Consider the following 124,906-nt stretch of genomic DNA (forward strand, 5'->3'; position numbering starts at 1 on the left):
GAATTTTAGACAAAAGTCAGAAGACCTACAACTTGAATCCTGGCTTGAACACCTTCTGAGTCTTTTTGGTAGGACCTCCAAATGGGTCTCTCTTAGTACTACCCTACTAATCTTGTAGGACTTATATGTGTTAGCTGTATACTAGGCATGCTAAATGTTAGCTATTATTTATCTGCCCAGGGCAGGTATGAATGAGTTGATAACTCTAGCCCTGGGCATGTTCTCAATCCTATCTACAAAGTACCAGGAGGTGTTTTGTCCACAACTGCCAAATGGGTGTGTAGTCACAATTCCAAACAAAGGCTTATCTTCTCCATCCTGCAAAAGCTCCATCCTTATTATCTGTCTTTCCTGATCAATCTTCCCCATATGGGTAGAAAATATCAGATCTAAGATTTGAACCCAGGTCCTCTGACATGAATGCCTGCTCTTACTACTGCATCACACACCCTTCATGAGTCATTAAGGGAAAAAGGACAAGGTTGACCTCCTCCTTGGACATGTCAGACTCAGAAACCATAACTGTGGTGACTGTTTTACTCTCTATTTTTCACTAAAATATAACCCCATGTTCCAGCAGGGAAGATAATGAAGGAACTATTCTTACCAGTGTCTGCAATAGTGGTCATGGTGGTCTGGGTGGATACTTTATCTGTGGGAATGAGTGGGACAGCTGAGCTGGTGGGCAAATCACTTGTGGACAGAACCACAGCCTTAGCTCCTCTGCTGATGTCCATTGTGGTTGGAGTCTTGGTCAGGGCCAGCCATACCCTTGCAGTAGCCATGGCTGTGGTCTCTGAAGCAGATGTGTCCAGAGAGGTCTTTGGCTTTCGTTCTTCTCTACTGACCCGGCAAAGAGTTGTGGCTGATTGTAGGCTGATTGTAGAGCACATTGTAGACTGTGCTGGGGGCACATTGGTGCAGGGAAAGACTGTGGTTGATGTTGTCGTGTCAAGACTAGTGAGGTGTGAAGGGACACCTATGGGGCTCCCTCCTCCTGTCCCAGCCCCAAGTGGGGTACAGATTTCCGCAATGAGCGTAGTTTCAGATGGGCTGGTCGCCACTCCAGACCAGGCAAATGGTGCTACCATGAGCTCTGGCAAGGCAGAGGAAGCAGGCACAGTGATTTTTTCCAAGTCGATAGCACAGGCAGTGGTCGGGGCTGCTGTTGTTGCCAGAACAGAGTGTGTTATTACTGCAGGGCTGGAAATTGTAATGATTATGGTCTGTGATTCTCCAGCTGTGGTCATCATTCTGCCCTCGCTTGCTCTACTGGGCCCTGTGATCAGAAGGGTGGATAAGTGAGTTACAGCATGTTTTGGACTATGGCCCATTTTCCATTAGCCTGGCAATGAAAGGTTTCATCCTTGCCTTCTGTACTTCAGGAATGAGGGCGGAATCAGTCCAATTTACTCTTAATTGATATATCCTTCTAAGGAAGAAGTCTTATTTTGCTTGTGACTTTCCTCCCCAACTAGACCCTCCCTTCTATCATTTTGAAGTCTCTCCATCTCTTTTGTCTATCTCCCCCCATTTCCCTGCTGTGTTGAATGCAAGTGCAAAATTCTGTGCAGGAGGAGCAAAAGAAGTTATATATGTGACTATGTATTTAACTGTCCTTTGTCCATTCATATAAGAATGACTTTCATGTGAGGTCTGCTCCTCCAGCTCCTTCCTCCATATTTGTATATTCTTCTTCAAGAGTACTCCAACTATTAGTTTTTTAAACCCTTACATTCCATCTAGGAGTCAATACTGCTTATTGCCTCCAAAGCAGAAGAGTGGTAAGGGCTAGGCAATGGGGGTTAAGTGACTTGCCCAGGGTCACACAGCTGGGAAGTGACTGAGGCCAGATTGGAAACTAGTACCTCCCTTCTCTAGGCCTGACTCTCTGAGCCACCCAGCTGCCCCCAAGAGTACTCCAATTATGAGAAATTCTAAGTTCTACCTACTTATTCCCTATTTAATCACCAACATATTCCTTTTCCCCCCTCCCTTTTCTCAAGCAACAGGAAAGTGGAAGGGTTTAAACTGTTATAAAGTTGTTAAATTTTCATGGGGGAGAAAAGAATCCTTCAAAACCCTAATTCTTTCAAGGCTCAATGAAGTTTAATGCATATTGTATGCAAAAGGAATACAAAGAAATTGGATTTAGCATTCAAGGCCCAATGTAATTCAATTTAGTTCAATTCACATTAATTAAGACATTGTGCTAAACTTCAGAAAGTCTGAATCTAATCTACCTTATCTCATATAACTCTCTTCCATATACTTTCTGATAACTGGATTCCTATTCACACTTCATAACTATCCAGATTTTTCTTGTCTCTGTGTCTTTGCTCACACTATTTTCTATTCATGGAATGACTCATTTCCACCCTCCACTGTGAAATGATTATGTTCAACCCATTTTTTAAAATCTCTGTTTTAATGCCTTCTCCTCTGTGAAGTCATTCTTGCTGTTTTCTAAACAATTTGGAATTGATTCCAGAGATTAATTTAAATGCAAATTCTATCAGATACTCAAAGAAAAAACAATGCCAATATTACATGAGCAATATCAAAAATAAGTAATCCTATTAAAATTATTGCTATTACATAGTCTTCATACCTACACCAGGGAAAGACAAAGGAATGAAAAGAAAATTTAAGACTACCCTATCCCTAATGAATACAAATGCAACATTATTGAGTGAAACATTACCAAAAGAAAACAACATACATTCAAATGTTTCAAAGAGTTTCCAGGGGGCAGCTGGGAGGCTCAGTGAATTCAGAGTCAGACCTAGAGATAGGAGGTCCTACATTCAAATCTGGCCTCAGACACTTCCCAGCTGTGTGACCCTAGGCAAGTCACTTGACCCCCATTGCCTAGCCCTTACCACTCTTCTGCCTTGGAGTCAACACAGTATTGACTCCAAGGCAGAAGGTGAGGGTTTTAAAAAAATAAAAATTTTTAAAAAAGAGTTTCCACTGATACTGGAATATATTAAGTCTAGGAATGGGAGGTTGGTTCAAGAAAACTATAAAACTATAAAAATAATACCACAGATTAACAACAAAAATAAAAATCTTATAACAATATATGCACTAAACACTTTTCACAGAAAATGGCATATATTTAACAAACATGTAATATCCTAAGGAGGAATAGATGTTTCCTTGATATGGTAAAGAGTATTTAGCTAAGACCAAGAACCAACAATATAGAGAGAGAGGAGAAACTTTAAAGGTCTGTCCAATGAAATTAGGGGTAAAATAAGAACATCTATTACCACCATTAATGTTAGAAATAATTCCAGAAATGCTTGCAAGACACAGTTCACACCATGTCTGGCATATAGTAGGTACTTAATTAATGTTTGTTGATTTATTTTTTGATTGATGAAACCAAGGTCAGAGGGAAGAACCAGCTCCTATGCCCTTCCCTGACACCCTGGCCCCTAGACTCCCTTCAGGCAAGTCACCAAAACCTGTATTCCCCTTCCCTGACCCCCTAGAGCCCCTGTAGTCAAGTTACTGAAGAACCAGTGACAATACCCTGGAATGTGCTAGGAACTGATAAGGACCCCAGCCCCAGGAGTTCCTGTTCACTCCCCCTAGCCCAGGAATTCCTCTGCACTCTCTCTACCACAAAAGTGTATAATAAGCCTGCAAGTCCCAGACTCGGGGCCAGCCATTTTTAGTGTTGAGCCCCAAGCTGCAGTTTGGTTAATAAAACTGCCTTCTGTGTGTTATGTTGTTGGTTATCATTTAATGTAAACCTCAAAATTTCTCAGACTTATGAATGTTAGGGGTTTCCCCCATTGGGGAATCTTCTACTTTAAAAAATTCCCTAGCAGATAGTGAGAATTCTACTTGAATGTGAGGGCTCCTTGCTTTGGGAATATCCCTACTCCACCCTACTTAGGACTGCTTTAGGACAGAGAGCTCCTTGAGAACAATGAAAACTACTTTGATCCATGCTTATGGAAGGGACAGGAAGTTCTTTGAGTCATGACTGTTTTAGAATTGATACAATGGGATACTAAGTACCTATAAAGGTGGGGCAACTTGTAAACTACTTAAACCTAAAAGGGTGATAACTTATTCAGAGGTTTTTTCTAATGAAATTTGTCGACACAGCAGCATTTTTTTCCTGACTTACTAAAGAGATTAAAACTACTCAGCTGTGAATTCAAAATGGGCGGTCCTTTAGAAACATCTACAGTGATTGGTAGATGTAAGGACTTAGGGGAGGTGGCATAGGAGATTTTGCCCGTAAAAATAACAGCTCAGAGAAGAGCTGGATCTGATTCTGAGGGAGCTCATTTTGAGAAGACTCATTCTGAGGACCTCGATTTCTGACTCTCATTCTGAAGGAGAGCTCCTTGAGGAGCTCCTCTGAGGGGCTCTGTCCCTCTGCGGTAGGAGCTCTGGAGGCTCTTGGGAGAGGCCCTTTGAAACAATCTCTGGCTGGAAGACTCTTTGAGGAAGGACGCTGGCCTGGTGTCATTAGAATTCCTTACTTAGACAGATCTTATGGTGAGTTATAAAAAACTGACTCATTTCTCTTTTAAGACTCAGGTCTAGGCCATATTGGCTTGAGGCTCTTCATACTTATTCCTTTCTTACTCTCTCTCTCTCTTTCTTTGATTACTCATTCTATTGTTAATTAAAATCTCTATAAAACCCAATTGACTTGGGTATTTGAATAATTGGGAATATTTCCCTGGCGACCACCTTATATTTGGTTTTAAACCCAAGACACTGTAGTGAAACATATTTCTGTGGTCAAATTTACTCACCCTCTCTTATATCTATCACAATTTATATCTTCCACTATTTTAATCACTATAGTTTAAGACCTCAACCATTTCAAATCTCACATTAATCTTTGGAATCATAACTGGGTACTTCAAGAGCAGCCCTGGATCAATCTGCTAATTTCATGGGTCTCCCAACAGAACATTTGGGGTACAGGAGTCATGACTGGGAATGTACGCTTGAGTTTCCAGGACACTTATAATCAAGAAACAGCAAATGAACACTAAGGTAATTATTAAATCTGCCATTTGTCCAGGCTGGGCTAACATGGGATACAGTCCTTCTGACAGACTTTGAAGAACTTGAAAAATTCTAATTTCAATTGACAAATATTTAGTAGCTTTTGGTTCTGTGCTAGACAGTGTACTGGGCCCTCAACATACAAAAAAATAAAAGAAATGAAAATGAGGTCTTGCCCTCAAGGATCTTACATTCTATGAGAAGACAGAGCACCTAAGAGGAAAAATATATACATGGTTATTCTAACATTTAAGAAGGACCAGGGAAAGCTCACTGTAAGAGGTGCCACATGAACTGGGTCTTGAAGGAAGCTGAGGATTCTATAAGGCAGAGGAGGAGGGGAAGTGGGAATGTTTTTCAGGAATTTTAGAAATGCCATGCAAAGACACCAACTTAGAAGATAGAATGTCAAATTTAGGGAAAACAAGGAGGAGGATGTATCTGTATTCTGGCTTTGTAGAAATATGCAAGAAAAAGCAATTACCCCATGCAATGGTGGAAAAGGGAATACCCATAGGTGGTTTTTAGATACTCTAGCCCAAGAATTCACTCTCAGCAGCAGCCTGCCTGGCCTTCCTGCTCTGCCAGTCAGTAGACTACTACCCCTCCCTTTCCTCTCTCTACCTATCCAGTGCTCTTTTCTAATGGAAATGAAATATTTGAGGAATAGAAGTAGAGACCCAGATGGTTCCTACTGTTGGTTTGGAGAATGATGATGGAACAAGAGAGGTGATTGGAGAAAATGTGGTTACTGAAGTAACTGAGAATAAAATCATCATGAATTAAAGTCATCCATCATGAAGGAAATTGAAGGGTAGGGAAAACTGCTAGGTTCTCTGAGGTACTGTAGAAATAAATCTCTTTTGCTTGTTAGCCTGAATTTTGTACTCAGTCCTGAGCCATGAATATAGAAGGAAGAGAGAAAGTTTCTTCCCTGACTAATTTCATTCCCTTGTGCTTTTTCCCTCCTTCCCAAAGTCCAAGGTGAAATGGGTGATTGTTTTCCTTCTATTTAGGGAGAAATAAAAAAATGAATACTTACTGCTTATGGTCCCAGAATGTTTATCATTATAACCTGTGGAGAAAAGAGACAGACAGACAGACAGACAGACAGACAGACAGACAGACAGAGACAGAGAAAGAAATAGGAGAAGCAATTGATGAGGAGTTTGGGGGAGCACTGGGGCATCACTAGGAGTAGACGGTGCCTAGACTCAGCACCAGGTCTCACTTCATGGTCTCTCTATTTTAGTTTAGTCTTATCCTACATTTCAAGTCATTAAAACTGACAGGAAGAGTAGAAACTACAGAAATCAAATTGGCTCTGTAGAGGGGTGATGGTCTTTACCCTATTTTGTGTCACATACTCCTTGGGAAGTCTGGCAAAGACTATGGATCCTTTCTCAGAATCACATTCCAAATATATAAAACAAAAATGATACAAAGGAAACCCATTCTATATTAAGATTATCTAATTGTTTTTAAATAACTTCATGGACTGGCAGGGATGAGGTGCAATGGATAGAAAGCCAAGACTGGAGATGAGAGGTCTTAGGTTCAAACCTGGTTTGATACTTCCCAGTGGTGTGACTTTAGGCAAATCACATAACCCCAGTTGCCTAGCACTTAGTGCTCTTCTGCTTTAAAATGAAATCCAAGACAGAAGGTAATTGTTTAAATGAGTCCCTGGAACCCAGGTTGTGAATTTCTACATCACAGAAAGTGTAAATTTGGCCAATTGACCATTTCTTGAGAAGGGAAGGAGTCAGGGAAATAGAAATGCATGTCTAAAATGAGGCTGCTCACCAATGAGGAAGAGGCTGTCGCTGTTCAGGGTGTAGGGGCCGAGCCTGATGATGCCATAGGTCTGGTTGCTCAGCTCCAAGTAAACCTTCACGTGGTACAGGACAGGCCTGCTGGGGTCTTTATAATGGGCACACACAACATCCACTCCAGTGGCTTCCCCATCCTTCACAGGCCTAGGGGAAGACATTGATAGGGAGCCTGAAAACTCCTGGGAAGGATGCTTTTAGACAAGATCGAGTTAGTTACCCCAAGAATGAGTTATCAGTGCTTCCAGTAAACTCTTTTCTTTCCATAACTGTATGTTCTATGTACTAATGCTGTTTCCTTGGGAGAGTCAGTATTGTAATGTTCCAACATTGTTTTGGAACAGAGTAAGAGGAAAAGAGATTCTTCATGTCTGGGAAAAGACCAAGTAGGTGTTGGGGAAGTGGAGAGAATTAGGCAGTGTTTTATAATACTTTAAAGATAATAAAGGAAATGGCACAGTAGATGGTATGCTGGAATCTGGAATACTGAGGTTCTTCTTGTATGGTTTAGTGGGCAGAGTTGGACTTGGAATCAAGAGGTTGGTGTTTAAATCCATCTCACTAGATTCATTAGTGATGGTTCCACAAATATTTAATCTCTAGTCTTTAAAACAGGGATAAAATTAGAATCTGCCTCACAGGGTGGTTGTTTAGGAAGAAATGAGATCATATGTGCATGCTTTGCAGACTTTAAAGCATTTTATATGATCTCCCAAAAGCTTTAATACCTTCAAATCACACTAAGACTTTGGGGATGCCTTGCATGAATGCCTTATTAATTGATTTGGGACTTACCCGGTCACCTAATGAAGTAAGGAATCAAAGTGTCTATTTTTATAGATGAGGAAATAAGCTCAGAGAAGTAAATGGCCTGCCCAATAGAATTAATAGCTACTATTAGGGTGGGATTTCAACCCAAACTCCCCTGACTCCAAGTCAAGACCTTACTCCACTTTATAAGAATGTTTACCAAAAATACCAGAAGAGGAAATGAATTTGAATTTCTAAAATCAGGGCTTTAATTCTTGTTTCTGTCATATCTTTGGGGCTTCAGTTTTGTTTCCCTTAAGATGAAGAAGTTGAACTTGAGTTTCTGTCCAGCTCTATTGTATCTTTCATTTATAAAAGAATTTGGGGGAGGGGTTGGCCTTGTTGGGCTCTCGGTTCTCTTCCAATAATCATCTCCAGCTTAAGGTCAAGCAGGGGCATCTAATGCTCCTCAAGGATCTGATAGTGTAGTGGATAGAGCACCAAGCCTGGAGTCAAAAAGACCCAGGTTCAAATCTGGTCTTAGACATTTACAACTTTGTGACCCTGGATCAAACCCTTAAGTTCTGTTTGACTCATTTTCTTCAACTGTCAAATGAGCATGTTGATAAAAGGGTATGATCTGTTCCACAGGGTTGTCAGGATCAAATGAGATCATGTCTGTAAAGTGCTTAGCACAATTCCTGATACATGGTAAATGCTCATTCCTTTCCTCTTCCCTTCCAAGATATGTAGTAACATGCATAGATCAATTCCTTGGGAATCCAGCTTAGGAGGTGAGGAAGCAAAAAAGGGCAGAACCAAGCCAGCCCCAGTGGAGATAAGCAGGGACTCTGGACCTTTGGGGTCCAGTCTTTCCAGGGGCTCTCACCTCAGTGAGGTCAGCACTCACCTAGTATAGCTAGAAGCCAGGCTACTGTTCTTGAACAAGCCTCTGAGCTGGAAGACAGAAGAGGGAAAGGGGTGAGTAAATAAATGCATAGAACAGAACAGGATCCCCATCCCTAAGGGCTGAGAAAGGCAACCTCTGACTAGATAGAGGGAGAGACTCACTAGGTGATGGAGGATTCTCTCTGTAGAGCTGAATTTCTCTGAGTATGGCTGTTCCATATCTTCTGTGTACAGAGTGTTGTTTATGGTGAAATTCATAGTAAAAGTTTCCAGTCTTGGTCTCCCACTTGCTATAAGGGAAGGATGAAAAAATCCACACATCTGATCTCTGGGCACACACCTTAACAAAGTAAACACCACTATCCCGTCCATGTCCTGGACCCAAACTTTAACTACTGTCCTTGACTCTTCCCTTTCTCTCACCCCTCTCTGTCAATTGCTTGCCTTGACTCAGTGATTCTATACTCATATCATCTCTCTCATCTGTCCCCTTCTCCCCACTTTATGTGGCTACCACTCTAATCCAACAACCAATACCTACTGTTGCTTGGACTCTTGTTACAACCTAACTGATCTACCAGCTTCCACACTCACCACCATTTCCCATCCACCTTCCACCCAGCTACTGAGATTAAATTGGTGCTGGACCACATTTTATTGATCTTAACTATTTAGCTACCATGCTACCTAAGTACCCCACCCTAATCCTCTTTCCCAGATCAGTGTCTAATACAGTCAGAAGCTAATCATTTGAAATGGAAAACAAAAAAAAAACAAGGACTGCCAAACTGTGAATAAAGAGTTTGGAGAAAACATTCTAGGGCCACATTTTCTAAAAGGCATTTGGAGCCCTTGATGAAAAATGCTATGCACAACAAAAAAGAAATTACTGGAGTCTGGTTGCAGAGCAAATAATGCCATCTTCATTTCCTTCAAGTGTTTTTTATTCTTTATCTGACAAGTTTCTTCTGTCATAGCATGAGCAATATGGAAATACGTATTACATGAAAACAGTTGTAGAACCTCTATGAGACTATTTAGTGCCTCCTGGAGGTGGGGAAAAGGAAAGAGAAAGAAAGTCTGAATGCTAAAATATCAGAAAACAATTGTCAAAAATTGTTTCTATACGGGTGGGTCCAATAAAGCAGAGTAGAACAGAGAAGCTCCAATCCAACATGAGAATCATCTCCAACTGATATCAAAATATCACCACAAAATGAATACAGGAGCCAAAGAACCAATAAGGAGACAGGACCAAAAAACTTCCAAGAAAAGCAAAACCTCAAAGGTAGGCAGAGAATATCTGGGACCCTGGGGTGAGAGGATACCTCATTTGGCAAGATTATAGCAAGGAGTGAAGAGCAATTCAGAGGCAAGCTACACATCTCCACCTCACATCTGTTGTCCCAGGTTCAGAACCTAAGATCAAGCCAACATTCAGACCCTGATATCCTGCCTGGGGCAAACAGTGGTCCTAGCCAACTCATGCCCTTGAAATTTCAAACCTAATTAGTCTGGAGTCTCATCCCAGGGAAATATGGGCTGAAATGGGCTCAAAATTGTGTTGACCCAGAATGAAGCCAGGAGTACAAGTATAGGCTTCAGTTTAGGGCATAGTTCACAGTTTTGAGGTGGCTGATCTTTTTGCCTAAAACTCAGGGAAATGCTCCATGACAGGGCAATTAAGGGTGTGCCTGATTGGATCAAGTACAAAATGAGACCAAACACTTGAGACTAAACCTAGGGCTAGAATTTGATCAGACTGCAAAAGCTTACACCTAAGCCTAAGGCAACCTATCATCATCTCAAGGGTCAATTGGATCAGCAGGGTGGAGGGGGCTCTCAGAGCTCTCAGCACATGAGCTATCACACCATCCTCCAAGAAATGAAATTGTCCAAAACCCAGAAAATAAACTGAGAATATCATGAAGGAAGGACTGAAGTTTAAGAGGGCACCTCAACTTCCCACTTAGCAGGACCATGTCAAAGGAATCACAGAGCTAATGTGTAGGAACCAATCCATAATCTAGGGACCATGAAGCATCCCTGGATGGAAAACAATGCCTCAGAAAGGATAAGACTTAGAGGTAAATCCCTGGGATTTGGCACTAAAAGAGTGGGCCCAAGCGTGATTCATCATCAAAGGTCCAAGTGAATTATTATGCAAATGTAAGGAAGAAGGTCATGGAAACTTATGAGAAAGGGAAGTTCCTACAACTATTATCCTCTTTTGCAGATGAGGAAGTCAAGGCTCACAGAGATGTGAGAAGTGACTTGCCCATATCTGCATCATTCACCATACCCAAAGTTCATTGCTCTAGAGCAGAGCCTTTGGGTCTGTCTCCATTCCTGTCAATTGACACTAGGACCTCTGTGGCTTGGACCATAGAAGTAACTAAATGACAAAGTGGAGAGAGTGCTGAGTCTGGAGTCAGGAAGACCCCAGTTCAAGTCTAATCTAAGACCTTATTAGCCGTATGATCCTGGGAAGGTCAATCAGTCAGTCATTGCTTGCCACTGTTTTCCTCATCTGAAAAATGGGGCTAACTATAACACCAAACTCTTAGGTTTGTTATATGATTTAAATGAAATATTTCTAAAAAATGCTTAGTCATGATGCCTGTCATATAGTAGGTGCTACATTATGCTTAATCCCTTCCCCTTCTCTTTTCCATAGGAAAACAAAACACTTGGTAGGTCTAAGAGATAAGTTTTGAAGACAATTTTTTCTAATAAACTAGATTTCACCAATGTACCCATTAGATCAAAGCAATCAATCAATCACCATTGATTAAGTGATTATTGTGTTTTCAGCCCTGTCCTAAATACTGAGGATATAAATATAAAAATTTAAAAACAGATTCTCTACCCTTGGAGAGTTCATAGAAGGAACCTTCCCTGAAGTGGAAAGAGCCTTAGCCATTCAGTGGGAGGTGCTAGGCCTGAACTCTCTTCTTGACCTTGAAGTACTACATAATAGAGTGGAAAGAACAATGACTCTGGAAGAAGACATCCTAGATTCAAATCTCACCTCTGATTCTTTCTACTTTTGTGTCCTGGAGCATGCCACTTAACCTATCTGGGCCTCAGTTTTCCCCTATATAAGAGGATGGGTACAGCTAGATGGCCATTGAGCATCCCTTCCAGTCATATCCAATTACCCTGAGCTAATTACTTTACTTCTCTAGGCCTCAGTCTCCATATCTGTAAAATGAGAGGCTATACACAATACCTGATACTTCTTAAGGTTCTTTCCAACTTCATGCCTAAGATTTATTATTTAAAGACCTTAGCAGTGGGAACCTCACTCCTACCTCTAAAACTCCTCTTCTCCAGGCTGTACATAGAAAAGAATCAGAGGTTCAGAAGAGTTCTTGAGGATTGATCTCTAAAATAATTTCATGTTTCCTCTGTAAGACTGGGAAACAAGGCCCTAAAAAGGGTAAACTTCCAACACAGAGACAGAGAGGAGGTACCTTACCTGTGGGAATAATAGTAGACACAGGAGTCAGGGGACTCCTTATCAGTGCTACTGTGAGTCTTGGTGCTCCATGACCTTGGGCTGGTGTGACTGGCCCCACCACAGCATCACCAGCTACAGGAAGAGAGGAGGGGTGAACACAGAGCTCAGTCAAATCCTTATTAGTGGACTCCCAAAGGAAAGTACATTGTTGCTACTAACTGCTGAGACCAAAAATACATGGCTTCTCTGACTTTCTGTCATAGAATGAATAAAAAAAAATTTCCCCTTCAAAGCACTGACTCAGTGATGGACAATCCCTACATAAGTTAGACTGAGTGGAATCAGAATACCCATCAATAAGAAGAGGAGAACCACTTTAGCACAAGGATTGTGAATCTGCCCTTGCAGGCAGATAAAGGAGCCTGGAGAGATGACACTAATTCAACAGATATAGAGCCAAGAAAAAGTCCCTACAGTGGCCCATTGGAAGGCTAAAAAGAGGAAGGACCTAGGAGGAAGACCCTTCTCCTTAGAAAGGCACAAACTGACTCTCCCTGGACAGACACTCCCCATTTCCTCCTAGCCACACCCCAATTCCCTCCCTGGGAAGTTTATTTAGTTGTGCAAACTTCCAGTGTGCTGGCTGGAGGCAGGGTGATAGCTGGAGTTGGTGTTGCCTGTGGGTTTCTCTCAGTCTCTGGAGTCAGGCAGGTTGGCCCTGGGTCCTCCAATGAAGTAGCAGTGTCAAGGGAAGCTGTGCTTGTCCAGGTCATGGGGGGTCTTAAAGCAGGAAAGGAGCCTGGCCCTGGGCTCAGAGATTCATGGATGCAATTGTGAGGTTCTCTTCCCAAGGAGGGTCCATCTCCTGTGGTCGAAACCAAATTTGGAAAACTGGCTTCTACTTGTGATGAGGAGCTGACTGACCATGGAGCTAATCTTGACACAGTTTCCACATCTACATCCATACTGTTAAAAGCTGTGCCCCTTGACATTGGAGAATGAAAGGTCACAGCAGGGCCAGTGCCTACTGCTAGGGCATCATTCGCCTCCAGGATAGACATGCTTTGACTGCCAAACACTTGAAGACTCATCCTTGCTGCTGAAGCAGTGACTTCAGAAGTCATTTTGGAAACAAAAGTAAGTGAGCTGGTGCCCATTTCAAATAATGTCTCTGTTGGCAGAGTGGACAGTGCTTGTCCATTGATCAATGGAATCTCAGGACTAGTGGCATGTGTTCCAGTGCCTTCCAAATGAGAGAACAAGGTGGGAGAGTCTCTGATGGCCTCTGTTCCTGAAATGGTGCCTATGGAAGACTGGCTCTCACCCAATCCTGAGCTCAGAGTGGAAGCTGTTATGGTCATTGCTCTAGTCACCTCAATTGCAGTAGAAGAAAATGGGAATCATGCATCACTCTTCTGGGAGACTTCAGTGATGATTAGTGGACTTTGTACTTCAGACAGCTCAGGCTGGTTAACAGCATCCAGACCTAAACCCAATCCAGTAATGAAAAGAAGTCTCTGTGATCACTGTTGGCCACAGAGAGGAAGGGCTTGTTCCTCTGGGAGTCATAGCCTCAGAAGCATTTGGAATATCTTCTCGATTTGTAGGAAAGGGAATGGATGAGCTTTTTTTCAGCTCCTTTATTGATCCTTGAAGTAGCTACTGTGCCAGCTTCTACCTCACACCTAGCAGATTGGCTAAGCAAAGGAAAGTAATGAATGCAGGAGGGGGTGTTGCAAAATTGGGACATTAATGCATTGCTGGTGGAGTTGTGAATTGATCCAAACATTCCAGAGGGCAATTTGGAACTATGCCCAAAGGGTGCTAAAAGACTGTCTATCCTTTGATCTAGCCATAGCACTGCTGGGGTTGTACCCCAAAGAGATAATAAGGAAAAAGACATGTACAAAAATATTTATAGCTGCGCTTTATGTGGTAGCCAACAATTAGAAAATGAGGGGAAGCCCTTCAATTGGGGAACGGCTGAACAAATTGTGGTATATGTTGGTGATGGAATACTATTGTGCTCAAAGGAATAATAATAACGTGGAAGAATTCCATGGGAACTGGAACAACCTCCAGGAATTGATGCAGAGCGAAGGGAGCAGAACCAGGAGAACTCTATCTCTTTTTTCTGTCTCTCCCTCTTTCCCTGCTGAGTTGAATGCAAAGGCACAATTCTGTGTTGGGGTTTCAGGAGATGGGAATAAGTATTCAACCCTCCTTTGTCTATTCAGAGGAGAGTGAAGTTCAAGTGATGCCTGCTCCCCCAACTCCTTCCATATTTGTATATTCTTCTTCTAGAATACTCCAATGATGAGAAATGGGTTCTACCTACTTATTACTTATTTAATAACCAATATTTTTCCTTCCCTTTTCTCACCCAACAGGAAATTGAAAGGGGTTAAATGGTTATAAAGTTGTTAAATTCTTATGGTGCCAAAAAGAATCCTCACACTTTTTTTCTACGAGTGGAATGAGCCATTCATGTACTCCACTATGAAATGATTAAATTTATCCAATTTTGTTAAAATTGGAGTTTTAATGTCATCTTTCTGTGAAGCCATTCCTGCTATTCTCTCAATAATTTTCTTTAATTTCTAGTGATAAAATTGCAAGTAAATTCTATCAAACCTTCAAAGAAAAAATAAATCCCAATATTACATAAACTATTATCAGAAATATGCAATTCTATTGAAACTATTATTATTACAAAGTCTTGATACCTACAAAAGGGAAAGACAAAGGAAAGGAAAGAAAATTCAAGACTATGCATACTATCCCTTCTGATACAAAAAAATGCTAAATAAAGAATTAGCAAAATAATTACAGTCACATGTTTAAAAGATGTTCCACTCAGGGGCAGCTGGGTAGCTCAGTGAACTGAAGGTCAAGCATAAAGATGGGAGGTAAATAGCATTTAGCTAAGATGAAGAGTCAGCAATATATATAGCAGAGAAATTTTAAGGGTCTGTCCAATGAAATTCTGAGGAGTAAAATTAGGAAATCTATTAACACCATTAATGTTAGAAATAATTCTAGAAATGGAAGCTACAGTAATACTTTGAAGAAATATGTATTTGGGGGGGGGTGATCAGTATTTGCAGATGATATGATGGCCTGCTTAAAGAACCCTACAGAATCAACTAAAATTAATTTAAACAATTAAAATATTCAACTAAGTCTTGAGATATTTTAAAAAACAGAATAATCCACAATTGTTTGTGTTTTACCAACAAATATCAAGCAGGAAGATATAGAAAAACAAAACCCATTCAAAATAACTATAGAATTATAAAATAGTGTGAATCCATACATTACAAAGTAGAATTATGTGAATAAGCTGGAGGCAAGATGGTAGATTAGCAACAGCTACCCAGCTGAAGCCTCCTAATGTTTCCATCCTAACAATATAAAATAACACCTCAGATCAAATTTGGCAGTGGCAGAGCCAGCAAAAGGTCAAAGTGAAGCATCTTTCTTTCCTTAGAAAATTTAAGAATTTAGCAGAAGAAAAATGTGACTCAGTGGGAGTGGGACAGATCTGTCTGTAACACAAAGACAGTGTCAGCTATTGCTAAAGGGGTCAGACATTCTTTGTTTTTATTCTACCTAGATTTATCTCTGGAGTTGTTGTCACCCTTGTTAGAATACAGGGTCCCTGTGAGAAAGGATTATTACATTCTTTGTCATACCAGACACCTACATGTGCATTTCTCCCATCCTCTCCCATTTTCTGCTTTATATTTTTTTATATTTACATTTATATTTATACTTATGTCCTATCTTCAGCCCCAGAGGATAATAATGATTGAACAAGAAACAGGGTTCAAGAGTGTAATTATTGAAGTAGGGAAGAATGAAAACATTTTTATTGAAAACATTGGCCATTTCTGGGGGCAGAGTCAAGATGGTGGCTTAGAAGCAGCAAAAGGTCAGACCTCTGAAAACCCTTCCTTTACAGATCACAAATTGATTGCTCCTAAGGGACCGAAAATCAAACCTAAAAACAAGACAGAGCCAAGAAATCCTCAAGCTGGATTCAATACAAAAAGTATGCCCCCCAAAAGCCAGAATTCAAGAACACTTGGGTTTAAGGGGAAGGCAGAAGGAAGGTCCCAGGACACCTCCCCACAACCTAGAGCACTAAGCCTCCAGCAGCAGCAGGAACCTCTGGGCGGGCAAAGGCACTTGTCTGGAGAGTGGACTTTGCGGGCAGGGCTATGCCAGGTTCAGAGCATGGAACACAGGCAGTGGAGAAGGAGCTGGAGAGGGATTTCAGAGCTGGCAGCCTGGTCACAGAGGTGGAGACCTTCCATATTGCTCCAAACTTCCAGGAAGTTTTGGCCTCAGAGCACATCCAGGCCAACCCAGCTAAACTTAATCCCATCAAAATTCTTCAGTCTTCAGAGAAGCCCAAGCTCCAACACCCTTCCCCCACAGACTGCATGGAGAGATCATCTATCAAAGTTCCAAGAGGGGAGACTGACAGAAAACCCCAAAACCAAAAAATCAGAGGATCAAGAGCACAGACAAATACTGGGAGTAAAGAAGGGGTAAATATGAGCAAACAGAAAAGGAAGAAATAAATTACAATAGACAGCTTCTATATAGGCAACAAACAAAGAGCAAATGGGAACAGAGGAGGAGCGATCAGAAAATGATAAATCAGAAATCCAAGTGAATTAGATATAGGCTTTGGAAAAACTCAAAATGAAATTCAAAACACAATTAAGAGAGGCTGAAGACAATTAGGAAAAGAACTTAAAAACTAAGATAAGTCATCTGGAAACAGAAAATAGTGTCCTGAAAGCCAAAATCAACCAGCTTGAAAATGAGGCAAAAGAGATGAAATATGAGGCAAAGAAGATGAGAGATGAGGCAAAGAAGATGAGAGATGAGGCACAGAGGATGGAAGATGACCTCCAAAGAAAATCAGACCAGAAGGAGAAGGATGAGTAAAAAGCCAGGGATGAATTTCAGTCTTTAAGAACAAATACAACAACTAGAATTAAGTGACCTCACAAGGCAGCAGGACACTATAAAACCAAACCAAAAGTATGAAAAAATTGAGGAAAATGTGAAGCATCTCATTCACAAAACAGAAGATTGAGAAAATCCTTCAGGGAGAGAAAATTTATGAATCATTATCCTTCAGGGAGAGAAAATTTATGAATCATTGGTCTACCAGAAGACCATGACAAAAGAAAAAGACTGAACGTAATACTACAGGAAATTATTGAAGAACAAGAGGGAAAAGTAGAGATTGAAAGAATACACAGATCACCTCCTCTACTTAATCCCCAACTGACAACACCCAAGAATATTATAGCCAAATTCAAGAACTATCAGACCAAAGAAAAGATATTACAAGTTGCCAAGAAGAAGTCATTCAGATACCATGGAACCACAGTGAGGATAACACAGGATATGGCTGCATCTACACTGAAGGACTGAAAGGCATGGAATATGATATTCTGGACAGCAAGAGAACTAGGTCTACAACCAAGAATCAACTACCCAGCAAAATTGACTATATTCTTACAGGGGAAAGTATGGTTATACAACAAAGTAGAAGAATCCCAAGAATTTGTAAAGAAAAGATCAGACCTCATCAGAAAATTTGGTGTCCAAGCACAGAACTCAAGAGAATCATCAAAATGTAATTAAAAAAGAGGGAAAAAGAACAACAACAAACCTTTTTTTAAGAGACTCAATAAGTTAAAATGATATATCCCTATAAGAAAAGAGGTCATTGGTAAATCTTAAAAACTGTTGTTATCTCCCTGGAAGCTAGAAGAACGACACTTAGAGGGAACAGTGACAAACTGTATAGGATGAAACAGCAAGACATAAATAGGTATATAGATACATGTATGCATAAATACATACACATGTGTGTATATATATACAAATACAGCTAAAAAGAGGTTAATATTTAAAAAATGGGAAAAGAAACAAAAGGGAATAATAAACTTACATGTCACAAAGAAGCTCATGGTGGGAGGAGGGAAAACATCAATACACTGGAAGGGTAAAAAGGTTGGAGATAGGAAATACTCTAATCTTACGTGCATTGAAATTGACCTAAAGAGGGATTGTTATCCAATGCATTGGGCCAGAGAATAGATTCGTGCCCTATAGGGGAGTAGAAGGGCAACAAACAGACTGGTGGTGAGGGAAGCAGTATAAGGGAGAGAGATGGTGAGGGGTATTTTTAAAAAGACAGTAAAAAATAAGGGGGGAATAAAGAGGGAGAGGGTAGAAAGGGAACTAAAATGAGGGTGGGAACTAATGGGACTGATTAAAAAAATCATTGGTGTAGAAGGAAATAGTGAAAGAAGAAAAGGCAGGACTAGGAGTAGAAATCAAAATGCTGCGAAATACACAGCTGGTACTCATAACTCTGAATAAGAATGGAATGAACTCACCCATAAAATGCTGAAAGGAATAGCATGTCCATGGGGACTGGATAAACCTCCAGGAATTGATGCAAAGTGAGAGGAGTAGAACCAGGAAAACATTATACATAGAGACACCGTGTACAATGTACACTGTGGTACAATCAAATGTAATGGACTTCTCCATTAGTGGCAATGCAATGACCCTGAACAACTCAGAGGAACCTTTGAGGAAAACCAGTATCCACATTCAGAGGAAACACTGTGGGTGTAAAAACACCAAAGAAAAACAATTGCTTGAATACATGGGTCAAAGGGATATGGTTGGGGATATAGAATCTAAATGAACATCCTAGTGCAAACAAAAACATGGAAATAGGTTCTGCAAACACCTGCAAATCCTAGTGCAAACAACAACATGGAAATAGGTTCTGATCAAGGACACAAGTAATACTGAATGAAATTGCAAGTTGCCTGCAGGAAAAGGGTGAGTGGAGGGGAGGAAGGGAAATAAAGTGAGTATTGTAACAAAAAAAATTTTTTTAATTGAATTTAAAAAAAAAGAAAACCATTGGCCAACATTACTGAATGAAGATCATGGAGGATGGGCACAAGTATCCCTGAAATGCTTGGAGATGCCTTCTGTGTACCAAGGTTATAAAGACCACAAGGTTTGACTCTAAATATTGAATAAGAAGGGGATAGAGGTAACCTGCTTTCCAAGTCCTGTTGGGTTAATTTTTTAATTTTTTGAACAATTTAGATATGTTTAGAGTAGCAAAATAACCCACATGCCTAGATGAGTAAAGAAGGTCTCTTTATGTTGGCCATTTCTAAAAGTATACCTCATTCTGAACTCCCAAACCCATTTTTCCCCTCTGTCCTATTCCCCTCCTTCCAAAAAAAGTTCAAAATATACTTTTCATTGTAATCTCCCAGAAAATAGAGAAATTAAGAAATGGAAAACTCACTGTTTGTGGAGGGAGTTGGCATCTAGGGGTTTTTCCCTATAGTTGGGGAGGAGAGAAGAAAAAGAGAAGGAAGAAAGAAATTCAGAGGGAAGGAGAGGAGAGATTAAGGGGAGGGAAGAGAAAAAGAAGGGAAGGAAGAAGTCAGTGAAACAGATATGAAAGGAGGGGAGAGGAGAGGAGAAGAGAACAGAATGGAAGAGAATTGGACAGAAGAGAAGTGAAGACAAGGGGAGAGGGGAAATAGAGAAAAGAGAAGAATAAAAAAGAGAGAAAATATGAAGGAGAAATGAAATGAGAAGGAAAAGTAATGGTTGAGGGAAGAGGAGAGAGATGAGCAGGGAGGGAGGAAGAGAGAGAGAATACACATAAATCTTTCAGTAGGGTATCTGGGCAAACATTGAAGGAAGCATTGGAGAGATGTTCTGGGGCCCACAGGGTTGGTAAAATGGCACTTTATCATTCAAGGAACTTCCTCAATCAAGAGGGAGATTGATGGCATACATCTTTGTTTAAGGAGCCTAAGAAAAATCCAGCCACTTATGATCTTTAGAAGTAAACCCCCATATCTCTATATTTTGTCGCCACTTTGAAGGCCAGCCTACCAGGAGGGATAGGAAAAAATCATGAAGATGAAGGTGGTCTAAAAGGTAAGAATATTTTGGGGCAGGTGGGTTGTTTTCTGGAAATGGAACCACCTAGAGAAATAAAGATATATGTCCCAATTTAGGCTACTCACCATCCACATAGAGGCTTTCCTCATCTAGAATATAACCTCCGAGCCTTGTTATTCCATTAGTCTGTTGACTCAGCTCTTGGTAAATCTTCTTCTTGTCCAAGACAGGGATGGAGAAAAATTCCTGATAAGAACATATAACCTCCACTCCTGTTGCTTTCCCATTATTCATAGACCTAGAAATTGATGATTTAGACAAGAGATATCAAACATGGCCCTTCCTGAAAAATCACCTGAACAAGACTAAAGTGTAGTAGTTCCTCTCTAATTTTAAAGTGTTGATGATGAAATATATAAATATGGATAGTTTTATGAGTCAATATGCAGGAGCCAGGGATGTTGATGTACAATTTAGTGGCCTCTGTTTCCTTTTGAGTTTGACACCAGTGGTTTAATTAATGAAATTTAGTTATTCAGAAAACACACTTGAAAGAAGTGACCCACTTTGAACAATGGTTTGGAGAGAATTGTAGTTTGAGAGTTGAAAAGGGCACTGGAAGACATCAAAACCAACCTTCTCATTTTAAAGATGAAGAAATTGAGACTAAGACAAGTTATGTGACTTGCTGAGGGTCACACAGCTGCTAAGAGTCTCAGAGAGAATTTGAACTAAGGTCTTCCTGATCGAAAGCTCAGCACTCTGATCTGCTGCAATGAAATTGGCAGTGCTGTGTAAATTCACTCACATCTATGTTTACAAGTGTGTATGGGATCATATTACTTTCAGTAATTTCTTTAGAGTAGTAGAAAGACCACTGGATTTAAAATCAAAGGGACTGTGTGTTCAAATTCTGGATCTGACAGTATCTATGATCTTGGAAAAGTCACTGGAATCTCCTTGGGTCTTCGTTATTTCATCTGTAAATGAAGAGAGTGGTCCTTATGGCCTTACTATCTCTTTAAGCTTCCATTCTATAATCCTATGATTATAGAGACAGTGAATGTTGATATGATCTAATCAATTATTTTCTAAGCACTCTGTTTGTGCCTCCTTTGTTATTTCTTTCACGTGGAGTTATAAAGTTAAAGCGATTAAATTTACAACCTTGTCTTTGGAAGACTTATGGGAAAAGAAGTTTTTCTCCACCAGGGAAAGGGTAGAAGGTGCCCACAATATTTCTAATGGCTTGTTGGTTGGGGGAGGGGTTAATCCTTTACAGCTTGGAAAAGAAGGAATTGTTATTGGGAAGAAGAAGCAGCCTGTGTGTGATCTTTGTCAAATGGGAATGTTATGGTCCCTGCTATTTGAGCTTTCAAGATTCTCACCTCAGCAAGGTCACACTGCATCCAGAATACTGAGAGCCAAGGCTGCTTCTTTCAAACAATACCTTGAACTGGAAACAAAAAGAGAGAAGGGAACTTCTGAGTACTTGGCTAGAGGAAGTCTGTATACCCAGGGATGAGGAAGGCAGCATGGAAGCAAGGAGGAAGAGGGGGAGGGGAGGGCGGGTCTCACCAGGTGCTGCAGGACAAATTCAGCAACACGGAATGTGCTGGAACCCCTTTGACCCATCTTGGTTTTGTAAAACATGTTGGTGATGGTGAAGTTGATGGTGAAGGTCTTCGAGTTGAAGCTCCCTGCTGCTGTACAGAAGGGAAAGATACCCAATTGTCTGAGCCTTACAAATGTTATTCAAATGAGAAAAAATGTTTTGTAAACCTTAAAGATCTATCTAAATGCTAGTTATTGTGGTGAAAATTATCATGATCATGACCATTATTCCAGGTGTCACTGTTCTAGTCCTTCCTCAGAGGAAAACTGAGGATACCTCTACTGTCCTTTTTTCTGGCAGTATTAAAAATTGTGGACTTGGGAGTCAGAAGACTTGTATTCAAATCATGGCCCTGCCATATCCTATGTTTTTGCCTTAGTTTCTTCACATGTAAAATGAGGAGGTTAATCCAGTTTCAAGAGCAAGAACTCATTACTTGACAAAAATTGCTTGTAATACTGAAAATTAGTCCAGGAGAAACTAGGGATAGACTGATATCTTGCTTGACATAACAAAGTAAACTCCAAATTGGGTATATGAGTTAGCTACCTAAAAGGTGATATAAAGAAATGAGAGTTATCAGGAAAATTGATTCTTTCATTTTAATGGACGTCTAGAGGGACAGTTCATGTTCACATGAGGGATAGATAGGACAGCAAGTTTAAATGGACCACGTGTTGCCAACTTAAATTTAGTTTTTCCTCCAAAACAAAACCAATGTAGGTAAAATGAGAAGGGAAATGAGTAACTGGAGAGAAAAAATCTTTGCTTCATATTCTTCTGATAAGGGTCTTATTTCCTATTTCCAATAATTGAAATTTATAAGAATAGAAGCCAAGGGCAGAGCCAAGATGGTGGAGAAGATACACATCCCTCATCTGATCTCTATCAAATTGCACCCAAAAACCTGATACAATGTCCTAAAATAAATTCTGGAAGAGTATGTCACAAAAAAAAGACAAACAAATGATTTTCCAGCACAAAACGACTTTAAAGACCGGCAGGACAGATGATGTGTACAGAGGTGGAGGTGGAAGTAGAGCACAGTGCACCAGGGCAGTCCCCATCAAGCCAAAAGGATTCACCCACAACTGAAGCAACAGGAAAGGCTTCTGGAGCATTCATCCCCAGTCAATAAGGGGGTGAGAGATCAGACAGTTGCTCAGAAGGAGATTACAGGAATCCCTTTGCTTACAATGCAGGCGATTTTCTTGTTGCATTGCTCATATTCAGAAACAGATCCCAGTCTGTGGGGGAGATCTCAAGGTGGAGGAGTGCTAGCAGACAGGAGTGCTTGTATCCACAGGGGAGCAGCAGACTCTCCCTGGTCACATTTCAAAGTGGAGGAAAATGACTGGGGTTACTCAGAAGCCAGAATTTAGATCAGAAGGCTATCAAAAACACCTTTGTTTGCAAGATACCACATCTGAAGAACTGAAAGAAGATAGATCCCCAGAGAGTATACTCTGAAGGCAGCTGTACAAAGAACCTGAAACTGAGAACAGCGCTCCATTCACCACAGGTACAGATTCCAAGTTTAACAGTCTCTTTATTTTTTTAAATTTTATTTAATTAGTTAATTTAGAATATTTTTCCCTGGTTACATAAATCACGTTCTTTCCCTCACATCCCTCACACCCTCCCTCCTGTAGTCAGCGTGAAATTCCACTGGGTTTTACAGGTGTCCTTGATCAAAACCTATTTCCATATTATTGATGTTTACACTAGGGTGATAATTTAGAGTCTACATCACCAATCATATCCCCATTGACCCATATGGTCAAGCAATTGTTTTTCTTCTGTGCTTCTGCTCCCACAGTTTTTCCTCTGAATATAGATAATGTTTTTTTTTCATAAATCCTACCGAATTGTTTTCAATCATTGCATTGCTGGTAATAGAGAAGTCCATAATATTTGATCGTACCACAGTGTATCAGTCTCTGTGTACAATGTTCTCCTGGTTCTGTTCTCCTCACTCTTACATCAATCCTGGAGGTCATACCAGTTCACAGGGAATTCCTCCAGTTCACTATTCCTTTGAGCACAATAGCATTCCATCTCCAACATATACCACAATTTGTTCAACTATTCCCAAATGGAGGGCATCCCTTCATTTTCCAATTTTTTTTGCCACCACAAAGAGCTCAGCTATGAATATTCTTGTTCAAGTCTTTTTCCTTATCTCTTTGGGGTATAAACCCAGCAGTGCTATAGCTGGATCAAAGGGCTAACTACCTCTTTTGAAATGAAAAGGAAAGGGGTGGAAATGAGCAAATAACAGAAAAAAAAGAAACACAATAGAGAAAGCTACTTTGGTAACAGAAAAAACAAAGCCAATGCTGGTGAACCCAAAATTCGCAATAAAAACAGGGATTGCTCTCAATCCCAAAAAATGAATTAATGGAGGAAGCTCAATAAGAGGTTTAGAAATCAAATAAGAGAAGCTCCAAGAAAATTTGGGAGCAGTAATGAGAGTGATACAGGAAATCATGAAAAATAAAGTCAACACATCCTAGAGAATCAACCAAAAAGCTAAGCAAGTTGCAGGATACAAAATAAACCCGCATAAGTCATCAGCATTTCTATACATCTTCAACACAGCTCAGCAGCAAAAACTAGAAAGAGAAATCCCATTCAAAATCACCTTAGACAAAATAAAATACCTAGAAATCTATCTCCCGAGACAAATACAGGAACTATATGAACACAACTACAAAACACTCTCCACACAAATAAAACTAGACTTGAGCAATTGGAAAAGCATTAACTGCTCATGGGTAGGACGAGCCAATATAGTAAAAATGACCATCTTACTCAAACTTTTTATCTATTTAGTGCCATACCCATAGAACTTCCAAAAAATGTCTTTACTGATTTAGAAAAAAACATAACAAAGTTCATTTGGAATAACAGAGGATCAACGATATCTAAGGAAATAATGAAAAAAAAAAATACAAAGGAAGGGGGCCTTGCAGTCCCAGATCTCAAACTATATTACAAAGCAGCAGTCATCAAAACAATTTGGTACTGGCTAAGAGACAGGAGGATCAGTGGAATAGACTTGGGGCAAGTGACCTCAGCAAGACAATATATGATAAACCCAAAAATCCCGGCTTTGGGGTCAAAAATCCACAATTCGATAAAAACTGCTGGGAAAATTGGAAGACAGTATGGGAAAGATTAGATTTGGATCAACACCTCACACCCTACACCATGATGAATGCAAAATGGGTGAATGACTTGAACTTAAAAAGGAAACTATAAGTAAATTAGGCAAACACAGAATAGTATACATGTCAGACCTTTGGGAAGTAAAAGACTTTAAAACCACGCAAGACATAGAAAGAGCCACAAAATGTAAAATAAATAATTTTGACTACATCAAACCAAAAAGCTTTTGTACAAACAAAACCAATATAACTAAAATCAGAAGGAAAGCAACAAATTGGGAAGCAATATTCATAAAAACCTCTAACAAAGGTTTAATTACTCAAATTTACAAAGAGCTAAATCAATTGTACAAAAAATCAAGCCATTCTCCAATTGATAAATGGGCAAGGGACATGAGCAGGCAGTTGTCAGCCAAAGAAATCAAAACTATTAATAAGCACATGAAAAAGTGCTCTACATCTCTTATAATCAGAGAGATGCAAATCAAAACAACTCTGAGGTATCACCTCACACCTAGCAGATTGGCTAACATGACAGCTATGGAAAGTAATGAATGCTGGAGGGGAAGCGGCAAAGTAGGGACACTAATTCATTGCTGGTGGAGTTGTGAGTTGATCCAACCATTCTGGAGGGCAATGTGGAACTATGTCCAAAGGGAGATTGAAGACTGTCTGCCCTCTGATCTAGCCATAGCACTACTGGGTTTGTACCCCAAAGAGATAATGAGGAAAAAGACTTGTACAAGAATATTCATAGCTGCACTCTTTGTGGTGGCCAAAAATTGGGATGTGAGGGGATGCCCTTCAATTGGGGAATGGCTGAACAAATTGTGGTATATGTTGGTGATGGAATACTATTGTGCTAAAAGGAATAATAAAGTGGAGGAATTCCATGGAGACTGGAACAACCTCCAGGAAGTGATGCAGAGCAAAAGGAGCATACCAGGAGAACATTGTACACAGAGACTAATACACTGTGGTACAATCGAAGGTAATGGACTTCTCCATTAGAGTCAATGCAATGTCCCAGAACAACTTGCAGGAATCTAGAAAACACTATCCACAAGCAGAGAATAAATTGTGGGAGTAAAAACACTGATGAAAAGCAACTGCTTGACTACAGGGGCTGAGTGGAAATGACTGAGGAGAGACTCTAAATGAACACCCTAGTGCAAATACCAACAACATGGAAATGGGTTCGAATCAAGAACACATGTGAAACCCAGTGGAATCACGCTTCGGCTATGGGGTGTGGGGGAGGAAAAGAAAATGATCTTATCTCTAATGAATAATACTTGGAAATGATCAAATAAAAATTATTTTTAAAAAAGTCAACACATTGGCAAAGGAGGCAAAAAAATATTGAAGAAATTAATACCTTTAAATCACAATAGGGACTTCCAGGTAAGCATGGCTGCAGAGTAGATGCAGCTTGCTTCCTCTCCTCAGACCCAATGACAAACACAACTGCAAAAAACCCTCCCAAAATAAAACAACCATCCTCATAAGAATGGAAAGACCCCACAACAAGGCGAAGCTCTGAAGGTAGGAGGGATTCTGTCACCTCCACAATATAAGGGAACAAAAAGCTCACACACTCTCCCCTCACCCACCAAACAGCTGGAGACAGAGTTAAAGTCAGCAGTGTCCAGAATCAACAAGAGAGGGAGGGGCACCCCAGGAATGAATGGGCAGCCCCAGGTGTGGGGACCTGAAAAAGATAAGGTCCTTCTCCTGAGAGTACTAACACCTGAAACCCCGGCAGGCAGGCAAGGGGAATACAGATCTCAGGCACCCAGAACTAGCGTGCTGTAGTCACCGAGTCCACGAAGGGATCCCCTGAGGTGAGCAAGGGGCACCTACAGGTCTTGGGAATTAGCTAAAACCACCAAAGCCTTTCACCTGAGAGCACTAACTCCCAAAACACTAGAAGGCTGGAAAGGGGAGTCCTTGGGCTTGAGGCCTCAAATAGCAGGATAGAACAAACTGAAAAGGAAAACCAGGCTTTAAAGATCAGAATCAGGCAACTGGAAGACAATGATCTTGCAAAAGAGCAAGAATTAATAAATCAAAACCAAAAGACTAAAAAATTAGAAGAGAACATAAAATATCTCACTGACAAGGTGACAGACCTGGAATATAGAGGAAAGAGAGACAATCTGAGAATAATTGGCCTACCAGAAAAGCCATAAATAAATAGTAATCTTGACATCATAATACAAGATATCATCAAAGAAAACTGCCCAGAGATTCTAGAATAAGGGGGCAATACAGGCATTGAAAGAGTTCATAGAACACCCTCTACACTAAATCCCCAAAAGACAACTCCTAGAAAGTTAGCCAAATTCCAAAGCTTTCAATCAAAAGAAAAAATCTTACAAGAAGCCAGAAAAAGACAACTTAGATAAAAAGGAATGCCAATCAGGGACACACAAGACCTTGCAATTTCCATTCAGAATGACCGTAAAGCATGGAACATGATTTCAGAAAGGAAAGAAAGCTGGGTCTTCAACCAAAAATCAGCTATCCATAAAAACTGACTATATACTTCCAGGGGAAAGTATGGGCATTCAACAAAATGGAAGATTTCCAAGTTTTTGTAAAGAAAAGACCAGAGCTCTGTGGAAAGTTCGACATTCAAACACAAAGAGCAAGGAAAACTTGAGAAGGTAAATATGAAGGAAAGGGAAAAGGAGAAAAATGTTATCTTTTTCTTTTATTCAAACTCTCTTCTATAAGAACTACATTTATATCAAATTATATATATTAATATGTGGGGGAAATGTAATGTGTAACTCAAAAATTGTATGCATCATTAGAGTAGTTAGAAGAATTACACATAGGGAATGATTGGGGCATTAAGACAATATGGAGAAAAGGGGGTGAAAGAAATAAAAAGGGAGGGTGTGAATCATTGATGGTACTAAGATATACTTCAAGAAATAGAAAAAAACTAAATAGAATAATCTTTCTCACACAAAGATACACATGGAAAGGGGAGGGGAAGGGATTTCCTATAGGGAGGAGAGGAAGAAAGTGCTAACTGGTATTACTTAAACCTTACTCTCAGTGAAATCATCTCTGAGAGCTTAGAATATTTAGATCCATTGGCATCTTGAACTTTATCTTATCCAACAAGGTAAGATAGAAGGGGAAATTAAGAAGGGGTGGGGGAATGAGAATAAAAAGGTAGGGAAGGAGAGATGGGAGGGGAAGGGAAGAAAAAGGGAGGGTCTAGAAAGGGAAGCATATCAAGGGAAGGGACTAGGGGGACTAATCTAAAGTAAATCACTGGTATAAAAGGTTATAGCTAAACAACAAAGGTCAGAATTAAGGGAGGATATCAAAATGCCAGGGAATCCACAAGTGACAATCATAATTTTGAATGTGAATGGGATGAACTCACCCATAAAACATAGACAAATAGCAGAATGGATTAGAATCCAAAACCCTATCATATGTTGACTTTAGGAAACACATATGAAGCAGGTTGATACTTGCAAGGTTAGAATTGAAGGATGGAGTAAGACCTTCTGGGCCTCAACTGATAGAAAGAAGACAGGAGTTGCAATCATGATATCTGATAAAGCCAAAGCAAAAATAGACCTGATCAAAAGGCATAGGGAAAGTAAATATATTCTGTTAAAAGGGAGTCTAGACAATGAGGAATTATCACTAATCAACATGTATGCACCAAATAGCAAAGCACCCAAATTTTTAATGGAAAAACTAGAAGAATTGAAGGAGGAAATAGACAGTAAAACCATATTAGTGGGAGACTTGAAACAACCACTATCAAATGTAGTAAATCAAACCAAAAAATAAATAAGAAAGAGGTAAAAGATGTGAATAAAATATTAGAAAAATTAGAGTTAATGGACATATGGAGAAAAATAAATAGGGACAAAAAGGAATACACCTTCCACTCAGCACCACATGGCACATTCACAAAGATAGATCATACACTAGGTCACAGAAACATGGTATACAAATGCAGAAAAGCAGAAATAATAAATGCATCCTTTTCAGATCATAAGGCAATAAAAATAATGATCAGTTAGGGTACATGGAGACCCAAATCAAAAATTAATTGGAAATTAAATAATATGATACTCCAAAATTGGTTTAGAGAAGAAATCATAGAAACAATAATTTCATTGAGGAAAATGACAATGGTGAGACATCCTTTCAAACCTTATGGGATGCAGCCAAAGCAGTACTCAGAGGAAAATTCATATCCTTGAGTGCATATATTAACAAATTAGGGAGAGCAGAGATCAATCAATTGGAAATGCAAATAAAAAAACTTGAAAGCGAACTAATTAAAAACCCCCAGAAGAAAACCAAACTAGAGATGCTAAAAATTAAGGGAGAAATTAATAAAATCAAAAGTGATAGAACTATTAAACTAATAAACAAGACTAGAAGCTGGTACTATGAAAAAAATAGACAAATTTGACAAAGTGCTGGTCAATCTAATTTAAAAAAGGATAGAAGAAAGGCAAATTAACAGCATCAAAGATGAAAACGGGGACCTCACCTCCAATGAAGAGGAAAATAAGGCAATCATTAAAAACTACTTTGCCCAACTATATGGCAATAAATAAACCAACCTAGGTGGTATGGATAAATATTTACAAAAATATAAATTGCCTAGACTAACAGAAGAAGAAATAGAATTCTTAAATAATCCCATATCAGAAAAAGATATATGTTCTACTGGTTCTGCTCCTCTCACTCTGCATCACTTCCTGGAGGTTGTTCCAGTCTCCATGGAATTCCTCCACTTTATTATTCCTTTTTGCACAATAGTATCCCATCACCAACATATACCACAATTTCCTCTGCCATTCCCCAATTGAAGGGAGTCCCCTCATTTCCCAATTTTTTCTACCACAAAGAGAGCAGCTATAAATATTTTTGTACATGTCTTTTCCCTTATCTCTTTGGGGTACAAACCCAGGAGTGCTTTGACTGGATCAAAGGGCAGAAAGTCTTTTAGCACCCTTTGGGCATAGTTCCAAATTGCCCTCCAGAATGGTTGGATCAATTCACAACTCCATCAGCAATGAATTAATGTCCTGACTTTGCCACATCCCCTCCAGCATTCATTACTTTCCATAGATGTCATGTTAGCCAATCTGCTAGGTGTGAGGTGATACCTCAGAGTTGTTTTGATTTGCATTTCTCTGATTATAAGAGATTTAGAACACTTTTTCATTTGCTTATTAATAGTTTTGATTTCTTTAACTGAAAATTGCCTATTCATGTCCCTTGCCTGTTTATCGATTGGAAAATGGCTTGATTTTCTGTACAATTGGTTTAGCTCTTTATAAATTTGGGTAATTCAACCTTTGTCAGAGGTTTTTGTAATGAAGATTGTTTCCCAATTTATTGCTTCCCTTCATGTGCCAATCAAGCACAAGGTCAAAGAGACCAACCAATCCTGGTGGGATTGATGTAATTTTGAGCCTAGACAAAGAAGACTTGAATGTGTTTGGGGTTTGAGGTTGTGGCTGTTTAACATGTGCTAAAGGCTGGTCTTCCTTGTTCCCCATTCTACCATGTATCTCAACCTTGGCTCCTATAATCTGGTCCCTTTTCTGTCTTTCATAGTGTGGTAACTTTCTGTAGTCCTGGCTACTGACTGGGTAAATGTATCATTACTTAGATCATTTTAATTGCGCCCTTATTCAAGGATCTGTTATAGATTTATTTTTCTTTTTACTTGGAATTTTACACATATAAGATACTTTGATAGTCTATATTTTCATACAGTATTTTCTTTTATTTGGATTTTTCTGATATCTTTTTTAATTTCTCTTGCCAATTGATTCATATACCTCATACCTCAGCCATGCATCCCTAAGTGATCATGTATTTTTCAATAACCCTCTTAACGGGGGAATGTAAAAAATATGATTATTTAATTTACAAAGTTTAAATTCCTCTTGAGAAAAAGTTTAGGTAAAGGAAGATGCTACCTCTCTGAATCCAGAAACTGAACTATTGGAGAACACACCATGAAGAAGCCTCCAACTTCCAGTTAAGATGGCGGCTTAGAGAAAGCTAAAGTTCAGATCTCCGGAAAACCATTCCCGACCGATCTCAAACTATAAGCTCCTAAGGCGCCGAAATTCAAAACGATTAACAGCATAGACCCTGGGAACCCTCCTGGACCTGGACCCGGATCAAAATGTACGGCCCCCCTCAAAAGCCAGAACCCGAGATCACATGGACCTAAGGGGTAGGAGTGCAGAGTCCAAGGCTCCCGGAAGCCACAGCCCTGCCGGGCTCAGAGAGCAGGGTCCTCGGAACAACAACCCTCAGGGCCTTCTATCCGAGTCCCAGTGAAAGTCACTGCCCTCGGAACCCCCCCCGGCAGAGAGCAGGGTCGAAACAACAGCAACCCTCAGGGCGGGCAAGACAGCCTCACTGGCTGGATCCTGCTATCCAAGTCTCAGTGAAAGTCCCTGCCCTCGGAGCTCCCCCGGCAGAGAGCAGGGTCGAAACAACAGCAACCCTCAGGGCCTTCCATCCGAGTCCCAGTGAAAGTCACTGCCCTCGGAGCTCCCCACCGCAGAGAGCAGGCTTGTCTGAAACAACAGCAACCCTCAGGGCGGGCAAGACAGCCTCACGGGCTGGATCCTGCTATCCAAGTCTCAGCGAAAGTCCCTGCCCTCGGAGCTCTGGGAAGCCGAAGCCCATTCCCCCACAGGCCGATGAAACAGCCTCATGGCCAGCTATTCTGAAGGCAACTTCCGGAAAGCAACCCGACCCAGAGAGCCGGGGGAGAGTGTGGCCTCCTCGTCCGACCCTTCCACTCCAGTTCCAGTGAGGCATACTCAATTTAACCCAGGGAAACCTCATAGAACCGACAATCTGCCCAGGAATAAAGCCTCTGAACACCAGACAGAGATAAGAAAAGCTAATCCTCCACATTCAGAGATGGCAAACTCCACAGAAGCACAGAAGCCCCAAAATACCAAGAAAAATAAGAAGAAAGGGGTGACTTTGGACACATTCTATGGAGCCAAAATACAAAATACAGAGGAGATAGAAGATATACAAGAAAATGCTCCAAAATCTTCCAAAGGAAATGGAAACTCTCCACAAACCCATGAAGAATTTGAATCAGAAATGAACAAAAAGATGGAAGCCTTCTGGGAGGAAAAGTGGGAAATAATGCAAAAGAAATTCACGCATCTACAAAACCAGTTTGACCAAACTGTAAAAGAAAACCAGGCTTTAAAGCAAGAACTAATAAAGCAAAGCCAAAACACCAAGAAATTAGAAGAGAACATAAAATATCTCACCGACAAGGTGATAGATCTGGAAAATAGAGGGAGAAGAGAAAATTTAAGAATAATTGGACTCCCAGAAAAGCCAGAAATAAACACCAAACTGGACATGGTGATACAAGATATAATCAAATAAAATTGCCCAGAGATTCTAGAACAAGGGGGCAATACAGCCACTGACAGAGCTCACAGAACACCTTCTACACTAAACCCCCAAAAGACAACTCCCAGGAATGTAATTGCCAAATTCCAAAGCTATCAAACTAAAGAAAAAAATCCTACAGGAAGCCAGAAAAAGACAATTTAGATATAAAGGAATGCCAATCAGGGTCACACAAGACCTTGCAAGTTCTACTCTGAATGATCGTAAGGCGTGGAACATGATCTTCAGAAAGGCAAGAGAGCTGGGTCTCCAACCAAGAATCAGCTACCCAGCAAAACTGACTATATACTTCCAAGGGAAAGTATGGGCATTCAACAAAATAGAAGATTTCCAACTTTTTTGCAAAGAAAAGACCAGAGCTCTGTGGAAAGTTTGATACCGAAAATCAAAGAGCAAGGAATACCGGAAAAGGTAAATATTAAGGAAAGGGGAAAAATGTTATCTTCTTCTTTTACTCAAACTCTCTTCTATAAGGACTACATTTATATCAATCTATGTAGACCAACATGTGGGGAAAAGGTAATGTATAAATAGGGGGTAAAGAAAGACCAAATAGAATAATCGTTCTCACACAAAGATTCACATGGGAAGGGGAGGGGAAGAAAACTCCTATAAGAAGGAGAGGAAGAGGGGGGGGGTTTACTTAAACCTCAATCTCAGGGAAATCAACTCTGAGAGGGAAAAGCATCCAGATCCATTGGGATCTTGAATTCTATCTTACCCAACAAGGGTAGGGAGAAGGGAAAACCAAGGAGGGGAGGGGGAGAGGGAGAACAAAAAGGGAGGGAAAGAAAGGGGGAGGGGGGAAAAGGGAGGGACTAAAAAGGGAAACATCAAGGGAGGGGACAAGGGGGACTGATTCAAAGTAAATCACTGGACTGAAAGGTAGAGCCTTTCCTAAGAAAAAATCCCCAGGGCCTGATGGATTCACCTGTGAATTCTATCAAACATTCAGAGAACAGTTAATCCCAATACTATACAAACTATTTGACATAATAAGCAAAGAGGGAGTTCTACCAAACTCCTTTTACGACACAAACATGGTACTGATTCCAAAACCAGGCAGGTCAAAAACAGAGAAAGAAAACTATAGGCCAATCTCCCTAATGAATATAGATGCAAAAATCTTAAATAGGATACTAGCAAAAAGAGTCCAGCAAGTGATCAGAAGGATCATTCACCATGATCAAGTAGGATTCATACCAGGGATGCAGGGCTGGTTCAACATTAGGAAAACCATCCACATAATTGACCACATCAACAAGCAAACTAGCAAGAACCACATGATTATCTCAATAGATGCAGAAAAAGCCTTTGATAAAATACAACACCCATTCCTATTAAAAACACTAGAAAGCATAGGAATAGAAGGGTCATTCCTAAAAATAACAAACAGTATATATCTAAAACCAACAGCTAATATCATCTGCAATGGGGATAAACTAGATGCATTCCCAATAAGATCAGGAGTGAAACAAGGATGCCCATTATCACCTCTACTATTTGACATTGTACTAGAAACACTAGCAGTAGCAATTAGAGAAGATAAAGGAATTGAAGGCATCAAAATAGGCAAAGAGGAGACCAAGTTATCACTCTTTGCGGATGACATGATGGTCTACTTAAAGAATCCTAGAGATTCAACCAAAAAGCTAATTGAAATAATCAACAACTTTAGCAAAGTTGCAGGATACAAAATAAACCCACACAAATCATCAGCTTTTCTATATATCTCCAACACAGCTCAGCAGCAAGAACTAGAAAGAGAAATCCCATTCAAAATCACCTTAGACAAAATAAAATATCTAGGAATCTACCTCCCAAGACAAACACAGGAACTATATGAACACAACTACAAAACACTCTCCACACAACTAAAACTAGACTTGAGCAAATGGAAAAACATTAACTGCTCATGGATAGGACGAGCCAATATAATAAAAATGACCATCCTACCCAAACTTATTTATCTATTTAGTGCCATACCCATTGAACTACCAAAATACTTCTTCACTGATTTAGAAAAAAACATAACAAAGTTCATTTGGAAGAACAAAAGATCAAGGATATCCAGGGAAATAATGAAAAAAAACACATATGATGGGGGCCTTGCAGTCCCTGACCTAAAACTATATTACAAAGCAGCAGTCATCAAAACAATTTGGTACTGGCTAAGAAACAGGAAGATCAGTGGAATAGACTGGGGGAAAGCGACCTCAGCAAGACAGTATACGATAAACCCAAAGATCCCAGCTTTTGGGACAAAAATCCACTATTCGATAAAAACTGCTGGGAAAATTGGAAGACAGTGTGGGAGAGACTAGGAATAGATCGACACCTCACACAAGATAAATACACCAAGATAAATTCAAAATGGGTGAGTGACTTAAACATAAAGAAGGAAACCATAAGTAAACTGGGTAAACACAGAATAGTATACATGTCAGACCTTTGGGAGGGGAAAGGCTTTAAAACCAAGCAAGACATAGAAAGAATCACAAAATGTAAAATATATAATTTTGACTACATCAAACTAAAAAGCTTTTGTACAAACAAAACCAATGTAACTAAAATCAGAAGGGAAACAACAAATTGGGGAAAAATCTTCATAGAAACCTCTGTGAAAGGTTTAATTACTCATATTTATAATGAGCTAAATCAATTGTACAAAAAATCAAGCCATTCTCCAATTGACAAATGGGCAAGGGAAATGGATAGGCAGTTCTCAGATAAAGAAATCAAAACTATTAACAAGCACATGAAGAAGTGTTCAAAATCTCTTATAATCAGAGAGATGCAAATCAAAACAACTTTGAGGTATCACCTCACACCTAGCAGATTGGCTAACATGATAGCAAAGTAAAGTAATGAATGCTGGAGGGGGTGTGGCAAAGTAGGGACATTAATTCATTGCTGGTGGAGTTGTGAACTGATCCAACCATTCTGGAGGGCAATTTGGAACTATGCCCAAAGGGCGACAAAAGAATATCTACCCTTTGACCCAGCCATAGCACTGCTGGGTCTGTACCCCAAAGAGATAATGGACACAAAGACTTGTACAAAAATATTCATAGCTGCGCTCTTTGTGGTGGCCCAAAACTGGAAAACGAGGAGATGCCCATCAATTGGGGAATGGCTGAACAAACTGTGGTATATGTTGGTGATGGAATACTATTGTGCTAAAAGGAATAATAAAGTGGAGGAGTTCCATGGAGACTGGAACAACCTCCAGGAAGTGATGCAGAGCGAGAGGAGCAGAACCAGGAGAACATTGTACACAGAGACTAATACACTGTGGTGTAATCGAACGTAATGGATTTCTCCATAAATGGTGGTGTAATGTCCCTGAACAACTTGCAGGGATCCAGGAGAAAAAAACACCATTCATAAGCAAAGGATATAAACTATGGGAGTGGAAACACCGAGGAAAAGCAACTGCCTGAATACAGAGGTTGAGGGGACATGAGAGAAGAGACACTCTAAATGAACACTCTAATGCAAATACTATCAACAAAGCAATGGGTTCAAATCAAGAAAACATCTAATGCCCAGTGGATTTACGCGTCGGCTATGGGGGGTGGGGGGGAGGAAAAGAAAATGATCTATGTCTTTAACGAATAATGCTTGGAAATGATCAAATAAAATATATTTAAAAAAAAAAAGAAGAAGCCTCCAGATCACAAGCTGCACAAAAATGAACTTTGGGTGTAGTTGATTGAACATTTATTTGGATGTATACTTTCATGCCAGAAAGGGGACTGCCCCCTAACTGGCTCTTTGTCAATGTGTCCAGCAGTTATTGGTTTTGTTCCTCTCCTCATTCTCAAATTATTGTAATCTTTAAGTTGATTATGTTTTCATGATCCTTTTTGGGGAAACCTTTCCCAATTAGAATCAAATGGTGAAATGTAAAAATGGACTTGAATACAGAACTTCAATCCAAAGAATTGGTCCTTGGTCCACTTCCCCACGATGCTTTGTAATGTCACTGAATTCTCACCTGGGCAGAGATGGAGAAGGAGTATTTAACCTGATTGGAAAGGCTTTTGTGGCCCTTTCCTGTTTCTGCTTGCAAGCAGACACAGCTCTTTTCATAATGTAGGTGAGGGTGTCTAGGCCGGGCCTAGACACGTACTTTCTTATCCTGTATTTTCTTTAATCCTTAATCTTCAATAAAACTCTAAAAATATAATACTCCTTGCAGAGAGAAACTAATTTCTACCTGCCTCAGCTTCCCCAAATTTTAATCTTTACACTTCTAATTTTGGATGCATTAGTTTTGTTTGTAGAAAAGCTTTTTAATTTGATGTAATCAAAATGATTGATTTTACATTTTGTGATTTTTTTCTAGCTTTTGCTTTGTTTTAACATCTTTCCTTTCCCAAAGATCTGACAAGTATACTATTCTGTGTTTGCCTAATTTGCTTATAGTTTCCTTCTTTATATTCAGTTCATTCATCCATTCTGAGTTTATTTTGGTGTAGGGTGTCACACTACCAGAAATTACCAAAGAAAACTCGTGAGATATCCTCAGACACAAAAATAAAATTGAAATTGAAAAAATTCACAGATCACTTCTAGAAAGAAATGCTCAAATGACAATTTCCAAGAATGTAATAAATTCAAGAGCCACCAAGCTAAAAAGAAAATACTGTAAGCAGCCATAAAAAAAATTCAAATACCATGAAACTGAAATCGGGATTACACAGGATCTAGCAGCTTCTACACTGAAGGATAGAGTGTTATGGAATAGGATATTCAGGAAGGCAAAAGATCTGTGTTTATAACCCAGAGTCACCTATACAGCAAAACTGAGTATATTCTTTCAGGGGGAGAATGGAAATTCAATAATATAGCAGATTTCCAAGCATTCCTGAGGAATAAGTCAGACCAAAATAAAAAAATTTATGCCCAAACATTTGGTAAGAGAGGCACAAAAAATATTGAAGAGAAGAATATCTTAAAAACCAGAATCTGCGAAATAGTAAAAAAAAAGTCATCAGAATTTATTGAAGAAAAAACTACTTAAAACACAGTATTGACAAACTGGAATAGGATATGCAAAACCTCACTGAAGAAAATAATTTCTTAAAAATTAGAATTGAGCAAATGGAAGCTGATGATTCTATGAGATATCAATAAAAAATAAAACAAAATTGAAAGGGGAAAAATAAAAGTTGGAATATGTCAGTGGAAAAACAACTGATCCTGAAAAAAGATCTGAGGAGACATAATCTTGGAAATTTTGGATGAACTGAAATGAAAGCCATGACATAAAAAGAGCCTAAATATCATATTTCAAATTTTTTTCAAAGACAACTACCCTGAGATGTTAGAATCAAAAGGGTAAAATAGAAATTGAAAAAAAATCTACCCATCATGTCTTAAAGTAGATCCTGAAATGAAAATTCCTGAGGATATTAAACCAAATTCCAGAATTCCCAGGGATCAAGGAAAAATTTAGTAAGCAGCCAGAAAGAAACTAATTCAATATTCTGGAGCCATAGCCAAGATCACACAAGATTTAGCAGCTGCCATATAATAAAAGAAGAGAGCTTGAAATGACATTCTGGAAGGCAAAGGAGCTAGGATTACAATCAAGAGTGACTTATACAGAAAAATTGAGTACCACCTTTTTGGGGGAAAAAGGAGGCTTAAAAGACTATTTAATGAAATAGAGATGTTTCAAGGCATGAAAAGGTAAGCATGACAGAAATCATAAGGGTCTGAATATGGTTAAACTGTTTATATTCCTATATGGAAAGATGACACATGTTACTCCTAAGAATTTTATCTTTCTTAGGACATTTAGAAGGATTCTACATAGACGAGCCACAAGTATGATTATTTTTGTTGGAATGATATAAAAAAAAGTGAGAGAAAGAAAGATGCACCGACTTTCTATAAGAATACTATCCACCTCCCTGGGGGCAGCTGGGGAACTCAGTGGATTGAGAGTCAAGCCTAGAGATGGGAGGTCCTAGGTTCAAATCTGGCCTCAAAACACTTGCCAGCTATGTAACCCTGGGCAAGTCACTTGACCCCCATTGCCTACCCCCCTTACCACTCTTCTGCCTTGGAGCAGCCAATACACAGTATTGACCTTCCTAAAAATATAAAAGTTGAAGCAAGAATGTCCATTATCATCACTATTATTCAGTATTGTGTTAGAAATATTATATCAGTGATTTTTTAAATTAAATGAATAAGAATAGGCAACGAGGAAACAAAACTATCATACCATGCAGACAACATGATGGTATACTTCGAGAGCCCTAAAGATTCCAATACACTGTATTGACTCTAAGATGGAAGGTAAGGGTTTAAAAAAAAGAATACTAGCCACTTTGAGAGAATCCACTGGAGTCTGAATGCAGATCAATTGTACTCTTCATCACTGTATTTTATTTGTGTTTTAATTTTATATAGTATCTTCTCACAAGAGTGACTAATGTGGAGATCAGATTGCTTTACCATCTCAGGAATGGGGCAGCTAGGGAGGGAGGGAGACAATTTGGATCTTGTAATTTTGGAGAACTTATGTTCTTATGCTAGAGACCTTATGCTATGGAGAACTTATGCTAGAAAACTTCTAAAAATATAAAAGGTGAAGCAAGAATGTACATTATCATCACTATTATTCAATATTGTGTTAGAAATATTATATCAGTAAGATTTTTTAAAATTAAAATAATAAGAATAGGCAACAAGGAAAGAAAACTATCATACCATGCAGACAATATGATGGTATACTTTGAGAGCCCTAAAGATTCCACTAAAAAACTAGTTAAAATAATAGCTTTATCAAAGTTGCAAGATATTAAAAACCCATAAGTTATCAGCATTTCTATATTTTATTGACAAAATCCTACAGGTAGAGATAGAGCACTTCCATTTAAAATAACTGCAGACAAAATTGGGATATTAATGCACTGCTGGTGGAGTTGTGAATTGATCCAACCATTCTGGAGGGCAATCTGGAACTATGCCCAAAGGGTGCTAAAAGACTGTCTGCCCTTTGATCCAGCCATAGCACTGCTGGGTTTGTACCCCAAAGAGATAATGAGGAAAAAGACTTGTACAAAAATATTCATAGCTGCGCTCTTTCTGGTGGCAAAAACATTGGGAAATGAGGGGATGCCCTTCAATTGGGGAATGGCTGAACAAATTGTGGTATATGTTGGTGATGGAATACTATTGTGCTAAAAGGAATAATAAACTGGAGGGATTCCATGTGAACTGGAACAACATCCAGGAATTGAAGCAGAGTGAGAGGAGCAAAACCAGGAGAACATTGTACACAGAGACTGATCCACTGTGTGAATGTAATGGACTTCTCCATTAGTGGCAAGGCAGTGATCCTGAACAACTTAGAGGGATCTATGAGAAAGAACACTATCCACATCCAGAGGGAAAACTGTGGGAGTAGAAACACAGAAGAAAAACAACTCCTTGATACATGGGTCAAGGGGATATGACTGGGGATGTAGACTCTGAGTGAACATTCTAGTGCAAACATCAACAACATGGAAATAGGTTTTGATCAAGGACACATGTAATAACCAGTGTAATTGCACGTCGGCTAAGGGAAGGGCGGGGGAAGGAGATCGAGGGAAAGAATATGATTCTTGTAACCAAGGAATAATTTCTAAATTGACTAAATAAAAAGAGAAAGAAAACAAAAAGAGGATGAGGAAGCAAACTGATTATGATGATATCATGATATGTAAATGTGATATGAAATGATATGTATGTATGATAGGAAATGTACAAAAAATTAGGGGGTGAAAGAGATGATTACACTGAGAGGAAAAGGAAGGGATTGAGAATGTGAAAACTATATAACATAAAGCAGAGGATTAGAGTGAAAGGGAATAGAGCAGCATCTAAAGGGAATAATAAGATGGTGGGAAATACAGTAATTAGGATGCTGAATGTGAATGGGATGAACTAATTAATAAAAATATACTAAGGAAAACAGAATATTGATGAACATGTTGATTAAATAAGATATTTGATAAAGAGATCTCTGAGAGGACAAGCAGTTTGTGAGACCAGAATTTACAAGAAAGAACACAAGAAAAGTTCTGTCAGTTGGTGATGTCCTCTCACTGGGTCTCTGACTGGGTCACTCACTCACTGGGTTTCAGTTACTGAGCTTGCTTTCTTTGACTGCTGTTGGAGACAGGCCTCTCTGACTTTACTCTCGGCTGGTGAAAGGGAAGAGACTTCTTTTTTTTTTTGGCTTTTTTACGAGAAATCTTTTATTGGCACAAGGGTCCTGGATTCCATTTAGTCACTAAAATCAACACTGAGATTAAATTGCATGATAGGGTAAAGCAGTGATTTCCCAAGAACAACAAAATCTTGTTTCTCCTGTGGACAGAACCATAATCCTGCTCCTTCTCGACTGTCCCCCAAGAACATCAGAAGAGGAATTACTGCTTTTCTTTTAAAACCACAGGCACAGGTTTCTATTGAGTAAAAGGGATCCTGGTACTCTTTTGTATGATCAATCAAGGTACATTAAACAAAAATAGAGAAATCTATTTTTTTTTATCACCACAGAAAAGACCCAAGGGCATGTGCAATACTGCAAAGCTTTAATAGCTTCAGGCTAACTGGCACTAAAAGTGGAGTGGCACTAAGGAGAAGTAAGCATAGTATAGGATTTTTACCAGTGAGAACTGGGACAAAATAGGATTCTAACATTTTGTGGCCCATCCCACAACTCTACCTCCCTCTACCCCTAACAAGTGGGAGCCAAGTCAATTTCTGAGAATTTCTTTGCCTCCTTCCTAAGTCAAAATATTAAAAAAAAAACAAAAAACCCATCCCTATTCCAGTGGGAGAAAACACTCCTCCCCCCACTCCTTCAATCATTGTTGGTTCCTGGACTTCAGGTTCCTAAAAGATGAATGTTGAGGGGAATTGTAGGAGTCAAGATAACAGGAATTGGGAGACACCCCTGGAAAAAGGCCTTTTTAAAAGAAAGCATCCTGGGTCTCAAGTGTATTACACAGCCTGTATACCAGCAGTGCTATGTGCTATTCACAGAGTTACTTAAACTGAAATGGCATGCATTATTAGTTGGAGTCAGATCAAGAAATATTCATCTATGTTATTATCAATCGGCTGACCCCACAAGAATTTAGCTCAACCAAATTTTCAAAGCCCAATGATTTATCTAAATCCTCTCCTTAAACTTCCTTTTTAAACAAAAGATAAATAAAAGAGCATCTCTCCAAACTTAAGTCTTTTAAAAGTATTCATTTGCCCACATTCACCTTCTTCCCATTCCCAAGATTTTTTTTCTTTTTTGAAAGATTAAAAGTCACAAAGGGCTATTGATAGTTAGACAAATAGCAGCAGGTTACATCTTCTTTCAATATTGATCCGTTCTGGGAATTCCAGCCACAATTTCAGATTCTATCCCACAGTGATTCTTTCCATGGAGGAATTTAAAGAAGCCATTATCACCCCAGTCAATATTCCAGGAGTTGGCAGCCAGCCAGTAACGGATTCCATTTTCCACACCCCAGCCAGGATTTGAATGGCGTGACCTCCAAGCATCTCTCCAGCAACGTGCTGGTATACTCCAGACTTGTAGTGTAGGAAGTCTTCATACACACTAAAAGCTCCCTCCACAGGGCCATTCTTGTAGATCTCAGCCATGATCTCCTGCTCACTTGAAGGTACCCTATAGGAGGTTGATCTGTAGTTTTTGTCATCCTTGTACTGAGTAGAATAGCCCTCTTCACACTTCTTCCTGCACCTGGGGGTGTCGCCCTCTTCTCCAGTACAGGCAGAATGGGAGCCATTCACATGGTGCTCACATGGAGGGATGGAATAAGGTCAGCAGCCCACATGGGAATCATAGAGACCACCAGATACAAGGCCTTTCTTAGTCCAGAAGTTCCAAGTTCCAGCAGGAAAACCTCCATTACAGCCATCCCCACATTCAGATCCACAGCAGCTAAGCAGATCCTCAGCAGACACTTCTACATTAGCATTTCCATTACTGTGTACACAGATCCTGTCAGAAATAGCTTCCACAGCTCCAAATGCCCAGCAAGATCCACAGGAACCCTGGTCTCTTATTTCCTTGATAGTAGGGCAGTTTGGCCATTGTTCCCAGGCATCAAAGTTTTCTGGTAGCTTCATATTATCAGCCATTATCATTCTCTAAGGTAGTAGCTTGGCTCCACCCATGAAGGTACCACAAAGTTTCTTTATGTAGCTCATGTCTGCATTAAGGAAGTTGTGCGCATCCTGCCATGCAGTGTTGAGCTTGTTGATGTGGTTGACCATTTCATCTGATAGAGGAGGAAAGGATAATCTGCTCTTGGCACTGGTCAGTACGACCAGGCAACACAGGGTGGCCAAGAACCGCCACATTTTGAGGAACGGACTCCTAATTTACCCATCCTTCCAATGCCGCTCAGAAGCTCTCAGAAAACAACTAGACCACACCACCGCACCTCACTGGAAGAGACCTCTGAAACCCATTTGAAGAGGGTTTCTACTTTCCTCATAAAGAGGAGTCCTATCTAAGAAGAAGCTTGTAGATCTGCTTTGCTGGATAACAGTTTTGGAGAAGGAGAAAGATTGAAGCTGTTTGTCTGGTACCTGCAGTTTCAGTGAACTGAACCTTAGGAGGCACCAAAAGGCAAAAGTCAGCCAGCCAGCAACTGTGTTAAATGAAGCAGTTTGCAGGGCAGCCTCATTAAGCAACACGTGGCTGAATTGTTTTAACATTGGATTTATTCCTGGACTCTTCTTAAGTCTACCATCCCTCTATATATCCAAGGGATGTTGGCATATGGATTTTTGATGACAGTTTTGACGCTTATGGTCCTTTAGGTTATATCCTATCTACCCTTCAGAATATTAATGCTAGTATCCATGGTTATGATGCTGAAAGTTCCCTTATCCATCTGTAACTATTGAAAAGTCATGAATGAGACAAAATTAGAAAACAGTGGGCTTAAACTGAGGGTTAATTATCTGGAGACCAAGATGAAAAGAATTAAAATGTAATATAACTAGTTGGCTAAGACACAGGGGCAATGGAATTAGACAGAAATTGAGGTAACCAAATGGGACAAGAAACTCAAGCATTAGAAAACAATCCTGCCCTTATGTTTCCACTCAGGGAGGTGCCAATGATAACCGCAGAGATTGGGATCCTCAATATAAGAGTTCACAAGAGATTTACCCAAGCATATTTAGAGTCTTTTAAATCATCATATCATCAATAACCCTAACCCAAGCTATGATGAAAAACCAATGGCCATGGTAAAACAATTTAAGAAGAAAGTAAAGATCCAACCTATCTGGACTTTGACATGTTAATGGATGAATTGTTATCAAAAAGGGAAAAACAGAAAATCATTGGGGATATACATAGGAATCCTAGTTTAGCTGACTGGTTTTCCCAGGACCCCCATTGGGAAGATAATTCTTTTGTGGGTTACAAAAATTTAATTACTGCTAGAGAGGCCATTATCCAGACGATGAAGGATAATTCAAAGAGACCAGAGTTGTGGTCAAAGTTTGAAAGATTGAGACAAGACATATGAAAGACCCCATCTACTTTCCTGAACAGGGTGATAGATTCTGCTGAGAAATGAATTGGATAAAGATGTAAACCATATAAGCAACTGTCCAAATTGGGATGAGATGGGACTGGATAAACTTAGGTGTGTAGCTTCTGACATTTTTCAGGATAACAAAGATAGACAAGCTGAGATAAAGAATAATATCCTAGATAATTTAGCAAAAGAAATCAAAGATCTGATACTTAAATTAAAAACTAATGAAGTGCAAGATTGAGCAGTGGCTGCACTTAAGAGTATTACAGAGCACCTAGAATAACATATTATAAATTCTAGAGAATGTAGACAAACCCCTCACTGCTATTTTGTAATAAACCTGGTCACTTAATGAAATCAGTCATTTTAGAGGATAGGTTTTTAGACAATTCAAGAAATTATAAAGTGAGAAAGCAAGGCAACAGATTTGATGGGTTCAATGGTTATGGAGACTTTGATTTTAAAAATGGGTTTAACATTGGGTATTACAGTGGGTATCAGTATGCAAAACCTAATTACTCTGTGTATGAACATAAGGGTAGCTTCAGGTGTTTTGACACAGTGTTTGGGACAACATCACTGACCTGTAGTTTATTATTCTGGCCAAGTAGATCCCATAGCTGCAGGTGCTCAGCCATGAGTTGGGGTGTGGCAGAGACAGCAATGCTAATTACCAAAGATACAGACCTGGTGCTAGGAGGCCTACTAAGAATTTTTTGTCCACATGAACTCAAAGCACTTATGTTAAAACACAGCACACAAAATCACATCAGTATCCCAATCCATGCAGAAAAGTTTTTGACAAAATACAATACCTATTACTACTTAAAAAGCCAGTAGGACATAAAGGAAGAGAAGGGGCTTTCCTCAAAATAATAAACAGTATTTGTTTATAACCACCAACAGGTATCATCTGAAATTGGGATAAGTTATGAGCCTTCCCAATAAATTTAGGAGTGAAGCAAGGATGCCCATCATTACTACCATTATTTAATACCACACTAGAAAGTGCTAACTGCATCAATTAGAGGAGAAAAAAAGAAATCAAAAGTTGTAGGCTGTGATAAAACTAAACTATCACTCTTTGCAAATGATATGATGGTATACTTAGAGAACCCAAGAAAATCAATTAAAAACCTGGTGGAAATGATAATTTTAGCAAAGTTTCAGGAAACAAAATAAAGCACATGAATCATCATCATTTCTTTTTATATCCAAAAAAATTCATCAGCAAGAATTAGAAAGAGAAATTCTAATAAAAAATCACTCTAGATAATGTAAAATATTTGGGAATCTATATGCCAAGACAAACTCAAGAATTAAACAAAAACAACTAAAAAACACTTTATATACAATTAAAACTAGATCTAAACAATTGCAAAAATATTAATTGTTCAAGGTAGGATAAGATAATATAATAAAACGACTATTCCATCAAAAACTAATTTACTGATTCAGTGCCATAGCTATCAATCTATCAAAAAATATATAATATTAGAAAAAATTATAACGAAGTTCATTTGTAAAAACAAAAGATCAATAATATTAAGGGAATGAATAAAAAAATGTGAAGGATGGAGTCCTAGCAGTATCAGATCTTAAACTGTATTATAAAGTGGTGATCATCAAGTATAGTACTTGTGAACCTTAAAAATTCTCAGACCCTACTTCATAAGGTTTGGTTAAGACCATTCGTCATTTTAAATAATGAAGGAACTTAGATCAGGAATGTGAAACCTCTACTCCACCCCTACTTAAGCCTGCTTTAGGGGAAGAAACTCCTTGCTGAAAAATGAAAAATACTTAAACCCACACTTATAGTAAAGCAAAAGTTCTTAATCTGTGCCTATTTTTAGATCTAATACAAAAGGGTGCTAAGTACCTATAAAGGTCAGGCAACTTGTGAATTTACAAGGAGCAAAGAGGTGAGAAACTTACTCGGAGGTTTTTCAGGTATGAACTTAATCAAAAGTTCAAACCTTCTTAGGTGTGAATTAAGAATTGTCTGTCCTTTGGAAAATGTCTACTGTGATTGGTAGATGTGAGAACTTAGGGGAGGTGACATAAGAGAAAATTCTCTTTAAAAGTAGACGAAAAGCTGACTCTTGGGTGAGTCTCAGAGTCTCAGAGATTCTCTCTCTGGAGATGGCAGCTGGCCAAAACTGAACTGGTGTCTCTCTGAACACTAGAATCTTTGGATGGACAAATCTTGTGGTGAGTGGATAAAAGACTGACTGATCTCTCTCTTAGGGCTTGGGCCTGGGCTGGCCTGGGCTGACCTATCTTTTCCCATTATTTCCTTTTTCTCTCTCTCCCCCTTTCTTTAATTCCTCATTTGTATGAATTAAAATCTCTATAGAACCCAGCTGACTTGGGTATATTTAATAATTGGGAATTTTTCCCTGGCGACCACCTTATATTTGATTTAAAAACAAGACACTCTTGAAACCATAATTTCTGTGGTCACAATTTAAGCCAAACACTTTTTTATCTGCCACAATTTAAGTCTTCCACTATTTTACTTATTACATACTGCTTAAGAGATAGAAGGGGGATCAATGGCATTGTCTTGGGGTAAATGGCCTCAGGAAGATAGTTTTTGATGAACCCAATGATCCCAGCTTTTGAGACAATAATACACTATTTGTTAAAAGTGCTGGGGAAATTGGAAAACAGTATGAGACAGATTAGTGTGAGATGAATATCTCATACCCTATACCAGGATAATTTCCATAAAGAAGGAAATTATAAGTAAATTAGGTGAACACAGAATAGTATATCTGTTAGATCTGTGGGAAATTGAATTTAAGACCAAGCAAAAGATAGAGGACATGGCAAAATATAGAATGAATAATCTTGATTACTTTAAATTTAAAAGATTTTGTACAAATAAAATCAATACAACCAAAATTGGAAGGGAAGCTATAAATTTGGGTGAAATTTTACAACAAAATTCTCTGACAAAAGTCTAATTTCTTAATGTTATGAGGAGCTAAGTCAATTGTAAAAAAAAACAAAAAACAAGTCATTCCCCAATTGACAAATGGTCAAGTGACACAGATAGATTTAAGATAAAAAAAAAAGTCAAAACTATCAATAAATACATGGAAAAGTGTTTAAAATCCCACATAATTAGAGAAATGCAAATAAAAAATGAGGTACCACATCATACCTAACTGATTGGCAAATATAACAGTAAAGGAAAATAATAAATGTTGGAGGGGATGTGGCAAAATTGGGACATTAATACATTACTGGTAGAGTTGTGAATTGATCCAACCATTTTGGATGGCAATTTGGAACTATGCCCAAAGAGCTTTAAAAAAATGCATACCCTGTGATCTAGCAATACCACTACTAGAATCGTACCCTAAAGAGATAATAATGAAAAATATTTGTGCAAAAGTATTCATAGTTGTGCTCTTTGTGGTGGCAAATAATTGTAAAATGGGGGGGTAACGTGACCTTCTATTGGGGAATCGCTGAACAAATTGTGGTTTATGATGGTGATAGAATACTACACTGGACTGTAAGGAATGATGAACCAAAGGAATTCTATATCAAAGAAGAACTCCAGGAACTGTAGAAGAACTCCAGGAACTGATGCAGAGTGAAGTGAACAGAACCAAAAGAACATTATACACAGAAAATGAAACATTGTGAAACAATCCAATATAATGGACTTTGCTATTACAAGACAATCCCAATTCCCCTCTACATCGAGAGAAAGAACTGTGGGAGTAGAAACCCAGAAGAAAAACAAATGACAATCATTTGTTTATATAGATATACAATTGGAGGTTTGTATTTTAAAAGAGTATTCTATTCCAAAAATGAATAATATGGAAGTGGTATCAGTGATAACATCTATATAACCCAGTGGAAGTGCTTATTGGATTTGGGATGGGGGGAGGAAGAGGGGAAGGAAAAAAAATGAAATATGTAAACAGAGAAATATTTTAAAATAAAATTAATATGAAAAATTGAAAAAAATTTTCTACTTATAACTAAAAATGATTTTTATAAATTAAAGTTTATGGCAGGAACTAGGTATTGACCAATATCTTACACCCTATAGCAAGATAAGATCAAAATGAGTATGTGATTTATATATAATGAGTGATACCATAACTAAATTTGGGGAACATAGAATAGTTTATCTTCCAGATCTATGAAGAAGGGAAGAATTTAAGACTTTAAGAGTAATGTGCAAAGAGGATGAGAAATGGAATGTTGAAGAGGACATGATTGATGGGTAAAGACTGTTGGAAGCAGAGGAACATGGCTGTAGAACAGGGATGGGGAAGAATGCCAGTGAAAAAAGGTGGGTTTTGAGACTTGATCTTGAGGTGAGAAGAGGTTTTCTTGCCTTGCTGGTGATCAGCCAACAGCCAGCTAAAAGATAGCCAGGAGTATCAGCTTTGGGACTTCTCAAGAAGAAATTTATACCTGCCTGACAGCAGAAGAGAGATTCAGATCCCATTGGACCTGTAGAGGCCTCAGACTCAACAGTACCCCACAGTCTAATAGCACCTGCCTTATCTTGCCTTCATCCCAAGATGAAGTTTATCTTAAGGAGACACTGGGAAGGGGAGGTGAATTTCTGGTTTGCTCAAGGTATCCAGAAAGAAGGAACACTTAGGCTTTAGATATAGGGACACCACTAATCTCCACCTGAACTGCCCACTTACAGATATCTTGTATTTATTAAACCAATTTAAGCCACAGTCAAATTGGAAGAAAGGGATTTATTCAAGGATCTTTGAGGAAGCTAATTCACAGAGGTTAGTGAACAGCGATTGCAAAAAAAAAAAATTCTGATCAGGACTACCCACTGAGTCATGAACTGAGGAGACGCTTACAATTCTAAAAGACTGTGTTTATTAATTCTGGGGTAACCCTCTTATCACTCAATAGGGGAAACCTTCCCCTAACTTACTTATACCATGTGAGATTTAATATAAGTTGTAGCCTTAAACTGTGGCATTTAAAATGTGGAGAGACAAGGAAAAACATTATGACTGCTCAAAATATGTTTTCCTACAGTGTCCTGTTTTAAATCAACTATAAGGTGGTCACCAGGGAATATATTCCCAATTATTCAAATACCCGAGTCAACTGGGTTTACAGAGATTTTAATTAATAATACAATGAGTAATCAAAGAAAGAGAGAAAAAGGAAATAAGTATGAAGGGCCTTAAGCCAACATGGCCTAGACCTGAGCCTTAAGAGAGAAAGATCAGTCAGTCAGTCCTTTAACACTCACCACAAGGTCTGTCTAAGCAAGGATTCTAGTGACACCAGGCCAGCTCCATCTCAGCTGACTTCACCAGAGAGAATTCCAAAGGGCCTCTCTCCAGAGCCTCCAGAGGGACAGAGTCCCCTCAGAGGAGCTCCAGCCAGATCTCCTTAGAGATGGTCCTCCAAGAGCTTCCCTTCTCCAGAGCCTCTCTCAAGAGATTCTTCCCAAGCGATCCTCATCAGAGATCCTCCAAAAGGATTTCTCCAAAATGATATATCCTCAAGAGATTCTGCTTTTTCTTATATAGGGGTTTTTCTCCCATGTCACCTCCCCTAAGTCCCTACATCTACCAATCACTGTAGATGCTTTCCAAAGGACTGCCCATCTAAATTCCTGCTAAGTTGACCAATCTCCTCAGTAAGTCTGAATCAGAAAAAAATGCTGCTGTGTCGACTAATCTCCTCAGTAAGTCTGAACCAGAGAAAACACAGCTGAGTCAACTAATCTCATCAAGAGAAAACTTGCCCAACCCTTTTAGGTACCTAGCATCCCATTGTATCAATTCTAAAAACAGGCCTGGCTCAAAGAACTCCTTGCATTATTATAAGCATGGGTCCAAGTACTTTCATTGTTTAGCAAGGAGTTTTCTCTCCTAAAGCAGTCTTAAGTATGGGTAGAATAGGGGTCCTCCCATAGCAAGGAGTTTTCTCCCCTAAAGCAGCCTTAAGTACGGTTGGAGTAGAAGTCCTCCCATTTCTGATCCTGGCGAGTTCTCACGTCAAAATGGGGAATGTTTCTCAGTAGGGAATTTGTTCCAATTAAGAATTCCCTGATGGGGAAATTTTTAACATTCACAAGTCTGAGAGATTTCAAGATTTACAACCAGCACATCACCCAGGATCACCATTTCCAAGAGATATTCCTCAGCTATCATAGACCAGGAGAAGAGAATGAGAGAGTACAACAAGAGGCATTCCACCTTGACTACTACCTTTCCTCACTCATCTCTCTTTAACAGCTCTCTTCAGATCAATAATTACTAGGCAAACAGTAACCATGACAAGTGTAACAATCCACACCTGTGTATAGACAAGGGAAATAATTAATCTGTAAGGATTGTCTTAGGAAAGAGCATGCTCAGTCCTGCCCATGGCAAGAAAGGCATTGACCTTTCATCCCAGCATTCCTAAGGTTTAGGCACAAACTCAGGATTCTTTGTGCACACCTGACTGAGACAATCCATGCCTCTGCCTTGTGGTAATTTACAACTGAACCAATGGCAATCCACTGTGTCTTCATTAATATGTATTAAGTCCCTTTGCATCACAATGGCAATAAATACAAGCAGCTGACAGAGAAACAGCCCTTATTATCTTCTTCACCTGTCCCTCTCCTTCCTGGAGCTTAGCCTCTGGCCAAGAACAGCTTTCTCATGGAATTTCCTCTATCTCTGTGAAACACCTTTCCTTCTTAATCTCCTATCCTCTAGCCAGAGTGGTCCCTGCTTAGAGCATGGGCTCTAAGGGATCAGTGGCTTTTCTCTCAGCTGATCTCAATACTCATTCCTAACTCCCGTGTTGTTGATTTAAGGTTATCTAACTGCCTCATGTCCTTTGAAGTTAGGTAGCTGGAGCTTGATCTGTGCAGCTTGCTCATTGGTAATATTGCATTGGTGTCTGCCTCCATTCTGATCCATCCCCTCGGCTTCAGCCCTTCCCCCAAGGGTCAATCTTCTATCTTTCCTTTCTTGTAAGGGCTGCTGGACAGCACCTTACAACAAGAAGAAACAAGAAACAGAAACTATTATAAGATATAACATGAATAATTTTGAATGGAATTTAAAGGGGAGATGCTTTGATCTGCATTTGATCAACTGTGAAAGTTGTAGCTACTCTCAGAAAGAGAGCAATCTGGGACAGCTCTGAAGGACTTTTGACCAAGAATGTTTTACACCTCTAGAGAAAGAAATGTGGGAGTAAGTTGCAGATCAAAGCATATTCCCTTTCACATTATTTTATGTACAGTTCATGTGGCTCTGGTTTTATATGAGTGTTCTCTTATAAAAATGACCAATATGGAATTATGGTTTACATGATAATACATGTATAATCCATTTCAAATTACTTACCATCTCTCCAAGAGGGGGACAGAAGGGAAGGGGGGAGAAAATTTGGACCTAATAATTTCAGAAAACATATATTGAAAATGGTTACTAGGTTTAATTAGGAAAATATCATATCTTTAAATTAAATTATTTTAAAGTCAAATTTTAAAAGATGAAAAGCATCAGAGACTATTAAGCAATATGCTAATCAGATATGGCTTGATTTCTCATCAGCAATGCTGAATGACATACAGCTTCTCTAATAACATAGGTGATTTTCTAGTGGAAATAGGTGTCTGAACAAGGATTATTAAACAAGAGCCATATAAATTAAGAGGGGAATATCAGTCACAATTTAATAAAAGGATGCTTTAGGGATTTTATGGTACGTGGGACACACTTCCCCTTCCTTGAAGTTTCTTATCCAGGAAATGGCTTGATGGTCGCCCTCCAATCCTCACCTAAGATTATCTAAAGCAGTGGTTCTCAACCTTTCTAATGCCGTGACTCCGTAATACAATTCCTCATGTTGCAGTCACCCAAAAATTATTTTGGTGGCTACTTCAAAACTATAATTTTGCTACAGTTATGATTCAGAATGCAAATACCTGATATGCATTATGTATTCTCATTGCTACATATTGAGAGGTTGAGAACTGCTGATCTAGAGACACTTGTCTCCTCATGTTCATCTCCATCATATTTAGAACTCCAAACATGACCTTGTCCACCAGGCTGATGGGCTGCCAGGAGCCATGTGGAGACAATAACATCAGAGAGGTCCAGTTTTTCAGTTCTGACCTCTGACCAATTCTAGGATCTCCTGGCTACAGAAGCTCGTGGAAACACTCAGAGGCCATACTAGAGTAGGACCAGTTCACAGGAATCACAGAGCTAATGTGTAGGAATCAATCCATAAACTCGTGACCAAGAAGCATCCCTGGTTGAAGAACAATGTCTCAGAAAGGACAAAAGTTAGAGGTAAATGACTGGATTCAGCATTTAATGGGTAGGCCAAGTGCAATCAATCACCAAAGGTCCAAGTGAATTATTAAGCTAAGATTAGGGAGGTGGTCATGAAATCATGCCTCAAAGGGAAGGTCCTAGAACCATTCTTTTCCTCTTGGCAAGTCAAGGCTGATAGAAATAAAGTGTTCTGCCCATATCTGCATCATCCACCTTCCCCAAGTTCACTGCTAAAGAGCAGAGCCTTTGGATCTGTCTCCATTCCTGACTCTTGACACCGGAAACTCTGTGGCTCGGACCATAAAAGTAATTAGGTGGCATAGTGGAGATAGTGCTTAGCCTGGAGTCAGGAAGACCTGAGTTCAAATTTGACCTAAGAACTCATTAGCTGTATGACCCTGGGAAAATCAAGCAGTCATTGCTTGCCTCTGTTTTTCTCATCTGAAAAATGGGGCTAACTATAAAACCCAACACTTAGGGTTGTTATGTGGATCAAATGAGATACTATTTCTATAAAAATAGTCACAGTGCCTGGCACATAGTAGGCATTACATAATTGCTCATTCCATTCCCCTTCACTTCTCCATAGGCAAGTTCAGTTGGTAGGTGTATAAGATACATTTTGAAGACAAATTTTTTTAATAAACTGAATCTCACAAATCTACTCATAAATTAGATCAAAGCAATCAATTAGTTGCCATCGACTAAGTGTTTATTATATGTTCAGCCCTATCCTAAATACTGGAGATGTAAATAAAAATTTAAAAACACATCTCTACCCTTGGAGAGTTCATAGAAGGAACCTTCCCCAAAGTGGAAGCCATTCAATGTGAGGTGTCAGGGCTGACTTTTCCTGTTGACCTTGAATTACAGCATAATAGAGTCCTGGGTTCAAATCTCACCTCTGATGCTTTCTACTTTTGTGTCATGAGGCATGTCACTTAACTTCTCTGCACCTCACTTTTCCCATATGTAAAATGATGGGGTCCAGCTAGATGGCCAATGAGGGTCCCTTCCAGGCATATCCGGTCACCCTGAGATAATTACTTTACTTCTCCAGGCCTCAGTATCCACATCAGTAAAATGAGAGGCTATCCATAATACCTGATACTTCAAAGTTTCCTTCCAACTTTATACCTATGGTTGATTATATAAAAGACCTTAGCAGTGGGAACCTCACTCCTACCTCTAAAACTCCTCTTCTCCAGGCTGTACAAAGAAAGCAATCAGAGGTTCAGAAGAGTTCTTGAGGATTGATCTCTAAAATAATTTCATGTTTCCTCTGTAAGACTGGGAAACAAGGCCCTAAAAAGGGTAAACCTCCAACACAAAGACAGAGAGGAGGTACCTACTTACCTGTGGGAATAACAGTAGACACAGGGGTCAGGGGGCTCCTCATCAGTGCTCCTGTGCTTCCTGGTCCTTCATGGCCTTGGGCATGTGTGACTGGCACCACACCAGCATCACCTCCTACAGGAAGAGAGAAGGGGAGACCAGAGCTCAGTCAAGTCATTATTAGAGGACTCGCAAAGGAAAGTACATTGTTGCTACTATCTGCTGAGACCAAAAATACATGGCTTCTCTGACTTTTCTCCACAGGATAAATAACCAAGTTTCCCCCTTCAAAGCACGGACTCACTGATGGACAACCTCCATATATGTTTGATTTAGTGGAATCAGAATCCATCAATAAGAAAAGGAGAATCACTTTAGCACAGGGATTGTGAAACTATCCTTGCATGGAGTTGAGGAAGCCTGGAGAGATGACACTAATTCAACAGATATGGAGCCAAGAAAAAGTCCCTACAGTGGCCCATTGGAAGGCTCTAGACAGGAAGGACCTGGGAGGAAGACCCTTCTCCTTAGAAAGGCACAAACTGACCCTCCCTGGACAGACACTCCCCATTTCCTCCAAGGCCACACCCCAATTCCCTCCCTGGGAAGCTTATTTAAAATATGCTTACTTGGGAAGAGGCAGGAAGTGGAAGGCACTTGATCAGAAACAGAGGTTGTGCCTGCCTTGACACTGCTGCCCTCTGTGGTTGTGTCAGGAGGACTGGGAGATGCTGTTGTGCAAACTTCCTGTGTGCTGGCTGGAGGCAGGGTGATAGCTGGAGTTGGTGTTGCCTGTGGGTTTCTCTCAGTCTCTGGAGTCAGGCCGGCTGGCCCTGGGTCCTCCAATGAAGTAGCAGTGTCAAGGGAAGCTGTGCTTGTGCAGGCTGTGGGAGAACTTAAGGCAGGAAAGGAGCCTGGCCCTGGGCTCAGAGATTCGTGGATAGGAGTCTGAGGTTCTGTTCCCAGGGAGGGTCCATCTCCTGTGGTGACATTATGGGGGGGGCGGGGAAGTTTAGAGCCATTTGGACAGAGTTCCCCAGAGCCTGTGAGGATTTTGAATGTCCCGAGTCCCCAACCCCTCACGTTAGCACCTTGTCCTTGACAAGCACTTGCAAAACAAAAAGACTGACAGAAATTAGGATCTACTTTTGCTCTAGGGTGCATGGCCACCATGAGAAAGTATTAAATAAGAAGAGACTGATATGTAGATGGATCTGTCCTGTCATCTGGCCCTCAGAGGAGATAGGGATCCAGGCTCAGACAAACTGCCTGACGGATACCTGCTCAGGTTAAATGGAAAATGAAGCAGTAATCATTTGTTAAGAATCAGCTACTCCATTCAGGGTTTTAGGTGCTGGGCATAGAAAAGCCTGTCCTCCAGTAGCTGACTTTTATCATAGTAAATTATATGTATACACACAAACTAACACAAGAAATGGACAAAATCCTCCATGAGCTCTTCATCCAAAGGCTGACATCTGGGCAGACAATAATGGGACAGAGGAAGTTGCCGGGTCTTACCACCTAATCACAAACTTTCCTGTTCTCGGACTATGAAGATGAGTCCATATCATATTTGAAAGCTGGAAAACAAGGGCCCAGAGCAAGGATGAATACCAGTATAATAGAAAGAAAAGAAATATTTTCTTACCCATGGCACCTGCAGTAGATTCACTGGTCACTGATGTCATGTCTCTTGCTGATCCGTGGTCTCGGATATGGGTGAAGGGCCCTACACCAATCTCACTCGCTAGAAGAATAAATGAGAACATAAATCTCAGACACAGGACTGGGGGTAGAAAGGACAAGATTATATTTTATATATATATTATATTTATATATATTTTATATTTTATATATTATATCCCTTATATTTTGAAGGAAACTCCAAAATATCTGCTCTCTTTTCTTCATCGTTCATCGAACAGAGAATCTCTCTAGTATTCCCATTCTCTCATTTTTTTTAAAAACTCTTCTAATCTAATGACAGATTTCCTACTTCCCCATCTGGAAAAAACCTTCCTTTTATCCACCTGTCCCTGAGAGCTATAATCTCCTGTCTCTCTTCCCTTTAGTGACTGAAATCCTTGAGGAAGCTCTCTATAAAAGGTGCTTTCTACTCTCGTTTTAACTACAGTCTGGTTTTCAACCTCATCGCTCAAGTGAAATTGCTCTCTCCAATCTTGTTAACAATCTCTTAATTGCCAAAATCTCTTAATGGCCCTTTCTTCATCCTCATTCTTCTGAAGCTTTCTGCAGTCTTTGATATCATCAACCCATTCTCTTTCATTTTCATAACACAACTCTCATGGTTGTCCTTTAACTTGTATGACTACTCTCTTTGGTCTCATTTGCTGGATTCTTATCTAGTTCATAAATGCTTAATGTAGGTGACCTACAAGTCTTTGAGCTGGGCCCCTCTCTTCTTCTATGAGATTTCACTCAATATTCTACTAAACTCAGAAGATTTAACCATCATCTATATATTGATGATTCTCAAATCTGGTCATCCATCCTTTAATCTCTGTCATGACCTCCAGTCTTATGACTCCTATTGAACAAACTGCCTTTTGGAAATTTTGAACTGGGTTTCTTGTAGACATCTGAGCCTCAACATGTCCAAATCTTAACTCATTGCCTTCCCCTCAAAACCTTCAACTCTTTCTAAGTTCCGTTTGGCTGTCTAGGGTATCACGGTCCTCCCAAGCCATCCAAGCTCACAAGCCAAGTAATCATTATTTTTAAAAAGTCTTACTTTCTTCTTTAGTAGAAACTCTAAGTCAGAAAGGCAAAGGCTAGGCAACCAGGTCATTCATGACTGTTCAACCTCTCACCCACCATATCCAATGTGTTGACAAGATCTATAGGTTATGCTTTCATCACATCTCTCCCATATTCTCTGTCTCTCATATAACCCTGTAAGTACACTGGTATAGGCCTCCCTTACCACATGCCTTAACTATTGTAGTAGTTTTCTATTTGGTCTCCCTATCCTAAGTGCCATCCAACTCCAGTCCATCTTCCATTCAACTGCGAAAGTGCTTTTCCTAAAACCTAGGTCTGACCATGTCATCGTCCTACTCAGTAAACTTCAAAAACTCCCTATTGCTTTAAAGATAAAATAAAAACCCCATTTAGCAATCAATGTGCTTCTTAACCTTCCCCTTTTTTACTATTCTCCTTAGATTTTATTCCTCCTCCTCCTATAACATTCACCTTTCCTTGCACTGACTTTGCTATCTCAATTCAACTTTGGCCATACCAAATTGAAAATATGGCCACTAGGTTGCACCCAATTACTTGGGAGTGGGGTTTGGGGGAGGATAGAGAATGTCTTTTCAAGACATTAGCTCACTATACAGAAGGGCCACTCTCAAGTAATGCTCTGCTCTGTAAACACAACTGCTGAAATTTTTATGAATATATATATATATATATATATATATATATATATATATATATATATATATAAATGTCATGTTGTAATATTTGATCTTTGGAAGAAAAATCTGGAATACTTTCCTCATTTCCCTGAGTTTCTTCAAGTCCCTGCTAAGAGCTCCTCTGCTTCTTAGGTGATCCTTCTAAATTCTAGTGCCCTACTTCTCTTGATTATTTCCAATTGATCTTGTGTTTAGATTGTGTGAACATTGTTGTTGTTGGCATATTGTCTCTCCAATTAGACTGTAAGCTTCTTAAGACTAAGGATGCCTTTCTTCCTATCCCCTGTGCTTTGCAGAGTGTGGGGAAACAGAGCAGAAACAATGAATGATTATCAACTCACTGACACTGACATTGCCTAAGGAAATTTTCCCTGTGTAGCTATTATTCTACAGGCTCCATATATGTTAGACTCAATACTAATCACCACAGAAGGGTCCTTGTAGCTCAGGGACCAGCAGAGTGTGCTACTATAGAGAGATGAGGGATCCTGAAATGCATTCACTCACCCAACTGAATCAACAAGGTCTTAAGTGTACCAAAAAAAAAAGAAGAAGAAGAAGAAGCTCTAAGAGGGAAATGGAAGGGAAAGTGATTTTCCCTGAGATTTTAAGCTCTCCTCCCTGGACACATCTGACCCCCATCCTGCAGGGCTAAAGAGGAAGCCTGCTTCAAACATTCTTCCTTAGGAACAGGATAGAGCTAACAGGCACATGAGCAAAAAGAGAAGTTGTCTCTGCCCTAGCACTGATGCCTTCTGTACTGTGGGAGCTGGGCTCTGAGAAGCTGATGTCCAGCTTTCCTTTGTGCTAGCTGGAGTCAGGATGATAGCGAGAGTTGATGTTTCTCCTGAACTCCTCTCAGACTCTACAGTCAGGCTGGCTAACCTGGAGTTCTCCAATGAGGAGGTAGCCCCAGGTGAGCCTGTGCTTGTGGAGGCTGCACAATAGGTAAAGGCAGAATGAGGCTTGGCCATGTCGAGTTCCTTTCACCAAGGACTCTTTCACCAATAGGGTGGCTTGTTTCCCCCTTTGATGAGTGCCTGGCAGTCCAGGAAGGTGAACTTGATTCAGTCTCCATATCCATGCTATAGAAGCAGTGATGTTTGACAGCAGAAGATCCTGGTCACCACAGCACTGATCTTCACTACTGAAGCAATGCTGGCCTCCAGGGTAGCTGTGTTCTGATTTTCAGAATCCTGGCCAGCTGTCCCTGGTGCTCAAACAGTGACTTCAGAAAACATTTTGGAAACAAAGGTACCTAAGCTAGTCTGTACTCCCATTGAGTTCTCAAGTCACTTAAATTCTGCCTCATTTTCTCAATTATAAAATGAGGATAATAATAGCACCTCCCTCCAGAACTTGGTACTTAGTTGATGCTTAATTTATCCTTTCTTCTCTACTCCTAACTCCTCTTACTCCCCACTCCCCCTGTACCACCATTGCTTCTCAGATCTCAAAACTCAGTAACCAATAAAGGGGGCCCAGGATAGACACCACATCAAGGCATAAGATGAAAGGTAAGCATGAATATAATGATGATAATACAATGTAACACTTTCAGATTTGCAAAGTACTTTTTTATCTTTTTACTTATTTTATTTTATATATATAACATATATAAATATATATATTTATAAAAAATTTTATTTTATTTATTTTTTATCAAAGTACAAATTTTATCTTATTTGTATAAAGTCAATCAACAAACACTTATTAAGCACCTATGCTAAGCCAGGCATGGTTCTTAGTATTGAAAACTTGGAGTCAAAAATAAAACATCCCCTGCCCTGGAGAAGCTTACAGTCTACCAGGAGCGTTTGTTTAAACAATGAGTCCTCATGGACTTAGAAATTTGTCCTAGGAAAGGAAAAGAACACAGACTTCACCTGTTTACATTATAAAATCCTCTCTTTAGATTTTTACATCAACTCCCTTGCCTTCTCCTTATTCGAGCCGATTCAGGCAATTGGGTTTAAATGATTTTCCCAGTCTCACACAGCTTGCAAATATCTGAGGTCAGATTTCACTCTAAGATCATCGATTCTCCAGGTCTGGATCTCTTCCACTGAACCAGCCAGCTGCCCCAGTCTCTTTAGCTTTTAAGCTCTCCACTAATGCTATCTCCCCCTCCAGACAGAGAACTGATGATTTCTGAGTGCAGACTAAAGTAGATATTTTAATTTCTTTATTTTAGTTGGGTTTTTCCCCACAACATAGTTAATGTTGAAATGTTTTGCATGACTTCACATGGATAATGAATATCATATCTCTTACCTTCTCAATGGTTGAGGGAGGTAAAAGTTGTTTTATTTTAAACCTTTGCCTTGTTTAATTCCTTCAATTTCTTTTTCTCCCCTCATTCCCAAACCTATAATTCCTAAAATGATATTAAACAATAGTGATGATAGAGAACATCCTTGCTTCACCCCTAATTTTATTGGGAAAGCTTCTAAGTTATCCCCATTACAGATGACCTTTGCTGATGGTTTTAGGTACTATTTGTCACTTATATTTTTATTTGTTTATTACATTGGAGGGGATAGGTATAAAATTTATGTATCATATATAATATGTGATACATATTATGAATTTATATGTTTTATAAATTAACGAAATTATTTTTAAAAGAGCTATTCCCCAGTTGAGAAATAATAAAAGAAAATGAATAGGCTATTATATGTATACACCCAAACAAACAAAAGGCAAAATCCCCCATGAGATCTTCATCCAAAGGCTGCTATCACAGCCTATGTTAGGGCAGAAAGTAATAGGCCAGAGGAAATTGTCAAATCTTACAACCTAATGACAAACTTCCCCCATCAGTGATTGTCCTGTTCTCAGACTATGAAGATGACTCCATATCTCAAAATTGAAAACAAGTGCCCAAAGCAAGGATAAATACCAGTATAATAGAAAGAAAATACATTTTCTTACCTATAGCATATACAGTGGATTCCCGGATCAGGAGGCCACTAGTCAGTGATGTCATGATTTTTCCTGGTTCTCCATGGTCGGGGATATGGGTGACAGCTCCTACACCAGCCTCACTTCCTAGAAGAATAAATCACAACATATATCTCAGCCACAGTAGTGGGAGTAGAAAGAAAAATATGTTATCCCTATATATTCTGAAGGAAATGCCAAAATATGTGCTCTCTTTCCTTCATCCTTCACCCAGCAGAGAATCTAGTATTCCCATTGTTTCATTTTGTTTTCAAACTCTCCTCATCTACTGGCAGCTTTCCTTCAACCCCAAATGAAAAACAGCCTTCATTTTATCCACCTGTCCCTGATAGCTATAATTTCCCATCTCTCTTCCTGTTTGTGACTGAAATTTTTGAAAATGCTACCTATAAAAGGTCCTTCTACTTCCCTTCATCTTACTCTCTTTTTTTAACTACAGTCTGGTTTTCAACTTCATCATTCAAATGAAATTGCAAAAATCTCTTAATGACCTTCTTCTTAATCTTCATTCTTCTTAAGCTCTCTGCACTCCTTGATACCTAATTATCTAATTTTGATAACAAAACTCTCCTGGTTGTCCTAGGACTTCTCTGATTATCCTGTTTTAGTCTCATTTGCTGGATTCTTACTTAATTACGTCCTTAGTGTAGGTGCCCTATAAGGTTTTGAACTGGGTCCTTCTTCTCTTCTTCTATGGGATTTCACTCAGTGCTCATAAACTCACATAAATTTATCTATCATCTCTTTTCTGATGAGTCTCAAATCAGGTCATCCATCCTTAATCTTTGTGGTGAGCTCCAGATTTACAACTCCTATGGGACAACTGCCTGTTGGAAATTTTGAATGGGGCATCTTGAAGAAATCTTAAACTCAACATGTCCAAAACTTAACTCATTACCTCCCTCTCAAAACTTTCTGACTCTTTCTAACTTCCCAGTGGCTATCCAGGGTATCACTCTCCTCCCAAATCACCTAGGCTCACAAGCCTGGTCATCATTCTTTTCAAATAAAACCCTTACTTTCTGCTTTATTAGCAAATCTAAGACAGAAGGGCAAGGACTAGACAGCTAGGTCATTCCTGACTGCTCACCATCCAACCCACCATATCCAATCTGTGGACAAGATCTATAGATTTTGCTTTCATCACATCTCTCCTAAATTCCCTGTCTCTTATACTTCCTTCATCACCTTATGCCTCAACTACTGCAGGAGTTTTCTGGTCCCTGTCCCAAGTCCCATCCCATTCCACTTGCTCCTCCATTCAATGGCCAAAGTGATTTTCCTAAAACCCATATCTAATCATGTCATTGTCCTATTCAAGAAACTCTAATAAGTCCCAATTGCTTCAAGGATAAAATACAAAATCCCATTTGCATTTCTGTAAATATTCCTCCATTTCCACTAGATAGTCCACTAGAATACTTTTATTTTCATATACTTGTGTAAAATGGCTACTATTGATTGCTTTAATTTCCTCTTCATGTATGGTGAAGTCATGTTTCATAAACTTTTCATACTGGTAGTTTGATTTTCTTCTTTACCTTTTGAATCAAATTAACCAATGTTCTATGCTATATGGAGCAGTTGTTTTGTTTGTTTGTTTCATAAAACCAAATCCTAGTTTATTAGTTCAGTAGCTCTCTTATTTTCAATTTCATCAATTTCTCCTTTGATTTTTAGGATTTCCAATTTGAACTTTATTTAGAGATTTCTGATTTGTTCTTTTTATACTTGTTTTAGTTGCATGAACAAAGATCTGATTTTCTCTATCTTATTAATATAAGGCATTTACATTTTATATCACAGCCTCAACCCATCTCTCTCTTCAAGGTAATTGGATGTTGTTCCTCCTCTTACATTGTATAATTTTAATATGTCCTCCATTTGTTGGCTATGGGAGACTTCATCTCCCATAGCTATGACATTGCACCAGCTATCTTCTATACCTGTAATGCACTCCCCTTCCTCCCCTCCAACTCAGAGACACCCCCCCCTTTAAAGGTCAAGATTCAGCTCCAGCACCACCTTCTACATGAAACCTTTCATGATTTCCCACATTCTTCCTCCCTACCTGCCTTGTTAATTGTATTTGTTCTCAGTTTATAACCAACATAGATTCATCTCTGTAGTTGTTAGCCTTGTTAGAATACATGGACCTTGGAAGAAGGTATTATTTCATTCTTTGTCATACCTGACACCTGAGAATGTGTCTCTCCTGCCCTCTCCAATTCCTGTTTCATGTCTTTATGGGTTTTAGATTTAATTGAACCTTTCCAGGGAAGAAAAACCAGAAGATAAGTTAAGAATAGTTTATTCCTACCTGTAATGCCAGAGGATCATGACAACTGAGCAAGACACTAAGGTTTGAGAGAGTGTAATAATTGAAGGAGCAGAGGATAAAAACATTATTAATGAAAACTATTGGGCAACTTTGGTGAATGAAGAATATCAGGAAGAGCCACAAGACTCTCTGCAATGTTGGGAGATCCCCTCATTGTATCAGATTAGAAAAACCACAAGATCTGACTCTTAATTTTGAACAAGAAAGAGATAGGGACAGCCTGCTTTCCCAGGCCCCTGGGATAATTTTCCCTTTTGAACTATTTATATATATTTTGAGTAGCAAAAAGAAAATAGACAAATGAGTAAATGGAGTCTAAACTTTAGCCATATCTAATAGTGTATCTAATTCTGAATCCCTACAACACTTTTAATCCTCTGCCTTATATTACTCCCTTACAAAAAGATAAAAAATCTTTCATTGTAGTGTCCCATTAAAGAGAGAGAGATATATAGATATAAATAGACAATAAAGAAATCTTAAACTTACTCTTTGTGGATCTGATTCCTGGCAGCTTATGTTGATACCCTGTAGTTTGAGAATGGAAAAGAAAAGAAGAAAGAAAAATTCAGAGGGAACAAGTGTTGGAGATAAGGTGAGGGCAGGGAAGGACAAGGCAAGGAACAGCAGATGAAAGGAGGGAAGACAAGAAGAGAATAGCAGAGGGAAAAAAGAGAATAGGACAGAAGAGACATAAACACAAGATTTTGGGAAAGATACAGAAAAGAAAGGCCAAAAAAGAAAGAGAAAAGAAAGGGAGAAAAGATAGAAGAAATATATAAAGTTGACAGAGAGAGAGAGAGAGAGAGAGAGAGAGAGAGAGAGAGAGAGAGAGAGAGAGAGAGAGAGAGAGAGAGAGAGAAGGAGAGAGAGGGAAGGAAAGATAGAGGTGGGAGAGGGAGGAAGAGAGTTTGAGTAGGGTATCTCTTTGTGGACAAAAAGGTTAAAGGAGTAATGGAGAGGAGTTGGTTTGGGACCCATAGGAGGAAAATGGTGCTTCAGCATTCAAGAAGAAGGGACTCATGGCATACTTCTTTGTTGAAGGAATCTAAATACAATCCAGTCTCTTCTGATCTTGAGAAGTGACCTCCCCATGTCTTCATAGTTTGTCACCATTTTGAGGGCCAGGGCTCCCAGGAGCGAGAGAGAAACCATGAAAACAAAGGAGACCCAATAGGAAAGAAGAATTTGGGGCAGGTGAGTTGTTTTCTGGAAAGGGAACCACCCAGAGAAAGAGAGGCATATATCCCCAAAGTCAAGCTATTTACCATTCACAATGAGGCTATCATTGTCTATAACCAGGTGTTTTAGCTTTCTTGTACAGAGCTGTTCAGTCAGCTCCCAGTAAACCACCTTTTTGTCCAGGACATGGTTGGAGGAGTACTTCTTGAAAGTGCAGAGTATATCCACTCCGGTTGCTATCCTGTTCCTCAGAGACCTGGAAATTAATGTTTCAGACAAATGGTTTCAAACAGTACTTCCTAGGAGTCACATGAGCTATATTAAGGGTAGTTCCAAACTGATTTTAATGTGCTAGCTTATTAATTTAAAAAGTTATATGTATATATGTATGTATGTATGTATGTATGTATGTATGTATGTATATGTTTTTCTGAGCCAAAATGCAGGCAATAGGGACCGTGATGATGTATAATTTAGTGGCTTCAGAAATTTCCTTTTGAGTTGGACACCACTGGTTTAGTTTCTGAAATTTAGTTATTCAGAGAACACTCTTGAGAGAAGTGGCTGACTTGGAATAAAGGTTTAGAGATGATTGTAGATTTAAAGTTGAAAAGGACATGGGAAGCCATCAAATATAGCCCTCTCAGTTTATAGAGGAAAGAAATGGAGGCTAAGGCAGATTATGTGACTTGCATAGCATCACACATCTTGTAAGTGAGAGAAAATTTGAACTTGTTCTTTCTGATTCCACACTTAGCACTTTATCCACAACAAGGAAATTGGCAGTGCTCTGTAACATCACTCATTTGTATGTTTACAAGTGTCTGTGGGGTCCGATTATTTTCAGTATTTCTTTAGAGTAGTGGAAAGAACAATGAATTTAAAATCAAAGATCAAGTGTTCAAATTCTGACTATTTTTGACCTGGGGAAAGTTATTGGGATCTCCTTGGGTCTTCATTTTTTCATCTGTAAATGAAGAGAATGGTCCAGATAACCTCTACTGTCCCTTCCAGCTTGGTGCCTATATAATTCTAGAGAAAGGTAATGTTGATATGTATTAATCAATCATTTTCTAAGCACTCAATTGGTGCCTCCTATGTTATTCCTTTCATGTGGCGTTATAAAGTGAAAACAGTTGCAAACTTATCTATGGAAAGAGTAATGGGGAAAGGATATTTTTCTACCTGAGAAAGAGTATAAGGAGTGTAAAATATTTTAAAGACTTCTTGGTTGGAAGATTTTATCCATTACAGCTTGGGAAAGAAGGAATTTCTATTAAGAAGCAGAAGAAGAAACCAGCCTGGGCATCATCTGAGTGAAATGGAAATTGCTGGTCCCTAATATCTGAGCTGATGATGTCTTGAAGGATTCTCACCTCAGTGAAAGGTCACTGCATCCTGAATACTGAGAGCCAATCCTGCTGCTTCCAAACAATACCTTGAGCTGCAAACAAAAGAAGAGAAGGGAACTTCTGTGTGCCTGGCTAGGGCAAGCCTAAATACACAGGGCTAAGGAAGGTAGCATGGGACAGAGGACAGAGGAGGTAGAAGGGAATGGCAGTAGAATCTCACCAAGATTTGCAGGATATGCTCAGCAGCCTTGAATGTTCTGGAGTCCTTTTGATTCATCTTTGCTGTGTAAAACATGTTGGTAATAGTGAAGCTGAGTGTGAAGTTCTTGTAGTAAGAGCTCCATGATACTGTACAAAAGGAAAGGTATCCCATTGGCTGAGCCTTGCAAATGTTATTCAAATGAGAGAAAATGCTTTGTAAATCTTCAAGTTCTATCTAAAAGCTAGTTATTGTGAAGATCATTACAATGATCATCATCATTATTCCAGGTGGCACTGTTCAAGTCCTTCCTCAGAGGAAAACTCAGCAAAATGAACCCACTAATAAAATTTTGAGGATCCCTCCAGCCATACACAATTTTTCTAGCAGTGTTAAAATTGTGGACTTGGAGTTAGAAGACTGAGGGAAGCTGACAAATCCTCACTGTCTGACAAAGTCACAGTTTGGGAGATGGGCCTGGCAAGGCAGCTCCCTGAAAATGAGGCCCCCACTGATCCCTCTCAGTGACTTCTCTCTCTCTCCAACTTCCAATGGTCTTGTTAAGATTATTGGCTCCTCCCTAATACAGGAGAAATAATATGAGAGCAAATACCTATAGGATTAACACACATATATCCCATACATAATCCCCCAGGTTATTACCCTAAAAGTTTACACTCACAGAATTAAAACCTAAAGATCATTACCCCCCTTCTTTTCCTCTCCACAGAGTTACATTCACTTCTATTACAAGCCAGGCAATCCAAGAACATCAATAGCCTTCAAGACACCCTCCACTGCAGATAGAAACCAGGCAACATTGCCAGGTGCTTTAAAGTAACACAAAAAAATTGAACATGTAAATTGAAGGAAACCCCAAATCTGGTCTGTCTCAAATTAACCTTCTAATCATGTACCTAGCTACAAAATGTTTTGTTATCCATCTCCTAAGTAATTGTGATTGATTGTGGAAGCTGAACAAAAGTAACAATGATTATCCTTAGGTCAGGGAGAACTAACATCTAGGATCACCCTGTTCTGATGTCATTCATCTATAGCAACAATGTTTCATTGAGTATTTACTTAAGCTTGGCATTTGCTGTTAAGTTCCATGGAAAAATATGTATAAAATGGATTGTGTGCCAAAGAAGTATGTAATCACTAACCTATATAATAAACAAGGCTCCATGCTATAGCAGAATGCTATGTGACTCCTGGGCATGTGTGACTGAGCACATAGGGTGTCTCAACTCTATTACTCAACTGATTCAATACACAAAGAAGGAGTAACACCTCACCCTCTGAAAGACCGCTAGACGTATCTCAAAATAAGACCTGGATTCAAATTGTGGCCCTGCCATGTGCTATGTTTTTGCCTTAGTTTCCTCACAAGTAAAATGAGGAGGTTAATCCATTTTCAAGGTTAAGAACTGATTACTTAACAAAAATTGCTGAAAATACTGAAAATTAGTTTTGCAGAAACTAGGGATGAACCAATATTCTTGCATCACATAACAAAATACCTTCCAAATGGGTATATGACTTAGATACAAAAGGTGATATAAAACAAATGAGAGTAATGGGGAAAATTTCAACTTACATATTAATGGATGGGGAGAGTTCATGATCACATGAGGGATAAATAGGACAGAAAGATAAAATGGACAATGTTGCTTACACGAAATTAAGTTGCTTTCCCCTCAAAACAAAACTATTGTAGTAAAATTAGAAGGGAATCAGGTATTTGAGGAGAAAAAGTCTTTGCACTTGGCTTTTATTTTTATAAATTTGGATTAGAAATGAGACCCTGATCAGAAGAATTTGAAGCAAAGCCAAGTTGATAGAAGATATAGAGATCTCTCGTCTGATCTCTATCAAATTACCCTTTAAAATCCTGATAAAAAGCCTTACAATGAATTCTGGAGCAGTATTATAACACACACAAAAAAGATGACTGATTTTCCAGCACAAAACAACTTAGAAAAGCTAGCAGGACAGATGGAATGGACTGTGGTAGAGGTGGAAGTGGAACACATTTTGCACCAGGGCAGGCCCACCAAGCCAGCAGGCCTTGACCACAACTGAAGTAACAGGAAAGACTTCTGGAGCATTAAGTCCCAGATAATAAATGGGTGAGGGGATCAGAAAATTGCTTAGAAGATTACATGGGTCCTTTTACTCACTCTTAAGGCAATTCTTGTTACATTGCTCATATTCAGATCCCAGTCTGTGGGAGAGATTCTCTGGGTGGAGAAGGGCTAGCAGAGACCAGTGCTTGTAGCCACAGGAGAGCAGCAGACTCTCCCTGGTCACAGTTCCAAGGGAGGAAAGAGTGCTTAGGGTTACTCACAAAGCAGAATATAGACCAGAAGGGTACTAAACAAACCATTGCTTTCATGATACCAAATCTGAAGGGCTGAAAGCAGATTGATCCCCAGAGTTAACTCTGAGGGCAGCTGTACAAAGAACCTTAAACTTGGAGCAGTACTCAACTCACCACAGGTACAGATTCAATTTTAACTGTCATTTTAAAAATGGAAAGGAAAGGGCTGGATATGAGCAAAAAGATGAAAAAGAAATTCAACACAGTGAGCTATTTTGGTGACAAAGAAAACCAAAACAGAAAAGTAGAAGACTACAAAAATCAATGCCACTGCATGCAAACTTTCCAATAAAAATAAGGATTTCCAATAAAAATAAGGATCAAGCAAAAAAACAAATTAATGGAAGAAGCTCAAAAAGAGCTTTAATGATCCATTAGGAGAGGTAAAAGAAAATTCAGGAGAAGTGATGACAGTGATACAGGAAATTCATGTAAAAAGTCAACACCTTATAAAAGGAGGCACAAACAATATTGAAGAAATGAACATCTTTCAAGTCAGAATATATGAAGTGGTAAAAGACATTTTATAAAAATTCAATGAAGAGATGAACTCTTTCAAAAAGTAGAATTGGCCATATGGGACAAGATACACAAAAATACACTGAAGAAGAATTTCTTGAAAGGCAAAATTAGCACTAGGGGAAAAAAGAGGTATGAAAATTTGCTGAGGAAAATAACTTTAGATAGTAAAATGGGCCAAAGGGAATATGAACTACAAAACCTCACTCAAGAAAATTATCTTCTGTTGTCCATCAATGGGAAAATTGCTGAACAAATTGTGGCATCTGATGGTGATGGTATTGTGTTGAAACAAATTGTTGAACTGAAGGAATTCCATGTGAATCAGAAAGACACCTTCAGAAATTGATGCAGAGAGAAATGAGCAGAAGCAGGAGAACATGGTAATCAGAGACTGATTCATTGTGCCATAATCAAATGTAATGGACTTCTCTACTAGTAGCAATGCAATGTTCTAGGACAATCTATAGGAACTTATTAGAGAATGCTACCTACATCCAGAGAAAGAGGAGTGATTACAGAAATGCTTAAGAAAAACTTATGATTGATCAAATGGTCTGATTGACAAAATGATTGAGGATTTTGACTTTTGCACTTTATTTTCTTTTCATTGAAATGAAAAAGAAATCATTTAATTAATTAATTTAGAAGATTTTCCCATGGTTACATGGTTCATGTTCTTTCCCTCCCCTCCTCCTCCCCCATAGCCAACACACAATACCATTGGGTTTTACTTGTGTCATTGATTTATCAAGGAAAGATAAGGACTGCAAAATGATTCTAAGTCACACGTATCAAGGAAAGATATATTGATGAAGACCTGTTTCCGAATTTTAATTGCACTATGGTGATTGTTTGGAGTCTACATCCCCAGTCATATCCCCAATGACCCATGTGATCAAGCAGATGTTTTTCTTCTGTGTTTCTATTCCCACAGTTCCTCCTCTGAATGTGTATAGCTATCTTTCCCAAAAGTTCCTCAGAATTGTCTTGGATCATTGCATTATTGCAAATAGAGAAGTCCATTGCATTCAATTGTACCACAATGTATCAGTCTCTCTGTATAATGTTCTCCTGGTTCTGCTCTTTTCACTCTGCATTAGTTCCTGGAGGTTGTTCAGGTCACATGGAATCCTTCCAGTTCATAATTCTTTATAGCACAATAGTATTCCATCAACAACAGATACCACAATTTCTTAAACCATTCCCCATTTGAAGGGCACACCTTTCATTTTAGTTTTTTGCCACCACAATGAGCACAGCTACAATTATTTTTGTACAAGTCTTTTCCCTTTGATATCTTTGGGGTAGTATAAACGCAAGGGTGATATGGCTGGATCAAAGGGAAGACAGTCTTTTAAAACCCTTTGGGCATAGTTCCAAATTGCCATCCAAAATGGTTGGATCAATTCACAACTCTACCAGTAATGTATTAATGTCCCAATTTTACCACATCCCCTCCAACATTTGTTATTTTCCTTTGCTGTCATGTTAGCTAATCTGCTAGGTGTGAGGTGATACCTCAGACTTGTTTTGATTTGCATTTCTCTCATTATGAGAGATTTAGAACATTTGTTCATGTGCTTATTGACAGTTTTGATTCCTTTATCTGAAAATTGTCTATTCATGTCCCTTCCCTTGCCCATTTATCAATTGCAGAATGGCTTGATTTTTTGTACAATTGATTTAGCTCTTTATATATTTGAGTAATTAGACTTTTGTCAGTGGTTTCTTATAAAAAATTTTCCCACTTTTTGCTTCCCATCGAATTTTGGTTGCATTGGTTTGTTTGAACAAACCCTTTTTAATTTAATGTAATCAAAGTTATTTATTTTACATTTTGTGATTTTTGATTGGTCTTAAATTATTTCCTTTCCCAAAGACTGGCAAGTACACTATTCTGTGTTCAACTAATTTATTTATAGTTTCCTTCTTTATATTCAAGTCATTCACCCATTCTGTGTTTATCTTGGTGTGGGGTGTGAGACACTGATCTAAACCTAATCTCTCCCATACTGTTTTGCCATTTTCCCAGCAGGTTTTGTCAAATAGTGCATTTTTTTTCCAAAAGCTGGGAACTTTGAGTTCATCATAGACTGTCTTCCTGAGGTCACTTACCCCAAGCCTATTCCACTGATCCTCTCCTTCTGTCTGTTAGCCAGTACAATATTGTTTTCATGACCATTGCTTTATAGTATAAGTTGAAGATCTGGTACTGCTAGGCAACCTTCCTTCACATTTTTTTTCATTATTTCCCTTGATATTCTTGATCTTTTGTTCTTCCAAATGAACTTTGTCATAGTTTTTTCCTAATTCAGTAAAAAGGTTTCTTGGTAGTGTGATAGGTACGGCACTAAATAAGTAAATTAATTTGGGTAGAATGATAATTTTTATTGTTTGCTAATCCTACCCATAAGCAATTAATATTTTTCCAATTTTTTAGATCTAGTTTTAGTTTGGTGGAAAGTATTTTGTAGTTGTGTTTGTATAATTCCTCTCTTTATCTTTGCAAATAGATTCCTAAGTATTTTATATTGTCTAGGGTGATTTTAAATGGAATTTCTCTTTCTATCATCTGCTGCCTGGGTGTGTTGGAAATATGTAGATATGCTGATGATTTATGTGGGTTCCTTTTGTATCCTGCAACTTTTCTAAAATTCTTGATTTTTCCATCAGCTTTTTAATGGATTTTCTCTAGGATGCTTTAAGTAGACAATCAGATCATCTGCAAAGAGTGATAGCTTGTTCTCCCCACTGCCTATTTTAATAAATTTCTTTTTCTTCTTTAATTTCTATAGCTAGTGTTTCTAGTACAATGTTAAATAATAGAGGTTATAAAGGGCACATCCTTGTTTCACTATTTTTATTATTGGGAATGATTCTAATTTGTCCTCATTGCAAATGATGATTACTAATGGTTTTGGATATATATATATATGTGTGTGTGGGGGGGGGCGTATATACACACACACACACACACACACATATATATATATATATATATATATATATATACTGTTTATTATTTTTAGGAAAAGTACTTTTATTCCTATACTTTCTAGTGTTTTCAATAGGAAAAACTGTTGTATTTTGTCAAAAGCTTTTTCTGCATCTATTGAGATAATCATGTTACTTTTGTTGCTTTGCTTGTTGATATGGTCAATTATATGAATGGTTTTCCTAATACTGAAACATCCTTGCATTCCTGGTATAAATCCCACCTGATCATAATGAATAACCCTCATGACTTGCTAGATTCTTTTTCCCAATATTCTATTTAAGATTTTTGCATCTATACTCATTAGGGCGACTGGTCTGTAGATTTCTTTCTCTGGTTGTAATCTACCTGATTTTGGAAATCAGTCCCATATTTTTGTCATGAAAGGAATTTGGTAGAACTCCTTTTACTTGCTTATTATGTTAAATATTTTCAATAGTATTGGGATTGGTTGTTCTCTGAATGTTTGATAGGATTCATCTGTGAATCCATCAGGTCCTGTGGATTTTTTCTCAGGGAGTTCTTTGATTGCTTGCTTATTCAATTTCTTTTTCTGATGTGGGATTATTTAAGCATTCTATGCTTTCTTCTGTTAATCAAGGCAATTTATATTTTTGTAAATATTCATCCATATCACCTAGATTTCCATATTTATATTGCCATACATTTGAGCAAAATAGATTTTATTGATTGCCTTAATTGCCTCTTCATTAGAGGTGTTATCTCCCTGCTCTATCTCTGCACCCAAGGTTCACAAACTTCAGTCTTCTAGAGTCCTAAATGTCTAGCTGCTCTCTGGGGTTAGAAGTCCCTGGTGGTCATACTTAGCTACCAAGGAGCTAGAGTTGTCTCTGATTATGGCTTGCTGGCTGTGACTCTAGCATTTCAATACTGAGTTCTACTGTGGTGTCCCTTCTTTCATCTGAACTTGTTTTTTTGAGGTATTCTATATTGGTTGGTGGTTTGGAGAGTAAAAGTCCTGTTTAGACACAGCAGCCATCTTAACCCAGAAGTCCTGCTTTTGACTTTAATAAATCACTTTATTAGTAATTGGGAAATAGGTTTTGAACAACAATAAATGTATAATGCAGTAAAATTGCTCTTCAGCTCTGGGAGGTGGGAAGTAGAAGGAGAGGGGAAGAACATGAATCATGCAACAGTGAAAAAATAGTCTTAATTAATTAATTAAAAATAAAAATGGAAAAAATCAGACATTAAAAATGAGAATTACGAAAGTGGAAGATAATGTCTCCATGAGATATCAAGAAATAATCAAAGAAAATCAAAAAATGAAAAAAGCATATTTGAAATGTTTCCTTCATTTGAAAAACTCTTATATGGGAAATAAATCTAGAAGAGATAATCTAAGGATTATGGAGTTATGTTAATTTCATGTTAAAAAAAGAGGTTAGGCATTATCTTTAAAGAAATTATCAAGGAAAACTGCTCTAATATTGTAGAATCAGAGGGCAAAAGAGAAATCAAAACAATTCATCAATTACCTCCTGAAAGCAAGTCCAAAAGGATCCTAGAATAGTATAGCCACATTCCAGAAATCCAAGGTCAAAGAGAAAATACCATCAAACAAGAAGAAACAATTCAAATACCATAGAACCATGATCAGGATAATCAATATTTTTCCAGCTTCTACATTAAAGGATCATAATGGATGGAATGTGAAATTCCAAAGGGCAAAGAGCTAGGACTTCAATCAAGGATCACTTAACCAGTAAAAATAAGCATAATCCTTCAGAGGGGGGAAATAGATAGTCCATGAAATAGAGGTCTTTCAAAAATTCTTGATGAAAAGATCAGAACTAAATGGGAAATGACTCTCAAACACAACATTCAAGAGAAGCCTAAAAGGCTAAACAGGAAAAAGAAATCAAAAGATTTTCAATAAGATTAAACTGCATACAACCATGCATGAGAAGATGATTCTTATAAAGTATCTGGTCATTATTAGGGAACTTAGAAGGAACATACATAGACAGATGGCAAGGGTATGGGTTGAATATGATGGGATGTTACAAAATAAAATAGTATAAAATAGAAATATGAGACAAGGGTAATGCATTGGGAGGAAGAAGAAGAGTAAAATAAAATGGGCTCAATTATTTCACATAAAAGAGACAAGAAAGAGCTTTTTGCAGTAGAGGGGAAGAGAGCAGAGATTGGGAGGGAGGTCTCATTTCATTGGCTCAATGAGAGAAGAATACCCACAATCACTTGTGTATTAAAAATCTATTTACTCTGAATTAAAGAAGGACGTGAAAGGAGTAAGAGAAGGGATTAAGAGAACTGATAGAAAAAGAGGGCAAATTGGGGAAAGTGGAGGCCAGAACCTAAACAGGAGTAAATAAGATGGAGAGTGTTATATTCACTAATCATAATGAAGCAAAAAAAAAGTTTACACAGCTCTCTAATAAGAGACTCATTTCTCAAATACGTAGAGAAAATGAGTAGAATATACAAGAATACAAATCTTTCCCAAAATGATAAATGGTCAAAGGAGATGAAGAGGGAATTCTCAAAGTAATTAATGTTCTCTTTAGATGTGCAAAATACACTCTAAACCACTGTAATATAGAGTATTGCATATTAAAACAACTCTAAGTTGTCACTCTACAGCTCATCAGAGATTGGCTATTATGGAAGAAAAGGAAAATGACAAAACTTGGAGGGGATATGGAAAAATTGAGACACTAATGCCCTGTAGTGGAACTTGTGAACTTATTCATCCAATCTGAATGCTAGAGGGGATGTGGCAAAGTTGGGACACTAATGCATTGCTGGTGGAGTTATGAATTGATCCAACCATTCTGGAGGGCAATTTGGAACTATGACCAAGGGGCACTAAAAGACTGTCTGCCCTTTGATCACTGCTGGAGTGTGTACCCCAAAGAGATAAAAAGGAAAAATACTTGTACAAGAATATTCATAGCTGGGCTCTTTATTGTGGCAAAAAAAAATTGGAAAATGAGGAAATACCCTTCATTTGAGGGAATGACTGAACCAATTGTGGTATCTGTTACTGATGGAATACTATTGTGTTCAAAGGAATAATGAACTGGAGGAGTTCCATGGGAACTGGAATGACCTCCAGGAATTGATGTAGAGTGAAAAGAGCAGAACCCGGAGAACATTGTACACAGAGACCCATACACTGTGCTACAATCAAATGTAATGGACTTCTCCATTAGTGGCAAAGTAGTGATCCTGAACAACTTGGAGGGATCTACGAGAAAGAACACTATCCACATTCAGAGTAAAATCTGTGGGAATAGAAATACAGACGAAAAACAACTACTTGATTACATGGGTCGAAGGGATATGATTGGGCATGAAGATTCTAAATGAACATCCTAATGCAAACACCAACAACATGGAAATAGGTTTTTATCAAGGACACATGTAATACTCAGTGGAATTGCATGTCAACTATGGGAAGGTTGGGTTGAGGGAAAGCAGGGAAAGAATATGATTCTTGTAACCAAGGAATAATGTTCTAAATTGACTAAATAAATAATTTACAATAAAAAAAAGATATTGGCTATTATGGAAGAAAAGGAAAATGTAAAACTTGGAGAGCAAATGGAAAAGTTGAGACACTAATGCCCTTTTGTGGAATTTGTGAAGTTATTTATCCATTCTGGAGAGCAATTTGGACTTATGCCCAAAGGCAAAGGCCTAACAGTACATACTCTTTGAGCAAGTAATACCATTATTAGGTTTGTTTACCAAAGAGATTAAAAGGGGTTATATGTGCAAAAATATTTAAAGCAGCTCTTTGGGGGGATGTGGGGGGTATATAATTGGCAAGTGAAATGATATCCATCAATTGGGGAATGACAAAGTTATAATATATGATTGTTATGGAATACTATGTGATATAAGAAATGAAAAGGAGGAACTCAGAAAAACCTGGAAAGATTTACAGGATTTAAAGCACAGTGTAATAAACAGAACCAGGAGGACATTGCAAACAGTGACAAGAATGCAGTACAATGAACAGAACTGTGAATAACAGTTATTTCTCAGCAATATAATGATCCAAAACTATCCCTCAGAACTAGTGATTTTTTTAAATGCCATCTGCTTCCAGGGAAAAAGAACTGAGGAATTCTAAATCCAGAAGAAAGCAAGATTGTTTTCACCTTCTAACCTCTTTTATTTCAGTTTCATTTCATAAAAGGTCTAATATGGGAAAGTTTTATATATTTACATATGTAAAATCTACATAATATTTGCTTACTATTTCAAAATGGGTGAGTGGGTGGGGGAATTTGTGACTCAATGATCCTTAAAAAATTTAGAAACTGTTTTTACATATAACAGAAAATTTTAATTTTGAAAAAATCAAATTGATTCTCCAATACTAGTCAAAGAATATGGATAGGGAGGTCTCAACGAAGAAACTCAAGTAAACAATATCTATGTGAAGAAATTGCCCAAATCATTGATAATTATAGAAATGAAAATTAAAATTATTTTGATGTTTCACATAAGTCGATAAGATTAGAAAAGCTACAAAAAAAGGAAAAAGACCAATATGGGTAATGGAGAAAATGGTCTACAAATATACTATTGGTAGAGCAGTGCTGCACATTGGACTCAAATTTTAAGAAAGTAAACTAGAAATATCCCATGAAACTATGCATATAGCCTTTGACTGAAAAATTATCATTACTAGGTTTACAGCCCAAAGAGTTTAAAGAAAAAGAACCAGATATCCTATGGAAAAAATTCCAAACATTTTTAATGTGGCAAAGAATGGAATGAGGGGGTACTAAAGAATGGAAGTTAAGGAGATATTCTCATCAGCTGTGGAATGACTGAACAAGTTCTCATGTTCATGAGTGTGATGAAATCTTATTTTTCTATAAGAAATTATGGAAGAGGAGCAAAGAACTCCATGGATTGAGGGCCACCTCTAGAGTTATGAGGTCCTGGGTTCAAATTTGGCCTGAAATTCTTCTTCGCTGTGTGACTCAGGGTAAGTCACTTAACCCCAGTTGCCTAGCTTATAACATTCTTTCTGCCTTGGAATGGATACTTAGTACCAGTTTTCAGACAGAAAAGCATGGCTTTCTTAAAAATAAATTTTGAGATATTTTCAGAAAAACCTGGGGAGACTTGTGAGCAGCACCAAAAGTACAATGTATACAATAACAACATTATAAAAATAAATAACTTTAAAAGATTTAAGAATTCTGATCACTACCATGACTAATCAGAATACCAGAGAATCATTGATGAAGCATATGTTTAAACAGATTGGTGTTGGATTCAGGGGGCAGAATAGGATATATATTTTGGAAATAGCTAATGAAATTCTTTGTTTTATTAGATTATAGGTATTTCTTACAGTAATAGTTTAAGAGGAGGTAGAAAAGACAGCTTTTTCCATTGGAAATTTATTATTTAATTTTATCATGAGGAGTAGATTGAACTAGATAGCCTGGAAGTTCACTTCAAGATCTAAGTCTGTGATGTTATGGGTCTAGGACCAGTAGCTAGCTTTCAACTTCATAATTAAATGCAGCAAAATTTACCAGCAGTCATCAAAAATGCAAATGGCTGCTTCCTGCAGTGAGAGGAACTGAGGACGAAGTCAGATAGAATGCTAAAGTGATGTTTTTTCTCTGAGGCACTGAGGAAGAAAGATCATGAATGAAAACTATGGACCAGGTAAGCCTGGTATGATTATAGGGAGGGGCTATAAAATACAAGGGAAATTATCTCTGTTTCACATGGTCACCAGCTGACATGTGGGGATTGAAATATGAGAAAGGAACCAGGATTTTCTGGTGTCTTTCTCTCTCTTTGACCCTCCTATCCCAGCTTCTCTTTCCTAAGATGCTATTGGAACAAGATCAGGATGTACAAATTGTATCCTCTGTTTAGTGCCAGGATAAGAATACTCACTGTTTCTGAAGCAAGGGAAGCTCATTTGATGTTTATAACCTGTAGGGAGAGAAAACAGCCATGAGTGGAGAGACTATGGTTAGGAGAGAACAGAAGAAAATAGATCTACCTATGATCCAATAGTTAGGTAGTGCAGTGGACAGAGAACTGGACTTAGAGTCAGAAAGACCCGAGTTCAAAATTAGCCTCAGACATTTTAGTTCTGGTACTCTGGGCAAGTCACTTGACCCTGACTGCCTCAGGTTCTTCATCATAAAAACGGGGGTTATAAGAGCACCTACCTCTCCAAAGGTTGTTGCGAGGATTGAATGAGATGTTTGTAAAGCACTTGGCAGAGAGACTGATTCAAAGTAAGCAATATATAGATGTTAGTTATTATTATTAGAGCTGCAAGAGACCTCCTAGATGATTAAATCCAAGTCTAAGAGCTTAGAAAGCTAGGTGTCAGGTTCAAAGAGAGATCACTTCATGGGACACATATCTGAGGTCCAACCTCTGTTTCTTTGCCCTGTTTTCCTGAGCCTCGTGTCTCCTTATCAAACAAATCCACAAGTATTCAGTGCTTTAATCTATAGATGCAAAGAGGAAAATGACACTATCCTTGGCCTCAAAGACTGCTTTCCATTGAGGTTGACAGTGTGCATAATACACCCATATATTTGTGCTGCATAAATACTAGGGTATGAGATTGCACAGTTAATGGCTGGCCTCTGTGCCTATGTTACCCATAGAATATTGGCTGTCCCATAGTCCTGGCATCAGAGTGGAAGCTGACCTTGAACTAGTTCCCCTGCACTCAAGTACAGGATGAGAAAAGAATAGGGATTCTATGTCCCTCCCCTGTGAGTTTTGGTGACTAATGGAATTTGAGTTATAGATAGCTCCACCCTGGTTCACAGCAGCTGGATTTGCACCTGATTCAGAATAGGCAGGGGTCACTGTGTTTAGCATAGTCCACCTGGACAAAGGGTCCGTCTCTCCAGAGTCGTGGCCTTAAACTCTTTGGGATATCCCCTGGAATTGTACTAGGAGGCAGGACTGAATTCACTTCAGGTGTTGAGCTGAGCAATGAAATTGCTGAGGATAGGTACTGTTTGTCACCTTGACAGTAAAAGTTCTGGCTGTGGCCTCTGTGGGTAAGGGGATTAGAGATATTTTCTCTGATTCTTTATGTTGACCACCATCAGTTGTGGTTGTCAAGGGATGCTATTTAACAGAGGTGACTAATAGGGATTTTTCTGCAGAAACAGTGGTTAAGGACACCTTGGGGTCTTCAGAAAAAGAATTGGTTAAGGGGTGACTTGTGCTGCTTTCTGACTCAGTGCTTGGAGCTCGAGTGACAGGGCTCATAGGAGAAAGGATTATGTCTGACTTTGCTGCTAAGAGACAGAGTTGTCTGTTTGTTACTAGTGGCAGTTTCAGCAGATCTCATGTTCTTTTGCCATGGGAATAACTGGAAGAGGCTACAGGAGTTGGAGGGAAAAGAGTGTCATGTGCCAAGTAGGACTGAAGTTGTGAGAGACTTGTGACTTCTGAGCCTTAGGGCCAGAGAGCACCCATTCTTCCTTCAGAAAAAGATGGGGAGCTGGTCCTGGTGGAGATAGCTGGTATTTCACTGGTTGATGTCAAGTTTGAGACAGACTCTGTCTGCTATGATCCTAGTTCTTGTAGTAACTGAGATTTGGACTAAAGTGGGGTAAACATCCGGCTCTGGGTTAGACCCTTTCACAGGACTTGCCATGAAGACAGCCAGTCAAGCTCCTCTGAGGGAGACTGTCCAGATGTGAGTGTGCTGAGCTGTGAAACAGTTAAACTACCAGCTCTATGGCCTCCCATCCTGGGGTACTGGGGGAGAAGGAGGAAACACCAGTGAGCTGTCCATTGTCCCTGGTTCTGAATTCAGTCACTGTTGCAACAGAGGGAGTACGCCTCTTAGGAAGTGTGGACTCAAGGGGTTCCATTGAAAAAGGTCCAATTGGGCTTATCTGAGCTCCAATAATGGCAGTGTTCATCATACTCCTAACAAAGGGTGAAGGGACAGTCCTGGACTAGTTGGTTCCTTTGCTTAGGCTAGGCAAAAAGTGGAGCCCCTTTCTGACTGTGGGGCTGTGGACTACATGCATTCTGAGTGATTCCAGGAGCATCTGTGTTCTCTGAAAAAAATGCTGAACACTGTTTCTACCATCACTTGGTCCTTCTCTAGACAGAAAAGGGCTTGTATCTCCACCAGCAGATGTTGAGATAAGCCTGACTCTCTTACTGTCTGGGCATCCTGCTTCTCTGGAGTGGTTTACCTTGCAAGGGCCATCCTCAGACTCAGTTTCCTTTACTTTGAAATAAGGCATTAGCACTAGATAAATCCGAGGGGCCCCTTCAAGTTCTAGATATCAGATCCCATGAGGGTAACCAGAATGAAGAAACATCTCAACACCATATCCACTAAGTATCTGTTGAAGGAACTGATTTCAGAGAAGTAATGGCTCAGAGGGAACATGATGGTTGTTTTCTAAGTATTTGAATGATTTTCCTTTGGAAGTGTTTTCTTGGAAACCCTTTTTTGGTTTGTTTCCCAGGGGAAGAACAAAAGCAATAGATGCAAAAGAACAAAGAGAAATTAAGGTTGAGTGTCAGGAAATCACTTTCTACCACTGAGCACTGCCCCCAAATGAGAGGCTGCCCCAGAAAGTAGTGGGTTCTCCCATATGTAAAATCTTACTGAAAAAGTTAGAAATGCTGCACTGGGAATGCTTGTTGGCTAGTCTGGAGGGGGGATTCTGCAGTTATGGGTGGGACTCACTCCAGTCTCTTCCAAGTACCTGCTTTTCATTCCGTAATCCTTGGGGACTTGAAAGCTATGGCCAAACCAATTCTCAAGAAGCCCATTCCTCTGAGATTCTAAAGATGAACCAGTGAATTACTGCCACAGAGTAGAAAATGAAACCTCAAGAATGGTAAACCCCAGGCAGAGGAGGGATAGAGGAGTCCTCTAATGCAACATGGACAGTAGACTCAGGAGCTAGAAGTCCATTTGTCTAGGCTGGGACAGACTCTACCCAAAACTCCTGATGGTGGCTTGCTAGGTCCCATAGAAAAACAGGCCATTATCTTTGGCAGTTGGCTACCAGCCTCCAATTCTCATTAGAAATTTACCAATCATAGAAAAGATTCTGAAGGGATATGGTTTATTTTTACCAATATCCTTGTTTCATCCCAAATGAAGTCTAAAGAAGACACAGGTGAGAATAGGGAATGCAATAGATGATCAGGCTTAATTAAGGGCTCCTATCCTGGCCTACTTTGGTTGGTCAAATCCAAAATATTTCTCCCAGGGGAAAGAGGAAGCCCTATATAATATGCTCAGGAAGAGAGATCAAAAGAGCAATTATTTCCACAAAGGCTTGAAGCCAAATGCCCTTCACAAAAGTATCTTCACTGCAGTCTCTGGATGTGATTTCACTGGTTTTCTCCAAAGAGTAGGAAGGAATCACTCTCCAGGAGAGGAAGCAAAGAGGAGGCATCTACTAACCTGTATGGTTAAGGGCATGTTTTTAACCCTTACATTCTTCTGCCTTGGAAACAATACATACTATATATACAAAAGAGGGGTAAGGACTAGGCAATGAGGATTAAATGCCTTGTACAGGGTCACACAGTCAGGAAACATCTGAGGCCAGATTAGAACTGAGGTTCTCTGAGTGCTAGAAAGCTGTTTCTAGGTTGCTACAGGACCTCCTGATGCTCTTTGGTTTAGCATCTGTGTGGTGCACATCACATCAGCTACTCTGTCTGCAGGAAGGAATGAGGGAGGGGTCCAGGGATCTGTCATGATTAACTCATAGTGTGCAAGATAGCAAATGCATGGCACTCACTTCACAGCCTAAGATTGTATGCATTCTGTTATTAATATGTACTCTGCCTCCAGGGAAAGTTACAAAACTGTATCTCAGATTTGGATATCCCAGGACCAATAGGACTATTCTGTTTTCACCAACAAGCAGTGGAACCACACAGACCACTTAGGCAGGCTACCCTCCTGGAGAGTGATCTGAGGGAGACAAGACTGATTTAAGAGACATAACTTGGAAATCCAAGCCCCAAAGTAGCCCAAAATAGGCACCCAGAGAGGAAAAAGCCAGGGGAGAGATTTCACCCAGGAGACAACAGAGTAAAATGGAAGGAGCTCAAGAAATAGAAGGTAGTATATTATACCTGGGCTAAATTCCTAACTGAGATACTTACTCCTGCTGTGACTTTGGGCAAACATGATCTGTAAAAGGGGGTCTTTGAACTAAATAATCCTGATGTTCCCCTCCAGACTGATATATTTTCTAACCCTCTGATCTTCTGCAATGTATTATCTCCTGAAGGACATTACAGAGCTAATAATGATGTTTCAATAAAACAATATGACAACCACTGTGCTAAAGACTACTATTATTTGGTTATTTCATCATATTTGTTCAGAAATTAACCCTGGGAGGTATGTACTATCCCCATATCATAGATGAGGAAACTGAGGCTGGCAGCAATTAAGGGACTCTGATTTGATCAGGGTCATGCAGCTCTAATAAGAGTTTGAGGCTGAATGGAATAGTTTTCCTAACTCCAAGCTCACCATTGCCTAGTATAAGTAAATTTGTTTGTGCTCAAACTGATGCCAATAAACAGGTGGTATTCTGGTTGAAGACTCAAGTTATTATCCCGGGGGAAAATATAGAAAAGATATTCAACTTTGATGTAATGGAAAAGAAATGGACATTCAAGGAATAGCAGGTAGATCCAACAGACCAGTTGGAGAAGTAATCATCTATTCCGATGATCAAAAAACCCTTAGTGATGGATGAGCTACGATGTTCAATTCAAATATTAAGAGTCTTACTACAAAGCCTATACAGAGCATATACTGAAGAAGGCTTCTGAGAAAAAAAAAACCTGTAATCTTTTTCCAGTGTACTCTGGTCCCTGTGGTTAAAACTTTTAACAACATTCTTCTTCTATCTATTTCATTCTAACATTTTGAAAAATAAAGAGACTTCAGACCACAAATTTTTCCTCCTACTATCTTCAGATATTCAACTGTATCAACCATGTAAGTAATATGAGATGAAGGAAAAGCAGTACAAATAATGGTGAAATGGAAAGCCCTTAAAAGAGGAAGGATGACCTGGGAGAGAAGAATTCTGTCAAACAGAGAAAGCAAAAAGGAGGCTTTTACTGACCTGAAGTACTGTTGGCAGTTATTGTGGACACCAAGGAGTCATCTGATGGGGCGATGGTACCATCAGGCAAAGAGGTGTCAAATTTTTTTCTTCCAGAAGCCAGTCTTCTGTTTAAATCTTTGGGAAAATGAAGTCAGTCATAAAGTCAATCAAATAACACTTATTAACATTTATTGACTTGAGTACCCTCATGAGGAAGGCAAAGTACAAAAATTGTTTAGAAAGATTCAAAATTCAAAATATACTGCCTGTCTCTTCACTCTCTCCTTTACTTCCTTATCTTGGCTCCATAGGTCCCTTTTTTCTCAAAGTCAGTCGGATGACTTAAATACATTGCCCAAAATAATGACAGTCAATTTGAGTCAATAGGAAGGGAGGAGTGGAGAAGGAGAAAAGATAAGATAAAAAAAAGTAAGGAGGGAAAGAAGCTATTTTGAGTGCCAAATGACTCCCTTCCAGACAGTCTGAAAGGGAACTGGAGTGAGCATGACAGAATATCCTAAAAACCCTGAAGTCAGGCCCACCAATACAGATTATGAAAGAAGACAGTCAGGAGTGATTCCCATGGACTAACAAGATCCCCAGCAGGAGTTGAGGCTTCCTTGTGAATCCACTGGAGGTGGTGGGAACAAGACCTGTCTGCAATATGTTCTTACTCCCTCCTGGGCTCCACAGTCCACCTCCTCAAATCCTCTTCCTCTGGATGACTCCCCTTGGCAGACTAGTACATGTCAACTACTGACAAATGTTCACTCTCCTCAAATAGCCTCCTAGACAACCAGCGGGCAAACTGTTACTTCTCCTACATCTTCCAAAGGATAAAAAAGGCCATCTATTTTCAATCAAGAAAAAATAGATACTTAGGAGAAAGCTCCAAAGAGAGAAACTGAGGAAGAAAGAACAAAAATGTTCCCAGAAATGGAAATTCAAGTGCAAATCACCAAGACCCAAGAAGAGCACTGTAAATATCCATGAGATGGAGAACTCTCAGAAAGAAGAAACCAAAACTGGGTCCCATGTACATTTGTCCAGCAGAGGAAGCAGAGATTGACTCTTATAAACCTGAAGTAATAGCACTGGTAATGGGCACCATGGACTCACTGGCTGGAGATATGGCATCTTCATGTCAGGTTAGGTCTGCCAGTGGCAGTGTTGAGACCTAGGCTGTTGCTCATACATTTAAAGAAGGGAAGTCAGTCAATCCCTCATCCAGCACACACTTATTGAGAATTACTGCACACCAGGCAGAGCCCATTTAGATAAGGATGAAAGAAGTCCATATAAAAGAATCTGAGTATCTTTGATCAGTCTATCCCTTTTCTCAACTGCCCCAAGGCACTTACCACAGCCCAATTTTAACTCCTATGTAAAGCCTTTCACCAAAATGAGGAAAGGAAGGGTCATTTGAGGCCCAAGGAAGACAAGACTCCACTGAAGAAGAGTGTGAGAAACTAAATTGACTATTAGAATCCAAAATTCCCCAGGGGAAGCTCTATCAGAAAATGGAATGTCTTCATGTTAAATATATATGGTTTCTTCCTACCTTAAAGCAGAAAGTAATCAACCTCCCCAACTCAAACATGACCCTGATCTTCCCAAGAAGAAAAAGAGTTCATGAAGGACCATGGACTGAACCAAAGACTTTACCTGTTTTTCTCTGTTTCCTATAATGGTGCGTACAATGTGCACCCATCGTTCAGGGGAGAAAATGAATAGAGGTAAGAGTTGATGGGGACCTTAGTACAAGGTAACCCAACTGACCTCAGTTAATTCCTTTTATAGGGGCCTTTATTGTGATGTCAGTTTCAACTGTATATTGATTCCATGTTACCATGGAAATGGGAACTTTGTTGATAGAGACTGAGTTAGATGAAAATAGTAAATGTTGGGCTGATGCCTTCCCCTGAAGAAGAGATCCTTTTGTGGAAGGAGTTGAATGGACTAGTTTCAGGATATCTGGTAGTGTTAGGTTCCCACCCTGTGGTTGTGGCTTCACTAGGGGTGCCCATGGGGGGAAAGGAAAAAGAGATCCCTTTTGGGCTGATGTCTGAGGAAGGATCAGAGTCTAGCATACCTTTAGACTCAACTGATGTGGAATGATGTGGGAGAAAGTTAGTGTCCACAGATTCTCTTGAAGAAGCTTCAGTAGTTCTGGGGATAGGGTGGTCCTTAAAGAAAAGAAATGATTGTTTGGGGAGCCTCTGGACATTATTTCCCTGTAGCACAATTCATAGTGGGAGTTGGTGGATTGAGCAGAGAGCATTGTGAAATATGAGATGGGTAATTTTGAGTACATTAATTTGAAAAGATTTTGTAGAAATAAAATAAATTCTGTCAAGATTAGAAGGAAAGCAGAAAATTGGGTAGACATTTTTATACACTCAAATGTCAAACATATAGAGATCTTTGCTGTGTGTTTATAAGAAACACAGCCATCCCCAAATTGGTAAATGGCCCAAAGTTATAAATAGACAAGTTTTGGATGGAGAAATCAAAGCCATATATAGTTATATGAAAAAAGTGCTCCAAGTCACTAGTGATTAGAGAAATGCCAACTTCTGAGATATTATTTCATATCCATCAGATTGGCTAAACTGACCAAAGGGCAATTATTGGACGGGATGTGGAAAAAAAGAACACAAATACACTGTTGGTGGAGCTGTAAACCAGCCAATCCATCCATTGTGAAGTTATTCCTGACAGACACATACAGACTTATAAAATTGTATAGACTCAGGAATCCCATATCTGTGTCTGTTTTCCAGGAAGATCAGAGGAAATGGAAAAGAATTCATATATTCTAAGAGATTTATAGTAGTTCACTTTGTGGTGTCAAAGAATTGGCAACTGAAGAGATGCCCATTAATTGGGAATTAGCTATACCAATTGTGGTAAATGAGTATGATTGAACACTTCTATGATGTAAGTAGTGATGAACTGGCAAATTTCTAAGGAACTGGGAAAGAACTACACAGGCTAATGAACACTGAAATGATTAGAACCAAGAGAACACTATACACAATGACAGAATTAATACTAGAGGAATAAATTGTGAATGTTACCTCCAGTGTGTAAACTGAAATGTGAAAACATTAAAGAATTACTTTGTATGAACATACTGATTTCCCATATAATACTTTCTGTGATACAGATAGCGTGGGAAAGAGGAGGGATACTTGTGTTCAGAATTTATTATTTAGATGTGAAGAAAAGTAAGTTAAACATAGCAGAGATTTGTAACTTCATATATGTACAATCTTGTTCTTTCTGTATAGATATGTTTGTTTCACTGAGTTTTTTAATCTATTGAAATAAAATTTTAAAAAGAAAAGCCATGGGCAAAATATTGCTTCTCCTACATCTTCCAAAGGAAGAGTCCAAACTAACAATCTCAAAGGAATAGAAATTGGAAAACATTTCAAAAAGAGAAATCGAGGAAGATAGAATTAAATATTGCGAGGAATAAAATTTCCTAGGGCCCAAGAATTATCCATGAAATCGAGACCTTCCAAAGAAGGAAAGAGAAACCAAGCATTCGTGAAGATTAGTCCAGTACAAGGGGGACAGAAGAGACTTTTCCTAACTCGAAACACTGACAGTAGTGGTAGGCACTAGGGCTGATTGGCTGTGAACTTGGTATCTTCAAGTAAGGTTAAGCCTGTAATGGGGGTGCCAGCACCCAAATGCATATTGATGCTCCCAAAAAAGGGAATTGCTCATTCCTTCCATCAGTATATATTTTCTGAGTATTTACTGTATGCCAGGCAGGGAGTCCTCTCAGATATGTAGCAACATAAAAAGACCTATGATCTCCCACAGGTTCATGCATAATCTCTGTGTCTTTGGTTATTTCATCCCTTCCTTAAAGAACCTCCAGAATTACACTCATTACACAGCCCAATTCTGCATCACACCAAAGTATTTGACCAGAATGTAAAATTGCAATTTCTGCCCAAAGACCACAAGGCTACCCTCATGGCCAGTGTGGGGAACTAGAGTGCTCAACAGAGGTCAGGGATCTTGAGTGGATGGAAATAGAGGGCCTGAGGGGGAACTATCCAGGAAGGACATGGTTTCCTGTTAAAGACACAGGGATTTTTCAAACCTCAAGACACAAATGAATCAACCTCTCCCACCTCAAATCTGACACTCCAGAAAGGAGGGGGGAGGTCACAAATACTCATGAATAAGACTGAAATGGAAGCATCAAGGCCCGAAGCAGAGATGAGGGAGGGATGCCTGCTTCTGAATGTGGACCCTGAGGGGGAAGAGGCAGATGTCCACTGGGTCTCCTTGTCCATTGAGGATGATGTAAATAACTAATTTCCTTTGTTCTCCTATCTCCCTTGTTCTGCTTTCTTTCCTTTGTTCTGCTCTGAGCCAGTGTGGGTAAAAAATGTTGTTGGGGCCCCAGAGAATGGGGTCATCCCAGGAGAAGAGGTGCTACTCTAGGATGTGGTGTAGTTGAACATAGGAGAAGAGTCTAAGGTGAGGTTGGACAGCAAATGCAGCTTGCCAGAGGTACCTGCCTCTAGGGAATGAACAAAGAAAAGGCTAGTTGCCTCAGTCAAGGTGGTGACCAGGATGAGAATGCTGTTGTCTGATGTCATTAGATACCTGAGCATAAATCTAGATAAACTTGTTCATGAGTCAGTTTGTGTGCAGAAGAAAACTAGAGTCTCTTGTCAGGGGAGAGCTGAAGGGCAGGCCAGTCCCTAATGGTTGTCCCCTAGCCTTGGGGCCTCTTCCCCAGTAGCTGAGCCAATGTGAACACAACACTCTGAACTGGTGGTGGGCCTGGAGATTGAGACATCTGTCCTGAGATTCATGGGGCATGGAGATGTGGTCTTATGAGAAGATCCACTTTGCTTCTCAGATGTAAGCATGGGGAAAATGAAAGAAGAGCTGACCCCCATGCCTGGGGAAAGAGTAGAATCTGACCTGGCATCTCCTATTCTGAGTGTAGGAATTAAATTTTAATGCTTTGACTAAAACATATGAAAATTATAAATAATTTGGTGGTCACCAATTTAAAGTAGTATTGCTCAAAGTTGAAAGGACTTTTAATAGCTTTTATTTACAAAAGAGGTTGAGTGAAAGTAAAGAAATACAGAAAGGTAGAGAAGACATTTAGCCCATCTATCTGAATATTACTCCTGTGTTTGACTCAGCTAGGACTTGTTGACCTTTGGCTGGGATAAAACCCTCTCCAGAAGGCAGGAAAGGACAACCAGCCATTCACTCACTCAAATTCCCTTCAAGAAGAGTGTCAAGACCAAGAATTGAACAAATTCTCCACTATTGTCCTAATAGTGTTTACTGCTGGTTCTAAGAAGACAGGAGACAGGGAGATATTATTCTTCCTTCAGAGGATGGATGGTCACATTTTTCCAAATGTAATGTCACTTCTGAGAGAGCCAAGACAATCCCAAGGCTCCATTAAGGGAGCTCTTATGCTACAAGGGCAGAACTCAAAAGGGAGGAAATCTTTGGGGAGGCAGCAGAGGAGATTCCTGCTCTTGGAGGAAGGTCAGGCTAGGCAGCATATTGGACCTCCTTCTAATTCTTCCCATTCAGTTCCCATCTCAGAATGAGAGCCCAGATCTATATCCACAAGCAGAGAAGGTAGTTAGGTTAGGTCAAGTTAGGTGGTGAGAGGTTCCATTCTTTCCTTTGCTCTTGTGGGAAATGAACTCTTTGGGTTTAGAGCTGGAAGGGGTGTTGTGGTTCATCTAGTTAAACTCTCTCATTTGATAGAATAAGAAACTAAGGATCTGAGTAAATAATATTCCCATGTTCACTTAGGTAGTAACAGAGTCAAGATATGAGTCCATTTCCTCTGATTCTAAATCCAACATTCCTTACACACCTCTTGTAATTTCAGTTTCTCAACTCTCCTGTCACAGTGTTCAGAAGCAGTTTCATGAGGTCTTCCTTGAGTCCATCCCATAACAAGAGTCCTGTGCCCATCTTGGTTCGCTTATCACCATGCCCAGCTTCCTATGAGAGGGACCTTGTTGGAGACAACCTCTAACTGGTTACTTTTCTCCTATTTCTGCTTTGTGCAAATTTGTAAGAAAATACAGTTCTTTAGTTCTACAAATATGGCTGTCTGTCTCATTTCATCTGTTAGACTATGGTCCAGCAAAACTGAACATATATCTAAAAGAAGAGTTTTTAACACAGTTCATTGGGTTTAAGGGGTCTAGCGACCCTAATATAGATTTCAGGGAGGCGAGATCATCAACTTGAATGGGAAAAAATAAAAAACATTTTTTTTATTACTATGTAATCTCTTGGTTTTTGAGAATCCTTTGGTAATGGTATTTATTTTTTCTTATGCACTTAAAAACATTATTCAGTTTCACCACCCTGCTAGAAGGGTCTATAACCCAAAAAAGTGAAGAGTAGAAATAGTCTCTCATATTCAGTATTGTGAATACAAGTATTTAACAAATGATTGTTGAGCAAATAAATAGGTTAAATGAAGCTTCCTCCCCTCTCCAGAAACTAGGAAGTGTTCTCCATTACTTAAAAGTTGGACTAGATGCCTTCTGAGATCCCTTTCATTTTTATTATTCTTTGTGAACTGGGACTTGGAGTTAGAGACCCCATAATCTATTTCTGACATTTGCTAGCTGAGTGATCTTAAAAGTAAGTCCTTCCCCTATTTGAGTCTCAGTTTATTCTCTGAGAAATTTAATAGGTCCCTTCTGAAGGTCCCTACTAATTCAGAGAACTGTAGATTGCCACTTGGCCAGGAATTTCCAAAAGAGAGAACTTTCACTAAAGTTCCTAACAGTAGATCCTTGGCAGTCAGCTGATGCAGAGGATAAGTCTGCTAGACATGTAGTCAGGGAAACCTGTGTTCAAATCCTGTTTCCCTGGGATAAATAATTAAATTTTCTCACTTTCCTCATCTGTAAAATATAGATAACAGCCCCTGCAGTGAACATCGTTATGGGAATTGAACAAACTAAATTAGACATTTTTGATGAGTTGACTAGTGGTCAAGAATGGATTCTGGGATACAGGGCTTATGCCTATGGGCATTCTATCTTTAAAGAAGACAAGAGGTTGAGATGGTGGCCTAGAAGGAGCAGAAGTTCAGACCTCTGAATACCCTTCCTAACCGATCACAAGCTGAATGTTCCCAGAGGACTGAAAAACAAACGTAACAACAAGACAGAGCCACAGAACCCTCCTGCTGGACTTAATTCAAAAGGTAAGCCCCCAAAAAACCCAGAATCTGAGAATACTCAGATTTAAGGGGAAGACAAAAGGATGGTTCCAGGACCCATCCACTCTCCCACCCAGAGAGCTGAGACTCCAGTGTCAGCAGGAACTTCTGGGCTGGCAAAAATGCTGGTCTGAAGGGTGTACCTTGTGAGCCAGGCTGTACCAAGTTCAGAGAGTCCAACACAGACAACGGAGAAGGAGCTAGAGAGGGAGCACAGTCCTGACAGCCTGGCCTGAGCTCTGGAGATCCTCCATGTTTGCTCCAGCCTTCCAGGAAATTTTGGACTCAGAGCTCACCCAGCCCAACTAAGCTGAACTTAATCCCATCAAAAGTCTCCAGAACTCAGGGAAGCCCAGGATCCACACCCATCCTCATTGACTGTGGGACTTTAATCTAATCAAAAGCCTCCAGAGGACAGGGAAGCTCAAATCCCAACAAATGTCCACCAGAGACTACACCGAGAGATCTCCTGTTAAAGCTCCAAGAGGGGAGACAGACAGAAGCCCCCCAAACCAAAAATATTAGAGGAACAAGTGCACAAACAAATATGGGGGGTAAAGAAGGGATGTATTTTAGCAAACAACAGAAAAGGACGAAAAAAAGTCTGATAGACAGCTTCTATGCAGCAAAAGGAACAGAGGAGGAGAAATCAGCAGAACATGAATCAGAAATCCCAGCGAATTGGATACAGGCTGTGAAGAACTCAAAAAAAAAAAAAAATTGAGAGCCTGAAGACAATTGGGAAAAGAACTTAAAAATTAAGATGTGCAATTGGGAAACAGAGGCACTTGAACTAAAACAAGAAAATTGTGTCTTGAAAGCCAAAATCAACCACCTGGAAAATGAGGCAAAGGAGATGAAAGATGAGGTAAAGAGGATGAAAGACAACCTTCAAAAAAAACCGACCAGAAGGAAAAGGATGACCAAAAAAAAAAAAACCAGGGATGACATCCAGTCTTTAAGAACCAGAATACAAAATCTGGAATTATGTGACCTCAAAAGGCAGCAGGGCACTAAAAAGCAAAACGAAAAGAATTAAAAAAATTGAGGAAAACATGAAGCATCTCATTCACAAAACAGATGATTTAGAAAATTATTCGAGAAGAGACAATTTAATGTCTCTTCTACCAGACCAATGTCTGGTAGACATTGGTCTACCAGAAGACCATGACAAAAGAAAAAGCCTGGACATAATACTACAGGAAATTTTTCAGGAAAATAGCCCTGATATCCTAGAACAAGAGGGAAAAGTGGAGATTGAAAGAATGCACAGATCACCTCCTATATTTAATCCCCAACTGACAACACCCAGGAATATTATAGCCAAATTCAGAAAATATCAGACCAAACAAAAAATATTACAAGCTGCCAAGAAGAACCCATTCAGATACCATGGAAACACAGTGAGGATAACACAGGATATGGCTGCATACACACAGAAGGACCGAAAGGCAAGAAATAGGATATTCTGGAAAGAAAGGGAACTAGGTCTACAACCAAGAATCAAATACCCATCAAAACTGACTATATTCTTATGGGGGAAAGTTCAACACAATAGAAGAATTCCAAGCATTTGTAAAGAAAAGACTAGACCTAAACAGAAAATTTGATGTCCAAGCACAGAACTCAAGAGAATCATCTTGAGTTAGGTAATTAAAAACGGTAATAAAAAAGGGGGGAAAAAACAAAACAACAACAAAAAATTTTAAGAGACTCAATAAGTAAAAATGATATGTATCCCTATAAGAAAAAAGGTCATTGGTAACTCTCAAAAACTGTTGCTATCACCTGGGCAGCTAGAAGAATTACACTTAGAGGGAACAGTGACAAACTGTATAGGATGAAAGGACAAAACATAAATAGGTATACAGATAGATGCATGCATAAATACATACAAATGTGTCTGGGAATATATATATATATATATATATATATATATATATATACAACAAGAGCTGAAAAAAAGAGGTTAATACTAAAAGAAATGGGAAAAGAAATAACTGGGGAAAAATTTATATGCCACAAAGAAGCTCATGGCAGGAGGGGGAGAACATCAATACACTGGAAGGGTAAAGAAGTTGGAGATACGAAATAGTCAACTCTTACGTGCTTTGAAACTGACCCAAAGAGCAAAGAACAATCCAATCCATTGGGGCAGAGAATAGATTTGCACCCTATAGAGGAGTAGAAGGGTAAAAAATGGACTTGTGGGGAGAGAAGCAGTACAAGGGAGGGAGAAGTTGCTGGGGGGGGGGGGGAATTGCGCCTAACTGGATTTTTGTCAATTATTGGTTTGGGTGGGTTTTTTTTCCCCTCATCCTCAAATTGTTCTAATCTTTAAATTGATTATGTTTTTATGATCCTTTGGGGAAGTCCTTCTTCTGAAGAGGATTAAAAGAGGGTATGTAAAAATAGACTTGAATCCAGGACTTCAATCCCCAGAAGTCCTTCCTCCAGTTCCCCAGAATACTTTGTAATCTCACTGAATTCTCACCTGGGCACAGAGCAAAATCATTATTTAAAGGATCTCCACCCACAGCAGGGTCTCTTCTCTTCCTGACTCTGCTGTCAAAGAGACAGGTCTCATGATATGAGTGAAATTTGGGTGGGCCTCATGGCAAACCTAGCACGTGCTTCTCTTGCTTGTATTTTCTTTAACCCTTGACCTTTAATAAACCTCATAAAAATAATACTCCTTGCAGAGAGAAACTAATTTCTACCCTGCCTCAGATTCCCGAAATTTTTTATCTTTACATATATCAAATTAAAAAGTTTTTCTACAAACAAAACCAATGTAACTAAAATTAGAAGGGAAGCAACAAATTGGGAAACAATCTTCATAACAGAAACCTCTAACAAAGGTCTAATTACTCAAATTTATAAAGAGCTAAACCATTTGTACAAAAAGTCAAGCCATTCTCCAATTGAAAAATAGGCAAGGGACATGAATATGCAGTTTTCAGATAAAGAAATCAAAACTATTAATAAGCACATGAAAAAGTCTTCTAAATCTCTTATAAACAGAGAGATGCAAATCAAAACAACTCTGAGGTATGACCTCACCGTAGCAGATTGGCCAACATGACAGCAAAGGAAAGTAATGAATGCTGGAGGGGATGTGGCAAAGTGGGGACACTAATTCATTGCTGGTGGAGTTGTGAATTGATCCAACCATTCTGGAGGGCAATCTGGAACTATACTCAAATGGCAATAAAAGACTGTCTGCCCTTTGATCCAGCCATAGCACTGCTGGATTTGTTACCTAAAGAGATAATAAGGAAAAAGACTTGTACAAGAATATTCATAGCTGCGCTCTTTGTGGTGGTCAAAAATTGGAAAATGAGGAGATTCCCTTCAATTGGGGAATGGCTGAACAAATTATGGTAAATATTGGTGATGGAATACTATTGTGCTGAAAGGAATAATAAAGTGGAGGAATTACATGGAGACTGGAACAACCTCCAGGAACTGATGCAGAATGAAAGGAGCAGACCAAGAGAACATTGTACACAGAGACTGAGGCACTGTGATACAATCGAACGTAATGGACTTTTCCATTAATGGCAATGCATTGTCCCTGAACAATCTGCAGGGATCTATGAGAAAAAAACACTATTCTCAAGTAGAGGACAAACTGTGGGAGTCAAAAAACAGAGGAAAAGCAACTACTTGACTACAGGAGTGGAGGGGATATGATTGAGGAGATACTCTAAATGAGCACTCTAATGGAAATACCAACAACAAGGAAATGGATTCAGAGCAAGGACACATGTGATACCCAGTGGAATAGTGTTTCCGCTAGGGGAGGGGTGGCGGAGGTGGGGGACAAAAAGACAATTATTTCTGTTTCCAATGAATAATGTATGAAAATCACCAAACAAAATAATGTTTAAAAATTAACAAAATAATAAAGGAGACAAGAATCTCTCCCAGGTTGGTGCTGGGTGTGTCTCTTAACCTAATTTAACTTCCTAGTGCAATAAGATTTTCAGTGTGCCCCATATAAGCTAGACATCTCCAAACCACCCAGGAGAATGATCATAAAGAAGGCTCCTGCTTCTCCATAGTGCTTACTTGTGGATACCCAGAAGCTTCTAAATGCCACCTGGTCTGGAATGTGGGTGACAGTCACCACACTAGCATCAATGCCTGAAAAGAAGGTTAAAAGATAGACCTGTGTCTCAGTCACATCAGAAGCAGAAAGAGGGCAACAAGTCAGAGGTACACCATACTCACTCCTTTGATTCAGAACAGTGACAGGGTATTGCCTTGGGAATCAGTATCAGTGGATTTCTGTCATATTTCTTTCCTCCTGAACCTCTGTCCCTCCACAGAGTCATCTGTTCTCCCTCCTTGCCAGAGCTAGAAATGGTCAACACCCCTGACCACTCTCCAGAAGGATTGCTTCTACCTCATCCCTCTCCCATAGCTCCTCATTTCGGGCTTTGGGTGTCAGTTGGGTAGAAAATGTCCAAATTGCTTGTCCTTCATGATTAAAGAGAAGGAATTACTTCCAAAGATACTGATATAAAAGTGGCTGCCAACTATCTTAGGAGGGGTCCTGGGATGCTCCCAAAGTCCACTGCCCATACCTAATCAATAGACAAAGCACATCTTCACAGAGGGAAAAAAAATAGGCTCTTAGTTAACATTTATTAAGTACTATGTAGCAGTACTATGTAGTGGGGTGTATGGGGTGCTCAGGGAGGGGTAGTATCTCTGGTATGGAGGGCTTATTGTACCCTCCTAGGGCAGCTCTCCAGACTCTGAACCTCACCTGACACACAGCTCTCACTTGTGGCTCCTAGTAGGTGCTAGCATGGGGCAGCGGCCACACCCTGGGCAATGGCTTCCACAGGCCGGCTAAAACTTGTGAGGGTAGCCATCGGGTCATCAACCCCTGGTGAACTAAGGCCTTGCTCACCCAGCATGTGAAGACTGCTTCAGCTGAACAGAAGAAACCAATAAGAAGGTTCAACGGCTGAGATGGCGACGCAGCAAAGCACTGTGGAGTGTTTAGGGCCTGTTGGAGCACAAAGGACAACAGAGCTTCCAACGCCGAGAGAGTGGGACTGTCTGTGCATCGACTTTTCCACTTAAATCTCCTTCACACACAAGTGTCTTTGTGCACACTCATCTATACACCATAGATGAAAATGCACAAAGACAATCGTCATCCTCGGTTACTGAGAGACTACTACCATGTAGTAGTCACTATACCAGGCACTGGAGATATAAAGCCAAAAAAACAGTGCCCAACATCAAGGAAGCTACATTTAAGCTGGAGAGAACACAAGTGAATAGAAACTATGGGAAGAAGTAAAAAAAGAACAGTCCAAGATGTGAGAATTTAGGTGTTAGAAATTATGGTGTAAGAAATGTGTAACTGAAGAGACAATCTTCCAGAATTTTGAAAACTGGCTTTTGCCCCAGAGAAGAGGAAGAAAAGTTTCAGGCAGGCCGAATACCCATTCAACTGAGAAAGGGGGAAAGGGAGTTTCTGCTTACCTCCAGTACTGATGGTGGCCATCAACTCTCTGTGGGTGTTGGGATTCCTACAGGTGATGCAGGAGCAGGAATATTCTTGGTGGGTACCAGAATGAAGGAGAGGGAGGGACGTTGGGATCATTCTTGTCAGATGGCTAAAGGCAATGATGGAGAACCCACTGTAGTCAAAGGTTCCAACTGGGCAGCTAGCACTTTTGTCACTCAAACTTCCCTGTCACAAACTATGAGCCAGAGTTCAACTCTGATGCTGGAAGACACTGCTGTGAGAGAGGGGTTAGCCTGGGAGTCTATTAAGAGACTTCTACTGAGCCCTCCTCAATATGCTCTCAGTCACTTTTCAACCCCACAGACCATTTCCTCAGATTCACTTCCTCTGGAGGACCCCCTGGTGGACCTGGAGATGTCATCTGCTCAGAAGTGTGGATGGGCTTATAACAGACCCCCCCACAGCCAGTATACAAGTCCTGGTGGGCCTTACCCCATCCAAAAGAAATGAGCTTATTTTTGATCATCTAGAAACTGAGGGAAAGACTTGCAAAGAGAAATCAATGAAGGCAAAGTGAAAATGTTGCCCACATGGGAAGCCCTGTGGGAAGTGTCCCAGATGCAAGGATCACACTGCAAATACCTAGGAGACAGAGAGCTCCGGAAAGCAGCACACAGAACCCGAGGAGGCATGAAGGTTGGTCCTGCAGAACAAGCAAAGATGACCCTTACTGGCCTGAAGCACGTACATCTCAAGCACTGGCCTCTGTTAGCTCCCGCAGCAGCTTGGTGCCTCCAGCATCAGTGTCCTGCACGAGCCAGGAGGGAAGGTAGCAGGAGTGCCTGCTGCCTCGTTCACTCCAGCCATCTTGGCTGCTGGTGATTCAGGCTCGCGTTCTACAATTCGCTGCCAGTAAGAAGGCTTCCAGTGGGCTGAGCCATTGAATCAACAACAGTTTGCTGGGTATCCGGTCCCCTGCCGTCCCCTCTGCCTCGTCATTGTCGTCGTTCTCAACGCCATTGCTGTCCAGCTCTGGCCGGAGCATGAACAGCCCGGGAGGCTGAGACTCTTCAGGGCCTCAGATGTGCAGGTGGTTCCCCAGCATGGCTGCAGCTGACCGCTGTTCTCTCCAGCCCCTTCGCTCCCCCATTTTTCCTTTAATACTTAGAAATTTGAGCTCACTCAGCTCACAGGGATCCAGCAGATGCCTTCAGGATCTTTCAGCGGTGGGTAGGCAAATGGCTTCTGATGAGACTGTCCGAGCACTGCGGGACATGGTGACTCTGTCTTACTTGTTGCTTTCCTGGGATACAGCTTCTCCCCAGAGTGTCTGTGTCAAGCTGTCCAGAGTACCACCACGATGCACCTCCTCTAGCATCACCTGGCCCCTCCTGAAGGCAAATGTTTCATTAATAATCTTGTCAAGTGGTGAAGAAAAAGCCAGAAGTCCTCATCCACAGGATGGAAGAGGGTTTCCTGGACAGCCTCTTCATTGGCACAGCTGTGGATAATCATGTCCCAGCAAGGCTGGCACCCTCAATTCTGGGACATTGTAGCCAGTAGACTTCAAGAGGTAGCTCTACCTGCAGGACTTCCCAGTAAAGGAGCTCCACCTGAAAGAGCAGGGAGGAGTCTCTCAGGTGCTTGTCGAAAACTAATCTCAGGTCCTTTAACCTCCTGGGAGAACCCCAAATAGGACACAACTTTGGAGAGCTTCCTGTGCCCATATCCTGGCTTAGCACTAGGGAATGGGTAATTTTCTCGACTAAATATAACCATCTTCTTGATGGAACCATGACAGTCACACCTGAGGTGGTAGACAGAGTCATCCAGCCTCGGCTGAAGCAATAACATCATACTATTGGTCAGGGTGACTATTTCTGAACTTCTGCTTTTCCCCAGGTAGTGACCACATGGCTCTAGTTTTGTTAACAGCTGATAACCCACAGCCCTGGTCTGGCAACTGGAATCTGGAGGACTCCAGGGGGGTGGAACAAGTCACCTGAAGTACTCACTTATGCCTGACTGTGTCAAGGTCCCAACCTGCTCTGTTGGCTACACTAAGGGTGGCATTGGGGGGAAAGAAGGACACCAAATCCAGAGCAAACCCTTTCATCCCTCAAAGCAGCCTGCCCCAAAATATGAGTCAGACCTCACTTTGCATGCTGAAATATACCACCATGGAGAGGGGAGAGATTGAGAATCTATCAATAGGCTTGACCTGACCCTTCTTCAGTATGATCTCAGGCATTTCTCAGCTCCACAGTTAACATCCTCAAATCCACAACCTCTCAAAGATCCTCAGCAAGCTGGCAAATAATACCTACTTGAATGTGTGAACTCTACTAAAATTGACTCCTAGACAAGCCATGGGGAAATCTTTGTTTCCCATATGAGTCTGTATTTTCAATCCTAAAGAAATAGAACCTGAGGGAAAGACTTTAAAGAGAGAAAACAAGGAAGACAGAATTTAAGTGTTTCCAACAATGGAAAAAATATATGGGAAGTCCCCCAAACCCAAGAATACCATGTCAAACATGCACCATATGTAGAGTTCCCCAAACCAGGAAATAGATACAAAAAAAAAGAAAAAAGAAAAAAGCACAGCTGAATACTTCTACAGAACAGGAAGTGGAGGAGGAAGACTCTTTTACCTGAAGTGCTGACAGTGGTGCTAGCCACTAGGGATTTGCTGGCTGGAGATGTGGTGCCTTCATGTGAAGTGAGGTCTGCAATAGGAGTGCTGGCACTTGGGCTCTTGCTAATGACTATGAAAAAGGAAAGTCAGGCAATGTCTCATGGATTGCGGCTTTACTGCACACCAGGCAGAGAGTCTTCTCAGAGACGAACAAGTATGAAAAGACTAAGCATGAACAGACTAAAACAAAGATTAGTTTCTCCTTGAACTTCATACAAATAATCTGCGTGTCTTTTGTCATTCCATGCCTTCCCTACCCAGACTCCAGAGTTCCCATTTGCCATAACCCAAGTCTACAACACATCTAAAGCATTTGACCAGAATGTGGACATGCAAAGAGTGCTGGAAGAGTCATTTCATCTCCAAGGATGACAAGACTGGCAGCAAGGACAATGTGGGATATGAGAGGGACAACCTCAAGGCTCTCCAGTGTACAGAAATAAAGGCCCTGAAGGGTCACTATCTTGGCAGGGAATGCCTTTCAGTTGAAGATCTTTGAGTTTTACAAACCTTTATGCTTGACGCCCTCCACTCAAAAATAACCCTCCAGAGAGGAAGAAAGAGTTCTCACTTACTTGTGAGCAGGGCTCAAGTGGAAAACCAGGACCTGAAGGAAAGACTTTACCTGATGGGGAAGGAATGTCTCTTGTAAATGCAAACCCTGAGGGGGAAAGGCAGATGTCTTTTTCTATGATAATTGAAGAAGGCACAAATATCCTCTTTCTTGCATGTTCTTCTCTGACTCAGTGGTAATAGATAACATTGGTGGAGATGCAGAGAATGGGGCCATCCCAGGGAAAAATGTGTTGGTCCAGGATTGGAATGGGTGACCACAGGCAAGGGGTCTGGGTTGAGGTTTGACAGCCCATGGAGCTTGATAGGAGTAGCTAGGTAGTCATTGTGAGCCAATAAGAAGTGATAGGTAGGAAGGAGAAGAGAAAAGAATAAAGTTGCCAAAACCCAAGAATACTACCACAAATATTCATGAGATGAAGAACTCTTGGAAAAAGTAAACAGGGAATGAGTGCACATGTAGGTTTGTCCAGGAGAGGAAGCAGAGGGGAGATTCTTACAGACCAGAAGCACTAACACTGGTAGAGGGCAGGAGGGGCTCCCTCCTGGAGATATAGTTCCATCATGCCAGGATAGGTGTACAGTGGTGGTGCTGAGACTCAGGTTCCTGCTGATGCCTCTCAAACAGGAAAGTCAGTCAATCTCTTATTTAGCATGCATTTATTGAGCATTTATTGCACATCAGGCAGAGAGTCTTTTCACATAAGAAGCAAAATGTAAAGGTGTAAGGTCTCCCAGAATTTAATCTTTGGTATCCCCTTCCCTTTTTTAACTGCCTCAAAGGTTTCCACATACCAAAGTCCAATTTTACTACATACCTATAGCATCTGACCATGATAAGGAAACGAAGGGTCATTTCAGTCCCAAGGACGACAAGGCTACTCTCAAGAAGATTGTGGGAAACTAAAGTGACTATGAAAATCAGACTCTCCAGAAGAAAGAAACAGAGACCATGATGGGCAATTGCTAGAGAATGGAATGTCTTCATGTTAAATACATATGATTCCTTTTCATCTTAAAGCAGAAATGAATCAGCCTCCCTGACTCAAATATGACTCTGATCTTCCAGAGAAGAAAAAGAGTTCATGAAGGACCATGGACTGAACTAAAAACAGTACCTGTTTTTTTTTTTCCTTTTTTAGGTATATGGGTATACATTGAACCCATGTTGGGGGAACAAAGGAGAAGAAGAGGGCTATGGGAAAATGGGACCTTATTTCAAGATAGCCCAGCTGAGATAGGTTCATTCCTTTTATATGGGCTTTCATTGTATTGGCAGGATCCACTGTGTGTGTTGTCATGGAAATGGAATCTTTCCTAGTAGAGATAGTCAGATGAAGACAGCAAATGGTGGGCTGATGACTTCCTCTGAAGGAAATAACCCTAGTATGAAAAGACTTACTTGGACTTGTTTCAGGATGTCTAGTAGTGTTAGATTCCCACCCTGTTGTTGTGCCTTCTCTAATGGCTGTCATGTGGGAAAAGGGGAAAAGGTCCCTTTGGGGCTAGTGTCTAAGGAAGGATTAGAGTCTAGAGTCTAGAGACTCAACTGTTGTGGATCCATGTGGGAGAGAGCTAGTGCCCATAGATACTCTTGAAGAAACTTTGGTTGGAGTAGGAGGGAGGGTTGTTCCAGAGAAGAAATAGTTGCCTGAGTTGTCTCTGGACATTGTTTCCCTGCAGCAGAATTCACAGGCAGGACTGATCAGAGCCTGGGCCATAAGAGGTCCCTCCTAGTGTCTTTAAACTGGGAGGTACCAAATCTGTGTATCCAACCTCAAAAAGACTGGTTGGCCATGTCCTCTCAGCTAGCCAGGGATAGACCCCAGGGAACTGCTATCTTTGTGTACTTGCTGGACAATCCTGTGTCTAAAAGAGATGACTTGAGGTAGAGCTAAGATGGAATAGAAGCAGGGAAAGCTCCAATTGTTCTGAAAATCCTCTCCAACCACTCTAAAATAACATTTCAAAATGAATTTTGGAGTGATTGAACCAACAAGGGCACAGAGTGCAGTAACTTTCCTGCAGAAAATAACTTGGAAGGTAGACAGGGGATCTCTTTCACGGTGGTGAGAGGAGAGTGCAGCTGGCAGCAAAGCTGTACCAAAGAGTAAAGGCACAAGGCAATAGCAACCCTTGCCAACTGCCCACCTACTGCTTTAGGTCTAGTCATAGTCAATTTTGGTACCCTGAGTCCCTGCCTAAGCCAATTAACAGTACACCCCTTGCCTAAACCATGAAATTCCAAGCCCTAGCTCAAGCTGGTAATGAGGCCCCATACCCTAATGCAAAGCAATCCATGGAGTTGCTGGCCAGTGCAAGTCTAAGAGGAGGCTAGAACTCTTGGAAAAGATTTCAGCGAGGCCCCAAACCCCAGTGTAAGGTAGTCCACAAAGGATATGCCTTATATAGATCCAGAGTGCAATGAAGCCCCAAGCCCCAATGCAAAGAGTTCACAGTGCAACTAGCTCATGTTAGCCCTTGAAACTTCCTCCAGGGTATATTGAAAATTATGTTTTAATAAAATTATAAAAATGACAATTGTATCTAAATTAGTGTTTACTTATTCAGTGACACACAATTCAAACAACCAAAGATATATTTTATATATTTTCTAGAACTAGAAAAAATATCAAAATTCACCTGGAAGAACAAGAGTAAGAATTTAAATGAAGGGAATTAATGACAAAATGAAGGAATATGGCCTAGCAGTACCAGATCTCAAACTGACCTATAAAACTGAATCATCAAAACAATATAGTCCTGGCTAAAAAGTGACGACAAGATTCAAGCTTTGGGGATAAGAACTCACTGTTGAATAAAAACTGCTGTGTAAACTGTTAAACAATGTGGCAGAAATGAGGTGGAGACCAATATCTCATACCTTATGCCAAGATAAAGTCAAAATGGGTATATGGTTTAGAAATAGTGATGCTATAATAAAACAAGGGAGGGTGGAATGGTTTCTTGTCGGGTCTATGCAAAAAGAAATAATTTATGACCAAACAAGAGATAGAAAACATTACAAAATAGAAAATGAATAATTTTGATTTCATTAATTTTTGAATCCCATATAACCAAGACTAGAAGGGAAACAATAAAATGGGGGTGGGTTATAAAATTTCTCTAATAAAGGTCCTGTTTCTCAAACTTGTAGAGAACTAAGTCAACTTTATAAGAGTACAAGCCATTCCCCAATTGACAAATGGTCAAAGGATGTAAACTAGCAGTTTTCAGATGAAGGAATTAAAGGTATAAATTTTATTTAAAAATCTAAATTAATCTTCATTAGACTTATACAAATTTAAATAACTATGAGATACCATTTCACATTTCTACGATGGGCTAATAGACAGTAAAGGAAATTGGATGTTGCAAAATTGAGACAGTAGTACATTGTTGTTGGAATTCTGAAATGATCCAACAGCTCTGGAGAGCAATTTAGAACTAATCCCAAAAAGCTATAAAGCTGTACATACATTTTGATTCAGTAAAATAACACGTAGTTCTCTACTTCAATGAGAATTTTAAAAAACAGGATGGGGGGGGGCAGGTAAAAGACTTTATTTGCAAGAATATACCTTTTGTGCAAAAAATTAGAAATTAAGGTGTCCATCAATTGAGGAATAGCTGAACAAATTGTTTTATATAATTGAGAATGATCTAATACTAATGTGCTATAAGGATGATTTGGGAGCTGGAAAGACCTACATGAACTGATGTAGAGTGAAAAAAGCAGAACCAGGGGAACACTGTACACACACACACAGCAATAGCGTGGGATGATAACCAATGAAAAATTTGACTACTCTCAGCAATACAGTGATCCAGGAAAATTCCAAAGGACTTATGACAACTAATGCTATCAACTTCTAGAGAACTTTTTGAATCAGAATGAAGATTATATTTTTCACTTTAATTGGATTTTTATTTTAGGATTTTGACTTATGAGTATTCTTTTACAACAATAAACAATATGGAAGTAGGTTTTGCATGATAAATGCATGTATAAAACACATCAAGTTGCTCCATCTCCAGGATAAGGGAGTGAAGAAATGATGATCATTTGGATCTTATCATTTTGGAACAAGGTTGGGGGAAAGTGTTATTACATGTAATTAGTAAAATAAAATATCTTTAAAAAAGAAAAAAGAAAAATAGCCAAAACCTATAACATATCTTATTTCAAGGATACCCATCATATTTATGAATCATAAAACTGGACAATTCTCTTTAGTTCTGTATGCCTCAGTTTTCTCATCTGAAATTCAACATATCCAAAGACAAATTCATCCTTTCCCCTAACTATTGCTCTTCTAATTTTCCTGTTATTTTTAGGAAAAAATAACCTCTTAGTTTCTCAGGCTAACAAATGTATTTTTCTCATTCTGTATTAGTTCCTATGAATTAGAATTACTTATTCCTCTGGGATCTGGGTCAGAGATATCATCTAGTCTATTTTTTACATTTTCTGTGTCCTAATGAATCCCAAGGAATATATTCTTTTGAACAGAATTTGGTTAATGGTTAACTTAGCCTAACTGACCCGCCACCTCTGGGGATAAAAATGGTGTATAGATTAGTGTACCACTTCTTAGTGAGCTCTTAACCAGTTTAAGATGTCTTGGGATGGTCAATGGATAGGCTGAGAATGAACTCCTAAAAAGCTATTAGATTAAGACAACTCAGGTCTTCCCATGGTAGTGAGAGAACCCTAGAGACATTATTGGCTATGACGCTGACCTAATGAAAAAAAAAGGATATAATTCTTAGCCCAGAATCAGCCTATGAAAGAATTTTAAATCGGAACAGTTGTGGTAGCTACTGAATTCTCGTTTTGCTTATCAGGTAAGTTTCAAATACTGGGCCCATGTGGGAGCTTTTCTTCCACAAAGTGATGCTTTTTCCAATGAGTATAAGGTAGAGCAAATTCATTCGCAATACTTAAAATTGGTTGCCAAATATAATAGCTAAAAATGTGGTTTGACAAAAATAATGGTTAAAAAGGATTGTTGTGGTTGCCATTTATTAAAGGTAAAGACAAACTATGAGTCAATAGGCTGATAATAACTCTTAGTAATTTAATATAAATATAATAAAAGGAGGGAAATGTATGAGGGAAGTAGAACAAATTTCCTAGCCTAGCACCCTAAAGCTCCTATCTGAAGAAATTCAGCTTGCTCGCTGACAAAATTCTGATCTCCAGGTCGAAGTCAGGTAGACTCCTCAACAAGGGTCTCCTAAGCATAAGCTTCTTCCTTCAGCTTGAGTTACATTGCCAAATCTATGTAGCACAGAATGATTCTTCAGCCAAACTCACCAATGCGGAATATCAATACAATGCTAAGACATCAATACAGTGGTGATGGAGTTGTGAACTGATCCAACCATTCTGGAGGGCAATTTGGAACTGTAACCAAAGGGATAGAAAACTGTACATACCTTTGATCCTGCAATAGTACTACTCGGTTTTCATCCCAAAGAGAACATTTTAAAAAGGGAAAGGACCTATTTGTACAAAAATACTTAAAGCAGCTCTTCTTGTGATGGTAAAAAACTGGAAACTGAGCATTTGCAACAGTTGGGGAATGGCTGAACAAATTATGCTACACGTTGGTGAAGGAATACTATTGTGCTATAAGAAATGATAAACAAGATGATTTCAGAAAAAGCTGGAAAGATCAGCATGAACTGAAGAAGGGCAAAATAATCAGACCTAGGAGTAAGTATATACTTACTCCCACAGTACAAGCAATATTCTAGGATCATCGATTGTGAAAAACTTGGCTACTCTCAGCAATTCGATGATCTGGGACAACCCTGAAAGATGTACAACAGGCAATGTGAGCTGCATCCAAAGAAAGAATTGTTATAATCAGAGGAGACTATGCTGTTGAAGCCTGTAGGACAGAACTGTGAAAATTGCTGAATGAGACTGTTGAACCAACCTTTTTTCCTGGGAACACTGCTGAAATACATCTCAAAGTTTATGTGAACTGTTGTCTGTTTTTGTAACTGTGTTGTGATGTATGTGCCTCAAGGGAGGTTGGGAAGAAGCAACTATGTGATTGGCGACGTAACGCTATCTCTCCGCCATTCTTCTCTTTTCTTATTTTTTTAGAGTTGAAAATTTTTATTTCATTAATTTAGAATATTTTTTCCATGGTTATAATTCATGTTCTTTAACTCCCCTTCCTCTGGCCCTCCCATAACCAATGAGTAATGGTACTAGGTTTTACATATGTCATGGATCACTTATAATAATATTTGCATTAGACTGATTGCTTAGAGTCTACATCCCCAATTGTGTCCCCATAGAAGAATATGATCAAGCAGTTGTTTTTCTTCTGTGTTTCAACTTACAAAGTTCTTTCTCTGGAGGTGAAGAGCATTCTTTCTCATAAGTTCCTCAGAATTGTCCTGGATTTTTGCAGTAGAGCTACTAGAGAAGTCCATTATATTCGATTGTGCCACAGTGTATCACACTCTGTGTGTATATATGTATGTGTGTGTGTGTGTGTGTGTGTGTGTGTGTGTGTGTGTGTGTGTGTGTAGTTCCCCTGGTTCTGCTCATTTCACTCTCCATCAATTCCTGGAGGTCATTCCAGTTCACATGGAATTCCTCCACTTCATTATTTCTTAGATTACAATAGTATTCCATCACCAACAGATACAACAATTTATTCAGCCATTCCCCAATCAAAGGACTTCTCATTTTCCAATATTTTGCCACCACAAAGAGCATGGCTACAAATATTTTTTTACAAATCTTTTTCCTTATGAACTCTTTGGGTTATAAACCCAGCAGTGGTATGGCTAGATCAAAGGGCAGACAGTCTTTGGATTCACTTTAAGCATTGTTCCAAACTGTCATCCAGAATGGTTGGATCAATTCACAACTCCATCAGCAATGTATTAATATCCAAATTTTGCAACAACCCCTCCAATATTTATTATTTTCCTTTGATGTCATGTTAACCAATCTGCTATGTGTGAGGTGATAACCTCAGAATTGTTTTGATTTGCATTTCTCTAACTTTAAGATATTTAGAACATTTTTTCACATACTTATTGATAGTTTAATTTATTTATCTGAAAATTGCCTAAACATATCCCGTGTCCATTTATCAATTGGGGAATGGCTTGATTTTGTGCACAATTTTGTACATTTTATCTTACCTCCTTATACATTTAAGTAATTAGATCTTTGTCAGACTTTTTTGTTATAAAGATTTTTAACCAATTTGTTGCTTCCCTTGGAATTTTGGTTGCATTGGTTTTGTTTGTACAAAAACTTTTTAATTTAGTGTAATCAAAATTAATTATTTTGTATTTTATAATTTTTTCTAACTTTTGATTGGTATCTTTCCTTTCCCAAAGATCTAACAAGTATACTACTCTGTGTTCACCTAATTTACTTATAGTTTCCTTCTTTATATTCGAGTCATTCACCCATTCTGAATTTATCTTGGTGTAGGTATTGATCTAAACCTAATCCCTCCTATGCTTTTTTCCCCTATTTTCCCAACAGTTTTTGTCAAATAGTGGGTTTTTCTCCCAAAAGCCTGTGGGTTTATCATACACTGTCTTGCTGACATTATTTTCCCCTAGTCTATTCCACTGATATTCCCTTCTGTCTCTTAACCAGTACCAAATTGTTTTGATGACCACTGTTTTAATGTACAGTTTTAGATCTGGTATTACTAACCCCCCATCCTTCACATTTTTTTTCCTTTTTTCCTTTCCTATTCTTCACCTTTTATTCTTCCAAATGAACTTTGTTATATTTTTTTCTAATTCAGTAAAAAATGTTCCTGGTAGTTTGATAGGTATGCCACTGAATAAGTAAATTAATTTGGTAGGATTGTCATTTTTATTACATAAGCTCATCCTACCCATTAGCAATTAATATTTTTCCAATTATTTAGTTTTTATTGTGTGGAAAGTGATTTGTTCTTGTATTGATACAATACTTGTGTTTGTCTGGGCAGATAGCATCCAAAGTATTTTATATTGTCTAGGGAAATTTTAAGTGGCATTTGTCTTTCTAACTTTTGCTGCCAGGATGTGATGGAAATGTTTAGGAATGCTGATGATTTAAGTGTGTTTATTTTGTATCCTGCAAATTTGCTAAAGTTGTTGATTATTTCCACTAGCTTTTTAGTGGATTCTCTAGGATTCTTTAAGTAGAACATCATATCCTAAGCAAAGAGTGATAGCTTGGTCTCCTCACTGCCCATTTTAATACCTTCAATTTCTTTTTCTTCTCTAATTGCTACGGCTAGTGTTTCTAGTACTATGTTAAAAGATAGAGGTGATAATGGGCACATCCTTGCTTCACTTTCTTTTACTATTGGTAATGCTTCTAATTGATCTCCTTTGCAGATGATGGGGCTGATGGTTTTAAATGTATACTGTTAGTTATTTTTAGGAAAGGCTCTTCTATTCCTATACCTTCTTATGTTTTTAATAGGAATAAGTATATTTTGTCAAAGGCTTTTTCTGCATCTCTTGAGATAATCATGTGATTTTTGTTGGTTTGCTTGTTGATATGGTCAATTATGTGGATGGTTTTCCTAATATTGAGCCATCCTTACGTTCCTGGTATAAATGCTACCATATCATAATGAACAACACTCATAATCACTGTTGGAGATTTTTTCTAGTATTCTATTTAAGATTTTTACTTCTAGTTCATTATGGAGATTTGTCTGTAGTTTTCTTCCTCTGATTTTGATCTACCTAACTTTGGAATCAGTACCCTATTTGGGTCATAAAAGGAATTTTGTAGAACTTCTTTGCTTACTCTGTCAAATCGTTTCTATAGTATTGGGATTAATTGTTCTTTGAATGTATCATAGAATTTACTTGTGAATCCATCTGGTCCTGCTTATTTTTTCTTAGGGAGTTGTTTGATGGCTTGCTCAATTTCTTTTTCTGATATGGGATTATTTAACTATTCTATTTCTTCTTCTGTTAAATTAGGCAATTTATATTTTGTAAATATTCATCCATATCACCTAGATTGCCATATTTATTGCCATATAATTTGGAAAAACACTTTTTAGTGATAGCCTTAATTTCCTCTTCATTAGAGGTGGCATCTCCCTTTTTATTTTTGTTATTGTTGATTTGGTTTCCTTCTTTCCTTTTTTTTTTACTAACTTGACCAGTACTTTATCAATTTTATTTGTTTTGTCAAAGTACCAGCTTCTAGACTTATTTATTAATTCAATAGTTCTTTTACTTTCATTTTTATTAATGTCTCATTTAATTTTTAGGATCTCTAATTTAGTTTGCATCTGGGTATTTTTCATTTGTTCATTTTCTAGTTTTTTAATTTGCCTGTCCAATTCATGGACCTCTGCCCTCCCAAATTTGCACAAACATGCACTCAAGGATATAAATTTCCCCCTGAGCACTGCTTTGGCTGCATCCCATAGATTTTTAAAGTTTGTCTCATCATTGTCATTCCCTTTAATGAAAGTATTGTTTCTATGATAATTCCTTTAACCACTTGGAGAAACATATTAATTTCCAGTTAGTTTTTCATTTGCATCTCCATGTACTCTTAATAATTATTTTTTGTTGTTTATGATCTGAAAAGCTGGCATTTATTATTTCTGCTCTTTTGCACTTGTTTGCCATATTTTTTTGCCCTACTACATGGCCAATCTTTCTGAATATACCATGTGCTGTTGAAAAGATGGCTTATTCATCTTTGTCCTTATTTTTCTCCACATATCTATTAACTCGATTTTTCTAAGATTTCATTCACATCTCTTACCACTTTCTCATTTATTTTTGGTTTGATTTATCTAGATCTGATAGAAGAAGGTTCAGGTCTCGCATTAGTATAATTTTACTATCTATTTCCTCTTTGAGCTCCACCAATATCTCCTTTAGAAATGTGGATGCTATACTATTTGATGCACACCTGTTGAGAACTGCTATCACCTCATTTTCTAACCTGCCTTTTATCAGGATGTAATTGTCTTCCCTATGTCTTTTAATTAGATCTATGTCTACTTTGGCTTTGTAAGATATAATGAATGTTGCTCATTGCTTCTTTTCCTCAGTGGATACCCAATAGATTTTATTCCAGTCTTTTACCTTTACTCTGTGTGTGTCCACCTGTCTTATGTGCATTTCTTGTAGAAAATATATGGTAGGATTTTAGTTTCTCATCCACTCTGTTACTTACTTCCATTTAATGGATGAGTTTAAAACAATCCAGTCAGCATTATTAATACCTGTATATTCCCCAACATTTTGATTTCTTCTGCTTGTCCTGCCATTTCTTCCATTCACTCTTTCCTTCTATACTAGTGTTATTTTTTATTCAGTCCCCATAAACCTCAACCGTATTTTAGTTCCTTTTCATTACCTCCCTTCTTATTACCTCATTATTCTTTAGGGTATTTTAAAGGTATCACCCCCCCCACTCTTCCTCCTTAGTATTGATTCCTTCCCAAATTTCCCTTTCTCTCCCTCCCTTTTTATTCCCCTTTTATTTTTTAGAGTTTATTAAATTCCCCCCTCCCCCTCTTTCCCTCCCTGCTCTACATCCTACCTTTCTCCCCTGCCTAGTTTCCCCCCTCTCAACTTCCCTATAGGGAAAGATAGATTTTGATCCTCCAATAGATCTAGATGCTCTTCCCTCTCAGAATTGATTCCACTGAGAGTAAGGTTTGAATGTTAACCTATTAGCACTTCTGGGTGTTGTCTTTCGAGGATTTAAAATACAGGGTGATCTATGGACTCTTCTAGGTCTATTTTGCTCTCTTATTGAAGAACATCAGGGCAGTTTTCTTGGAAATTTTTTGTAGTAAAATGTCAAGTTTTCTGTTTATTTCCATGGTTTAAGGGAGGCCTATAATTCTCAAATTTTCTCTCCTAGGTCTCTATTCCAAGTCAAACACCCTCTTGAGATATTTTGTTTCCTTCTAATCTGTCAATCTTTTGACATTGCTTTATTAATTCTTGCTGTCTTGTGAGATCATTGGTTTCTACTTGCCCAATTGTTTTTTTTTTTTGTTTTTGTTTTTAATGACTGGCTTTCAGCTAAGATCTTTTGATTTTGTCTTATCATTTTGATCTATCCTGCTTTTCATGGATTCCAGCAAGTAATTTCTGGACTTCAATTTATTTATTTCCTTTGATTTCTGGGCTTCATTTTCCAAGTGGGATATTCTGTCTTTTAAATTCTTATTTTCTTTTTGAATTATTTTCCCACTTTTCTTACCAAAACTTTTTCATCTTTCTCATAATCTCAGTTTTAAACTCTTCAAGAACTTGTGACCTATTTTTTTTTGGAGGATTTAAGTGTATTTTCTTGTTTGTCTTCTTCCAATATCTCCTCTTTAGTCAGGATTTTTCTACATGAATATTATCAAGAGTTAAGTGTTTTCTTTCTTTCATCCTTTTTTTTTTAGTGGTTGTGGATTGTAGTTCTTGGGAATTGGTGGCCATTTCTCAGTTCCCTCCTGTTCAGAAGGCTAATTGAGCAAGATGGGCAATGTTTGTATTGAGCTCCAGATAGGTTGTTGCCCTGAGGCTATTTTTCAAGTTTCTGCAGCAGTGTCTGCTATAAGCAGCTCTGTGCAATCTCTTTTTCCAAGCTCCCTGTTCCTCAGCCTCCTGGGGACCTATGTCTCAATGTACTTAGGGGCACATCTAGCCCCTGAGAACTTAAAAACTGCCCCACAGACATCTGGGTGTGGAGTGTAGACAATACTCTATATTGAGTTGTGGAATGTTTTTTTTACCCAAAGGCTTTTCTTAGAATCTCTGCAGTGTCTGCTATGAGTCATCCCTTCTCTGTCCAACCTCCATGCCCTATCTCCACTTTTCCTCAGCCTTATGGGATCCTAAGTCTCATTTCTCTTAGGGGTAAGTCTGTGTTGACCTCAACCAGTCAACCTCTGTGAAACCAGAATTTTCCCAGTGCCGGCTCCAACTCTGGTGCCATAGGTGGAATGAGGTAAGAGTGATGAATTCATTCCCTGGTGGGAGTGAATTTCCCCCATTTTAGTGAGGAAATGCCCACATTTTGCCTTCTGTCTGTTCTGTGCCCTACTGTGGAGCTCCTTCACTTGTGTGCCTTTGGTTTTCTCCTTTCAAGGTTCTGTATCTTGGTCGCAAGTGAGGAGAAGAAGAGCCATGCTTCTACTCTGGGACCATCTTAACCTGAAAATCCTCTCCCCAATTATTCTTGAACATGAGGAAGTTGAAAGACAAGAGAATGAGTTAAGAGATTCAAGAAGAAAGCACTTAGATATGAATTTTGATTTTCTTGAATTCAAAGATAGCTTAACTCAGTGACAAGGGATTTTGCCTTACAGCTGGAGAAAAGATCTGTCAGATGCTTCCTCCTTGCCTCTATGCTGGACACAGAGGGGGAACATGGAAGGACATAAAATGATATTGGATCTCCATTAGATTTTTAAGTAGAGTTCATTTCAAGGTCAATGCATGCACTCTTGGAAAAATCACAAGTGATTCCCAAATATGCTCATGGAACTGAGTGAAAAGAATATAAAGGTGATTCATTGTTGAGAATTGTCTGTTCTCACTGAGATTTAAAGAGAGCAATGGGTCAATGATGTAAATTGGGAATTGATTAATGTCAATGAAATAAGTAACGAGTCTGATGGGCAGATGGAGTTTTCTTCTAAGAAAGAGATGAGAAGCAAACTCCTAGAAACTGCTGGCTGTTTTTTAATGAAGTGTATGAGAATTTAGTACCAGCTTTTTAGAAGATGTGATGAAACACTAAGATTTTGTATAATCTGAGCTTTAGTGCTCATAAGTGAAAATGTTATGAGCACTGAAGAAGTTTTAATCTGTAAATATGAAATGAAATATGTATCAAGAATTTGAATATTGTTAAATAATATATGGTATATGGATTTTACCCAAATATGTACTTTGGGCAAGAATGGCTAAATCCCACAAAGCCAAGACCAATTTTAGCGTAAGGTGACATTGACACCCAAAATCCCATTTCTGATCATCTCCATAGCTGCCACTAGGTAATATTAACCAAGAAGGAATGGCAAATTAGGGGAATAGGTATGAGTAGAGTCTATCTTACTCAGTTGGTTAAACAAGAGAAGGATGAGAGAAAAGTTTCTAGGGGCAACCAGGGCCTGCATAGAGTGAGGACAAGAAGTTAAAGATGACAATATTAGCATTGTACAAAGATGGGTTGGAGGAAAGACAAGAATGGTTCACTTTCAGAGCAGGGCTACTCACCATTGAGGTAGAGACTATTCTTGTCCAAGGTCCAGGGGTCAAGCTTAGAAATTCCTTTTGTCAAGTTGCTCAGCTCCCAGTAAATCCTTTTTGTTCCCCAAAAGGGGATACTATGTTGTCTCCAGTGGAGGCATACAGCATCCACTCCTTTTGCCAATCCTTCTTTCTTATAACTAAGAAATGTTGATAGAAACTTCTGAGATACCTGCAGGGACATCTAGTGGATTTCACACATATGAGGGCAATGAAATTGGCATGCCTCATGCACCATGGGAAAAGGTGACAGTGACCCTGGGGGGACTGATGAACTTCCATATCTATAGTAGGGATAGGAATGCTGAGCAACCAAAGAACTTTATCAAAGAGCACTAGAGAATTTGTTCTAAATCAAGTTTTAGGAGAATCATTGTTATAAGAACCCAAACCAGAGTGGTGGAGATGAAGCAATTTGGGGAATTGGAAAATGGAAGAAGTCTGTGGATAAGTTGCCTTTGTTGTCTGGTCAACTTTTGCTGTTTGACTGGAATCCAAGACTATATACCCTCAACCAAACAGCTATCAGCCCTTGGAATCTCACCCCAAAGATATCACTCTGTATCCAGAATAGAGAGAGAAAATTTTGCTTTTTCTGAGTTGAGCTTCAAGCTGATAAAGGAAAGAAAAGGGAAAATAATTAGAGTCAATACTTTAAGGTGGAAAAGTACTGAACATCATCTCATTCTTGCTCACAACAACCCCATGAAGTCAGTACTGTCTAAGAAAAGTTGAATGACTTGACCAAAGTCACATATCTATTAAGTATCTAAATTGGGATTTTAACTTGGCTCTTCCTGCCTCAAAGTCAAACACTCTATTTAGACTGAAGCAACTAGGTGATTCCAGTGGATACAGGCTAGGACCTGGCATCAAGAAGGCCTGAGTTTAACTACAACCTTAAAAATTTATTAGTGGTGTCATCCTGGACAAGTCATTTCTCATCTGTCTTCCTCAACTACTTGATCTGTAAAATAGGGATAATAATAATAGCAATTACCTCTTAGGGTTATTGTGAAGATCAAATGAGAATACATGCATAGTGCCTTAGAAATTTTAAAGTGCTATGTAAATGCTAGTTGGTATAGCTATTATCCTTTAAAATAACTTTATATTATTTATTGTTAAATTTAAAATTAGTTTTTCTGCTAAAAGTATTATATCTTTATGAAGTTTATTAAAGATTTAAGAAATTAAAAACATACAAAATAGGAAAGCACGTGCCTAGTCAGGGAGCCATTTCACAACCACTTACTCTACATCTTGCCTGCTATGTGGAGAGCTGCAAGTGCTTAGAAGTGGAGGCAGAGTGACCAAGTAGGTGGTACAGTCAATTTAAATACCCATTTTGTTCTTGGCCCATGTGAGCACTCAGGTGAGAATTTAGGGAATTCTGAGAACTACCAAGGACTTCTGTGAATTGAAGTCTGGGGTTCAAATCTCCATTTTTAAATACCCCCATTTAATTCTATTGTGAAGAATTTCCCCCCAAAGTTCATGAAAACATAATCAACTTAAAGATTACAATAATTTGAGGTTAAGAGGAAAAAAGAACAAAACCAATAATTGCTAGGCTCATTGACAAAAAGCCAGCAAGGGGGCAGTTCCCTTTGGCATGAAAGTATACATACAAATAAATGTTCAATAAACCGCACCCAAAGTTCATTCTTAATCTTCTCATGAAGCTTGTGATCTGGAGGCATCTTCGTGGTGTCTTCTCCAAACAGTTCAGTTTCTGGATTCAGAAACGTAGCATGTTCCTAACCTAAAATTATTCTCAAAAGGAATTTAAACTTTGCAATTTAAAATAATATTTTTACATTCCCCCTTGAAGAGGGTGATTGAAAAACACAGGGATCATTTATGGATGCATAGCCCAGTTATGAGGTAGATGAATCAATTGGCAAGAGAAATTAAAAAGACATCAGAAAATCCAAATAAAAAATAAAATTTCTGGATGAAAATATAGACTATCAAAGTCTTATGTGTAAAAATTCCAAGTAAAGGAAAAATAAATCTATAACAGGTCCTTGAATTAGGGACCAATTAAAATCATCTAAGCAATGATGCATTTATCCAGTCAGTAGCCAGGACCATAAAAAGTTTGCTACACTATGAAAGACAGAAAAGGGAATAGATTATAGAAGCCAAGTAGGAGCCAAGTTAGGGATACTCATCTATATGTATTTTCAGAGTGACTGTGGATACAAGGAAGGCCTACATCTTGAGGTATGTTAAGCGTCGCAACCTTGAGTCTTCAAACTAATATATCCTGTATGCTCTTTGTCCACTAATCAGGTTTAGCCTTGTGCTTCTTTATCCCTGTGCAATGGCTCTTTTGTATATCTTGTCCTGGAATCAGACAGAATCATTAAGCAAAGTCCCATAATTTTTTCAAACAATTAGTGGCATCATTTTTACAGTCTGAAGCTTGTGAGGCATGCATTGACATTATAGCAAATGCATTTTAAACTTATATGACTGCAAAATAAAAAAGTTAAAGAACATTCTTAATACTGGGGATATGTGCTCCAAATATAAAAAGGAGAGAAAAAATTAAAAAAAACTGAAATAGCATATTGCACATGCAAGAAAAATATAATAAAAGAGTTTTTAAAATAAAAATGTAGCTTATAATCATTGACACACTGAGTCAGTTAAGAAAACATAGAATACAAGGCTTTTTCACTAAAAATGAGATCCATTTCCTCTTCATATCTGGCCATGATCCACTGTGATTACAAGTAAATGAATTTTACAAATTAACATTTTTTTTTTAAAGAACAGTAGTATATAGGTATCAATATCCTCAAAATTCTCATTAGCCCAGTTAATTACAATAGCAAGCAAACACACTATAATTTTTTTACTCATGAGTTTCTGTATAGCATTTTTAAAAACCTATGAACTGATGGACATTTGTCACCAGCCTTGCATCACTGGTATAAATCCTAATTAATCATGGTGGATGACCCTTCTGATCACTTGCTGGACACTTTTTGCTAGTATCCTTTTTAAGATTTTTGCATCTATATACATTAGGGAGATTGGTCTATAACTTTCTTTCTCTGTTTTTGGCCTGCCTGGCATTGGAATTAGTACCATGTTAGTGTCATAAAAGGAGTTTGGTAGAACTCCCTCTTTGTTTATTATGTCAAATAGTTTGTATAGTATTGGAGTTAACTGTTCTTTGAATGTTTGATAAAATTCACTGGTGAATCCATCCGGCCCTGGGGATTTTTTCTTAGGAAGTTCTTTGATGGCCTGTTGGATTTCTTTTTCTGATATGGGATTATTTAAGAAATCTATTTCTTCTTCTGTTAGTCTAGGCAATTTATATTTTTGTAAATATTCATCCATATCACCTAGGTTGGTATATTTATTGCCATATAGTTGGGCAAAGTAGTTTTTAATGATTGCCTTAATTTCCTCTTCATTGGACGTGAGATCCCCCTTTTCATCCTTGATGCTGTTAATTTGCCTTTCTTCTTTCTTTTTTTTAATTAGATTGACCAGTACTTTGTCTATTTTGTCTGTTTTTTCAAAGTACAAGCTTCTAGTCTTGTTTATTAGCTCAATAGTTTTGCCACTTTCGATTTTATTAATTTCTCCCTTAATTTTTAGGATCTCTAGTTTGGTTTTCTGCTGGAGGTTTTTAATTTGTTCTTTCTCAAGTTTTTTGATTTGCATTTCCAATTCCTTGATCTCTGTCCTCCCTAATTTGTTAATATATGCACTCAGGGATATGAATTTTCCTCTAAGTACTCCCTTGGCTGTATCCTATCAGGTTTGAAAGGATGTCTCGCCGCTGTCATTTTCCCCAATGAAATTATTAATTGTTTCTATGATAGAATTCAGGATCCCACTGCATCTAGATGTTCTTCCCTCTCAGATTTGATTTCACTGAGAGTAAGGTTTAAGTAATTCCACTTCATGCTCTCTTCCTCTCTTTCTCATATGAGAGTTCTTCCCCTCCCCTTCCCATGTGTATCTTTATACGGGAAAGATTATTCTATTAAGTCCCCCCCTATTTCCTGAAGTAAATCTTAGTGTTATCGATGGTTCCCCCCTCCCTTTTCCTTTCTTTGCTCCCACTTTCCCCAAATCTTTTTAATGTCCCAATCTTTCCCTATGCATGTTTCTTCTACTCTTATGATGCACACAATTTTTGAGAGTTACACAAAACATTTTCCCCACATATTAATATATATAATTTGATGTAAATGTAGTCCTTATAGAAGAGAGTTTGACTTAAAGAAAAAGATTTATCTCCTTTTCCCTTTCTTTCATATTTACCTTTTTATTTTCTCTTGCTTTCTGTGCTTGGATATCAAATTTTCTACTAAGTTCTGGTCTTTTCTTAGCAAATGCTTGGAAATCTTCTATTTTGTTGAATGCCCATACTTTCCCCTGGAAGTATATAGTCAGTTTTGCTGGGTAGTTGATTCTTAGTTGGAGACCCAGCTCTCTTGCCTTTCTAAATATCATGCTCCATGCTTTGTGGTCTCTTAGTGTGTTAGCCGCTAAGTCATCTGTGATTCTTATGGGAGCCCCCCTATATCTGAAGCTCCTCTTCTTAGCTTCTTGTATGCTTTTCTCCCTTTCTTGGAAGCTCTTGAAATTAGCAACTGCAATCCTAGGAGTTGTCTTTTGGGGATTTAGTATAGAGGGTGTTTTATGGACCCTTTCTATTTCTATTTTACCCCCTTGCTCCAGAACATGTGGGCAATTTTCTTTTATAATCTCCTGTAGAATAACATCGAGTTTATTGTTTATCTCTGGTTTTTCTGGGAGATCGATAAATCGGAGGTTGTCTCTGTTTCCTCTGTTTTCCAAGTCTGTGACCTTTTCAGTGAGATATTTTATGTCTTCTTCTAATTCATTAATTTTTTGGCTTTGCTTTATTGATTCTTGCTGTTTTATGATCTCACTTTCTTTGAGTTGCTTAATTCTGGTCATTAGGGACTGGTTTTGCTTTTCAGCTTTGTCTGCCCTTCTATTGGATGCTTCCAGCTCTTTTTCCAATTGAGCAATCTTATCTATAAGACTGCTGATCTCTTTCTCCCATTTTTCTTTCCAGGTTTCCATCTTTTGGGTAAGTTCCAGTTTGAGATCTTCCAGAGCTTGTTGATAGTTTCTATTTTGGGAGGAATGTTGTGATTTCTTTTTTTTGGATTTCATCCTCATTCTCCTCTTTTCCTTGGGTACTTCCATCATAAAAGTTTTCAATAGTCACCTCATTCCCTTTCTTCCTGGAGGCTTGAATTTGGGCCATGTGAGCCATCCCTTTGGTGGTTTTATTCCCCTTTCCTTTTTGGTCTGGGGTCTGCGTAATATGGGAGGGTTTTCTGTGAATTTAGGTTGCCTCAGCCTAGTTCTTCCCAGCCTCCGAGGTTTCTTAGAGCTCTGGGCCCCTGATCACATCCAAACTGCCTAGGTGTTTAGCTCCGCCCAGATGCTCAGCGCAACCACCCCCAAGTACAACTCCCTAGGCACCCTGTGCTCAGTGCAGGATTCTCCCGTATTTTTTCCTGGCAGTCCCCAGATCCCAAGGACCCTGGAGTGCCCCCCCAGACAGAGATGTTCCCCACTCACTCGCTGTCCCAGTGAGCGCTCCAGTAGCTCACTCTAGTTTGGTGGGGGAGGGAGGCTCAGTTCACGTTTCTGTGCAAGCTTTTCCTCCTTCTTATTATAGTGTGTAAATGTTCAATCCCCACATACCTTCGCCTGTTTGGGATACTGGGGAGTCCTTCTGTTCCTCCAAAGGTGATTTTTATGCTCCTTTGATGTAGTCTATTTTGTTCGGAGCCAGGGAGAGGAAGCGTGTGGTGTCTAGATTGCAGCCATGATTACCCGGAAGTACTTGTCACAACTTTTTATAGACATAGCAAATCTTTCAACCTTGGTAAACATATCTTTTAACAAAGTAAAACTTATTTGAGTCTAGAACATCACCAAGGAATCTAGATATTCTGGTGGAAGTAAAATGAGATGAAGAGTTATAAATGAGAGATGCTCTGGTTTGGGGAGTTTTCCAAGGGTTCTATATGCCCTGGGATTAACTTCCCAACTTCTGTTCACATTCTTGTAATGTGGGACTTGGGGGTATAATTGTATTTCATTTCAGCTACTAAAATGGGCCTTACCTCCTGTTACGGGCAGGCAAAATGACCAGAGATTGTTAAAAAAATTTCTAAAAATAATGTCTAAAGAACCCTTAAAGTCAATTTGAGCTACTTAGCTCATTAAATTTTCCAAAGGTTATTATAGCAATTTTCTGATGGAGTCCATCTATCCTCTATGTGACAATTTACAAAGTCAAAAATAGAAAAGCTATTTTTATATGGACCTACTCAATAATATTTGTTCAGTATAGTTATAGGGGGAAAGCAACAGAATATGACAGGAGCTAAAACCCAGTACATTAAAACGATTCAGCGTAACAGAATAGTATTGAATGCAGTAATATATGAACTTAAACATAACAAGATTAAATCATAAAGAAAGCAATCAGTAAATTCAATAGAATACAGAGATTTTTACAAAACATTGGAGTCTGAAATGCCTTAAAAATATAACCTCGTCTCTTTAAAGTTCCTTGGGATTTTGTTTTTTAAATTAATTAACCATTTAGATGCCTATTGTCAGAAGGCAGAACATTGGTAAGGGGTAGTCAATGGGGTTTAAATGACCTGCCCAGGGCCACACCTCCAGGAAGTGTCTGAGGCCAGATTTCAACCAAGGACCTCCCATCTCTAGGCCTGGCTCTCAATTCACTGAGCCACTGAGCTGCATCTCCATAGTGAGGATGGGTTTCTGGAATCTCAAATTTTGCCAAAGAATTGCAGGGAGTTGAAATTCTCTCCTGACTCCCAGGTGAGCTAAGTGAAAGAATCAATACAGTCAAAAGATATCCTTTTAAAACAGTCATGCTTGTGAGTTCCTGTTTGGAAAAGCCTCTTCCTTCTTTTCTTTCTCCCTGCCTGTGATCTCCTGCCCCAAGTCCACGTGGAGGCTAATTGTAGCCTAAAGAAAAAAAATCACCCCCATTTTTACCAGCCGGTGGAAGTGAGTCCTGGGCCTGGGACAAGGAGCAATCTGTTCTGAGGCCAGTGTTACAAGCAGGTCGGGATCAGCTTGGCCATTTGAGCGAGAGAAAGAGACCAGGAGCAAGATCTGAGACCCCTGAACATCAGAGGCATGATTTTGTCATATCTCACCCTATTCTTTCCAGAACCCCTGCAAGCACTCCACGCTCCCTCCTGTGAAAATGGAATCTAGGAATCCCAAACTTGTGGCCTAATAGGATCTGATGACCCCCAAGTTTCAGGACTAGCTTATAGGATGGAGACCTGAAAATTTGTCCTTGTTCCCTGTTCCCATGGGAATCTACTCTGAAGAGAAACCCAGGCTAGGACTTTCAGATTGAGTGGAGGACTCTCAGGGGAATGACAATCCTAGTTGAGTGGGACTAAGCATATGCTAAGGACCCTCTTTGTTTTAGGTAGTCTCCCCTATTGTATCAGACCCTTTCCCAAGAAGACCCACTCCTGGGCAGGAACCATCCTTTAGTATCCATTGTAAGTAGCCCCTTCTCTTACACACTAGCCTCTAGCTATGATTCCTTTCCCAAGTTTGATTATATCCTGTCAGTGTAGTTGGAACACTCCCATTTTCCTTGAAGCTATAGCAATGTCAATCATCTTTCCCTCCCCTTCAATTCCCCAAATGCTATATAGATTCCCCAAATTTTTTTGTACCCTGGAGTCGTCATCTAGCATGTTGGCATTCCCTGGGATTAGTGACCAGAGTGGCCAGAGTTCAATCCTTGGACTCTGTGCAGTCATGTGTGGCTTGCAGCTCTGTTGTCGAGGCCTACTAGTGCTGAACCTTAAAAGACAAGTTTCCCCCATTTCAGCTGAGAGAATTTTGCTTATCAGCAATCCACAAACAAATCTCCATACCCCCAAATAAGCCTTTGATATCCCTACAAGGCTGATCACTCAATTATTTTCATGTATTTACACATCAGGGTGTAGTCACAAACCCTGAAATAAAAGAACACGACTGCTGAATTAAGTAGTTCCCTATAAATCAGGGCTGTATCATCTCCTGGACCTAGGCCATCTGAAAGACTAAGACAAGGTCTTGCAGGAATCTCTTCAGGGTAACTGTCCAGAGAAATTAAAGAATCTTGTGTGATTTTCCCACCTACATTACTTTATATATTATCCTTAAGTTAAGGAACCAATTGTGAAAACAGAACATACTTCTGTTCCCTTTCACCTTCTCTCTCCTTTTCTGTTCCTTCAAAACCTTCTGCTTCAAAAGCAGAACACACCTTCCATTCTTCCTTTACAAACCCACATACTAAAGCTTTATGGGCTTTAAATCAAAGTCCCTTGCTTCCAAATTCAAACCCAAAAACCTCCCCACTTTTTCTAACATGCTTTTACCATCATAATTCTAACAACCAGCCCCCCTGGTATCACTTCAATTGCTAATCAGTAAAAAGAAGTCTGATTTTAAAAGATTGCATCATTCCTTGATCTCTGTCCTCCATAATTTGTTAATATATGCACTCAGGGATATGAATTTTCCTCTAAGTACTGCCTTGACTGGATCCCATAAGGTTTGAAAGGATGTCTCGCCATTGTCATTTTCCTCAATGAAATTATTGTTTCTATGATTTCTTCTCTAACTAACCGATTTTGGAGTATCATATTATTTAATTTCCAAATAATCTTTGATTTGGCTCTCCATGTACCCTTACCGATCAATATTTTTAATTGCCTTGTGATCTGAAAAGGCTGCATTTATTATTTCTGCTTTTCTGCATTTGAGTGCCATGTTTCTGTGACCTAGTGTATGATCTATTTTTGTGAATGTGCCATGTGGTGCTGAAAAGAAGGTGTATTCCTTCTTGTCCCTATTTATTTTTCTCCATATGTCTATTAAATCTAATTTTTCTAAGATTTCATTCCTCTCTTGTACCTCTTTCTTGTTTATTTTTTGGTTTGATTTATATAAATTTGATAGTGGTTGGTTCAGGTCTCCCACTAATATGGTTTTACTGTCTATTTCCTCCTTCAATTCTCCTAGTTTCTCTATTAAAAATTTGGATGCTATACCATTTGGTGCCTACATGTTGATTAGTGATATTTCCTCATTGTCTATACTCCCTTTTAACAGAATATATTTACCTTCCCTATCCCTTTTGATCAGGTCTATTTTTGCTTTGGCTTTGTCAGATATCATGATTGCAACTCCTGCCTTCTTTCTATCAGTTGAGGCCCAGAAGGTCTTACTCCAACCTTTAACACTGGAAGGGTAAAGAAGTTGCAGATAGGAAATACTCAACTCTTACGTGCTTTGTAACTGACCTAAAGAGAGAAGAACAATCCAATCCATTGGTGCAGAGAATAGATTTGCACCCTATAGTGGAGTAGAAGGGTAAAAAATGGATTTGTGGGGAGAGAAGCAGTACAAGGGAGGGAGAAGTTGGGGGTGGGGGGGAGATATTGCCCCGTAACTGGATTTTTGTCAATTATTGGTTTGGGTGTTTATTTTCCCCCTCATTCTCAAATTGTTCTAATTTTTAAATTGATTATGCTTTTATGATCCTTTGGGGAAGTCCTTCTTCTGAATTAGATCAAAAGAGGGTATGTAAAAATAGACTTGAATCCAGGACTTCAATCCCCAGAAGTCCTTGCTCCACTTCCCCAGAATGCTTTGTAATCTCACTGAATTCTCACCTGGGCAGAGAGCAAAATCATTATTTAAAGGGTCTCCACCCACAGCAGGGTCTCTTCTCTTCCTGGCTCCCACTGTCAAAGAGACACATCTGATGATGTGAGTGAAATTTGGGTGGGCCTCATGGTCCACCTAGCACGTGCTTCTCTTGCTTGTATTTTCTTTAACCCTTGTCCTTTAATAAACCTCATAAAAATAATACTACTTGCAGAGAGAAACTAATTTCTACCCTGCCTCAGATTTCCCAAAATTTTAATCTTTCCATCTATCAAATTAAAAAGTTTTTGTACAAACAAAACCAATGTAACTAAAATTAAAAGGGAAGCAACAAATTGGGAAACAATCTTCATAACAGAAACCTCTAACAAAGGTCTAATTACTCAAATTTATAAAGAGCTAAACCATTTGTACAAAAAAATCAAGCCATTCTCCAATTGAAAAATAGGCAAGGGACATGAAAACGCAATTTTCAGGTAAAGAAATAAAAATTATTAAGCACATGAAAAATTCTACTAAATCTCTTATAATTAGAGAGGTGCAAATCAAAACAACTCTGAGGTGTGACCTCACCCTAGCAGATTGGCCAACATGACAGCAAAGGAAAGTAATGAATGCTGGAGGGGATGTGGCAAAGTAGGGACACTAATTCATTGCTGGTGGCGTTGTGAGTTGATCCAACCATTCTGGAGGGCAATCTGGAACTATACTCAAATGGCAGTAAAAGACTGTTTGCCCTTTGATCCAGCCATAGCACTGCTCGATTTGTACCCCAAAGAGATAATAAGGGAAAAGATATACAAGATTATTCATAGCTGCGCTCTTTGTGGTGGTCAAAAATTGGGAAATGAGGGGGTTCTCTTCAATTGGGGAATGGCTGAACAAATTATGGTAAATATTGGTGATGGAAAACTATTGTGCTAATAGGAATAATAAAGTGGAGGAATTCCATGGAGACTGGAACAACCTCCAGGAAGTGATGCAGAATGAAAGGAGCAGAGCAGGAGAACATTGTACAAAGAGATTGAGGCACTGTGATATAATCGAGCGTAATGGACTTCTCCATTAATGGTGTCAACATGGAAATCTAGAGATCCCCAGTTTATTTAGTTTGAGTGTAGAAACCCCAGGTTTTGACCTTGTCACAGGAGAGGTTTCCCCCTGAGGGAAGGTCCCTCTTCACCAGACAGTGAAATTCCTGGTAGTCTGGGTGGTGTAAAAAATAGACTCGAATACAGGAATACAGTCCCCATGAGCTTTTGCTCCACTTGCCCAGAATGCCTTGTAATCTCACCTGGGCCTAGATTGAGAAGGTATTTAAGCTGATTCAAAGACTTTTGAGGCGGGCTCTCTCTTGGCTCTTTTTGGACTTCTGTTTTGGAGCAGGCGATCTCTTGCGTGATGTGAGGTTATTTTGTCTAGGCCTCTGGCCTAGGCACATGTTTCTTACTTGTATATTCTTTAATCTTTAACCTTTAATAAACCTCTAAAAAATATAATACTCCTTGTAGAGAGAAACTAATTTCTACCTGCCTCAGTCTCCCCATATCCCCCAAATTTTAATCTTTACAGTGGGAACAGATAATTCCATCCAATATTGAACATCCCTTTTGTCCCAATGGTTTCTTCCCCCTAGGCTAAGGTCCATGACCAAGGTGACCCAGCCCTAGGCTGAGTCTTTCCCTTTTGTGTCCATTGTAGGGCCCCAGCCCCTCACTATTATTCCTGTCTGGAACTCTTCATTTTCCTTTCTTACCATTGTAAAGCCAATCAACTGTCCCTCTCCAAGCCCCCAGGTCACCTAGAGTGGTATATAGGTTCCCCAAGTTCTTTTGTTCCTTGGAGCCCATCCTGAGTCAGTGGCACTCCCAGGGACTGGTCACCAGGCCATCTTGACTCTGTGCAGTCTTGGAAAGCAGCTCTGTTGTCTTATTAGTAGCGTTAACCCCTTTTCCCTTGATTAAAGAGTGATTTTGACTATTTAATAGTTCTGTGTTTTTTCTAGTTGACAATAATGGAGGTCCCACCGAGGTCCGAAGTCCCCGCTGCCTGAGCCCTCCAGCTGACAAGGACCCCAGACTTGAGGTACCTCACACAACCCGTTTGGGGTTGGGTCAGGAGTCCGGTTAGCAAGGGCCAGGTAAGCGGCTCTCTCAGAGGCAGGACTCGCATCTTGTGTTTGGGAGTAACTCACTCTTTAATTAAGGGATCCTTAGTCAAATTTGTCCATAGCCACCCGGGCGCTATTGGACATGGGTAACAGCTTGTCTGTTGTCCCAAAATTTGGTGAGGGCGGTCAGTAGCCCAAAGAACCACCTAGAAGTATGGTCACGAGTTACAGGGATTCGAAATATGGACCTGATGCAAGCAAGTAATTGGATAAATGGCAAACAGTGACAAAGGCCAATCTGAAGGTAAGCTGGCCAAGGTGAGGTTCATTAAATGAGGAAAAGATAATTGTTTCTATAATCTGTTTTAAGCAAAGCAGGTCGAGAGATTGAAGAAGAGGAAAGAGAAGTCTTCAACCAAAGGCTCGAGGAATGCACCTGAGGAAAAATCAGGTCAAAAACGGTCCATAGACCAGGAGAAGGGTAAGAACAAGAGAGAGGTGAAGGCCAGGAGAGCTGGTCAGAGGCGTGAAAGGTTGGCTGAAAGCTTTGAATGGGAAACTCGAGTTTGAGTGTGAGAGCCTGAGTGCTCAATTGAGAGTCTGAATAACTGCTTTAAGTTGATTAAAAGAGAGAAAGTTTCTTCATGAATTGAGATACAATGGCTTGCGGTTTAAATGGTTACAAAGTTTTGCAAAAAGTTTCTCATAGAAGCTTAAGAACTTAAGTTCTGGATTTCTTCTTAAATTTTTTCTGTGGGCTTTTGCTTGTATTGTATGTCTAATGGATTCCTTAGGCAGAGATTTCGCTAATAATCAAATGCTTGTGATTTAAATGTTAGCAAATAATGTCTGTAAATTGTGTAAATGGATTCCTCCCAAAAGCTGAAGAGGTGAGACCAGAACTGGTGATCTGGATATGGGAATATCCAGTAGGAGGCAGAAGGAGGTTCAGAAATTCTTAACTTTAAGGTCTAATTTTTCTTTACAAAGTTTTGGTCTTGTTAATGTATAAAATATTGTGTATCAAGCGCAATTAATATTAGTAACAAGGTGTATTTTATTCTAGGTACTAACTTGGTTATTTGAGTGCTATAATTTCACTTTCCCAAGCTGCTAATTGTTTTCCAATAGCAAGGTGTGTGTGAGTTCTGGAGTAAAGAAAGTTAATTTTAGGATGGTCAACTACAGACCTGACTGGTCATTGAATTGTTGTAAATGACAAGAAATATTAGGGAAAAAGGTATTGCTTTAAAGGGTAAGGAAACCCCGAACATTTTAAACTGATCCAACAAATTTCCTCTTTAGAAGTGGCTTTAGCCTTAGGCCAAAGTGGTTTGAGGCAAGGCTAAGAGAAAGGCAAACTTGGAGCCAAAATTAAATTAGAGCAAAAAAAAAAAGAAAAGAAAAGAAAAAGAAAAGAAAGGAATTGTAGAGGTATTCAGAGTTAAAGGTAATTTTTAAGCTTTCTTAGTAATCCTAAATTTTGTGTTTGGAAAAACACGTTACAGGTTTTAGATTCTGAGAAAGTAAAAGGATCATAAACTATAAATTGATTTTTGAGTTTAAGGTAAATTTCCAGAGTGCAACCATTACAATAGATTACTGATAACTAATTTTACTTTTAAAGTGGAGAGAACTAATGGTTTTGTGATCATTATTTCTGATGATCATTGGCACATGATAGCTAATAGAGGAGGGAATTTTTCACCTGGGAAATTCCAAAATTTCTAGGAATGTCTTGTATTTTGCC

General features: G+C 39.1%; 2 protein-coding genes and 1 pseudogene across 2 annotated transcripts; all 3 read right to left on the reverse strand.

Moving 5' to 3' along the window:
- Positions 1–214: 214 nt before the first annotated feature.
- On the reverse strand, positions 215–53,631 carry LOC103091899 (mucin-16-like). The gene is made up of 10 exons (XM_056820620.1): positions 53,495–53,631; positions 21,562–21,689; positions 21,372–21,439; positions 20,109–20,281; positions 12,019–12,132; positions 8,700–8,827; positions 8,539–8,585; positions 6,853–7,025; positions 6,089–6,121; positions 215–1,279 (listed from the first exon to the last, which is right to left on the reverse strand). Exons 1-10 carry the CDS (start codon positions 53,535–53,537, stop codon positions 537–539), a joined length of 1,650 nt encoding a protein of 549 aa, XP_056676598.1. The 5' UTR covers positions 53,538–53,631; the 3' UTR covers positions 215–536.
- LOC130457907 (cathepsin B-like) lies at positions 41,483–42,892 on the reverse strand (annotated as a pseudogene).
- A 1,343-nt stretch (positions 53,632–54,974) lies between the features above and the next one.
- Positions 54,975–94,870, reverse strand: LOC130458057 (mucin-16-like). Its single transcript, XM_056820964.1, has 11 exons — positions 94,750–94,870; positions 93,316–93,390; positions 82,002–82,118; positions 76,783–76,821; positions 64,976–65,103; positions 64,780–64,847; positions 63,490–63,659; positions 62,711–62,749; positions 62,072–62,149; positions 59,851–59,967; positions 54,975–55,223 (listed from the first exon to the last, which is right to left on the reverse strand). The coding sequence occupies exons 1-11, from the start codon at positions 94,868–94,870 to the stop codon at positions 54,991–54,993; spliced, it is 1,185 nt and encodes a 394-aa protein (XP_056676942.1). The 3' UTR covers positions 54,975–54,990.
- Between the last annotated feature and the right edge of the window lie 30,036 nt (positions 94,871–124,906).

The sequence above is a fragment of the Monodelphis domestica genome, chromosome 3 (assembly GCF_027887165.1).
Source record: "Monodelphis domestica isolate mMonDom1 chromosome 3, mMonDom1.pri, whole genome shotgun sequence".
NCBI classification, from domain to species: Eukaryota; Metazoa; Chordata; class Mammalia; order Didelphimorphia; family Didelphidae; genus Monodelphis; species Monodelphis domestica.

Excerpts from the sequence above, each read along its gene's own strand:
- LOC130458057 (XM_056820964.1), bottom strand. The coding sequence starts at position 94,870 with ATGATCCCAACGTCCCTCCCTCTCCTTCATTCTGGTACCCACCAAGAA. Across the intron at positions 64,848-64,975 it reads AGCATATCCTGCAAATCTTG|CTCAAGGTATTGTTTGGAAG; the intron begins GTGAGATTCTAC and ends TTTTGTTTGCAG. Across the intron at positions 59,968-62,071 it reads GACACATTCTCAGGTGTCAG|GAAGTGAGGCTGGTGTAGGA; the intron begins GTATGACAAAGA and ends TTATTCTTCTAG.
- LOC103091899 (XM_056820620.1), bottom strand. The coding sequence starts at position 53,537 with ATGAGGAGCCCCCTGACCCCTGTGTCTACTGTTATTCCCACAG. Across the intron at positions 20,282-21,371 it reads TGCAGTGTGACCTTGCTGAG|GTCTATGAATAATGGGAAAG; the intron begins GTGAGAATCTTG and ends ATCAATTTCTAG. Across the intron at positions 12,133-20,108 it reads GGAAAGCCTCTATGTGGATG|CTGGTGATGCTGTGGTGGGG; the intron begins GTGAGTAGCCTA and ends CTCTTCCTGTAG.